The sequence below is a fragment of the Adelges cooleyi genome, unplaced genomic scaffold, assembly GCF_023614345.1.
Source record: "Adelges cooleyi isolate 19-005CV unplaced genomic scaffold, UGA_ACOO_1.1 ACOO_flye_CR_arks_rails_tigmint_CR_PRNA_108, whole genome shotgun sequence".
NCBI lineage: Eukaryota > Metazoa > Arthropoda > Insecta > Hemiptera > Adelgidae > Adelges > Adelges cooleyi.
This window is the reverse complement of record NW_026095761.1, coordinates 16,293,584-16,437,762: the sequence shown is the minus strand read 5'-3', so window position 1 is coordinate 16,437,762 and position 144,179 is coordinate 16,293,584. Positions and strand designations below refer to the sequence as shown.

The 144,179-nt window shown below is 34.2% G+C and overlaps 6 protein-coding genes across 12 annotated transcripts; 3 read left to right on the top strand and 3 right to left on the bottom strand.

Moving 5' to 3' along the window:
- The first annotated feature begins 13,591 nt into the window (after nt 1-13,591).
- Nucleotides 13,592-17,522, top strand: LOC126840174 (prisilkin-39-like). Its single transcript, XM_050575749.1, has 3 exons — nt 13,592-13,727; nt 13,863-13,977; nt 16,813-17,522. The coding sequence occupies exons 1-3, from the start codon at nt 13,710-13,712 to the stop codon at nt 17,337-17,339; spliced, it is 660 nt and encodes a 219-aa protein (XP_050431706.1). The 5' UTR covers nt 13,592-13,709; the 3' UTR covers nt 17,340-17,522.
- A 4,349-nt stretch (nt 17,523-21,871) lies between these two features.
- On the bottom strand, nt 21,872-27,839 carry LOC126845933 (solute carrier family 12 member 9). The gene is made up of 15 exons (XM_050584979.1): nt 27,572-27,839; nt 27,118-27,415; nt 26,894-27,028; nt 26,649-26,783; nt 26,247-26,443; nt 25,968-26,181; nt 25,635-25,904; nt 25,370-25,577; nt 24,576-24,774; nt 24,272-24,511; nt 23,495-23,643; nt 23,193-23,390; nt 22,658-22,901; nt 22,344-22,405; nt 21,872-22,275 (listed from the first exon to the last, which is right to left on the bottom strand). The coding sequence occupies exons 1-15, from the start codon at nt 27,686-27,688 to the stop codon at nt 22,083-22,085; spliced, it is 2,859 nt and encodes a 952-aa protein (XP_050440936.1). The 5' UTR covers nt 27,689-27,839; the 3' UTR covers nt 21,872-22,082.
- A 5,517-nt stretch (nt 27,840-33,356) lies between these two features.
- Nucleotides 33,357-41,512, bottom strand: LOC126844343 (guanine nucleotide-binding protein G(s) subunit alpha). 3 transcript variants are annotated; one of them, XR_007686565.1, is made up of 11 exons: nt 40,813-41,512; nt 38,681-38,753; nt 38,528-38,582; nt 38,333-38,452; nt 38,160-38,257; nt 37,413-37,467; nt 36,288-36,361; nt 36,012-36,191; nt 35,755-35,953; nt 35,456-35,668; nt 33,357-34,115 (listed from the first exon to the last, which is right to left on the bottom strand). XR_007686565.1 is itself a non-coding variant. In XM_050582483.1 (10 exons), exons 1-10 carry the CDS (start codon nt 40,949-40,951, stop codon nt 35,522-35,524), a joined length of 1,140 nt encoding a protein of 379 aa, XP_050438440.1. In that variant the 5' UTR covers nt 40,952-41,512; the 3' UTR covers nt 35,286-35,521. The 3 variants fall into 3 exon arrangements, 1 of the variants encoding a protein (XP_050438440.1); XR_007686563.1 differs by lacking the exon at nt 33,357-34,115 and adding an exon at nt 34,426-34,561; XM_050582483.1 differs by lacking the exon at nt 33,357-34,115 and having other exon boundaries at nt 35,286-35,668.
- Nucleotides 41,513-45,855: 4,343 nt separating this feature from the next.
- LOC126843391 (ribosomal RNA-processing protein 7 homolog A) lies at nt 45,856-50,273 on the top strand. Its single transcript, XM_050580909.1, has 7 exons — nt 45,856-46,081; nt 48,194-48,333; nt 49,043-49,165; nt 49,241-49,370; nt 49,476-49,638; nt 49,800-49,930; nt 49,997-50,273. The coding sequence occupies exons 1-7, from the start codon at nt 46,057-46,059 to the stop codon at nt 50,080-50,082; spliced, it is 798 nt and encodes a 265-aa protein (XP_050436866.1). The 5' UTR covers nt 45,856-46,056; the 3' UTR covers nt 50,083-50,273.
- Nucleotides 50,274-51,777: 1,504 nt separating this feature from the next.
- Nucleotides 51,778-53,132, top strand: LOC126843553 (exosome complex component RRP41). Its single transcript, XM_050581154.1, has 4 exons — nt 51,778-52,106; nt 52,310-52,513; nt 52,577-52,786; nt 52,869-53,132. The coding sequence occupies exons 1-4, from the start codon at nt 51,945-51,947 to the stop codon at nt 53,037-53,039; spliced, it is 747 nt and encodes a 248-aa protein (XP_050437111.1). The 5' UTR covers nt 51,778-51,944; the 3' UTR covers nt 53,040-53,132.
- Nucleotides 53,133-53,888: 756 nt separating this feature from the next.
- LOC126845532 (LIM domain only protein 3-like) lies at nt 53,889-143,785 on the bottom strand. 5 transcript variants are annotated; one of them, XM_050584197.1, is made up of 8 exons: nt 143,436-143,784; nt 111,504-111,558; nt 89,482-89,606; nt 76,869-76,992; nt 59,310-59,589; nt 58,314-58,439; nt 58,081-58,225; nt 53,895-55,855 (listed from the first exon to the last, which is right to left on the bottom strand). In XM_050584197.1, exons 4-8 carry the CDS (start codon nt 76,894-76,896, stop codon nt 55,478-55,480), a joined length of 957 nt encoding a protein of 318 aa, XP_050440154.1. In that variant the 5' UTR covers nt 76,897-76,992; nt 89,482-89,606; nt 111,504-111,558; nt 143,436-143,784; the 3' UTR covers nt 53,895-55,477. The 5 variants fall into 5 exon arrangements, with proteins under 5 accessions (XP_050440183.1, XP_050440154.1, XP_050440163.1 ...); XM_050584206.1 differs by having other exon boundaries at nt 111,508-111,558; XM_050584236.1 differs by having other exon boundaries at nt 55,697-55,855; nt 58,100-58,225; nt 143,436-143,778.
- Nucleotides 143,786-144,179: the final 394 nt, after the last annotated feature.

Here is a 144,179-nt window from a genome sequence, read left to right as displayed (position 1 = left end):
TTATTCTTCACGAAAAATTATAGGAAAGTATAAATACCTAAGTACAGCCACTATCACGATTTTCCGATTATTGATAACACACAGTTATTTAATTTTACAATTACTGGTGTATTTTTTTTTTAGCGTTTTTATGAATTTGGCCACGGGTACATACTAATTATTTATAATATAACTATTAATTATCCAGCATAGCGCATTAAAGATCATACTATTGATTAACGCTGTTTTATAAAACAATTAGGCGCTTATTACTATATTTGTCATTCGTCCCACGCGCGCTTACCACGGTTAACCTCTCTTCGGAGATGTGTCAGTGATTCCGGTCACTTATATAAACAAACAGGAACACGGAAGATGAATAATAATATTTTTTCAATAAGAAAAAATATGCGTTATACATTTTATTACAAATAATTTGCTCGCGTTTTAGCCTAGTAAAAACCATAATAACTATTATTGTATCAAACTAAATCGGTGCATTGCTTACCAACTCATTAGTTTCGATAACGAGTCCTTCGTAGTATTGACATCGACAACATAGGTATACTATTAAAATGTTAGCTTCGTTATTTATCGTGTATAATTGATGTAATTTCACACGATTTGTGTTTTCATTATTCCAGTGAATATGTATAATAATTCATCGAACTTAGTTAGCTTCACCTAGTTAATTCGAGTTAACTTGCCGTAGAAGCGAATCTTGATTGTTATTTTTTGCATATAATACATCGAATTACTAATTGCTAATTGCTAATTATTAGTTACTGTTATTGCAAATTACAGATTACTAATAAATCACCATTTTTCATCGAATCTTTTGTAAATATATAGAATACATAGGTATTTATCTATTATGAAATGTTTTCTATTTTGTGCACTCAAACAATTAGTGTAAACATCTTAGTAAAAATTTAAAATCGTAGGGCAAACATGTGGAACAGTCTAATTAAATATTATTTGTATTATAACCGGGTTAAGTTATATTTTTTATAATTTTGTTTGGCGTTAATTATTTGTTTGTGATTATTCCTATAGTTGTTAAGCCAACGTTGTAAAATTCAACTAAATATTTTCGTTAAATAACTTAATTTTTCAACAGTTTTCAAAATATTTTCATAGTGTACTATGTACTTAAATAATCTTTTTCCGTCGAAATCAATTAAATACCCCTAAAAAATTTTAATTTTTTCGACTTTCAAATTCGATAAATATTACAAATAAATTTGTGCAGTGTATCTAGTTTATCAGTCTATCAGTGTATCAGTCTATCTAGTTTTTTAGAGTGTTAAAACTTACATGTTGAAAAGTTCACCCTTCCCCCGAAATGGAGAAAAACCATTTTATAATTGCCTAAATAAAAAAGTAAAAATAAATTCCAAATGTATAAACAAAATATACTTAATCGCAGTAATCCGGCTTTCAATGTAGGTACTCTAATATATTCTAAGGACTAAGCCCACGATTCGTTTTCGATTTTTTTGTACGACTATTAAAACACAATAACAATGAAATTATTGTCAATGGTGGCATAACTTAGCTCTTCGGATGTTGAAACACGCCGATACAATAATTCTATATGGTCAAATGAACTAAAATAATATTGAAATTTGATTGGTATGTAAACAAGGTCTGCCGGTTTTTTTTTTTGGTCGGGGAATTGGCAAAATGGATGCTTCGAAAGACAACGACACCCAGGGTCGTTTTTAATACTTAATCGCCTATACAGGAAACCCAGTCTAAGCCGCAATACTCATCATAAGCGTTTATTACGAATAAGTAATAGCGTAATAGTGTCGACAAAAACTGTACAGCCTAATGAGACAAATATTTATGTATAATATGTATGAAACGAGCTACAAATTATAACTACGCACACGGTAATTATTATTATTGTTATTACTATTGAGATTATTAATTTACTGTAATGTTTACCCGTATAACAATATAACGAGACCCGATAATTCGTATTGTAACATCAAGACGCGTCATAAGACAATGGGTGTTCACAGATTGTGGGTTGATCCTTGACCAACTTGTGTGGTCATATTTTTTTCCTTTGCCATTAATTTTTATTTTTTTTTTTTTATGATTTTCGCTCTGTCCGGACCGTAAGGATAGCCGCACTGGACCGTCAATTATCGTGTATGCAGTATGTATATTCTCGTAGACAACCACCAGACACGCGTACAGAAGTCTATTATTGTATTATTACCGTGTCTATCACTGTGATTAATAAATACACGGCATATGCACTAATAACACAGCTGTAGCGCTATATTTTCAAAACAGTAGGTCGGTTGTAACCACCGTTGGGGTTAATGGTCAAGAATAGTGTTCACTTTTACATATGATTGTCAACTTCACCGAAACCATTGCTCTACAATAATAATCGTTTACCCGACCTATGTTTTTTTGCCATTGGATCGATTGTGTTTTATATTATAATATGTATTATTTAATTTAAATGGATATATACATATCGATACGTCGACTTCACAGCTGTATTAACTTTTTACTTTGAGGTTTTTTTTTATAAAGTAATGGTATATGCAATAATTTTGTTAAAGTATGCATATAGTACTAATAGTAGTAATATTTTTACATAAGAAAATTAACAACGAGTTATTTGGATAAGAACCTATATGAGTGCCGAACGTTCTAACAGTTAGTTTGCAAGCTATAATAATATAACTACATACAAAAAATAGTTTTTGCCTTGTTTAAACTATCGAAACTAACTATTGGATAGCCTTCCTAAAAAGGGTAAAATGAAGTTCACTATCTAATAGTTGATGGGGTGTCGGATTTTGGTAATTATACTATGTATCATCTATAAGCCGATTAAGAAAACATTGGCGATTTATCCACAAAATATAGATATTAATATATTTCAATACAAAGTCTCTTGCCAGGACTTTTATTTTTGTTTTTTATTGCTGATATTCTATTATAAATGATTTTGTTTAAATTGATTTTTCTGATAATATTTTGCTAAAGAAAATCGTATTACACAAAATTATATGACAGGGTTTATATTATATAATATATGACAGCAAACACAACAGTAGACAATGATTCTTGTACATGAACTTACTAATTACTATAAACATTGTACAATATCAAAATTAGCTTTTTATTATCCAATTTCATGTTTAAGTATTTCTACAGTCTACTATTTTCTACTATTCATATGTTGTAAACTGTTATATATCAATGAAAAGGTTCTAATATAATATATATATATATATATATATATATATATATCCCTACGAGCTAAGTCATATTTTTTTTTTTTTGATAATGTAGAATTTAGATTATTAAACTATTATAGGTTTAAAAAAAATTAATTTAGTGTCCAGAAACATTTTGTTTGTTAAAACTTACTGTTAGAAAGCATTTAGATATTTTCTACTATTAAATGCTTTCATACAAATCATATAATATTCGAGGGCAATGTACATTGTAATTTTATAGTTCTTTGACATCTAATTATTGGAGCTGTGGATTGTGAGGGCTACTGCACCGTATAACTAATCTCGTGGGGGAGTTGCCCTCGCTGCTTCTATTATTCTAACGTACCTGGCCAAATAATCAAGACAATTATTTCACATTTTATACACGGATGTATTCTATATAATATATTATGCATCTATAGCAAAGCTATGGTTTTTTTCGCGAAGGTGAGTTCTGTGTCCCTGTTGCCCAATTTAAAACTATACCTATATAATTTCTAAGGTACAAATTATTTTTTTGCCGTACAAAATAATGTAAGGATTCAATAAAGTTTTGTCCTTGTACGCTATAGCAATAATAATGTATTATATTTATTATTTGTGAATAATGAGAAAAATGCTTCAAACTAATGAATACGCGTTGTATAAAATGTGTGGACTAACCTGACCTTGTTTAAATTGTTAAACTAATTATTTTACTATTGGTTTAAAGTATAAACAAAATTTACCAAAGAACAAAAATATTTATCTGTTGATCACAATTTTGGACGTACAACAATTTACATCGTTTATATATGTGACAGAAAATAACGCATGATCAGTGGTTAAATTATAAAAAGGTACTATATTTTAACTTAAGAATTTGCCATTAAAAAAAAATACTTTTTTCTAAAGAACGGGAAATGATCAACTAAATAAACTTTTTAGAAGCCTTAAAGTTAAAGTGTTTCAAAAATGTATTGAACTTTTTCTATGTACTTAAATTATAACCAAATTCGATCATTACATAAACTGTTATTTTAATTATAAAATTATATAATATGTAATGGTTATATAATAGTATGACCTTTAAAGTTTTTAAAACGAATTGTAGTTTTTTTTCAGTTAACTAATTTTTCGCCGCCAATATATTATCATTGTTGTTTCATTTCAAAGACTAACTCTAAGAGCGAATACAACTCTTTGTATATTAATACTATAATTATTCTAATGGAAGCGATGTCTGGTGGATATATGATAGTTCTGAATATATTATGCATATTATCTAAGTACATTATTATTTATAATTATTCAAATTATAAATGAATATATTGTTCATTATTATTAGAGAAATGTGTAAACATGTAAAAAACACCTTTTTTGAATATTTAAAGAAAACAATTCGTCCTTGCTGAAACGATTTTAATATCCTAGAGAACAAGTGAGATCCTAGATATGTGAATACCATTTTTTTTCAACAAGTGAAGCAATGCAAATAATATCAGAAAAAAATATTACATCAGCAATAAATAAAACGCAAAAACCAACCAGTCACTTAAAAAGACAACAATTTGCTTTAAAAATAGTAAACAGTATTAAATAAAAATAAAAATAGCTACACAATTTAAAATCAATATTGTGTTTTTAACGTGTTTTTTTATTGACATTTTGTTGAACATTTTATTTTGACATTTAATATTAAATTATAAGAAAAAAATAGCAATTAAACAACAAAAAAACATAAAATACATTGTTAACTAAACTATAAAATACAATTGTATAATATAACCATGTTATTTTTTATTTTTCGCAATAAAAACAAAATTTGAACAAATAATTAAAAATATTTATAGAATAATATTATATGCTACTTAAAAGTTGTATTGTATTATGTATTTATCGTTTTTCCGTTAAAGAAAAGAATAGTAGCGAAAAATATGCTCCTAACTTAACCTCTTTTAATCATCTGAACAGAATCCTTGCCATTTCTTTTTGCGTAATTTATTGCTATTTTCGTTTAAACTTTTCCATCCATTTAATAATGTAGATTTTACCTTAAATAAATAATAAGGGTGGAATAGTTTTGTCTTATGTTTGTTAAAACGGATATAACGAGTAAATAGTTAATTGTTCTTTTTTTATTAATTTTTTACTACTCGATTAATTATTATTCACTAAATTTAACCCCATGTTTAAATATTTTGAAATAAAAAAATTATCTTAACACGGATGCATGTATAACTCTACGAACACTGTTAAAAAATATATAATTTGACATCAACTTTATACAATATTAGAATTAAATGTAAATAATAAAATATAAGCTATGCAAAAACTCCTTAAACACGGTTCTATACTTAAGCCGGGTCGGCCTGGCACCCAAAGGATTCTAAATCTCCTAAGGGGCTTCCATAAAAATTTCCCCGTAATAAAGTAGGTTTCTAAACCTACTCGGATTAAAAAAAAAAAATTATTAAGATTCAAACAAAAAATTAACAATAATATACAAGGGTGATCTGAGGAAGTGATTTTCCCCAGAAATTAATAACAACAACATATATTGTAACCCATGATTTGCAATCGGTCCACCCATGTTGATTTATACATATATATTAGTTTATTTTGTTCTATGAATAGTCGTAGATAGACTTCAGTAGTAGAGTATGAATTCAAACAACAATCAATATTTTTATGACATGACAAAACTTATTTTAGTAAATTTAGACTTGGCCAGTTTTTCCCGAGCACCATTGAAATATACTTAATGCGCGTATTCAGACATAACGGACGGCCGTTATGTCGAGAGCGGCAATCGACGGACGAAGTACCCAGCGGACGCGGGTAGACGTGCAGTGCCGGACTTGCGCATATGTCGAAATCGGCAAACTTTAAAAGTCTGTAACTTCCAAACTAAGTGCGAGCGGGGTAAATTTTTTACTTATTCGTATTCAACATTAAAAGTACTATCTATTAAGAAAAAGGGTGCCCGGTAAAGTAGTTTTGTTCCCTTTTTATACCGGTCAGCTTACACTAAACTATAATCAACTAATCAATTAAAAACTGTAAGACATTTTCAGATGAAAAAAACTTATTTTCACAAATTTGACTTTTTCAGTCAATTTTATCAGATTTCATTTATTATTATAATTTTAATTTTTCAAAAAGGGGGCCGATTACAGTTTAAAAATTAAAAGTTAGAAAGTAGTTTTTTTTTTCAAAAGCTAAATACAAATCACTAACTGTTGACGATATTGATTTTTATGAATAATGTAAAAGAAAGTAAATCCGGTGAGTCTTTGATCTCTAATGATGTATGCCGAGGTGAAGATAACTAATTATCTAGCGCATGTATAATAGCATTGGTTATATTTTAGTAGTGAATCATGCAGTTCAGTAATTGACAACAATTATTTACAACCAACGAAATCACGGGTTTGGACGGCCACTACTACTCTAATGGCGTGCAATTTTACCGAGCACGTTTTTTAAACGGCAAACTGTCTAACAATGTAGTTACCTGTATATAATAGCATCGTCTATCCTAGAAATATAATGGACCACAAGGATACGTGGTCAGCCTACATTTGACAAGGTCCAGCGTTGCAACAGATCTCCTGCCCACTGCAATAAATAAATGTCTAGTGTCACCGAAATCTTCACTTTCTCTTGCGTGTGTGTAGTCAAAGCCAACGATCTAGTTCGGAAACGTCAAATGATTTATATTTTCAGCTTAAGCGGGCGTTTCGATTTCGAAATCCATAAATAATTAAATAATAAGTCACAAAAAAAATTATTCAATTACCTAAAGCGTAGTTCTTTTAATGTTTAACGTAAAAGAAATCTCCGCCGAGCAGCGTTCCTTATCGTTGCAACATTGGTAATAGGAGGTAAAAAAATAAACCATAAAAAGGTACATTTAAAAAAAAAAAAAAGAAACTGAGTTATTCAATCATAAAAAAATTAAGTTAACTGTGAGTGATGGCACAACAAAAATGTATAAGGGTTATTTCATGTGAAATTGACACAAACATTTTCTAACACTAATGTTTCAATTTTTTTCTTAACATTTTGAAAATTTTTTGTGTGTAATTGACACATACATTTTCACAATTAAGGCACTCTTTTTAAAACTTATCATAATTGATTAATGATAAATTACAGATAAACTAGAGCTATACACTTACGCTTATAACTCTACGTTGTAATTACGTTATTGAGTCAGAGTGTGAACTCATGATACTGTGACAGTATATTTATAAAAAAAAAAAAAAAATCGTAATAATCCATCTGTTAAAATTCTAACAATAAGCATTTTTATTAAACAAAGTATTTTATTTCTCTGAGAAAGCTCGTAGTTAATATAAAAATAGTACTAATAGTAATTTCTCAGCAACTTCATCACTGGGTACATCGTAAGTAGTAAGTATGCAAAACAAATCTTCAAAATTTATCGACAGACTACACATATATCAGCTATATGAATGAGCTAATGATAATGTCCCTACGGTTATTTCTATATTCTGTACAACTGAAGAATTCATGACGTATGAAAATAATATGCACAACTAGAACTATGCAATTATTTATTTTTTTATCAAGAATAAATATTAAAATTTGAGACATTAGAGAATATTTTTGAGAGGATTTTACATGGGTTAGCCCATTAACAATAATAAATAAAAATAAAAATAATTTGTAAGTAATCGACTTAACTGTTACTAAACTGTATAATATAAATATTATTAAGTTTTAGTTGGTCGACTCATTTTCTGTGTAATGAAATAGATAAGACAAATGATTTATAATTAAAAATTAAGGCACCGGATAATTTGTCGTACCGGATATTTGTTGCTCTTATTTATGGAACATATTTAAAATATTTTGAAAACATTTCAAAAACTATATAGACTTCGTACAGATTTACATGAAAAATGAAGAATGAATACTCTACATAACAAATATATAACATAAGATAAATTATTGTAGATAGATAAATGGAAAAAAAAGTAGAATAATTGTAACATATTATGCAAAATATTGAAGAATTAGTGCGACCGACCTCACTTATACAGGATGATAGGAAGATTTATTTTCAGACTGCTTAGACTTTAGACTATATTTTTCAATAACTAAATTTCAATTTTCTTCAAACATTTTGAAAATTTGTCTGAATTTTTTTTTATGTAAGACTATAGCGTATCAAAATGATTAAAACTTGAAAATTTGAGAGAGGGAGGGAATTGGCTTTTTTTCATTTTTGATGGTAAATTAAACTTTTTCTACTTTTTCAATCTATCAAAATATCATCCACAAACGATAGAGTTGCTGATGAACAAATATGTTTTCAGCTTCGGATCTAAGCTAAATATGTTATCATTATTGAGTGTACTTAATATATTGAATGAGTTGGATTTTTTTTTGTGCTTTGGGCTAACGTCAATGTCATCCGTGAACCATAAAGCCCCTCATGTGCGACCGGTGGTCAGAATAGCCGCTGATCCATATTACACGCATATATTATTATCAGCTGCAACAGGCGACCTCCACGATTGTGTATAGATCACCGGCGGCTCCATCGCTGTCCGATATATTTTCATAGACAATAACAATACAAATCTTAGCGAGGATAAAATATACAATCATTATACGCATACGGGTCCGAGGTTTCGATCGGTTATTGTACAGCGCAAATTGATCCATACACAACACAATAACATTAGCAGTAAAAAAAAAAAATTTGAAAACTCAAAAGTGCTTATTATCCATTATTATGTTATAATCACGTCGGCCCTTCGGTGGGCGACGGCGGAAGAACCGAGTTTCACGGTTCGACAAGAAATAAAAAATTATACACTGACATGTATATTTGAATACACATGATCTAATATGGAAGAGGTTTTAACAGCTATTCGAGTATTTTATTATCGTATCATTGCACAATTCAGCAGCGTTAAGACGACGCAGTCGATGACTATTATATTATGGTGTTGTAGTGTTATATGCATGTCGTTAAGGTCACCGGCGGTCGCCGTGGAAAATTACAAAGACACCAATAACATAATATTATGTATTATATTGGTCGTTGAAAATACATCATAGCCGGTCTTAGCCGGATGTTTCTAAACATTCACGCTGGTTTAAGTAAACACGGTTGGGAGGCGAAGAAGATCCGACACGCGTTCACTGTACAGGCTACTAAGTTGAAAAATCTGTTTTGTTCTACGACCTAAACAATATTACATATTAGTATATAAATCGGTTTCGGTATTTGGAACCGTTGCTGTCCAATAACAAATCTCTTATTTGCGTTGGACACGAACAGTTTCACCATACGTGCGTTGTTCAACTACAACACTCCAAATAGAAAATACGCAGAAAAAGTCCAGAGACAATTTGTCAACATTTACATTGATAACAATAAAACGGTAAACAATAAACTGTTAAATTGATGTTGTGCATAGTTATTACTTACAGTAAATACATATAATATATATATATTATATATGACCCGACATGTCTGATGTAGTGTTTAGTTGGAAGTAGGGAAAAAAGCAATTTTTAAAATGTATTTCACAATACTTCAACTCGCGTCTTGGTGTATACAAATATTAAAAAAAAAAGTTGTTTAATATTTCTCCCACTCCGATTCACAAGTCTCACCATTAAAATATTAGTTTTACAAAATGTTGTTGTTATTAACAAAAAAATTATCCTGTGTTTTTATTGAAACGTGTATCAAATGTCGCTAAATGTCACAATTCGACTTTTATGAAACTGGTATGAAAAAATACAATAAATGTAAATCACCAAAACAACTTTAGATTATGTCATTAAATTGATTAAAAAAAGTACGTATAAAAAAAAACTGTTGGTAGAAGTAGATATGTATATCATGACAGTGCAAAATAATTTATATGGTGTATATTTTGTTTTACCTCACCGTAGGATGAAAATGATAAAATCTTAGTATCCCTTCACTGACACTGTTTTGAATAAAAACAAAAACATTATTAAAACTAGAAGAAAACATGACGTTGCGCAATCGATTTCAGTAACTTTTATCGATGATACTTCACGTGGTGAACATAATATTTTTGTCTTGCCAAAAGAAAATTTAAAATTATGTCACAAATTATTATTACATTTTTTTTTATATAATTATTTTGTTGTAAGCAAAGTAATTTTCGTTTAATGCTTAAAAGTAAATGCATGATGTAAACTTGGCTTTACAGTTTACATGAATTCATCCACTCCAAAGGATACTACTTAAAACTCTAAGATTGTTATTTGATACGATTAAGAAAAAGGATTGCTGATTGGTGAACCGATGCTCCTTTTGGTTCAAAGGACGTTGTTGAGAGGTAAAATAAAATATTCCTAAAATAGTATCCGTAAAATGGTAATCGTAGGAAGTGTTCAGTGCTGAAACGTTTAACCTCAACAAAAAAAATGTTTTTATTTTATTCTGAACGATAGTGTAAAATATATTTATTTAAATATATCAAAATAATAAGACTGTTTGCTAATTATACTAATAAGACAGCTCAATGAACTAGTGAAAATATCATAGTAAAAAATCGTGCAGCAACATTTCACGAATCACAGTAAACATTGTGTACAATATACCTGTGGGCTATGGTAATAAAACGAGAAATTAATAATTATCCTTATGCATAACAAATATTTATGAGCGTTTGATGGTTATAATGTATAACGATATTGATAACAATTAATAATTCGCTGCTTAATAATCATAAAAAGAACTGTAAGAAAAATGATTGTCCTTGCCGGAAGAAAAACACTGGTCTACTTCGCGGTAAATACTACAAAAACAAGATATACTAAGAGATAATCATAAAAAATATTATTTTTCTCTTTGGGTGAAGGGCAGTATCAAAAATTGATATGATTTCACGTTTTTCTCTGGACGATTAATCCGTAGGTTGTAACCAATGCTGAGTTACAATGCATTTTAAGTTTTGCTTTCAAACAGTTAATCGAATGTATCAGTGTAATGAAATTTATTCGTTTTATTAAGTTTTATAAAAAAAAATATTTTAATATCCACCAACGTACCTTGATTATCTAGGCTTATAAAAAATACAAATGGGTTGAGGCGATTACCAAAACAATACGGCAATCACAGTGTTTTGAATTGGGTAAAATTGAATCGACTTGAAAATCATGAAATTAACATTGTAAAATATTGTGCTAGACCGTTCTACCTAATTGTAATTTATTATTTATTTTCAGACAAATATCAAAAATTATTTCGTTAAATTAAACATTGGGTCATCGAAAAGAGCAATTTTTTGATAATTGGCAATACACAATTAAACTATAACCATAAATTTAATCGTAAATCTGAATTTTAAAAAAGTATATAATTGCTAATTTTCAAGTAATTATTTTTTAAAAATGATATTATATCATAATAGCCATTGTTTTTTTTTTTTTTGGCTGACTGTGAAGGAATAAGAGTCATGTGTTTGGTTTAATTTGCTGTCCATTCTGGCATTATTATTTATAAAAAAAAAAATTTTAATTGTATCGCGTGACCTACTTAAACAAAAAAAAATGTACAACAACTCTTATTTAAATTATTCAGTTTTATTTTAAATGAATTACCTACACTCCCAAATTGTGAAAGATAATAGTAAGACATAAAAAAAAAATAAAAAATGACTTATTATATCATTCTATTCTTCCGGTAGGTTGTTATTTTAAACGCATAAACAAATGCGTCATAATAAATATTGTGAATATAATATACACAAATTGTACAGTTTATGTAGCAAAATGCATAAATAACTAGACACATGAGCTCAGGGTTTGTGTATGGCTAAATTATAAACGAATGACACAAATGTAAAAAAATAGTTTTAAAGAAATAATATACTATACTAAATACTAAATAATATAATCAACGTTAAATGATTAATTATCGCAGGCTTGTTTTATACACCATTTGTCGAGATAGCTAAAAAACAAAAATTAACGCAATTGCTATTTAATTTCTTAAAAATCGTATAATATATTTAATATGTTAAAATAACAGGAACAGTACTTTCGAAATCTGCATATTAACATTTAGCATTTTGTGAGATTGGTTAATTTTGAAGGAGACAACGATTGCCCAAAAAATAAAATCACAAATAATATTGTTTTTTAATTGTCATTCAAAGAACATTTTTTATTTCAGGCTAAAAAATTGTATTTTTATCATAAATATAATTTTCCAACAATTACATTTTTTATTGAATCCCTAAAATAGTAATTATAGTATTATGTATTATAAATTACGTAATATATTTTATTTTTTTAATTTTACACGTAGAAATTCTTTAACGCCAAGCGATTAACAATAAAAAAAAATATAAAAATTAATTTACAATTTATGTATAAATAAGAAGTCCATTATTCAACGGAAAATATTAGAGTTGTTATTTTATAATGCACGTTGTAATTCAATTTTCACACTTGTCCTCATAAGCATAATTAGATATTTTGATAAAGGTTATTTTTGGTAAAATATTAATTAACAAATACAACTTAGTGTACTTACTTAGGTACTTTATTTGTACAGTAATGAGGCGCCTTTATGGGTAGTACATTTTGTTTTTTTAAATTGCCGTAGCGTCTATTTTCAACGTTTTTTCACAATTTGTTTTCACTATTATTTATTATTGGCAGTATGAATTATTATTGGTTTAGTAGAATGTTAGAAATTCGATGACACTTAAAAAACGATATTATGAATATTGTATTTTTTTTTTTCAATTAAAGTAATTAAAAACAGAAAAAAGTGAATTTTATACAAACAATAAAAACGAAACCGGAAAAAGACGCTGACAAAACCCGACCTCCATGCATAGAATTGGTTCCTATATTACGTTTCAAAAATTTCAAAACTACCACAAAAACAAGGCCAGGACGGTTTATGGATTAACTTGGTTTTACACCTTAAACGACGTCTGTGTCGTTCATCGGGTACAATAAACATTGAAAAAACTGAAATCATTTTTCGAACAGCTATAATTCAGTCTTTATTAGCCAATGGCGAATGAAATTGTGTGTAAAAAAAAAAATCAATAATTCCCGTCATTCGAACTTCTCGATCAAAATACAATATGTACACCCGCGCACCCGCCAGACACCACGTAACGTATAATATAGTAATAATAATATTCTCCCACAACCTTGAACGTACCGCGAATAATATAATATGTAAATAAATCACGTTCATATTTTTTTCTCTTCCTTGCGCTCACACACAGATTTCCCATATCTTCGGGCATCCGAAAGACCGCGTGGAACCGCAATCCATAAGTCCCAGGGTTATCCGGACGGGTGGGGTCGCCGGCCGGCGTCTTATATAAACTCGGTTCTCGCCGATCGGCACGTTACACCAAAATCGTCTTCTCTACTTTACGCATACAAATATCATACACAGAGTTTAACGCAAATACAAAAACCGCCCAAAATCAAAACCACACAATGAACTCCCTCGTTAAAGTGAGTAGTAGTTGCATACTTATTTTTGTTTGTCCGTCCAAGACATTCGTTTTTCCGGTTCTGTGATATTTGCCTGATGCAAAAGTAATGTTTTTTACTATCTTTTAATGCCTTATTTTTATTTTACCCAACAAGGTGTTCGTCGTGTTGGCCGTGGCCGTAGCATTGGCTTGCGCCGAAGAAGCCAAGAAAGAGACCAAAGCCGTAGAGAAACGGTCAGAGGACTTGTCCACCGCGGCTTCCGGACGACGTGAGTACCTCTTGAACAACGCGTTTAATAGAGTTAAAAATCTATTCAGGCGTTCTTGTGTCAAATTTCATAGAAATACTTTTATCTTTAACAGTTCTTAAAATCCGATTTTAATAGGTTTACAATGTTTACGTCTTTCTTAATTGAGCACCTATTAAACCATTTTGTAAATTCGTTATACTTTAAACAAGCGCATACAAAATATTATACAGAAAGTTATATTATAAAAAAATATTCTTATTTTCGAGTACCGACAATCTTAGCTTCACCTCATTGGTAACTGATATTTTTAAAAAACAACATTTTACACGACATTTATTATATTATCGTATTATGATTTTCAACTAAATAATGTTGCAAAAATATTTTGAAAATATTTTGCTTTATACAATTTTAAATCCGATTTACTGAACAATTATTCAAAAAACGCAAAAAGATACATACAATCAGTAACATTATACGTCATACAGATTACAAACTAGCACTTAAAACATACTATTAAGGTATCTTAGCGTAATCATTTTTAAGCTCTTTGTAAAATCGAATGAAACGCTAACAAGTAAATTTACTAGCTAACTGAAAAATTATTATTATGTATTTCTAAAAACTATTTATTTATAAATGCACATGAGTACAATATGAATAATAACAATTAGTCTGTGAAAGAACTAGGCTACTTCAGATGTATTGCCTCTTTGCAGGGCCGCAGTATGCAAATTAGTACAATATACTAATATTATTAACATGTAAATAGTAACTTTGAAACATAAAACTAAAGCGCGCAAAAAATACATTAATTTACTTATACAGTTTTATGATTTTTATAGTTTTTAATATCTACCGTATGTTGTCTAGGAATTTTATTTTACTTGTGTTTTCGTTTTTTTTTTAAATTATTGTCACCATTAGCAGTATACTGCACGCTAAAAATATAGTACTTTTCTTCATTTTGACAAAGAGTAACAATGTTACAAAAATGAAGTATATTTTTTAAACGAACTAGAAACTGAACTAATAAATAGTTTTTTCTTAAACATTCTTCGATTCAATTAATCTAAAAAGAAAAATAAGCTTAATGTTCGCTCCTTCACCTTTTCCTTATACACAATTTATCCTATACTAAACCTTTTCCTTCGCTCATCTCTATCCTAGCTCAGAGCCAGATTAGTAAGAGGAATACATCTTCGGTAATAAAATTTCCGAATTTTGATTGGGTCAATCGTAATTAATAGTAAAATTAAGTTAGAGTAGTTACTACATGATTAAAGTTTCGATGTGAAATACCTATTATAAGTTTTAAGCTTATTATCAGTCAATTCTCTCTCTATTGGTAAACAAATATTTCAATGTGTATTGGCTTTGTTGCTTCAAGTTACCAAGTGCGATAATGGCAGTACAGTTGTAGTAGTATCATCTTCAATTTCTATTGGACCGTTTGGATGGGCCAGTCCACCTTTACAGTAATTTTTTAAATAATAAAAATTCGTATTCTCTGTAAGACAAATAACTGGAACTGAAGGTCGTCATCTCTAGTTAAATTATTCACTTTGACTTAGAAAAAACCATTATTTTGTATGCTATTGTTAACGCCATTAACACGTCTGTCATCGTTGGTCCGGAAAATAATAAGACTTAAAAAAACCTTCACCGTTAGCCACTGCCGCCTATATGATGTATAATAATAACACTATGTAAGTATTATGATGACCAGCCCGTCAAATATACGTTACACGGTATCACATAATAACCTTAAATGTATTTTTCTTTATTATTTTTTTTTTCGCTAATTCCTTCTAATTGGCCGCATTTTCCACGTTATTGTATTGCAACCGACAACGATTCTATTCTACCGGTCCAAGGTCACCGGTAAGTGTAGGCGGGCAATTGACGACGAACGACACAATAGTCAACGAGGCAATGATCATTATCATGATGATGATGATGATGATGATGATGATGATAATATATTTTAATATCCTTCGTCAATATAATGTGTTATGTGTCAGTGGAAAAACGACAAAAACCAAAAATGTTTCCTTAAGAAAATCGAACGTCCCCGACGAACTTACACGTGTGAACGTCCGTGGTGCTTACGGAACCGTGTCTGCTATAGATAAGGTCATCACCGTCCTTCGTACATGAGTTACTTGCGGTTTTTATTTTTTTCTACAACGTACAAACGCGATCAAAAATTAATAAATCCAAATGTTTAGCATAATTGTTCTACGCTTAAGAGCACTTCATTCATTTGAAAAACAAAAAAACTTTTTGTCAAACACAGAATGAACTTTCAGTATGTTGCCAATTTTGTATATTTCAAGAAAATTCGTGACATTTCACTCTCTTAATTGTTATGGTTTGATGCTGACAAAGATTAAACAAATAATGAAAGGCGTTATAATAGTTAAACGTAGAGGTCAGGTTAGATGATAATTAGGATGTTTCCATTCAAAATAAAAATTATTTAAGATCTGGAACGGGCTAAGTTTAGCATACTTTAAGATCTTTTAAGTTACATCTTTAAACAATGTTAAATACAACATCAACATTTGGTTACTTTACAGTAAATTGCCATTAAGTACTAAATAAATATGTCTTTATAACCTTTGTACGAATAATTTTAACATTCTTGTTTTTTTATCTATAAATTAATTGTATTTTTTAGATAAAAAATCATGTTCATCTTAAATACTTTTTATTATCTCAGATAATTGTTTTATTTATTGCTTCGTCTAAATATACAAATATTCGAATATTGTCCAAAACTGCGGGCGTATTAAAATGAGAATACGCAGTAACAATATTTTATTTATTGACCTGTTCTTCCGTTTACAGTGTTCTCAGGTCACGGTTACAACAGCTACCCGTCCGGCGGTTACAGCAGCGGCTACGGCGGATACCCGAGTTCATACAGCAGCGGATACCCAAGCTCGTACAGCAGCGGATACCCAAGCTCGTACAGCAGCGGATACCCAAGCTCGTACAGCAGCGGTTACCCAAGCACATACGGCAGCGGTTACCCAAGCACATACGGCAGCGGATACCCAAGCTCGTACAGCAGCGGATACCCAAGCGCTTACAGCAGCGGTTACCCGAGCACGTACAGCAGCGGTTACCCGAGCACGTACAGCAGCGGTTACCCGAGCGCATACGGCAGCGGTTACCCTAGCACATACAGCAGCGGTTACAAGAGCTACCCGAGCGCATACTCAGGCGCCCATTCTTACAGCAACAGCTACAGCTACCCAGGATCTTACAGCTCCTACGGACACAACGGTTACGACAGTGACGTATACGGCGGTTACAACAAAGGTTACAGCTCCAGCCCATACTCCACCGGTTACGGTTACAACAAGTGGTGAACGTAGTGTGAGCATCCGGCACTCGGTCACGTCTCTGTGGACTTAAGATTTTTTTTTTGTGAAATAAAAAAAAATAATAAGTTCATGTTTAAATAATATGTAAAAACACTGTCCATGTAATTGTTTTTTATATAAACTATTTTATTTATTATCTTCCAACAATAAACGAAATACATCTTTAAATGCGTGAGACTTTTGAATGTAGGGAGCTATTTTCACCTTTAAATGACTATTGAATTCCTATGGTTATTTACAAGCAACGTTCTATAAATTAATATTAGTAAGTACTTTAATTTTGTATTTAAACTTAACACACAGTTACATCTTATGGTTATTATTTATTAGACACAACGAGTAAATGGCACTATATAGAAATTATTGACTTGAAGATGACTTAATAATAATAATAGTATAATCGTTTATTTATCTTTCATTTCACGCTATAGGTTAATGCGTGTGGTCAAAGATCTACTGTAAAAGATATTACGCGATAACATCAAATTATAAGTACAAGGAAACATAAATATGTATGTCAAGGTCTTTAATAAATATGGTTTTAATAATACAACTCGGTATTATACACTAATTTTAATTGCATGTTATAACAACTATTGCATATAAATAATTTATTATAAACTATACTTTTGTGAATAATATGTTTGTACTGCAGTTTGCAGTTAGTCACCACGGTATTATGAAAATGTAATTATTAGTATTGCCTACGGTCTCGTCTTTTCTAGATAATATAATGTAGTAGTTTTTTTTTTATTGGAAATAACATGAATAATAAATATAATTTAGCTCCTTTAATTAACGGGTTTTTTAATAAAACACTAACAATTTATTTGTCGTATAAGGTTATTTTTCAAAATCAGATTAGTAAAATTGTCTTTTTAATAACATTCTTTCTCGTGCTATATATCAATAAAAATATTTTAAAAAAACTTAAAATTTAGAATTTATTATTGTGAATTATAGAAAACTTTTTGTATAGCCTTATAAATGACAATACATAATAGTTTATTATTGAAGCAGCTAGATTATCAAAATTGAATACCACAACATATTGTTGCAGAATAATATGTAGGTAAATATGTGTAAAAATGACAACATTTTGTGTTTTATCATTAAACAAATATATAAGTATATAGTTAAACAAAAATTTAAAAAAACACTAACCGTTAAACATAAGTGGGAATTTTGTAATATTGGCAACATTTATTTTAGCGACATTTAGACGTTATTGCTTAACACTAGCTGAAATAGTCAATAAAAAAAAATTATATCTTTTCAAAGTACAGTAATATTTAATATAAATATTGTTCGATGTACTCGTTTCGCCTATCACTTTCAACCGTTTTTAAAAGATCCCATAAAAATCTCCGACTATTTATGAGTACTTCCAAATTACTAAAAAAATAATGATAAAGGTAAGATAAAAATGTACCTATAGAACAAAACACTAGCACAAAACTATTGCTGTTATTCTTGTTCGTTGTAGTTTACCGCGAGTGAATAGAAGTTTGACACTTCATTTCAAGGGGTTGGTAAGCAGATGATGAACTCGGTAGATACGCCAAAATGCGATCAGTGATTTATGGAGCGTCTCGAGCCTGCCGTAAGTATAAACAAAAACGAATGCAGTTCTATTGTTGTTGTTGTCGTGTCGTTGCACTTTAACCCGTGTGGACGATTATTAGCGATAAATATCTAGCAATTGTCTTACCAGTTCCCACAACTACATCGCGTGTAATTTATTATGACATTCATGACAATAACGTTTTTCCCCAACAACAATCATAAGTATCTAAACAAAATGACCACTTGGCGAGCAAATACTTAGCCCGTGGCCGTTGACTTTTCATTCAGATATAACTCCGACAATTACTTTATGTACATTACACAATAATAGTTCATTAGTAATATTCATTTGTGCCTACGTGCACGAATATTAAGCGATATTTATACGTATGTAAACATAAGTAACCTTATGACTCGAACTGTTGTTGTCGAATCACTTTGGATATCTTCTCTTCTTGTTTATTGTCGATCGTATTGAAGTTTATTCTTGTAATTTTCAAAGCAAAATAGTTTACGATAAATGTTATTTATTAGTTGTCCATTGTTTTAGTCTGAATCGCTATTTTTCTACAGTATAATTAAATGGATTTTGGTTCCCATGAGAAAATATATGACTTAAAAGTAAAATATTTTGTTACATAACAAACATCACTACGTTATTATAAACAAATATACCTACATATGAAATATAAGAGTTAGAGTAACGTTTGAAACTTGAAAGTAAGTCTAAGTTGGTAAACATTGACAATACAATTATAATACAAATGATTAGTACAATAATAGCTATTATACATACTATTTCCTACTTGTAAAACGATTGTAGACTTCCATGCTATTAAATTGCATACACAATCCGCCGTCTCAGTGGTTTAACTCTGATGTCGATCTATTATTAATTATGTAGCTTTATAATTAGTAATTTCCAAGGGGCAGGAATGTTATTTAGTAGACCTGCGCCTCTCTCTGGGCCCTAGGGCCAGCTTGTTTGGTAGCGCGTTAGGTCGGCAGCTAGCTATAAGCCCGAAAATGCCAAATCTATAAACCGTCTAAGCCCCGATCGGCGGGAGTAACGGACGTTAAACGTAAGATAGAGAGAGCATATTGTAATAGGTTTATTTTTCACTAAAAAATATTATGATCAAATGTACAATTTTTATTAACTCTTAAACCTAAAAAGCTGATTATAATCGTATTTCACACACCACTTACTGAGTTAGGCTTACATTAGTTGTAGCAAATGTTCAGAGATTGACCGAAGGCGTTTGAGATTGGCCGCAGACGTTTCTCTGGCAGTTTCGGTACCTACTCAAAAGGCGGTCGTTGATGGTGTTTATGACACGTCGTCGGTCAGACATTTCCATCGCCACCGAAAACAATTCGTCGTTGATAACGTGGCCTGTCTTGTTGATGTTCGTACGGTTAGGTGCAGTGTCTCGGTTCCGGGGAATACACCTCGAGTAGTTCATCTGTTTATATTAAGTGTAAGTAATCGTTTAAATTTTGGCTTTTGGACTTTAAACAAATCCAATAAACGCGCATCGAGCACAACGACAATAAACATGTATATATAATATACTTATTGCATGAGGTATGTATTTGGCGACGGTGTTGGCAACTTGAGCAAACACCAATAAAATTCCAACCTTTACCCTTAGTTGCACAATTGAATTGTTTAAAAAACAAACTATATTCCAGACTATAGTCATAAATCACAAGAAAATTTATAGAACTATTTTGTTTTGAAGTAATAAATGAAAACGTACAATGTACAATCGTGCACTTCCGTGTAGTAATGAGTATCGTATAAATAACTACACATTTTTACTATCAAATAAGCTTCACTTGACGTCTACTAGATTTATTAAAAAACGTATAGTATACAAAATAATACATATTGAGTGGTATTTTTTAATATTTTTAAAAATATCATTAGTTGCATTTTTTTAGTCTACTGAGGGTGAATGCATACGTGCACAATGACAATTTTATCGAATTTTAGCAAAACAACTATGTAAGATTGATAAGGACTATACAATCATAGATGTGCAAGATATCTTAACTCTTATATAATAAATGTAATAAATTGACTAAAACCAACAAAACATTTTCAATACTAGCCTTACGACCTTTAGGGTCTCTTGGATCGACTTGCAATTGTTGACCACGTTTTTTCCCAAGACTCTTTTCTGGTAATTCCTGGAGTTAGACACTGTTTATTTTCACGAGAAACGTGTGCCAGAGAGGATTTTTCGTACCTACTAACTTTCGACTTAAAAGAACAAATTGAGCTGCTGACTTTGTCGTTAAAATAGCAGTCCCCGAAATTGGTGCTCTATAACTTGCAATAACTTTGGTTAGTCTGGTCAATAAAAAAAATATTGCGACATTCCACAGAGATCTCGGTGGCCAACGACGATCAATCGGTTAACGAATTTTTTGGATAAACGATTTTTAAATAATTTTCTATTTTTTTTTTTTTATAATTTTTCTCACACACAAACGATATATTTGTGTTTTAATAAAAAAAAAAAACGTGCAACTGTCCTTTTTAAAAACGCGACAAATACATCCCCGAAAAGTATTTCTTTTAATTATAAAGGAATATTTTTTAGTCCGTCTTTAGGTGTGAAAAAATTCAACGGCAACCGCTCGTCAAGGTAGTGGTTAACTTGTTTTATTTATATTTTCAAATCGCCTATCTCTGGTGGCAAATGAGTAAACCAATGTTTTTTAGTCATCTGTATTTGTTTTAATATTAAAATGACACCCAGCAACTCTTTATTAAGGACTAAACTAAGACATTTTTTGTAAACTCTCAATTTACAGCTAAAACAGTTTTAGCTAGAGTTACAGTTTGAATAATAATATGACATTATTGATCTTCGACATTAAAATATAACACGTTTTCAAAAAATAATATATTATAACAGTTTTTTTTTTAATTTGTATAGCATACATGTTGTATAAAATCAAAACAAATTCATCTTTTTATAATCACACAATTTTTATGTTAATAAATTATCATTAATTATATATAATTACACACAAATATGTTTTCAAAAATGTATCACATTAACTTAGATAAAAAAAAGAAAAATGAGATATGTAGATATAAGGCAAAATGATAAAGACACGTACATTTGCTCAACAGAAGAAAAATCATTACAATGTAGTCGATGTGACTGCGCTTACTCCATGTACGAGAACTGTAGGTGGCAAATTATTAGTCAACTCTGTCAAAGCGTTTAAGAAACTGACATTCTGCAGTTCTGATCCACGAGGATCCTTTGGTATCGGCAAGTATACAAAACATATGGCGGTCTCGGCTGATTGTTTTCTAATTAGCTGGTTAACACTGTAATTATACATTTTATTATTATAAGAAGGAATTAACGCATTTAACATGAAATAATTAACAATCACCTAGCTATATATGATTTACTATCAGTTTCCATAGTTCCTTCGACTTCGGACCATTCCTTTACCTAAAATTAACCATTTTATTGAGTAAATTTATTTATTTTTAACATGATTATATTTTTAGGCTGAAGATCATTCAATGAACCAGGTGATGCGTGATTTTCTTAGCGCTGATAAGAGACAGCTGTTATCAGTAATCGCTTAGCTCAACAATCTATCGACATTATAGACCATGAGCTTTAACTATTCATAAGGCTAAAAACATTATCATTCTATGTTTTTTGAAAAAAAAAAAAGTTTTTCTTTGTGCCATTTACCTCATGGATTGTAGCCTTTATCCTGAGTTTATTTAACAGCAATTTTAACTGCCCTCTTTGACTTTCTATATCGACGTTATTACTGAGTAAATGGACGCGTAATATATGTTTCTTGTAAACGGCTATCATTTTAATGATGCAAGCCAGTTGCAACATGAACAAACTAGAAGTATCGTACGCATCGTTCATAGATGGCCCAAGAAAGTTAACTGGCCATACATCAATGTATTTGTACTTGGGATTCCTATAAAAATAGTTGTACGTGAATCATATGCTTAAACGTATTATCATCATCATCATGTAGCAACCCTTGAAGACCCATGCAGTGTTGGGCAAGCTGCTATCATGAGATGTCGGTCTGTCGCTGGAGAAGGGGATGATGGCTCTTTTTTTCACCAGACAATTCCTCGCCCAGCAAACAGAGCGCTTATGACCGAGTGCTAAACTGGCCACTAAACTTACCCACTCGGTCACTTATCCTCCTATTACTTAAGCAAATTGTAATTTTAGTTTTAGTCATTTTTTTTTTCCATACTTAATGATGTCTGCCTTGTTGTAGAGATCAAAGTGACGACAAATACAAATGTTTTTGTGCATTAAATACACGTCACAAATCATCGAAACAAATTCAGAAGCCGTTAAATGCTTTCCATCGTTTGGCGACCTAAGAGGAAATTTTTCATCATTAACAGTTACTCCTTGGAACGTGACTGTTTTGTAAACTGAATCCAATCTATAATAGTACAACATATTCCAAGTAATTTAATTTTTGTTATAAAAATTAACAATAAAATAGTTATGGTTTTTATTTATAAAATATTGAGATTTTAATTATACCTGGTAAAATAGTCAAATGGAACTTTATCATCGTAAAATCCAAAAACTACAGTATTGGGTTTCATCGCTCCCATACCCGATATTCTTACTAGATGATGTAATCCTTCTCGCACACTTCTCGCTACTGTCAGTTCAACAAATGCTTTTACCTAAAAAAAAATGCACAGTTTTAATGTTAATATTATAATACAACCATTATTTTAAGGGGAATGAAAGCGTTATGTTATTTTGATATTTTATACCAAAAAGCCCGACTAAATTTTGACTACTCAGAATAGTATATAGAATAGTAATAGTCCTATTTCAATTTTGTAAAAATATAAGAGTTCTTAGGCTATTTTTTACTAGCTTATGTTAGAGACAGATACATACATTTTTTTACTTATTTATGTAAAAAATTTACTTTTTAATATTGAAAAATGTTCTAATTTAATTTATTAATTACAAACAATTGGATTTTTTTAAATAAAAATTGGATTTCAGTATAACCCAATAAATTTATATATTTTTATATAAATGAATATAATTTTCTCACAATTTTACTCATAGAATAAATATACAAGTTAGAATAATACCATAAAGGTTCGACAAACTATCCTGAAAAAATTGACATGGTCAAAATTGAATAAAACCACTTTTTTCTTATATATTGCCTATATTATAAAATACAAAAAAAAAACTGGTTGTTTTCAATCCCCTGAACAGAGAAATATCTGTGAAGAATAATTACAAGCAATAGATAAAGCATATAGATTAAGTGGACGTATGTTTAATTACTTTGACGTGGTCGACAAGAGTCAGCCAGTTTGGCATGTAGGTATCTGTATAATCCAAATTGGTTTCTGTTTCGCCAACTTTAACATGTCCTAACACAAACAAACCGCTTTTTTTTAGATCGTTTATAAATGTAATCATTGGACACGAAGACCTAGGATTAGCCACCATTAGTAACATCTGAGGTCTCCAGAACTTTATGTGATTCTTCCTTGGATCCAAAAGCAGTAAATATTTGCGTACCTTAAAAGCGGTATAATTGATTAACACTAAAGGTACATACAACAAAAGCAAACATGAAACATACCTGATGAAAAATCAATGCTTGAGATATGGATCCCCATTCCGTGGCTTTACATGGAGAAAATAAATGCAGCAAGAGAATCAATAAAAGGCATAATCCAAAGCTCGTTGAAGCATAAAACGGATTTATGACAAACATCATCACAACACATCCCACTAATCCTATGGAACAGGTCCATACAGAGAAAAACTTGAAAGAGGGCCTAATAAATATTTTTAAAAATGCAAAAATTAATTATAATATGACTTACAGTTATTACTAAAGTAGAAAAAAAAAAGATTAAAATAATGTTCAACATGTCTTCACTACTTTAAAAATATATTTTACAATATGTTAAGACATGAAATTTAATGATTTCAAAATGTTATCAATTAATTTGGGTATAATTTAGAAATTAATGTTTATACAACATTTTATGCAAAACCATCACTATAAATATTTTTGAGGGCTTTAAGTTGGTGGATTATTGATAAATTGCTAAGGTTTTTTTGAATATTTTAAGAACAAAAACCTACTTTCTAATAAATGTAATAATGTACTTAGTTAACAAATACAACATTGAAAATTCTTCAGCACCCAGCCGCCAGAAACAAGACATTTTTCAGATTTAATAATAGTCAATAGGTCATGGGACCTATATGTAAAAAACATTTACATACAAATGTATAGGTGTAATGCCCTATTAATTAACTAATTTTTTCTAACTTTGACCATGAAAAACTGATTTTTGTTGACTGTAGATTGTGTTAATTTAAAAAAGAGAACAGTTATTGACAATCATTATTATTATCCCATACCTAAAATTGGGAGCCGAAGTAAGGTCTAAGCCAAGGCACGTCAAATTCAGCGCTACATAAGCCAACAAAAACAAAATGGCATTCAACTGAGCAATCAAGTTGAGTGATCCAATAAATAAAATAATCTGTACGACTGCCCAAGAGAAAATTACTGCTGCTATTGGATTTGAACGCCAAACTCCATAATTGACAAAATGTAATAGCCGACCTGAACATTTAGAAAATATTATTGATATGCTCGATTATTATTGAGTTGAATACTTACCATAAATGTAGTCTTTTGCTAATGCTTCAAGTACCCTACTAGCACCGATTAAGCAGCTGAGACTAGCTGAAAACGTAGCAGTCAAAATACCTATGGAAATGAATGGAGGCCAAATGTTAATAGGCATTAAAAATACATAGTTCTGCTGAAGTAACTCTCGAGAGCATGTCGCTGCGACAAAAATAGATAGACAAATGTATGAAATAAACGTAAACAATACTCCGCCCATTGTTCCTCGAGGTATACTGCGAGATGGATTCTTTAAGTTCCCTATTAACAACCAAACAAATTACTATTAACATGTTTTATTTAAATTCTTTAAAATTGATTTACCAGACATATTAGCACCAGCTAAAATTCCTGTGACGCCACAAAATAGTACACCAAACACAGATGAAAAAGTGACGGCTATATTGCTGGACGTATAATCAAATCCAAAATCTGGACCTAAATTTGTTGTCAAAGTGGTCAAACTAAAACCCGTGTAATTTAAGAACACAGTTTCGTTTGTTTGATTCACAAAAGTATTTGCAGCTGGCACCTCGATCTATAAACATTAATTAATAGTATTAGCAGTAAGAAAATATTATATAATTTTATCATATAAATTACTTGTAATGGAGGTTTCAGGAAGAAACTAATAAATGCAGATAGCAAACACATCACAACAACAGCAAATATCGTCACAGTTGTTTTTGCAAACAATGATGCTCCGATCAAACAAATTAATAAATTAAAAAAATTTAATGAAGATGCATAGATGAACCTCCACCAACGACCGTCATTTAATATATTTTGCATTAAATAACCTGAAAATAAATTGCACTATTATTTAAGTCTCAATAACATGAATGTAGTTCCTAAGCAGTCTGATTCTTCTTTGGGTAGTCACAATAATACAAAAGTATGAAACATAGTATAAAATAGTTATAAAAATATATTAACTATACTTAGAAATTGGAAACACGTGGTAGATAAATATTATATATGAGGCATTTTTAATAATTAACTTACCAGAGTCTCCAAAATTGTCAATGAGGCCTTCTACACATCCTACAATACAGAGGGCACTGCTTACTATATTCGCGAAAAAAAATAACGTGCCGATAGAGCCTCCTAGTTCAGGCCCTAATATTCTACTTATCATAACTACACATGTGATGTAAGGGAACTTATTAGATGTTATTACTACAATTACACAACTACATTAAACAAATACAGAGTTAAATTATAATTCATAAGATGTGGTTAAAGGATACAATAAGCGCCACCGCCTTCAACAGCACCATTGGTTGATATAGCACAAACAGACATCACAGTAAAAACAATTATTATATAAGCAATAACAAATTGTAAAAGTGTTTCAATTAGACCAGCATTTCCAACAACAAATCCTAAAAAAAAAAAGCATAAAATTTAACACATACATACTTAATTACGTACTATGGTCTGCTCGCAGCTTTTCATTAAATTAGAACCGTACCCACTCGCAAGAACAACATGGCGCTAAACATTGAGAGACACACAGGGGCAAACACCCCGGAGAAAGTACCGAGAGTGCGGCCGCTGGTTGGTTCATTGATGTTGCCAAATTCGACATATCCATTTTTAGTTACTTCTTCACTGTCGCTAGTGTTGTTGGTGAATATACGTGAAACGTAATCTAATATCTGTCGCCGACGACTGACTAGCGGTATTTTTTCGCCCATACTTCCCGAAAACGGCACCCCGGTTGGCGAGGGACTTGGATCAGAGGAATTCATTGTTACTTTTGAGGAACGCTATTCACATATATTACATTTATTAATTGTTTTAATACTTAGATAAAAGATATTATTGTTTTGGGTTTCAAGGAAAACCAAGTCTGAGCTTAAAAAAAATAAAACAATAAGGTATTGTCAGTTCGTAAAAGTTAAAAATTACATATTACTACGCACACCAATATGATAATTGATGATGTTTGATGAAATTGAGTTATTTGTAAACGTTTGATAGGAATTATTCTGTGATAAGCCATTGATAACTGTACGTTCGCCGTTTTCCGCAGCCGCCATTATTTAAAGTTATACATATATTATTATGTTATGAATAATATAGTATTATTAATTGAAAAAAACGTCTGATATAAAATTAGTACACAAAACATAAACTATATACTTTAATAACGCAACTTTGGACTAATCGACTAAACCGAATTTAAGTTAAACAACAAGGAATCACCTAAATAATTTTTACTTTTGATTATAACCTAAAAGCCGAGAGGTAAATTATATTTAACACATTTTATCCACATAATTGTATCTACAAGTTGTAACATTGATATCATTCTCAAACCCGTTATGTAACTGTCGATAACAAATTTTATTGTAACTAGTATATTATTATTTAATAAAATAATATAGATGCTGGTCGCTTGATCAATCAACAAATTCCTTGTGTGTGGATGTGTTGTGTATTACCTACACGTTTAAAATATTTGCTTTTGAAGTAGGAGTTTGGTTTTTATTTTAGTTACTAATACTCCAGTGATATTTCAAGTTATTACAAACTATTAAAATTATACACATAGAATGTAATGTAAAAGATAACAGTTCCGAGGGGAGTTCAATCAGTGGACTTTGCTCTTCATTGTATATTTACCTACAAATTTAAAAAAAAATATTAATATTAACTGCAGATCGCTGTTGAACTCTAATACGTAAATTAAAAAAAAAAAATATTTGAATGAATATTATTATAAAGTATTAATAGTAGTTCAGTATTAAAGTATCTTTAGGTAGGTAGTTATTATTATAAATCATGTTTCTTAAACAAAAATTGCTTAGTGACAACATGTTACAAGATTACCTAAAATTACAAATAGTGATAAAATAAGAATAAAAAAATATTTGAATTTCTTAATTTTCAATGATACAATACTAATAGTGATTACGGGTGTAGTTAACACAAAAAATAATAATATATATTTGCAAATAATAATTAGTGTTTTATTCATAAAATCACTTAAGTAAAGATAACAAAACCAAATATTACACTTATTAGATTAGAGAAAAACTGTAATAGCTCCTATAATATTTTGTAATTTTACAATTGAAATCAAATTATTTGTATTAATTAATCATATACTACACAGATATCTGAGTCTAGGGTTTAGTATATTTTGTTTTTTTGTGATTACAAAAAAAGCCAAAAACAAATAAAACTTATCTTTTATATGATATAAATATTAAATTATAAAAAATATAAAATAGTAAATTTATTTATTGTGCACAAACAGTTACATTATTAAAAAAAAAACTATAACTATATAAAAAAAGTAGAATTTTTACATGTTCTTTTAGTTTTAGTAACTATTTTAATTTAACAATACTCGGGTTACATTTTACAATAATTGTAACAGTAATCAAAATGAAATTCACAAACATAATTTATTACAGTAACAGCGCCAAAAATGTATTACTTTAGAGTTTAAAATTGATTTTTGTACCTAAAAATATTATAAATTCTGAATAAAATATTTTTACTACCTATTTAATTGCCGTAGAAAAGGAAAAAATGTGGCCCTAATATTGCAATACAGAATATTGGACTTAGTATTTGTTAAATAACAAAAATTGTATTAATTAACATTTATCAGACTTGTATCATATTAAAATAAATGAGATCATAATTCATTTTATTATTACTAAGACAACATTTGTTAAATATGTAAAATTGTTTTTTTTAAAAACAATAATAAATTGTATTCACTGTCAGATCACTGAACATAATATAAATGAAAAACACTATTTCATCTAGTAAATCTACTTTCTTGAAATATCAATTGAGTTCTTATACCATCATTTTAGTTTCTAAATAAGGAATGTTATAATATCTTCTATTCAATTATTAAAAAATAGATACATTTTTCTTGAACAATTTTTAGTCACAATATCTATAATTTAATCTATTACATTATTATTCATTATAACATACCAAATGTAAAGTTTGGCATTGATTTACGCATAATCATTGATTGTTTGATTTTAATCTGAATAAATAATTTAAAAATATACTATAATGCTAGGTATTATAAATAATTCATGCGTCAAGTAAATAGAGAATACTACATTCATACTATTTTTTTAATACAAAAAAATGTAGTTAAACAAAAAAATATATTGGCAGTATACATACTTTTTATGGTCTGATCAAATGATATGGAGCTAAACTGTGCTTTTTATTTAAAATTTTATATTTTTAATTGAATAAAATAAATAAATAAATACATATTATAAATACGAGTTCATAATTCTCAACTTTTGTCGATTTATCAGCCTTTGGATCGTCCGTGCGGTAGTCTTTGTTGTTCGATTAACCCATCGCGTATGAGCCGTAACAAGGAAAGAATCCGTCCGATGGAACGTATCAACCTCTGATGTAATTCAACACACTCTTCGACGGACGGCAATATGTGGTGGACCGCTCTGGTAAACTCGGCTACTCTATCAAACACGCTTTCCAACAGCCGAAGGCGACTAAGTTCAGCAGACATTTTTCCTAAATGACTAATTTCCATCAACAACAACTGCTGTCAACTGCACTGACTAATGGAACGCAGCAGATTACTCATGAAAAATAGTTTTAAGAATATTACTTGACATTTGAAAACTACTAAAAGTCACATAGGATGTTAAATTGTTGTCCAGTTTGCATTTGAAAGCAAACACTAATCGACATTTTTGATTTTATAGTTCTTCGGTAATTTTTAGTTAATTTCAATATTGTTTACGTTTTTTTTAATGAGATAATGTTCTTTATCTGTTATCAAACAAAATGCATACTTTATAATAGCAATCCAAATAGCACACCGACACGGCTGCAGCTGCAACAGCTGTTTCATTGTTCGCAGGGCACACCAACTTTTCCATGGAAGAAAATTACTTAATTTTTTTTGTAAAAAATGAAATAAAATAATAATAATTGCTAAACGAAATTAACCACAATTCAAATTTCAATTCATTCAATTTTTGAATTGTATCTAATAATTTTGGAGTTAGTAATAGCCCAGATTAGATAGATTAGGTTTTATCTAATTTGTGGTAATAGTAACTATTTTGTATTAATATTATTATAACCACTTAAGAATTGTAACCATCGTCTACCGACTATCTTAAAGTTAACATAGCTTTAGCCTTTAACCATTTTTTTTAATTGTTAAAAAGCTACTATCAATTTTCATTAACGTACTTGTGTAAAAATAATTAATTGTAATGAGTAATTGGGTCTATATTTGGTCCATATGAAAGGTCTGACATAATTGGAAATTGCAATAATCATAGCTTCAAAATTATCTTAGATTGTTAAATCTAAAAAGGGCTTCAAAACATATAGCTGTATTACTATGTGATGTATGATGCAATATATAAATTTACATAAATCTATTTTAAGGTATTTCTTTAATATTCAATTAAAAAAAGGTTATTATCACATAAAACAAAATTTTAGCTTGGGTTAGAACCTTGAAGGTACAGATTTTACAAACAATTTTTTATATGATACTTCTGGAACCACTGATTTACACAAATAGGTAGAAAATAAATCTTGATAACCAAATGTTATTTGGTTGTCATTTTATTTTGTTGGAAGGGGGTTAGTTATTATTACATAACATATTATATATTTTGTAATAAAGCTTATTGAGGACAGTCCAAACAAAAAAAATATAATCATATCACGATTACAATTCGAGGATAAAATAATTACTGTTGTAATCTAGCCAACAAATTACTATAAAAATAATGATTAAATGATTATTACTTTATTTATTAATTTAAACAAAAGTAAACGTCGTTCTTAATATATTAATTATACCAGTTAAATGGCTTCAAATTGTTAATTTAAAAATGTATCTGTATTCGGAGGTTTAAAACAAAATAATAATCCCATAGCACTAACCATAAACATTAGGACATATCTCATAAAAATTCTCAAGCCAGTTCGAAAATAATTGTTTATCAACACCAACAATGCCATTATGTAAGATTTTAGCTTAGAATATAAACATGTAGATATTTTATATTTATAAGCGAGGTCAGGGTTTGATTTGACCAAGCAAAATACGCTCGTTCACCTTAAATAAAACATTAATACCAACCGGGTTATTGGCAGGCGCCAAAGAGCCATTAAACAAGTAGTTTTTAACTGAAAATTAAATTGTCTAAAACATCAAATGGTTGTATAACATGTAGTGTCTAATTAAATAAAACTGGTTATCTACTGGTATACTGGTCGGCAATTATTTTTAGAAGTTTTTAAGTAGTTTTAATACAAGTGTCAAGCAAACTTTAAATATTTATTATAAGGTTTTATATTATAATTAAAAATCTCAAGTTAGATAAGGTTAGAAAACAATATGATATTTTAACTATATTTTACCTACATGTTGAAAAGAGATTTTTCTTTTTAACAATAGTTATGTCAACATACAGATAAACAAGGCTACTTTATTTTTATATTTACTTTGTGAAATAGATATATTCACAGGAGGAATTTCTATCAATCAAGATAAAATAATATAACACACACAGTATATAATTATATTATTTATTGCGCTAATTTTTTTTTTCGTTTTGTACAAAGTTTACTCATACGCAATTAAAAAGTAAAATAATATTTTTAACAATCAAATAAATCATAGAATAGAAAAAAATTAACAAAATTTTCTACACTTCAGGATCTGCTATTTGCCATCTTTTTAAATTTGTTTGCTAAGTTAATTTAAACAATAACTGTAACGATAAAATAAACACATTAATAAAAAAGAAAAAAGTAGACAAAAGAAAAAAACAATTTAACTAAGGTTAAAAATAATAAAAGAAAAGAGGTATAAACAAAAGCAATACATAATTTATGTATAATAAACATATTTTTTTTATGTATAAAAAAACTCAACAAAGTGGTAATATTTAATTATTATGTATTACATTTTTTTGTTAGATTATATATTACTTTATGTATAATATTGTATAATATATATAAATAATATACTTTAGTAAAACGAACGACTAAGTTTACAATGTTTTTTCAACTGATTTTCGTATCGTAACAACATTACAAATCGGCGGTCCCTTACACTAAGTCTATGTACAAAAAAAAAAAAAATACCTATAATTTAATTATCACCCTCTGACAAAAAACATTTGTTATTGAAAAAAAAAATATGGATCAAATTATATAATAAGAATTGTACATTTTGTTGTAATTAAAGTGATTTTGAAAGGTAATAGAGAAGACTGGGAGGGGAAGGGAGAAAGGAAGAAAGTATAAGTAAGCAGCACCAAAAAAAAAAAAAAAAAATGAGTATAAATGATTATAAATTAATATAAATAAAGTATCGGTACAATTGCTTATTACATAATTGCTGTAAGCTCAGGAACCTTACATTCTACAGTTTAACATTAGGTGGTTTTTTTTTAATGATGGTTTAATTATAGATGTAATATGCATTAAAAAATATATATATAAATATATATTTATACATTTTGTTCTATTTAAAATTAATACAAAATTTCAGAAAAAGAAAAAAATTATACAAGACTTAAACAAGAAACAAACAAAAGAAACTCTGAAGTTATAAACATAATATTATTAATTGTAATAATTGTCTATACACGTAATTAAAAATATTTGGAAAATATATTATAATAGGATTGACATAAAACATAACAATTTTCTTTATTAAAATTATACATATCATATTTTTGGTTGTGCGTTTTTTAAAATTATTATTCTTTTTTATTATTTCGAAACAAATGGAACTTTGCAATTATTACAGCATATATGCAATCAAAAACTAATGTGTTCAATGTTATTATTTACATTAGATAATGTCAAAATTATACTGAAACAGAACAAACTATATATTTATATACATAACAAAAAACCAAATGGTGAAGATATTTTTTCTTTAAAATAATTATGAACAATAATGCCATAGGACTAGGACGTAATTTGAATTTGGCTTGTTATTTTATTTAAATATTTTTTAAATCACTTAAGTCAGAAACGGTTTAAAAATTAAATATAAATAATAATAAATTATTTTATGCCAACCAGTCAATAAATTCTATAAATTTATATAAATAACTGTGACTAGCCGAACATGTATAGATATACCTACAATTGTCGAAAGTTGTCTAAAATCTAGATATGTATTGTTTAATTTTTTGGCAAAACAAATAGGCTATATGTGAACAATAACTGAAATAATTAACACACAACATGGTCTGTGGTAATGTTTAGAATTATTATCAAAATGCATACGAGTGAGATTAAAAGAACCATACAATATAATCAAATTACATAAGTCGTCAGCATAAAAAGAAAATTATTCCAGTTTCCATAGAATTAATATATTTATATTTATATCACACATGTGTTAAATACTTAGCAAAATGTTGAAATGCAATTAGATTTTTAGAGATTTGTATACATTTCATCCTAAAAAAACCATTAATACAACTATAAATTATAATACACAAACAATATCGTCATTGTTAATATAAAACAAATATTCCATGATTATAAGGAAAATTAACAAATTAAAAAACAATAATAAATGATATTATAGCATAAAAATGATAATAATATGGGCCTATGATAATTTTATATGTTTGATAATTAGCAGACTAAAAAATAAATCATAAAATCAACAATAAATAATAATAATAATAATGATGATGATGTCAATGACAATTTTATGCAAATCATACAACATTTGTTTGTTTGTTGAGTAAGTGTACCCAAATAGACAAGTATTAAAATTAGGTTGTGTAATTATTATAGTTCATTCTGTTCAGCTTGTTAACTTGATACTTGGTAACTATTTTATGTATAATAATAAAATTAATACTAAGGATGGATAATAATTTCGATTCTGTTTAAACCTGGATAATCAAGCATTAAATATTTGTTATTAATTATTATCATCATTATTTTTTAGCAAATAAAAAAGGTCAACAAATTCTGAATAAACATTTAGGTCTTTTAAAACACAGAATTACAAATTTTGTTCATTTTATGTCATATTATATTGCACTAAAACTTTATGAATAGTGCTACTTTATAGCTATTTGACATAATATTTTAATTGAAATTTAAATGATTTACACAGTGAATCTTAATTTGTACTTATAAAATAAGTATCTTTGTGGAAACACAAATTACATAAATGATAAATAAAAAAGTAGAAATGATAATTCTTTAGTGCAAATCGTCGAGCTCAAGGTTATAACTTATAAGACTTAACTCACTCAGAACGTACACAACAAATACCACAGGAAAAAGAATTTTGTAACCAAAAATAATGGTTTGTATAGTTTAACAAAAGTTTGACATGCGAATAAAACTTGTTGAATTGAGGGTTATGAAAAAACAGTAAATAAGTATAACAGAATTTGAGAATCGAAATAATGTTATTCCATCCTTAATGGGGAAAAAAAAATCAGTTTACAAACAGCAGAAGAGTATTTGATTTACAATTAATAATATCACTATAAAAATTCAATTTATTTTTTATAAGTAAATTTAAAAACAAAAAGATAATAATTTATATGTTAATAAAAATTGGTACCTAGTAAAAAGTTTGGTATCCAACAAAAAATCTTAATACTTAATTTACTGGTTTTAAAAAAATTATTAATAATAATAATAATAATAATAAAAAACATAATAATAATAATAAAATAATAATAACATTAAAGTTCATTATAGTGATGTTTGAATAAGCATTTTGGGACACGAATATATATTTGGTATCTTTAAACAAATGAATTACTTACTCGTGATAGGTTGTTTTAGAATAATTTAAACAACCTGTCTATGTATGCGAGTGGGTAGGGGAGAGATCATAGCAACTCGTACTGACGCAGGTGCATCCTCTGTATGATGTCGCGACAGTCATTGAACACGCGCCTAATGTTTTCAGTGTCAACAGCGCAGGTGAAATGTGGATAACAATAATGTTTACCTTCGCCACTGGCAGTACTGATACGCTGTGACAAAATAATTATAAATTATTTAAGTATATCGGTTTAAATTTAAATGTATGTTGAAATTAAACTAAACAACAAAATCGTACAAGGAACTCATCTCTGATGAAATATTTGGCGCGAATGACTGGAGGATCTTCTCCCGGATCAGGAGTAGCATCCATTGGCGTTTGGTAACGGGTAAATTCGGCAAAATAATCTTCTAGTCGCGATTTACCAGCCTTAATTTTTTCGGCCAACAAGTCTTGTTTATTTAAAAACAATATCACCGATATCGTTCTCAACCACCTAATAAAGATATAGAGCACGATAATGTCAGATATAAAAATCATATAATAACACATACCTGTTGTTCCAAATGCTTCGGAAAAGGTCTAACGACTCACGGAGCCGATTTTGAGTGGGGTCTTCACGTAGGACCATATTGTAACTACTACAGGCAGTTACAAATATGATGGCAGTGACATCATTGAAACACTGAATCCATTTACGCCTTTCGTCCCTCTGACCTCCCACATCAAACATACTGCAAGTAAACACAAAATTAACATTAATAATAAATATTTCTTTTGTAACAAAAATAAATCGTCTCGTAGCATATAAAAGACGTTTCAACACTTACTGAAAATTGACCTTTTCAACTTGAAACCGCGTTTCAAATATACCAGAAGTTAAAACACGGCATCTAAGTATATCCTAAAAAAAAAATTTGTTACGTTATGATAATTTAAAATACATTTTAGGCAGATGTTGGGGGGGGGGGAGGAGCTTAAGTTCCCATAGAATGTTTTTAAGCCCTGCCCCGGAAGGTTTTAGTTCTTCCAAACTTGTTAATTAATTTTCCAAACGTTTATTCTTAATAATTTATTTAAGATTAAATTATTAATTACACCCTTAGTTGTAAAAGTAAACCTGTACTGTATATTTTTAATCAGGATTTCAGAATATCTAAAGAATTATTGAACTATGAATTAAATTTAAAATGTTTTCCAAAATATATACATAGTTATTTCAAGTAGCTTTAACTATTCCAATTAGTTCTTCCACTAGTGAAAGGAGTTTTTCGGCAATGTGCCGAATTAAAACGTTGCTTCAAACCACATGTTTTACAAGAGAAGTTTACAGATACCTCTGTTTAATGTATAAAGAAATGTATTTATACTGATAAAATTGTAGATATATTTGGAAAAAAAATAGATTTATTACATTAAAAAAAATATATACAATAAGTATCAATAATTTATTTGTTTGTTTGTTGTATTCATATACCTATTAACTATACATATTTGTGCCATAGCTAGAAAAGATAAGCAGTAGGTTGAAGCGTAAAGCTTGAATAATTTTGTCAATGGGTAGTATAAAATTGTGAAACTCTCCTACATATGTGAGCAAATATAGTAAAGTACTAAATAAACACTGTTTACAGAATCATTTTTCTTGTAAATCTGTTTTGTGACTATTCAGCTGTTTAAAATGTATAATTTATGAACAAAAGCATATTTGAAACTGGTTTTTATTTAATTACACAGAGAAAAAAAAATTAAATATGACGGAGACGAACTAATTTTAGACTTGATTTAATGTCTTAATATACAAATACTCTCCCAAAAATAAAAATAATAATAATAAAAATAAAGATTTCACAAGATCAAATCTTAACATACACAGCAAAAACATAATGTAAAAATACCATAAAAGTAAATGATTTCCTTATGCATAGTGTAATAATTATTAATGTTTTAATTACTTGTTCTGAAGGCGTATAATTAGGTTGCTTAATAATGTGTACTTGATCGAGAAAACTGAAAAAAAAAGTATTAATTGCTTTACATCAATATATAAGGCAAAATTGGGAATTAATTAATACAAATTTAACATGCACATTGTGTGTATGTTTTAAATTATTACACACCAGTAAAGTCAACTCATGTATAAAAATTAAAAATTTAGAAAATTAATGCTTGCATTTATTTATATTTCTTATAAAACAATTTTAATAATGATTGCACAGTCAATTGATGAACATTTTTAGTTTATAAGAAAATAAGACAGATAAATAATTGTTGTATTAGTTTGATAATTTGTTAGAACCGTTAACAGTTAAAATTATAATTTATAACTAAATAATGATTACATACATTATTTTTCAGATAAAAACAAAAACTAGTTATGAAAAAAAAAAATTAAGGATAATTCAAGAGAGCAGAATGATGCCACAATATCTAATAAATTGAATGCAAATCCCAATATTCCTAGTATATTTGACATATTTATTAGACGTTTGAAACAGAATGTGATATGTGTCATATTATGCAAAATTTAACTGTTACTGCTTGATCCTGGATGAGTGACCACTCTGGATTTTATGGGGCAGCCCATTACATCTCACTACCTGAACGTGTTTACAGAAACCCAACCAACCAGAGCTAATGTTCTAATATGCCTAAATAAGTCTTATTTACAAAATATAAAATATTCAATGAATGATGCTTACTATTTTGCACAGTCGATGAGTTGATATTCGTTGGACCTTTCAAAACAAGTTTGAACACCTTTATCCTTCCACAGTTTTTCTGTGTGTTCATAAAACTCCTAATATAAAAACGAAAATACTATTTAACAAAGCCATTAACTAAAAATTAAGTTTTTTGGAATTTAAATACTTACTGTCGTGTATTCAAAATTGTGTTGAGAGGCGACATCTTGCATATAATCGACTCTGAGTTGATTTTCAGGATGTTCTAATTGTACTGGTGGAGTCAGAGTACTCATGGCTCCTGTAATTGTCTGTAAATAAAAATAAGCAACCCTTTAAATACAGTCGAGGTTGTATTATTATGTGATTTAACGCAATAAACCCACCAAAATGGCATCTCTAATGTTTTTTTTTATGTCTTCAATCTTTTGCTTCTTTTCTCTAAAAAATTATTTTTATATAATATATAATATGTAATATATGATTAGATACATCTATGAGCATTTTTCATAATTTATTCATAATTGTTTGGAACATACTCTTCACTAAATCCATTGACATGCAATATTCGCATTTGTTTGACAATTGTGCTTTTACCGGACTCTCCAGCACCTGTAAACACCACATATATAATTTAAAAAAAATTATACATGGCAACTAACAAATTTGAATGATTCAATTAAATTATGAGTGTTCTACTTTTATAATGCTTAACATAGAAAATTGATTTTCTCGGTGCCAAGGACTGTAATATATTCATAGTTTGTTGGTTAGCGCAAGGCTTGTTCACTATTGTTAACTTTAACTATCTTATTTTGTTTCGGATTTTACAATTTCTCGACCATTGTGAACAGTTGACACTATAGTAAGGAACCGAAATAACAGTTTTTTTCTTTAACGACATATTCTCGTTATTGTCTTGGTGATTACAGTAATATTCTGTCAATTAGGAATCACTGTTCTAACTTCCAAAAAAAAAAAAAAAATACTTTTTAGGCTAACACAGTACATAATAGCATACTGACTATTATCATCTTTCATTCATTTCAAACGTATACTTTAGTTAAGAGTTTACAATATTAAACCCAGACAATTCCATTAAGAAAACAAAAACTAACAAACTAAGCCAATTTTTGTTTTTAAATTTAAACTATATTATATCAAACCAAAACTGTTAACAGGCTCCATGTCACAAAATATTAATATAGTACCTACAAAATGTTTTAAATTTTAAAAAAAGGTTATTTGTACCTATTTGTGTTGTTTACGCATATTAACATGTACCTATATAAAAAAAAAATTGTCTATTAATGAAATACATTGCATTTGTTGATAAAAAAAACATCAATACATAAGCATAATAAGGAAAATTTGATTCTGTTGAAGAAATAGTCAAATATAAATTATATTAAATTTATGCTATAAAATATACCAAAAGTAAAATAGACATATAATTGTGATAGAGAGATTATGAGTACCTAAGTCTGTTTAAGGGAAATATTACATTTTCAATTATAATTATTCCTATTTTTTATTATAACCCTATTTCAAAAGCATAAACATTTTTTTTACAAGAACAAAATATTAGAAATTAGAAAAAGAAAATCATACTAAAATTAATGTAATTTTATACTCAAGAGTAAGTATTATATTATTGTATATTTTTTATATAAACATGTATATATATATTTTTTTTTTCTTTTTTGTAGATGTGGTGAGAAAAATATAAAATTAAAACTAACCAAGACAGTACAACGTTTGGCACACATTCAAGTTTATATTTTTAATCGGTTGTGTTATGCACTATCATGTTAGGTTATTAACATAGTTTAGCTGTCAAATGTAAATATTGTAATCTAGTACCTAACCTAGTAATAAAAAAGAAAAAAGGAGCAGTTTCACTAACGATTGATATAAATTGATATGACAGATTGTAATTACTACTAGTTAATACAAACTACATTTTCAAGGATATTTATCCATTTGAAAACTAATAATATGCGATACTATTATTCATTTTGTTATTTAGGAAAAATGATAATTAATTGTATAGATTGGTGCTGGTCATATATAGCAATGCCTTTTAAAGCAGTAGGGATTATTTTTTACTAATTAATTTTCAACAAACCTACACGTAATCAAAATGTAAATCAATAATGTCGTTTTACAGCTTAGTATCTAGTTAACATTTCGATAGGTAGTATTGTGTAAGATAACCGTTGAAATGTAGTCATAAAGTTATTATTTATACGACAGAATATAGATTTTTAAGAGGTTTTAGATGTGGATTGTCAAAGCGCATTTGTTCATGAGAACAACTCTACCTAGAATATATGATCAGAGAGAACCAAAATACTGTACGAGTTAACGTCATTTAACACCAAATGAGTGTACTCTATGATTAATTTTACTTTATCTGTATGCAAAGTATGGAATTGCACAAAATGTATCATCTAGGCAGACAGTTAAGAGATGTGTCACTGCGATAACGAAAATCTACATACCTACATCAGATTTAGGGACCTGCTATTGTCTTATCACTGATTCGTCGGTGACAGGGTACGGCTCACTTGGGGTCGTAGGTAGGATTGGAGAATTCGGGGGGCCACCGAAAATAAGTGGCACGGGGTTTTTTTGTACGACAATGGTCTGCTAGTTGGTTTTAACTCACCCAACAACAGTAATCTGTGCGTGGCCCTGTACACCTGTTTGTCCTTCTGCAGCTGCTGGTTTATCTTTTTGTTCGTCTCCTTGCCCTTTTTCGCATCGTCGTGATCCGTCTTGGCCGCGGCGCTACCAAAACACCCCATAACATTAGGCCAGCCTATTTTTGTGGATTTCCGGCGTGAGGGCGTCTGCTGCTGCTGTTTTCGCGGCGGTTGCGGCTGCGACGGCGGCGGCGGCGGGGCGGAGGCCAGAGCACACGCACTTATAGACCGCTGTGTTTTTTTTTATTAGTATTAAAATATTATATATTATTGTGTGTGTTTATACTTATAATATTCATATGCGAATATATTAAAATGTCGCTAATTATACGCGTAGAATATATTATATAATACATGTATTGTATACAGCTATACATGTACATACGTATAATAAATAAATATATATATATATATATAATTTAATATATATATATATATCATATTATATCCATATTACATATATATTTTATACACACAGGCGACAATATTATTACACACACACTACACACACACACACACCGTACGCAGACGACGGCCACACGATTTTTATTAAAATTCGCGAGATTCGATTTCGATATTCGATCGCACCACCACACGATGGAGACGACGACGGCGGCGGCGGCAGCAGCAGCGGCGGCGACAACACCACTCTACGAGCGGTGGCGGCGCGTGCGGACGACGGACGACGACGACGACGACACCACACACACACACAAACAACTATACAGGCGCACACAAGCACACACTCGCGCGCTCACAAGCACTAACTCGCGGCGCGCACACACACACACACAGCAATACCGATAGACGGGCGGTGCGGCCGTACGGTGGAGAGGGTGTATGGTGTGGTGTGGTGTCTGTGTGTGCGACGGCCAGCCGTGTATATATCTCGACACGGTACTCAGTACTGTACTACGGGCACTACGGTTCTCCGTATACTCTATACTCTATAGTGTATACAGGAGCGACCCCGAAAACGCGGAGGGCTGCTGCTGCTGGTGCGCGCCGCTCTGTTATCTCAAATGTGTATTTGTGTCTGTGTGTGTGTGTGTATATAATAATATGCATATCACTCGTATACACACATAATAATATCAAACGCGAATATCTATGTACATATGATATATATATATATATATAGGTACAATTATTATTTATTATTATCATTACACACTCGCTATACAACGGCGAGATCGTTGCGGCTGCTTGTCGTTCGGGTTGCGTCGCCGCCGTAGTTCGTTTTGTTCTCTTCTCATTTCTCATTACACCTTTAGAGTTTAACTCTTAGGTTCGGTGGCCGGTGCCCGCCATCGACGCCTGTCGCATGAACACAAGGATGACAGACGGCGAACTAGATTAACAGAAAATGTTTGAAACTCAAAATACTTTTTTAATGTTTCAGCTATGTATTTACGTAACACTGAAGACTTAAAAAATATATTTGAAAAACTTTCAAATACTGACCAAAATTAAAAAATGTAATAATCTGTAAGCTTTCGCCTCTGGCCACCGTACCAGCTTTTGTAATTTTACAATCATTAGATTAAATATACATAAGGTAAATGTGTAGGTTTTCGTGATAATTTTTTTTATTTGTAGGGCTTGAATTTGACAGAACTTTTAAATTAAAAATGTATAAAGTCATACTTTTAACTTCTATTTCACAAAATAAAAGTTTCTTTGAACATATTTTATTAAATTTTTATTTTAAAACAGTCATGTAAATATTTTTTATATAAATTATCTATTTAAGGCTAAAACATTTCTGGTTGAGAAATGTGTTACTCTGTATACTTTTTTGTACAAAAAGGTTTAAATATTGTACTTCCATAACCTTTATATTAGAGTTATAACTTGAAAAAGTTCTGTAACATGTGTTAATGCGTTGTTTAGAAGCTTATTTGAGAAACTATTTGAGTAGATAAACCTACAAAAATATCCATATCATATATTTTATTCTCTGGATTTTTAAATAAATTAATCATCAAAGTATTAAACTTTGTAGATTTGTGAATATTTGTTGGGCATTAAATTGGAACAAGGATTTTAATTTTAAGATTAGTCGTGTATTTTTTGATACTTGGAAAATTGTAAGACAAAAAAAATCAAAATTAGTAGTTATTGAACATTTCTTATTGTATCTAAGAGAGTTTAGGTTTGTTGTTCATGTAAAACCGCTTACATTTTTGTTTTTGTGAGAATACTTACTTATTTTTTATACGAGTCCTTAGTAATACTATACCTATACTAGTTGAGTAGATAGCTACTATTAATTGTCTCCATTGTTTGCGATTAATACGGCCTACCATTGATAAAGGATTTGCATCAAACTTATAAGGAGATTTTTTCATTTTCATATATGTATGCTAGGCTTATCTTAAATTATGTAGTTTAGCTGATACTATATAATATATTTTAATTAGTTATTTAACTTTGCCTTCGAAGCGAAGCTGAATTTTTACATTTTTATTACTTAGGTTAATATTTATTAATGCGTCTAAGTAATATAATTTATATTGCCACGGATGGTATTCACATTATATTAATTGATGTTTTTTTATTTTTTTATTTGAGTAGGTACTCTATTTTAAATACATTTTAACAGTAATCTTTATCGTTTACAATACATCGAATGCCGAATGGGTCTTATTATAGTTTCTAAGTTGTGTGACTAGTCAAGCAATTAGTGTAAATTAACAAGTCCAGCATAATATATGCCGGCCGTCGTATCTTTGACAATTGGTCTTTCGGTTCAGATACGCTTGTTAGTGGTCAGTAGTCCACGTACCTAGTCAACCGGTAAAAAACACATAAAACAACAATAATAAAAAATATTAGGGAACATGCATGAAGTCTAATATTATTGCCTTAAGATATTTTATAGATAATACGATAATAACCTATTATACAAAACCATATATTATTTATTATTTATTCTAGTATAAATGTTCTTCTATTTTATAACCACACAACTCCAAACGTCCACTTTCATTAGTTAATTATACATTGGTATGTCATTCTTTATGTTAAGAACTGCTAAATTAGAGAAACAATACCTATTTTTTTAGTATACTGGTTCTTGGCTGATTTTTGTACTATTGAGTGGGGTGAGGGAGGGTACATTACTTTTTACCATATTAAAATTCAACCAAATCACAATCACAATGTACACAATGTCTGAGAATAGCAAGTATAAATTGAAACCCTTTTATCCTTTAGTGAACGTTCGAGTATATACATTTTTTTTAACTTTCAACATTGCTTTTAAATATTACTTAAGGTTTTTTATCACACCAAATTCGAGTGGGGGGGCGCGCTTTAGTCGTCGAGGATCCCGGGTAATCAAAAGTCAGCAGAAACCTAAGGCGTTAAAGGGTGCGCGGGAGAAGAAAAAACAAATTCGAATTTAATCCGTCGGACGGCTCAAACCCGAATAATGGGCGGCCATGGAATAAGATACATGGGTGGGGGGGGAGTGCAGCTACCCGGTGCTCCAGCGGCGGCCACCTCCGCGTTTGCGTGTACCGGAAAGCGATAATAATGTTAATACATTTTTGATTTTTGCATAGCAAATAGCTCGTGGACGGACGATGACTTCCGTCTAGTCTAACGTGTACCTAATAATATTATCACACTGACCGCCGCTCGTCACCGGCCACCGTAACGATAATAATTTGGGAAAACCCTCGGTGAGCGGCCACTGCCAGGTAGGTACTATCGGATGGTCGATAATGCCCTGGCGCCATCTGTGCTACAGACAATTTCACTACAGCGGCCGCAGCTGCAACCGCAAGCTAGTGGGCCGCCACGGCCGCACGTTTCGAAATCCTTATCCGACCTACGGATGTATTTTTAGCGGTAAAGGCTAAAAATGGAACCGTAGAAATTATTAATACTATATGTATTATGTTTTATGCGCGGTAGTGGACCTTCTGGGCAGACATTAGAAGAAAAAAATGTATACATATGTATATAATAAATATACACACTTAAATATTATATATTTTATATACACGTGTATATCGTGGTGTAATATTATCATAAAGAACCGGGCGTGAGATTGCATCATGTTTATTATAGCGTTTTCAATAATGAAAAAAAAAATGCCATAGCCGAAAGCGAATTAATAACTTCAATTTATAAAAAGTGACTAAATGTTAAGGCTTATCTTATTGGAAGTAGAAAGGCATTAAATATGCTTCCAGTAGCGTAAAGTAGATTGATTGCAAAAACGAAGCGTCCCGTAAAGTCGTGAATTTGTTACAAAAATGTGAATGTTTTTTTTTAAAGGAGAGCTTAAGTATTTTAAGTGCCCAATAAAAACCTCGTTAAAAAAATAAAAAAATATTTTTAAAAATAAACACCCCCATTAAACATACAAAAGCAAAAAAAACCTCACCTAGATTCGAGCAGTACTTATGCTACAAATACCGTCAAGCCGTCTTTAATACAATTTATTTTCAAACATTTTGCTGAACAATTTTTGTCACGAAAAGTAAACAGAAAATATGCTTAGAATTATTATCTATATTCTATTTCAAAAGAATCTAGTAAAGCATACTTAATTTGTACTACAGATTAGTCGACCTAATTATTGTATTTGCTCTTTTAAAATTATTGAAGTCATATAATAAAATGTATGCATGGTTAATGTCGATGCAAACAATTTTCATAACAACTACTAAAAAATAAATAGAATGATCATAAGTTCTACTACACAAATTTTTATCTAATAAGAGTTATGAACTTTAATAATGCTGGTATAATTGTTAAAACAGTTTTATTTATGTATTCTTTAGTTATACATTTTTTTGTTATGAGTTGTGACACATTTTAAAAATAAAATGTATTTTATATACTATATATATATATTGGCGCCAAAACTTCTACGGTGCAAAGAATTATAACATCTCATGAGTGGATGCACTGATTAGGAAACGCTGATAAGCAATCGATAAATACCATGTGACTATAATAATAATATGATAAAACTCAGATTTAATTTAATAATCTTGTATTTACTATTTAGAGTACCTAGTTCGATTACACTTTAGTATTTTGCTATTAAAACCATTAAAAACTTCAAAATGTGTGTTTGATCTTGACATGTTATTTTACCTTATAATATGTTCTTTTTAAAACAATAGTATAAAGCATATTACAATTTTATTTTTTCGCTTAATTTTATCAATATTCCTTGTTTGACAATGGAGGAATGTGCAGGGTTTAAAGGTAATAAAACAAATTGAGTTAAAATATTATATGTATTTAGTACCTGTTAAGTATTTACTTCGAAAAAAAAAAGTTATAAGATTTAGATTCTTATTCTAAATGTATGGCCTCAAAATTAAAAAAAAAGAATCTGAACTTTGAATTACAATTCTCGTCAGATAAATGATATTATTATTGGTAAGCATCAAATGTTGTCTAGTGTTACGTCAATGAAAAAACAATATTATAAAGTTAAAAGCTAACGAATAGTTTACAACAATGTTATTAGTGTAATTTATACATAATAAACTTTTATTTTAAATAATAGGTTTAGTTTAGATATTGTGAAATATCAAAATATCAAACCATTTTTGTACCATGAGATAACACAATGAAAATGGTTTATTAATACTTGTCTGAATGTTTAACAAATTAGGTGAAACTCACATTTTTAGCTCCTAAAAAGAGTTCTAATTTTATAACGCTAACCATCTTTTAAACTAAATCTTAATTAATAAATCATAATAATTTCAACTACATTAATGCAGTTCAGTTACCAGTTACCTTTTTCAAATTTTGTTTTTGAACTTTATGTAATATTTTATGCTAAAAACGACGGAGAGTCAAATTCTAGCGGCTAGACATACTTTTGAAATAATAAGAGTTTACAGGCATAAGGAGTTTTTTAACATACTTAACCTCTGACTATTAATCGGGTTTGAATTTGTTAGGTCACCTTTTTTTAAAAAGGCTACTTGGAACTTAAAATATTTTATAATTTTAAATTATATTTCTTTTGTTTATTTTTATTTTATTATCATAGATCGACAAAAACAAAACAAATTTCTATGCAAACTGATTAAAATAATATTCATTTTTAAGCAAAATAAGATTTTTTTTATATAATATAATTTAAGTACTGAGGTTTGCGGCCCCAGCCAAAGCTTCTTGTCATTTACTTTATCACAGTTGCTATATAAGAAAGGCTTAAAATGTATAGTAGAATAAAAATACTATTTTACAAATTAAAAAAAAAACTTCATATCATATCCATTTTTTTACTAAATACTCCTGGGCGGAAGTAGTGTGTAAACAGTTCCCTCCCAGGTTAGCGATTACTTGGTTTTTACTAAATACCATATGGACAAAAATTATATAATACATTTTATGCAATTTCCCTATTGTAGTTATTCGGATAGAAAGAATAAGTGAGAAAAATAGACTTTTTTGTTTTGGATAGTTGAAAGACTATAGCAAAATATAAAATTAAGGACTAAAAAAGTATTTGGATACGGAACTAGAGGAAGAAGAAAAAACTATTTAGAATTAGTTTTTGTTAGCAATAAAAAAAAAAATACTACAACGCTACTGTATTTTACCGGCTTTTTTGTGCTTTTGTTTTTAAAATTTGCTTAACATATTTGGAGACATAAGGTTTGTTACACACATAGTTTTTACCAGAATATTGTGAAGTGTATTAATGTTTTTCAAAAGTATATTTTTAAAACCTTAAATCCACACTAATTGCATGCAAAATGGTAAATAACAAATTCAAACACAGTAGGTAACATGCGTATCAATTTCACATACATACATACAAAATATGTTATTTGTATAGAAACTGGTTACACATGTTCTATTTGAAATGTACTGTGTGCTAGTATATAATCTATAATTATTTAAATATGTAGATCAGTTAACGACTACCTGTAACAAAAAATATTTATCGTATTAGTATATTTACCACAGCGAATTAGGTCTGGCATTTTTTTTTCTATAGATTACCATTCTAATATCTAAAATTGCTAACATTTGTATAAAAACACTTATACTGATGTAATTTAAAAAAAAGACATAAAATAAGATTTTATTATCCTCAGTAGTAGGGTTCTTGATTTTTACTGGCTAATAACCTTAAAGTTAAGTACTCGGGTACTGGGATAGTAAGCAGGTTCCCAACACAATTTGGGTAACAGTTATTTTATACTTTTCATAGCCTTTATTCAATAAATTGAAAAATACGGGTGCCCAAAACTCAACTCTCCTCAATAATCATTATTGTAAAATTTGTCTTGATTAAAAATAAAAATAAATTAAAGTGTTAAATACTAAAAATTTTTTTTTTTTTTTCAGTTCTTCCTGTAAAAGTGAATGCAGGTAGTAAGGTAATTCGTCATCTGTTCATGAAAATGCATGTGGTCAGAGAAAAGTGTCCACTGAAGCCGGAATATCAAACACTCTTTGTTGTTAACATTCCCGATTATTGTGATAATGTAATAAAACATAATTGTATATTATATTTAGATTTATTTTTATTATTTAGAATCATATCTCTTACGGTTTATCTTAATATAATATGAATATTGTCATGTTGGTAGAAACATAACTCCAACAAGAGATCCATTGTGAAAAAAAGATTTAGAATGTGCAGTTATTGCCCCTATTTGGCTTATAGCTGCTTTGCTTAAGTTCCTTTTATTGCATCAAACTAATTCTCAAAGTCTGTAAATTGCCAAAAAATGAAAAAGCTTAACCCTACTATGCATGAATTTTTCAGAAAATTGTAATCTAAATTACAATAATAATTTAGATAATAGTATGCAGTGTAGGGTTAAAAATTGGCTCTTTGCTTGAGACAATTAATATTGTATAATCTACTATTGTTAAACTGTACTTAATTTTGAAACTAATCTAATGATAACGGCCATAAATATTACAAACTGTCCATTACTGTAGCACTTTATATTCTAGTATTATTTGGTTGCAAACACCTTAAGTACACATTTAGTCCGGGTAAAACTTTTTATTTTTGTTTTTTTAAAAACAAAAAAATAGAAATAAAGAATACCCAAAAGTCTTGTACCCAAATATACCCGAAATACTTATAATACTTCGTATTTCAGATATATAATGTCATAGGTATTAATAAAAAAAAATCAAAGCTCTTTAATTTGTTTTTAATGGTCGCCTTTTTTTGTTTAGCAAGTTATTAAACATGCTTTTCGTCGTTGTGGAAAAATAAAAGCTATATATTTTCATAAAGAAGCTACTCCAATTGAACCAGAAGTAATATCTTCAAAGTATTTCTGTCCACAATCACCTTCAGTAAGTTACCCATAAGTTTAATCATACATATTAACAATTCAATGTTGGTTATTTACAATTTTGTTTATTTTACAGGGTTTCAAAGTGGCATACATTGTGTTTTCTCATACTTCAGGATTGGATAATGCTTTATCATTGAAATGCACCGAAAGTAATCCATTCATTTTATCAACTGATGCGGCTCCCTTAAAAAATGTAGTCAAACGTATGAAATATCCTACACAATGCAATAAAGCCACAACATAATGATATAAAATCTTGTTTAAAAAAAAAAAATGTATTTTATTTAAATAGTTTTTATTAATTGTAGGTTGGTGTGTTAACTATAATGACAATATAATCAATCCAGTAGAAGTACAAAGTGAAATTGATTCATACATGGTGGACTATGATGAAAAGTCAGAAATACGTATTCAAGCTGAAAAAGAAGCAGAAGAAGAAGACAACGAAGGATGGAAAACTGTAACGAAAAGGTAAACTCACCTTTGCTATCTTTAAACATAGAATACCTTATTTGTTGCAATTAAATTTAAAAAATGAATGATCAAATTTTAATTTATTTCACTCTGTAAAAAAAAAAAAATTATTGTTGTTTGTTTTTTTACAAATTTTATTCTTTTTTTTCAATTATTAGAGGACGAAATCCTGGATTTGCACGCAAAGAAACAATAACAAAAAATATTTTAAAGAGAGAAGCAAAGAAAAAGATGAAGAAAACCTTAAAGAATTTCTATAGATTCCAGATAAAGGAGTCTAAAATAAATCGTAAGTATAGAAATTATGGCAAAAATTAATAATTCAAATTTTTTATACACTTGAATATTATTTCAGAATTAATGGAACTGCGAAACAAGTTTGACAATGATAAAACTAAAATAGATCTACTGAAACAGAGTAGAAAATTTAAACCGTTTTAATTTATCAATTTTGTTTACGGCTATTATTAATTTTTAATATATTGAATATTTTGTTGTAATTTGACAAAGAAAAAAAGAGTAAATACAGTATTTTGACTTTTTTTATTATTAATATCTATAGATAGAAAAATATTACAATTCTATGATCCTATATATTTAAAAAATATTAAACTGACAACATTTTTTATTATTATCGAATCAATATGTAGCGCGAGTTAGTGTTACACTTTGTTTATTATATGTAAAACTTGTCGAACCTTACAATTCGACTTTTTTAAAAAAAGTTATAGAGCAACATATCTGTAAGTTGAAAAATAAGTAATTTTTTTGGACGTTTATCTCGATTTTAAAAGGAAAGTGATGAACTCTTTTAATTTTTGGCCGAATAAAGTACTTTTAAGGTACAATTTCTAGTATGTATAGAGTTGCTACATAAAAAAATGACAACAGAATTGCAAACATAATGACTTCTCAGCTCTAGATTGTATCTAAAAAATCAAGTTTTATAGGATTACTTTTTTATTTTATTAATATGACTAAAAATATTTTTGTTCATCGTATGTCGGGTTGGATGCACGTTCATCAATAGTTAAATGACTAATAAGACATTTAGTAGTCATTAATAACCAAAGAATGACCATCAATTCATCTTTAACATTTTAACAAACCATCAAAACAAGTTGGGTCTCGAGCTTTAGTATAAACAAAACATTGGGTTTAAAGAAGTCACAAGTCGTTAGAAATCATTATTATAAATGAAAGTGATATAATTACTAATAAATAAAAGCTAATGCAAAACGATTTATAGTAAAAAGTATTCAATAAAAATAAAAATAATTTTTTTTAAGGCAGTACAAACGATTATAATTAAATTATTTGATTTTTGGAGTTTACCTCAATAAAGAAGCGTTACTATAGTATTAGTAACTTTTAAAAATAAGGTAACATACGTATTTGATTAACTTTTTAAGTTCAGAAAAATATTAAAAATGTTGATTGATCGGTTGTAAAATTCATTATTTTGTAAAAAAATAAAATATAAGCTACAAAATTATTATTAAAAAACAAAAAATTTGTCTCATTAAATTATCATCAATAAATAAGGTACAAAAAATATCAATTATCTATAAAAAAAAATGTAAATTACTAGAAGTATAAATCAACTGCTAAATGTACAAATACACATTTTTGGTTTTAGCTATTTGAGGGTTTTTCTCAATAAAAAGTTTGAAACATATTTTTAAGAAATTGTTTAATACGTTATATTTCCATACTCGATCTCTACCTTAAGTACAAAAACTAGTTTTTTACTGCCTATCGGTATTAGTATTTCTAAGGGTAAATTTCTGGCATATTTCTCAATTTTTTTGGGGTGAATTTTTTTTATTACTGACCCTATTAAGTTCTTTTTAGTAACCAGTTTTGATCTGTGGACTTGCTACATGAAGAATTCGGTCCGGCAGTTAGAAAGATTTCGTGGGTGCAGATACTAAAATAAAATAAATTGATTAAAACATCATTAATGTCTATTGAGCCCATCGAGGCTAAGATAAAAATAGCAACATCAACCCAGCTCAAAATGACTAGGGTATAATTTACACTTGTTTTTTTAACAGTCAGATAGCGCTAGTAGTATCATCGACAAACCACGTGCGAAACAGCCCGGACTTCTAATCACTCGCTAATCACTACTACTCGCCAATCTGTTATCATTCAAAGCTTTCAAAATTCAAGCATGATCAAATAAAATTATTTACTATTTAGTCATGCTTTCAAATAATTTTTCAATATTTATATAATATTAGTTTGTCGGTATTGTTGTTGGCGTTGCCGGTTGACACTAAACTTATTGTTCAAAAACCATGGACTTGTTGAGCAAGCAAGGGCTTAGGACAGACGGCCGAAGGCCTGATCAGCTACGGAGAATAAGGTGTCGGATGGGAGTTTTTAGTCAACCTGACGGTAGCGTATATCTTGAACAGGGCAACACAAAAGTGGTCGCAGCCGTTTATGGTCCACACGAAGTACGTATAAATAATTCTCGTTGCAACGGTTGTTGATCGTTTAGTTTAACAGAATCTCAAAATCAGCACAGTATACTTCCATAAATTTAAGTATCTATAACTTTTAAACTAGTTGTCTTAAGGAACATTATAGTTTTAAAATAAAAAATGAGTTCTGTAAAGTAAATTTACTGTGGAACTATATTATAATAATTTGTTAACAGATACGCACTAATCGATCAAAAGCACCCAACGACGCAGCAGTGATAAATTGTCAGTACAGCATGGCCACGTTCAGCAGAAGTGAACGTAAACGTCGACCAAGAGACAACAAGTCCGCTGAGTTGACTTTACATTTAAAGCAAGCAATGGCCACTGCTATTAAAACCGAACTTTATCCTAAATCTCAAATTGATATTTTTGTTGAAGTGAGTTTTGAGTTTGAATTTAAAAATGTTTCAAGCATTATTTTTTAAAATGTCGTATTTTAGGTATTACAATCCGATGGTGGCAACTACAGTGTTTGCGTAAATGCCGCTACTCTTGCTTTGATCGATGCTGGCATTGCGATGGAAGAATTTGTGATCTCATGTACTGCTAGTTTAGCCAACGGAGAAACAGCCCTTGTTGATATTAGTCATCTTGAAGAAACCATGGGTGGACCTAATTTGACCGTAGCTATTTTACCTATTTCTGGAAAGGTATGTTTAACCATATTGTTTCGGATATTATGTTTCCCTGTTTATTACAATAATACTAAATATAATATTTATTTCTTGGTAGATTGCTATGTTAGAGACATCTCAAAGAATACATCTCAACCACGTCGAACCCGTGCTTACAGAGGCAGTGAGGGGTTGTCGTTTTGTTTATGGGAAATTAAATAGTATTGTTAAAAAGCACTATGAAGAAATCGGCAGTGCTTCAAATTGGGGTAACGAAGAATATGCTTGACGTTAATTCTATTTCTATTTTTTTAGTGAACTGAAATGATTACAAGAGCTACCCGTATAATTAAATTAATTTATGTTCAAAAAAATTTGATTGTGTATTATATTTTTGTTAGCAATATTTATTGTTATACAAAAAAAAAAAAACAATTGAATAAAATAAACCTAATTTTTGTATTTAAAATAGTAGTAAGTACTATAATTGTTCAACGTTCTAATATTATTTATAAAATTTAAGCTGATTGGTTTCAACTATTAGGCTTATTGATTTTTTTGTAAAAAAAGCAATTAAATATAAAATTAGACAGTTATCATTATTGAGCGATTCCAGTGAGTAAGAAAATTATGTTTAAAATACATTTTTAGTAAATAGATTTAAAAAATAATTGATTGTAAACAGAGTTAGGCATTATCCAAATAATTTGTTTGATTTAAGCTTTAAACTGACTTTGCATTTATACAATTATTTTCACCTACATTTTAACGTGGTGTTTATGTTTAAATATTTTAATCAATTTAATTCATAATTTTCACTTTAAAATGTAAAAGTGGATTTAATCTCAAAAAGTATAACATTTCACATCGGTAAAAACGTCAAAAATCGCTTTTTTCGGACTAAAAATAATTTAACAAGTAGATGAAGTGTTTGGCTTGCAATCAGGCTGGTCTTTAAGTACGCCTAACGGTTAATTATAGTAGTATGTTCATAAAAAGACAAACAATTATTACAAACATTGTAAAAATTCAGAATAATCTCTACTCTATTCTCCTTAAATGAGGTCTGAATATTTATGATCTATTTTGCCCAACCCTGGTTGGAAAGCTAAAAGCACATTTTGTTTATTAAGCGCCTTGGAATTTCGTTAGGCAATATACAGCACCAGAATGCACCAGCTATTACTTGATAAACAACTAACAAGTGATTTTTTTTTCTGAGATCAGATATTTTTTTATTTTATCCCAACATTTCGTATACAACTTCTGAACGGATATGTTAATGGTAGACGGAAAACAAAATTATTAGTAATAAATATAACTGCCGGTGTGTATGATATACAAGGTTATACATTAAAGAAATGTTATTACTATTTTTTAAACATTACGATTGAAATATAACTACAATAAGTAAAACATAAATTGATCCGAGAGACATTCTAAACGGGCAGGGTATAAGTTGTCCGGAAAATCCTATTTGTTTGTATAGTTGTATTATGTATACTAAACAACAATAATAATTAAAACGATAAGTGTTTGTCCGCAAGTGTGGGGCGTGTGTCGAATAATATAACTTAATACAATAATAATTAATTTAAATAAAAAAACAAAAACTATAAGACGAACTAGCAGTTCGATAAGATGTTTTCACGTAAAAATAGTTTATATTATAAATATTTATACTGTACAAAATTCGCGATCAGGAGACAAGAAGGGTAGTCGGAGAGACTATAAGCCGATTAAGAGTTACTACGGTCAGACGAAATAGAACAATAATATTACATTTTCTTTTTTAATGTAGACAAAAACAAAAAAAATTACAACAACAAGTACTTAAGTCTCTCAAACGCAACGCGTTTTTTTAAAGAAACAAACGTCTGACGTGCGCTTCATTAAATTATAACTTGAGCATTTTATTTTTATCATAATATTTTACATAATATTATTGTGGTTTTTAAAAATCGACTAATGTACATGTATTATGTTATTATATCAAATATTTTATTGCATTTGAGAAAAAAAATACCAAGTTTCAATGTACCATATAAAAAAAAAAAGAGAGCAAAAACTTAACAACTTTTACGGTTTATTGCGTTTAATTGATTTCACCGGTCGTGTACACAGTAATAATAATAATAATAATAATAATAATAATATAAAAACAGCGCGACAATGTTGTTTGGATAAAGGGTTCGATATAATTAATTTTTTCTGTTTCTTGTTGTATAAAACAGAAACGATACATAAATGAATAAATATAACGGATATCATAATAATTTACACACGTCATAACGTCCATAGGTTGGTACATACAACATCTTTTTTCCGATCTGCACGGTAGTGATAATAATAATATATATGATGTTACAATAGTAATAATAATAATAATAATAATAACATAATAATTAATAGTGATAACGAAACAAAAACAAAAGGAAAGGAAAACAAATTAACATCATCATTATCATTATTATTATTATTATTATTATTTCGATACAATAATAATAATTTTATTTCTCTTTAAACGTTGTGTAATAATATAATATATATTTTTATAATGGGTAGTTAAATTTGGCATCGTTTAGGACTAGAACGATACGGAGCGTACAATTATTTACAAACGATAATATTGTATTTATCGTTGATTTTATGCTATCCCGTCGGCGGATCAGCACCCCGACGTACGACGCGGCCACCGTGCGGGTCGTTCAAAACAGCGATACGCCGCTATTGTACCGACGCGGTAGTTGCGGCGGCAGTGGCGGCTGCGGCCGACATGGCCGTTGGCTCGAGCAGCGTTTCGGAGTCCGGGCTGCCGTACCCGCTCGAGCCGTCGTCGACCACGGACGCCGCTCCGGCCGCCGTCGCTGTGGCCGCGGACGACACCGGTTGACTCGCAGACAACAATGCAGCACCGGCACCGGCGACGCCGCCCGGCTGTGGCAAAGAGTACTGTTGTTGTTGTATTCGGTGAGGCGGCGGCGGGTGCAGGCGGCGTTCGTTCGCAGCGGCCCCGGGCAGGTGAGAGGTGATTCCGTCCACCTCGACGGTCGGTCCTACAACGTCTCCTGTTGTTGTTGAGTCGGCGTTGTCGTTTGCCGTTGACTGTTGAGATAAAAAAAAAAAATTAGTAAAAAACTCAAAAAAAAAAAAAAAAAACCCCAACATAATAGTACAAATTTATTATGCGTTATCTAAAAAAACCTATGATTAGAGAGAGAGAGAGAAGATAATATGCAAGTGAATTCCGAGTAAGCGAAAGAAGGACAAGAGATTTTTAGAATATGTTTTATTTTATTCATCGTTACATGTGGACCAATAGGCTCAGTACTCGGGACAACAATTTCCACGCCCCATACCTTCCCCTTTTTACCAATTCAACATCTAGGATGGTATAAGACGATCACGACAGTCGATATATTATGTAGTTGATCTAGATCGTGGTTAGTGACGATAGAAGAAGAGCTACGGACCCACAGAATGAACTTATGGCAAATATGAGCAAATTTCACCAAACAACGGTCAACGAATGACAAATAAAACAAAAATATCGAATAACGTTACCACATTGTCTTCAGAATTTACTTCACTATTTACTAACACAGGGCCCTGATTAAAAAATTACATTATTTTGTTTTAATTGACTTGATTGTTTGGGAGATATTTGCAAAATAATATAATATAATGTATTAATAATCTACTATGTAAATGCTTGTGTGGATAAAATATAGGTAAATGTATCTACATCATATGATATGATAATAATATGATAATATTATTGCTCATAATAAAGTTATTCGGATAACTAAAATATAATAATACAATTATTACCAATTTTTTAAAATGCTTTTGTTATGAAAACACATTTACCCAAGTTAAAACGGTGACATTTTTTAATTAAAAATAACAATATCATCCAAATAACATTATTAATGGTTCATTCGAATGATGTCTATAACTCGTATTGTAACACTACAGCAAACAAATTATGAATATAAAAATATGTGTTAATATTTAAAAACCAAGTTTTGGCTAGAGATTAAATGTTTAAATAATAATATAAAACAAAATATTTTAAAAGTTGTAAAAGTAAAAAATACTGGAAATATTATATTAATATTTAAACGTTTTTTATAATATTTTTGCAACCGATTGTAATCCCCAGCCAAAACACTGTTTAAAATGGATAAAAAATATTAAGTAAATTTTTTTTGATAAAGGTTTAAACACATTTATATATTTTTTAGGAAAGATTGACGAATTTCGGATTGGCAAAAGCTTAAAGTAATGTCTAATTCAATCGCCGCATGCTATATAAATGTATATGAAAGAGCTTTTATTCATAATTATTAAATTGATTCGACTGCGCTAAAAGAGAAATGACAATCAAAGAGAAGCGCAATCGAAATTCAATTTCCTTTTGTAATAACGTAGCCGAACTTGGATGTATAAAAATTTATCAGATTTCAATAGTGTAATATATTCAATTTGAGATCAGACGCGCTTTCCATTATTCCGTGCAAGTCGAACAGCTGTTAATTTAGTTGACTTCTGTCGCAATCTATTTAAAATAAAACGGATTTCCTTTTATAAACTGCACTAAAGTAACAATAAGCGAATACGCTTTACGTTATATTAAGTGTCAATATAGTGTTAAATAAAACCGAACGGATCGACAGTGGCATTGCGCGATGAGGATGTAATGTCATCCCCAACATATTAATGTTATATATTATATTATGCGTTTTAAAAAAGTGGCGTTTCCTCGATGGCTTCATAGAGGAGGGGTTAAGGGATTAAGCCACTTTCCTAATTGTCGAATTTTAGTGAATAAAATTCCCCGTTTCACCAATTACACCAATCGTTTTTTTTTGGGATACTCCTTTTAATATTAAATTCTGTCCGGCAACTGAGGATGGACAAAGCAAACCGGGACAGTATAAAAAAGTCTTTATCGACATCCAATAGGGCGTTAAAAGAAACAAATTTATACAGAATTGTAAACAAATGAAGGAAAATAATGAAGTCGCCGAGTCTTAAATAACACTAGCACTTCATTTGAGATCACTTGTCAAAATATGATATTGGTCTTTCTCGACCTAAAGGAATGAAGACAACACTAAATAAAAATATAACATAGCGATTGGAGCGGCTGGTCCGTAGTGAGTATGGTCATGGTTACGCCCGGCCCCTGGACTTAGAAATGAAAAAGAAGAGGGGGGGGGGTACAAAATTAAAATACACACAAGAATGGAAAAAAAAAATGTATATTTTCACCACGTGTGTAGGTTTTTGCGTGAGTTATAGGGTCGCCCCATCGAATGTCCTACCTGTAATCTACTGACTTGCCTTCTTATGTGCGCCAGACTGGACGAGTTGTACGTGGCCATGTTGGCGAACACCAGCCGTTCCTCGTAGTCGTACTCGCACAGGATCTTGTTCTCGCACAAGTAGAAACGGTCGCCCACGCAAAACCTGGGACGGACAAAATGAGCGATAAGCAAATACAGTGCAAGTATAGGTGCAATTATTTTAGCCAGTGAAACATTGGACGAGGGCTCACCTGTGGTTACACTGTTGACACGCGAAGCACTCCAAGTGGTAGACGTTGTTTTTGGCTCGCATCACCATTTCGAACGCGGGTATTACCTTGTTGCAGGCTGCGCAATTGCCGGTCGCACCGAACAACCTGAAAACAAATCCACGGCGGTCAACAAAATTACATAGGCACTAATTAAGTAAAAGTATAAGGTATATGAACGGGACACAATTGTCGAGGTCTTGTTCGAATGACCGGTAATTGGAAACTCGCAGGAGCGATTGGTTGGGAGAAAAGCATAATAATATACAGCTACAGTTTGTGACAAAAAAAAAAAAAAAACACACAGGCCGGCGTGGAGTTGAAGTGGTCTTTTGCTGTTCGATTCAACAGCCGTAAGACCGAGAGGCGGATATCCGTATTCATTAAGCGACGACTACAAGACGGAATTTTGCCATTCCGCAACAGGGATGTGCATGTAGGGTGTGCATGCCGTATTACCTAACAGCGGTAGCGGCGTTGGGGAGTGGTGGTAGCAACGGCGGAATGGGCTCGATGTATTATATTAACTCGGTGGGTAATAATATGTGTTTGTACGTGGAAATTGTGTTTTCCGTCATCGGGCCGAAAGCAATACAAGTCGTGCGGCGAGTGAGAGTGAGAGAGATAGAGAGATACAGTTGACTTTTGTGTGCTGGCCCAGCGTTTTGGCCGACGTACGGTTTTAATTAAATTCAACAGCCGACGGGAACAACTTCCTCGCCCTTCCCGACCAAATCACTTTCATAAACGGATTTAATTGAATCCGGAATAGGTGTCCCGCACAATCATCTCCTCGCTCTCGGGCCCGTGCTCGACAAACACCGTCGCCGCCGCCCATTCGGTCTCGGAAGTTTTTTATTTGTTTAATTTCCTTGGCCGTTAGTTAATCTTACATTTCGCTAATTAAACGTCCGCGTTCACCAACGACCCAAAGATCACACGCAACATGCGAACCCCATTCTCACACATTGAACATACCTGAGGTAATCCCTTTTGCACAGTATCAGGTTGGCCTTGGTGTACAAGGTGGAGCCTACCTCGCCCAGCCGACAGTCGCAACAGCCACACTTGAGACAGTCCTCGTGCCAGAACAGATCCAGAGCCTTGAGCAAGAACCGTTCGGTGATGCGCTTACCGCAATTGGCGCACTCCCTGGCTATCATGGTGCCCGTGCCGCCGTTCAAGCCGGATAACGCGGTCGCGGTAACTGTACCGCCGTTGGTCACCACGTTTCCGCCTCCGTTGGTCTGTTGATGCTCTGTAACCGAAATACTACTTGTAAGGAAGTTTAAAGAAAATAACAATTTTACTCCAAAAACAAAGAGTATATCATAATATAAAATGCCTGCAAATATGTTTGTAATAGGTTCTCTATGTTAATGAAAACTAATCAACTAATTATATAAAACAATATTGTATTTAAGAAAAAAATTACCTTGATTGAAAATAACTTGTAAACATTTTAATTAGTACCTGTTATTATACGGATTACATTTTATAAAAATTTTTTTGAAACAAAAATAAAACCAGTAAATGTTCCAAAAACTCCGCAAAAAAATGTCTGAAGAATAAATTTATATTATACTTAATTTTATTTCGGGGTTTCATTGTTGTATAATTACATTTATATACTTATACAGGAAAATGAAATTCGAATAATATAAAGTTAGTGTAAAATGATCTATTTGGATAAGATTTCATTGTAAAATAAAAAAATACCCCATAGAATGCTAAATATTCAAAGTCATGTTTTTTACTTTCTAATAAAACGGTTTTTGATCTTAATAAATCAGTTTGCATTATAATTAAAAATATATATATATATATATACGTAAGCTCCATTAACTTCCTAGCCTTGCTTATAACAATCCATCAGCCACAGCATGGGCGCAGGTGCATTAGGTCAAACCAAACCTATTACTCGTTTATAGAGTACCCGTGCACACTGCACATGCCGTTAAGATTCCTCGCGCCTCCATTTACGGTGGTTAATAAATTACAATTTTTAATTAAACCAAACGTTTTGGAAATTCATTTTCAACACTACCAACAAAGTGCGGCGCGTTAAGTATTGCATTTAGATTTCAGACTGCTTCAACGTGAAATCGCAAAAGTCTTCATCGAACGGCTACGGGTTGTAATCGTGCGACCCGGCCGAACCTTAATTTATATCAAAATACGAGCGCTGCGTGTGCGTTGTTTGTAATAACAATACCAGATTATTAGAGTATGTTAAAAAAAAAAAATGGATACCGACAATTTGTTTAGGATAGAACGACCGTTTTCGAGGGAAACGGGCCACGGGAGGGCTGTCAATGGACGGAGATGGAGAGAGAGAGAGAGAGATAGGGGCAAGAGGCTTAAACACATACATGCTGCTGATATAGAACATTGTTTTGGAAAATTGCCGAGTGAAATATTGCAAATTAAATTATACACTATACCGCGCCATGTATCTGTATATATATAATATATAGAGAGAGAGGGAAAGGCGTTTCCGTCCTTAGCTCTTTAATTACATGCAGACTAATTTTTATTTTTTTTAATAAAAACTAATATCGCGAGCCGCGCTTGTAAAACAGCGCCCCCGTACCCCTGCACTGTTCTCCCCGACACTTACATAATGCCTCAGCCGTCTTTTCAAACTTAATTTTAAACTTCTCATAAACGATCCTCTAAACTTATTTCATTTAAATTTCATTTAATTTGTATGTGTATATGTATATATATATATATATATATTATATACACACCCAACCGATTCCCGTGTCCGCGGAAACGAACATCATCCTCCAGACTTTAATGAATTTCACTCACCACCTCTTACCCCATCCATTCGGCCGTCCATCAATTTAATCCCAAAATCGAATTAATGAAAGTTCTGCTTTCCTTCGCTACTTTTGATGCGTCTCGCCAGGGCGCGCGACAATACTTAAAGTTGCGTTTTACAATGGACTTTTCTTCCACATTTCCCCTTTCCCACGGTCGTTGGCCAATAGCAAAGCACAAACCTTCACCACCGTTTTTTACCCACGTCTGTGATCGGATTGATATTTTTACATTACACTGATTGTAGCGTCACAACACCACAGGCGGAAGTTTAGCCGGGGGGGGGGGGCTTTCGGTACTAAAAACCTTAAGACCCGAACAAGACATTTTTTTCAATAGGACCATTTTAAAAATTCACTGTAGTAGTATGTTTTGGCCGTATCGAATCTTGTTATCACAATCCTGTTATCACAATCCTGTTATCACGATCTTGTTATCACGATCTTGTTATCACGAACCTGTTATCACGAACTTGTTATCACGATCTTGTTATCAGACTTGTTATCACGATCTTGTTATCACGAACTTGTTAGCGTGATAACAAGATCGTGATAACAAGTTCGTGATAACAGGTTCGTGATAACAAGATCGTGATAACAGGATTGTGATAACAAGATTGTGATAACAAGATTCGATACGGCCAAAACATACTACTCACTGTTTTGGGTAATATTCTGCCATTACGCGTCACAGTTAGATAAAATGCAAAATAAAGGCATGACACACAACTTGTAATGAAATCCGAGTGTCGCTGTTGCAGCAGCTGTATATACATATCTGACTCGACATGATAAAAAACAATTTTTAATTAGTTTCAAGTCCGATCGACTAATAGTCGTTTTGGCGGGAGAAAACTAATTATTTATAAGGACACGTCGAAAACCTATTGATAGTGAGTTGTTACCGCAAGGAGTACAATTTGGCTTTCTCGATAAATTAATAAAACGTTACTCAATCGTTTATTTGGACCGTTCGAATTATACAATTAGTTTAATTACTTTCTACAAATTAAAAATCTAATTAACTAGTACCTAAGTAGAAAAGAAAGTTGTACTATTGTTTTCAGTCAAATCCGATTGTAAATAAGCAAATAGTTCAGTGCATAAAGGGGTGTAGCTAAATCGGTGATATAATTTAGAATGAGGTATAATTATACATGAAACGCATTTGTTTTTTTTTTTTACGGAATCTAATTGAATTGATTGTATTTTAAAGAAATAATTATGTAGTTAGTAATATGAACCAGCTTCAAAATACGATTTGTATAACATTATTTAGAAAAGGTTTTAAGTTTTATGTCTTTTAATATTATTGTAATTTGCTTACTATGTTGTATTGTAAATAATTAATATAATAACTGTCATTTTACAAAATCTGTTTTTCTTCGAATGTTAAAGTTAATTAATTTATATTTTATAACTTAGAAATAAAAAAATAATTCATAAACCAGCGTTGGCCGTATAATGAGTTAAAACACATTTTCTGAGAACACGAATATTGAAATAATCAGTATACTTTAGAAAAAATGAAGTGATGCGAGAACTAAAAAGGTACAAGTGACACTTTTCTCATAAACAAGTTTTTGATCTCACAGTGTTTTACTATCTGTATAGGTTTTACAATTTTTTGAAAAAGATAAATAAGAAAAATATTTAATATCACTCATAAGAAAACACACGTATGCATATATTATTTTTAATTTGGTCTCCGGTTAAATTTAATATAAAAGACGTTTATGACGTTTCATTCTCATCACTTAAATTATTAAATTTAACAGCCGATGAGAAAAACATAAAAAGATATAGTCGATGTGAATGCAATTTTTAACAGGTAGGTACTTTTTATCGGGCTTTACAAAGTACCAAAATCGAACGAAATGCTTTCGACTCCAAATGAAAACCGACTCTACCGAGTGTAACAAAGATTATATTATAGAGCGTTCTAAAAACAATGTCAGTGAAACTTTTCTTGTCGTCGATGAAATCTTCGTCGATCCAGTATATTTTATTAGCTATTAACGGTCATGTTAGGACTGTAATAATTTTTATAATGTTGACTTGCAAAAGTCATATACTCTATACGATAACAACAACAACAAACGGCGATGTAATGTATTCATGTGGTTGTCGGGGGTGATGGGATTTTTTTGGTTTTTGTGTTGTGTTCAGAAAACGCATTGGCAGAGCAAAAGAAACCCACAATAATGGTAACAGTAAACATGCCGACGCGGAAGCACCGCCGAGTGGGTTTCCACAAGAAAAGTTAACCGAGACACGGTTTTAAGGGGCCGGAAAATTCCCCGCCACCAGGCCACGATTACATTAATATTTTAAAACATTTATTTCAAATAATATAATAACGCATAAAAGTATCCACGTCTTGCCTCCACTTCCGTACCGGTCTGTCGTTGTTGTTATGATATAATACAATATTATTATGAATGCGGCGTGCCGTTTTGACACAGCGTAACATAATAATCCACTTACCGTCAAAATAGTAATATAATATTAACAAAATTACGTGGGCCCTGTTCGAGTACCGAAATTGCATATTATACCGCGTTTCGATGGGCAGCGTGGAATAAAAAAAAAAAAAAAATCGGCTGTTTCTAATATTATCAAAGACGGACAAATTTTAAACATCATTTCGTATTAAAAAACAAAATGTATAGAAAATATATACATATTCAACACCGTTAAAGAGGTGATACCATTTGGGCAAGTCAAAAGCATTAAGAGAACGGTATACCTCATACTTATTAATTAGTATTAAAATTTGTCGGAAAATTTAAAATCAAATCTAAAACTATTGTGTATAAATTAATTTGTACAGTAATTACGGTTATTTATTGCTAATTATATTTTTATCAGACCATCGCAGCATCCATTAACAAGGTTGTTAAGCGGTTTTTTATTTTTTTATTTACAAAAACATAGCAATCAGATGTTAACGCAACCGTTATTGTCCATTATGGTTTTAAAGTAAAAATACCTATTGTTGAAAAAAATCCATTTTTTAATATTTCATAACAATCATATTTTTGTATAGGAAATATTTAAAAAACAGACCTGTTAATGGTTAAATTGTTCGATGTAAAATTGATTAATATTTTTCTAATAGGTATAATTTATATTTAATAATTATGTTGTACAAACGTTAGTAAATTTAACTATGAATGTTTTGAATAAATATGTTTGAACTTTTGTATATTCTATAATTAGAAATTTAAATACAATTTTGAATCTTTCCTTAACACATTTTAAACAGTAAAATAGTAGAGATCTATTTTCTATTTTAGAAGTACATCGAGTACCATCAAGTTACATCAAAGTACCTATTGTCTCTGAATCTCTGATAGTTAAAAAAAGAAGATTTCAGTCCTGCGGGAGTGGCCATTTATCCATTAAGGAGGCCTTCTTCTTCCCGTTTTCCTCTTACTCGAAGACAAACGGATTTGGCACAGGGCACACCCTCGGAGAAACAAATGTCCAAACGTGGACGTAATTAATCTTAGTTTTTAACTAATTACCTTTCTCCCTCCCCCCGGCCCTCTCGATTCATCTACTCCTTTCTCTCTTCCCCTTAATTTCTTTTCCGCTCGTCGCCGGAAACGCGTAAAAACATTTTCTAAACCGTATTATTCTTTTTCGTTTTTTTTTTCTTTTTGTTTTTAATAATCCGACTGGCGCGGCTGAGTCGGCGGGTAAGGGAATTATATACTTTAATTATTTCTCTTTTTTTTTCCCTGCCGCGCTGCCGCCGATTTAATTAGTACGGTTAAAAAGAAAGGTTAACAGAAAAATAAAATAAAGCCCGTTCGCCTTTCCCGACCCAACGGTTCCACCGTATTGAGTAGTCCTTGGGTAAAAAAAAAAAGAAAAGCAAGAAACACTAACGGGATGACGTGCCGGACGAGTGGTAGGAGGGTGTTGGGGGCAGGCAAGGGGCGAGGGACGAAGCGAAGGCGGCTAAAGTGGTTTTAATGATTTTTATTATTATTATTATTATTTTTTTTTTTTCGCTCGGAAATTGTTAAAATTAAAATTAATTTCGTACAAAAAGAGAACGTATACACAATAATGAAACGCTTTAGAACTTTTTTCATTTCGCCATCGCCAGGCGCGTCGGCCGGGATACCTCACTCCTGAACGTTATGACGTGGCATCTGTGATATGGTAAAGTTTTAAAATTAAACAAACATTTTACGAACACGTCGTATATCATATTTTTTTCTCACACTAACCCTATACCGTACGCATGCACAATATACTCGTATTGTATACGTCATAGAGGATGTCTTACGCCGATGAATCTACATTGAAGTCGTGTGCGAATTTATTAGCTTAACGACAGACTTCCTGTAAATATTTTCACATTTTTATTTTAGTCTTATAATAGAATAAATCGTTTTTCAATGAACTAACTGTGTGTGTGGAGCCGATTCAACATGGCTTTTGAAATTTCAGGACAACAAAAAAACCGATCTATGGTCAAAAAACTCAACCTTGTTTATCTATTGATCCGATCAGAACCCATTTTTTTTTCCATGACGATTACTAGTAGAAACTGCACCGCATGCGGCGTCTGGTAACCAAGTAAACCTACTTGTGTGTATAATAACTTGCACGTTACTACAAGCCTTTTTCCTAATAGTTAATTTATGTATAAGAAAACAAATCCGGATATACACACAAGGTATATCGAGTCAAATGTAAGTGGACATTAGACAGATTCTGCGAATCGATTGGCACTATAATACTACTATTGTATTATTACATTATACGCGTTTATTTTATTTTATTGATCATATTATTGCAATGCGTAGTTATTACATTACACCGAAACGCGCAATAAAACTGTCAAACATTAGGACAAGCCGGGATTCCATTTATATAATACATCATAGATTCGGTTAAGTTGAGTAAAAGAAAAAAGAAAAAATATATATCTTATATAAATAAGTAATGTATTATTACATAACCGTTCACTTTGATTAATTTTATTAAATTTCTTCTTCGTTTGCGGGTATATGGTTGACTTTTAATTTAATTGGAAAATAATCTAGTATTAGGAACATACAATAATAATAATAAGTTCTAGTCTGTATAATAAGATGATGTAAAATACAATTTTTCCTTAACTAAACGTCAATACATACGTATGCTTATATTGGTCAGGAAAATTTGTTAGATAAATAAGTGTTTTAATGGTATTAATTATTATAATGCTATAGTTAAGGTATTACCGTATCATATTATTACCTCAGACCGCTGATACTGCGTTAAGTATAGACATCTCGTTTTGTATACTTAAGTTGGCTCCACGAAGAGGGGAACAGATAGTAACTTAAATATATTTCATGGCTATTCGCTAGAATATTTTAAACATAAGATATAATTTCTTTTTAAGGAAAATGAGATAAAATGATTAATTTAGCAACTATTTGGGTTTGCAGTGTTGCTAATTGATAGTACCGTGAAAGATAGTTAATGAATATTATTTATACATACATTATAATAATGATGACGGACGGCCCTTTTAGCACGGAAATAATACCGTTGAAGTTTTTGTAAATGTAAAAAGAAGTTGGTTCAATACTTTAATATTCAGATTTTAATCCGTTAATGCACAAATCAAATAATCGACCGTGTACACGTCTGAGTTTTTACTTTTTTCTGTTCGCGCTGCGACGAATCTAATAATTTTAATGCGTTTTTTATGCTAATCGGAAAAAGTTTTGAACGCACAGTAAAAATAAAATAAAAAATAATGCACTGAAAAAAGGTTTTAACCCTGTTATTTATATTTTATTTACCACTCTTTTTTTTTATCATTATAATTCGGTTCGTCGGGATAATAGAGAGTGTTTTATATTTGTTTTCCGGGCGCTTTGCAAACGAAGACGGACAAGTCCCTGTAGAGACGGGAGTAGCCAAATTATATACACTCACATTTATATTTATATATATAAAAAAGCTTCCTAACTAAATTATAATAACAATGCTAAAAAGGTTTTTACATTTGGATTCCATTTACGTTTTGGACCGCCGCGGCGGCGGCTGAGAATAAATAAATCCATCTTTTTTTCCCCGTCCAATAGACAGGTTACACGTATAAGCTATTACCGCCGGACAACTGGAAAATAGCGCACTCAGAGTCTCTTGACGTTACCCAGAACGCCTCGGCCGCTAGTACCACCGTCTCCATAGACTTGACAAAACTTTATACTCTGAAATTCGCGATGGGAGGGTACGGGAAAAAATGTGTATATATATATATATATAGAGATTACATTCACAGATTTGTGTATAAACACTCACCCCTGCCACTATTACCGCTGCCGCCGTAAAATGGAGTTAAAAACCGACATTTATTTCCACCGTGAACGTCTCCCCCCCGGACCTGACCACGAAAAGCGCCGAGGAGAAATCGACCGCGTTAATATTAAACAATTTTAATCTGTAGTTGGTGAACAACATGCAAACAAAAAAAAAAAGTTATTATATTATTATTAAAGCTCGGTGTAATCACGGCGTCGGGGAAGGGAAGGCGGGCCGGGATTAAAAGCAATTTTTCCATCCTTGTCCTCAAAAGGAATAACAAAAAAAAAAAAATCATGAGGGGTACGGCGAGAGGGGCGCGTGCCCGCACCCATGTGCGTGTGTAGGATAGACGGGAGGTAGAAATAAATTACTTTCTCGGCTTATTATTATATACACCGGAAGGCCGAGTGTGGGAGCGGGCAGAGGAGTTACACGGAAAATTGGAAAAGGCGCGAGAAACTTTAACTGCCATCCCTTTCCGCCGCCGCCTCTATTGGAGGGCCACCTTAATTAAACGCGAGGACCCGGGTCAACCGGGACGGGCTTATATATTAAAATAGCAAAGGGCCCCGGAGAGTCCGTTAATTATAAGCCTTTTATTATAACAAACCACCCCCGACACTCGAACGGTACGGGTAAGGTCGACCGGCAGATGGGGGAGGGGGGCAGTTCGCCGGATTTTTGACGTTTAACACGGAGTCGGGATTAAAATCTTAGGAGTGGCGGGTACTTTTGTTTTTGATACAAAATAATAATAATAATGTCACAATTAGCCGTGTACCTCGCGTCTAATGAGAATATTTCATCAACGTTGCTATTATAACACGGCCTATGAGGGGCTTCCTTCCGTACGATTGCGGTTGCGGTTTTGTTAAATCATTCACCGTAACGCAAACGAGTCGGTCGAGTGTTCTCGTGATACAACTCGAACCACTTGAATTAATGACGGAACCAAAGTCAATTGAAAACCTATTGGCGACTCGTTACTGTATACGAGACGTCGTTGACGACATACAACCAAGTACCTCCCCCTTGATTCTTATAGGATAAGATATCGGTAACTTAATTGTCCTGGATCACGGCTAATGTTATTATCGAGGTTTAACGACCGGCAACACACGCTTGTGAATCGATATCGCACGATTCGATTATTTATGTATTTTCGAATGTTGATAAACCTCATTGCAGGCGAATTAGATTCCAAATACGGACTAGTGTCAAATGAACAAAACGACTACTCTACGGAAAAGTCAGTGTTATGCTCAATTAAAAAATCCAACGATAATACAAATTACCTCTGGGATGTTAAAATTATGAAACGGTTATAAGTGCTAAAATTCTACAAATGCTCAGTACACACTGCTGCTGGCTGCGTGTGACCAATCATATTGAGATATTATAGCTCAAAAATATTAACATTAAAATATACAAAATACATCTAAATGTATAGAAGTTAAACATCGGTCAACCGCTGAAGTGTTGGAAAAATCCTCAAACCTAGAAGATTTATTGAAAATACGTATAACTGTAAGTTATTTGGTGTTAATAAAAAAACGGTATCTGATAGTATAAAAAAACCATGTTGTCGGTAGAAAATACGGTTCTGGCTTTGGGTTGAATAGGTTTGTCGAAAGACTTGTGGTACAAAGGAATCGCCTTCGGAGACGACTGGTGCCGTAATTTCCTACTTTAGCATTTACACCCTTTGCCGCATCTACAGACGGAAATGAAAGACTGTGCCCTTTGCTATGTGGACGAATTATACCTCTAGAAGAAACCACAATGTTAAAGTAGCAGACGGTGGTATTATTTTTCTTATATTTGTTTTGCATCATCACACTTCCATTAGCCGTTTAAGTAGCATTACGATCGAGTTGTGCAGCCATTGGGTTCATCGTTGTTTGCACCGACAGGCGGAAAATGCCTGGTTAACGCTAGCAACGACATCAATAGCGGTGTGTTTTTTCTCCAAATTAAACGACGCTGTTCATTAAAAAAGTACATTCGATCCCGCAGAGGAGTAAAAAGTTTTCGATTTGTCGAAATCCGACAGCGTAACTGCTTATGATTCGGGTTAATCGTGAAACGTCCCTGCCAAGCCGTTGGAAAACTCCGTCGACTCTACCGGAACAGCACCGTTTTAATTAAACCGGTGTTCTCCGTGAAGCCCGCCTCGCCCTTGAGCGCACTTTCTCGAAAACATCAAAACACACACACACACACACAGGGTGTCCCGTGTAATTATATGGCAAATGATTAAACAGAGAAAAGTAACCGCCTCTCCCCCATCCCTCGTGCCGCGGAAAGCGCTCGGGCGTTCCGCTAACGATGGAACTCATTATGAAAGGCTTGAGTCATACGGCCGTCCACCGCCACCCCTCGAACACGGGGATTTCCTCTTTTTCGACTAAAAGGGGCGGTCGGCGCTATATAATTTAAATAAACCCCACCATTGCCGAGTGGTACCTCCCCTCCCGCGTGGGTCGACACCGCCGAGTTAACGGTGCCGCTCACCGGTCGTTTTAAAACAAATAAACCATACATCTCCTAATTGGTTGCCGACTTTAATTGCTCACGGCCACTACCATACAACGGATAAGTAAACATTATGTGTACGACTACGGGCGGTGCGTACACACACACACACACACACACACAAACACAAAAACATGAAACGCTTTCCCCCAAGTCCCCCGCATCATTAAAATTTTCCTTTATAATTGTATTTCGTTTTATTTTTTTTTCAGTCGCTCCGGTGCTAACAATGTTTGCCAAAGCAAACTCGCACACACATGCCCTATTATATTTATACATTATGTTTGTTTACAGCGCCAATATAATTATTATTACCAGCGGAACTGGCGAGACAAGGCGGAAAACGAGGCGCTTACCGACTTCGTTTTCTCTTTGTACCCGGCCGCGCTTGCGGCCAAATCCGCTACTCAAATAGTGCGTATATTTAATAATACATACGTACCTACATATTATGTTATTCGACCGGGCCGCGAATATTATTATAATCGAATGACCGGCTTTGCAATTTGCACCGTTCACCTGCACGGCGACTGCCGTCCGCGAGAGGATATCCTCTGTTAAGTGTGTATAGGTATACTATAATAAAATATAGCGGTGCACGCGAATACCTTGCGTGTGATTGCGGGTCGTGCAGTCGTAAAACAACGGAGCCACGAACAAACGGAACACATAATTAAACTATTAATCGAAACTCGGTGCGGCGCGCAGATGAGAAAATAATGAGAGGACCGAGGGGTAGGTGTACTGACGTTGCGGAGTAATAGGAAAGAGGCGGACACGGAGGGGATGAGAGGGTGAGGGCTAACAATCAAACAAACCCGGGACTACGTTGCTTAATATGCAAGTAATTAATTCCACAATGAACAGGCCTCGTCCGTTTTTGTCCGTTAATGAATTTTCTCGGACGAGTTAATTAGCGTTTTCAAAACACATGGCACATACATACACGCACACACACAACAATGCTAAACATAATAGTAATATAATAATATGATGATATCCTATAGCGATCCGCCGGTAAATTAATTAAGTACGCCTCGAGACTATACGAGCGTAATATTATTATAATTATATATACATACATATTATTGCACACAATATTATAATGTACAGTTGCTTTGCGCGCGCGCGCAAAACGCAAAACCTACCTGTCTGCTCATGTTGTATTGTACAATTTACATCGATTGATAATAGTAATAGTACAACAATATTACGGTCGGCAACTTTTTTTTTTATGCTATTGCGGTCGTGTACATTCGTTCGGAGTGGCTGAATCCGTCGGAATGTCGACGCTTTACATTACATAACAACCCATCAAGAGAGTGCACCAACGCGTTGTCTCCAATAAAACGTCGTCAGCCCGAGCTTTTAATGTGATTAGTTCTAGGTAGCGTCGGCCCCGGTGGTCGACCGAGTCGATACACGCGATTGAAAGGCGTCTAAGCCATATAGTTGCCACGACACCAACCGTACTTAAGTAAATTCTGTGACATTTTTTTTTGTCGTCACACACTGTGTCTGTGATCTATTATCCCGAAACACACCCGACTCCGGGTAAGGGCAGGTCGCAGCGACCTATTTTCTTTCTCTGCGCTTATCGATCAATCAATGATCAATAATAATCGGTATACCGAATCGATTAGGTGCTCATTTTTCTGACTAGCTAAGGTTGGCGCGTTTGTGTTTTGGTGTAAGTGCACGCCGGCGATTGGCGACTACAAGTCGATAACCGGATGACAATACTATATGGCCATCTCGGGGGATAGGGCGTCCTGGAACGTTTCCCGGTGTGAGTGTGGGCTCACGACCAAAACTCCCAGAGACATTACGGATACGACATGTAGTTTTTTTTTTTTTGTACGGTTAAGGTCGGGAGCACGCCGGACGACAATGGACAATAATGTGTCTTAAATGTGTGCAAACGGAGGGGAGGAGGCGCACACGGTTAATAGAGGTGTTTGGCGGTTTGCGCTAGACGAAAGCCGTGTAGTATAGCCGTTCGCGGTTGTTTATCATTCTGAAGGTGTGTCTGTGTTTTCGTGGAGGGAAGACGCGACTCCCATTGACGCGGTAATCCGCGCGTTACACTATCAGAATAGCGTTGGCAAATCCCCAGGGGTGCCATTTGCTTTCTAAAAACTCGATTTTTCAAAAATAAAACAAACGCAAAAAACATATATATATATATATTATACAAGCGAGCTGGTACGGATAGAAGTTTGGCAAACGGTCATCTCCCTAAGGATAATTCGATATATTATAAGAAGGGTCCGGCGAGGAGGAGGAGAAGAAGAAGAAGAAGAAGCTGTATGTGTGTTCAATTCCGCTTATTGCCTTCTAATGCTCGCGCATCGATTTAAACGTCGCGCCCGTAGGCCGTAATAACGCAATAGCATTACCAGTTTTCTATATATATAAATATATGGTCGCGTGTTGTTGCCGGAATATTATTAACTTAGCGGTGCGGATCGATTTATTTCCTCGGCAGAGAAAATTGAAACGGTTTTGCGAAAATACCACTCCGTCGTTTTTGCCGACCGCAAATATGATATTTTATTATATTATTCGAGTTTTCCTTCCTAGACCACCTCGTCGTGCTCATAATTTTGTCATACCGAACCTGCAATCTTATTTACACTTTCAACGGGCCGTTGTAACTAGATGGTTGTTATGTGTAGGAGATTTTTTTTGCCAAGGACATTTTATTATACCGTTTACTCCAAAATATATTAACCGCATCGTAGGTACGGGTTTCTTTGATCTCGCACGACGACGCGACACAGGATCAACGTTTAACATTAATTAAAAAGTTGATAATCCCCCGGTCTGCCGTTTATATTAACTTTTACTTACACTGTTAACGCACAAACCGAATGTACTAAAACATGTACGATATTAAGAAGTTCACGCCCCGCCGCCGGCTACAATCCGTTTCCGCTAACTCCAAGTATACAAGATAAAACGTAATCCTGAACAAATATCTTTTTATCTTCGGCGACGGGGTCGATCGTGTGTACTCGAAACTTATACACGGCCATCAACGGGCAGCTTGTAACAAAACTTGAGCAAATATGGTCTTATATATATTATGTACCCCGAGGGTTTATCGTGTTTGTACGGGTAATTTTGGCGGCGCACGACTGTTTGATGTTTTAAAACTTTAATTGTTTCCGTTAAGCGTTTCGGCTTTGGTTGGTTTTTAAACGCCCTTTTTGGGCACCCCTTTGGGCCGTCAATATGAGTCCCATCATAAACAGACTTCTACCTTAGACGTGTGTGTATTTTTTTTTAAAACAAAGTCCGAAATGCGACCATTCACTTTTGATCTGAGGTACGCGAGGCATGCCGACAATATTCGGTCAATGGGGACTATCCAAATACATACGAATAATACAGAGTTTGTTATATTATATAAGGCCATGTTATATTATAGTTCAAAGGGCGAGTCACGGACCAAGGCGTATATACTTGCAAAATGAAATTCGACTTTAAAACTACACTAACACTATAATATTAAAGGTATCTACTAAGCTCAGACTAAGTGTAGAATATTTATTAACAATGGTGCACAACGCAGCATATATCATATATATATATATATATATATATATATTAGTACCCTTTCACAAAGACACTTTAACGTAGGGTCCGATTTTTGGTTATTCGCATCCGAAAATGGGTATTTTCTTGTACCTCCCCTAAATATTTGAGTTGATTCACTAAATGCTAGAGCAACGGTCAAGTTATATTTAATTAATCACTTTTTGGCAGATTTACAGACATTTTGAGTAGAGTTTCATTATAAAATAAGTTCTACATTTTTTTTTTTTGTTACCAGTCACCAGGAAGAAGTATAATAATATTTTAATTGGGTTTAGTTTATTTGTTTCGCGTAAATCACTTTCATTCAGCGTTCCCAAAACTATGTATAAGTATCCATAATTGTAATGATCAATAGTTTGTTAATGGTAAAAGTTCCTCGCAATTAAGTTTTATAAGAGTTAGGTTACATCAGTGTATTTGAAATTGGACAAATTGTTTTTTTTTGTTCCATTTACATTGAGCAAACATTAAATTTTTTTTCACGAATTTCAAGGTTAATTGATCAAAACAATTTTATATTATTATCAATATCAATGAAATGAATTGCTGTTGACCCTCTTTGGAAAAGAGTAAATGCCCATTATATAGGAAACAGGTGGAAATGGTACAAAAATTAAATCTTTATTAGGTATTGCAGATAATAATAGCTATGAAGATTATTCATTTTAACGGACTTAAAAATAAGATTTAATAACTGTTGCTCACCTAAACGCACACCCGCAGAAACATGATAATACAATACATTGTATTATGTAGGGTACCTCAGTGCCTGTCACAATATATTAGGAAACGCAAGCATATGTATTGAAAGCGCGTATATAACACTGACGAGGGAGATGAAGAAATAATACCGGTGCTCGTATAGTCCAATTTGCTAGGTCTATTTAATATGTATCAAAATTCTGTATTCCACTGGAGCCACCGAGTTCTTATATTTATTATTGAAATTTGATCGTCCGCATTCTTTGTCCTTTCCCCTTCCCTATTTAATAAAACACAAAGGGAACGTATTTTTTCTTTTGGATATTATTAAAAAAAAAAAAATGGTAATAATAATAAAGTATATTGGAAATAAATTGTTGGCTCGGCCGTTTGCAACGCGTGGGAAATAATTCACGTTCCGCCGGACCTCAGCGGCCGCGATTTCCGGAGACCCTAAGGAACAGAAGAAAAACACACATACACAAACAAACGTTTATAAAACAACATATATACTGTGCAAGAGAAACGGGAGCATATTAAACGCAAAGGACGCGGATAACGGCCGTCTCCGCTCTCTGTCGCGCCGTACCCATAAAGCCAATTTAATATTGAAGGATTTTCAATATTCGTCGTTGCCCAGTTTAAGGATGCATTATTATATATACATATATATATATATATTTATAGGACTTTTGGTTTTGACAGATGAGAGACATTTTTCTAATACACCCTTTCCCGTTGTCGGCGCGCTCGCGTCGTATATAATAATAATAATATGTACACACGCGCTGCGTTTGCCCATATTCGAGTCTCTGTGTGCACCGTGTATAGTATACAATTTATATATACATAAATATTATATATATATATACAATATAATTCGGTGTGTATTAAGTAAATATGTATGTACACCGTAGGACGCTACCGAATCCCGTAGGTAGTATAAATTGGCGGCAGAATATATGGCGGAGGGCGGCGCGACGAGATGGGAAAACTTTGCTGGCCCATCCGATCGGGAATTCTTTTCGGGAAACAAAGGGTTGTGTATTGTTATACCTGCACATATTCAATTTGGAAAATGGCTCCATCCGGGGCCCCGTCTTCGTTCGCGCCTCCCCAGGGCCGAAACGGCCGTCGGTTTTCGTTTCCACATGTTTTCTCGTGCGATTTATATATTTATATACACAGTCGATGCATTAAGGAACGGAAAATCGTTTCCGTATTCTTTATAATATTGCATTATGTTTTTAACGCGTTCGTCCGTTTTCATGTAGTGCGGACCGTCAGCAACACTGTTGAGGAATTACTGTCGATGGATGAACGGCGCCAACTCAAGGGCCCAATCCGAGGTTTAGACATTAGGTTTGGGTCAAACCGTTTGACCCCTCCCATCGCCTAAGACATCTTCGAAATTCTAGCAACCAAGTTAAACGTTATTACAGCGATTTTTCTCGTTGGTTTATCATTAGCAGATTCAGACAATCAGACCCATTTAAAATAATTGGAATATTCGCGCCTTTTGATGAATGATCATTGTACGTATAACCCATCCAAACCAACCTTTATCCAAAGGTATCTAGTGGTTTCTTTAGAGCAAATGATTTTAATAATACATAATAATTACATACTGTTAATTGAATAAACATATGTAACTATTAATAAATGAATACCTACATCTAGGTCTATATAAATCAATGGTTTCGTAAAACTTATCATTAGTTATCGTTCTTGTTAATTATCCATACATTATGGTGAGAGCACAGACCTATTAACTCGCGCTTTCCACACCGCATACGTCCAAGTTTTATCATACAACTTGTATGTTATTTGTTCGATATGTGTAACAACGTGTATAAAAATATATTTTATCGATACATCGCACATAACAGGAGAAGTGTGTGTGGGTTAGTGTGGGGGGAGGGGGCGGTTAGAGTGTGACTATTTGTGGAAGTCAAAAATATTATATAATTTTACATTACAACGTAATGGTTAAGTTCCACGGATTTTGGTATTGTTTCTCTCTACGAGACGACCATGAGCCGATATGTCTTCGGACGAGAGTGACAGACTAATAAATAATGCTAATTTACCTCGAACATGGGAGAAATTATGAGCCCTAAAAGCTCAGAGAACCTAATGTAAAGTTCCCGTTATCTTCTCGGCATTAAATAATAAGTCAATAGGCTACACCACACAACGCAAACGTCCATTTTTAGGAAATATCCAAGTATGTACATTCGGAAAAGTAAGGTAGTAATATTTCCTTAGCCTGGTCCACACTAAGGTAACATAGACCAACATTACCGTGTTGCAGTATGTTGTTTCCATATTTTGATAAAAATCGAAACATGTGACAACTAATGAATGTTACCTTAGTGTGGACCCGGCTTATGATAACGAAAACTCCACATTATCTTAGCGGTGATAATGGAAAAATGTATTTATTTTAATAGCGATAGAATTTCAAACCACGGAAACTTGTAAGCTGTTCACCATGATAGGGTTAAGTTACAATATGATCTGGTCTCTTTGGGATGCAACTCACCGTTTTCCACAGTGTTTAACATGGTCATGGATGCGTATCCGGTTAGTCTATGACGACGATGACGAAGGCGCTGTTTTTACGAAGAAAACCATCGCCGGGCATGTCCGTGTTGAGACGTTGCCATCTGCGAAAAATATTATTATTAGAAAATTATTATTACTTTTTTCGACGATGGGGGTGTACGTGCCGAAAGCTACGATAATCACGGTCGAACTTCGTCCGCTTCCCTGCTCTGGTGCATAACGATCAAATTCGACCGGAGGCAAAGAAATAATAATATACAAAAGTAAAAGTTTCCACGGCGATTTCTTATGCACAACTCGTTTTAAGGTTAAATTGTCCACCTGTACGAGGGAGCCGAGACCGATATTATTTTCTTCGTGTACACCTTTGGCACACGGCTATTTTCTTCCTACCCATTCGTACATGTAGTGTTGTGTGTTTGTGTGTGTGTGTGTGCGTGTGTGTGTATATGTTCGTACAATGTATAATGAACGCATTTTATTTCAACAAAAAGGCACGTCTCGATGGTACACTCAATCAACTCCAATTCACCATCACCGTCGGCAGGCGACGACGGCAGTACCGTTTCCTCGGCCTTTTCCCTGCCGCCCCGTCGCTGATTGCGAACCGAACACTCGTTTGCTTCATTTGCCTTTACACAAAACCTAACCGCATTATAATCACGTATGCGCGTGCTCTATACACGGAGTTATCAGCAGAAAAGCTCGAAAAAAAAAAAAATAAATAAAAAAGTTTCTTCTTTTTAAAAAAAAGAAAACGGTATACGCGGTAGAGAAAAATAATAATTTTTTAAAAATGTTTTTCTTATAATAATAATAATAATAGTATAATATTATTATACATAAATATAATAATAACAACAGCGAAGGAAAAGCCTAGCCGTTTCACGGTCTGTTTGGCACGGTCGCCCCGAAGGGGCCTATACCCCCTCGATATATTATACTCGGTCTCCATTATATTATTATTTTTATAGAAAAGTCTGCGTTTGAAACGTGTATTACTCTCTGCGCTTATATATTATCTATTATGTGTGTATGTGCGCGCGTACGACGATATGTAATGACAACTACATCAGCTACGACAACGACGACGACGACAATATAGTAATAATAATAATAATTCAGATGGGTGACCGTGGAAAGATCGAAATCCAGCATACATAGGTATACAAAGTTGCCGGTGGGGTCGAGCAAGAGGAACGACAGCGTAGAGTGCCCGCCGCTGCAGCTGATGTTTTATCCACGGTCTTCTGAACTCAATCAGCAGTCCCTTTTCCAGGGCGGAAACGAAGGGCAATCGTTTCATTATGGTTCATTGTCGGCGGCGATAGGCAATCGTCACAATTAGGTCGTCCTTTGAGCAACGCGTTTTTCCCCCGGACGTTTCGCCTCAATCAGCCAAGAATTTATAAATGTGTACATGAATATATACACGAAATGGGCTCCCCCCTGTACCCTCTGACACTGCGCAATCATCCCCTTAAACGTCGCACGTGCTACCCGTGTGAGTATTCCACGGGCATTTCTGCTAGATGTGTATATATATATATATATATATTTTTTTTTTTGGTTGCCTCGATGCAATTACAGCGGTTTGTCTTGATTGTAATTGTACAGAAGCACCGACGAAATATCATCAATTTCGATTTTTTTCTGTGTAAAAACCCAAAACTACCGACTTCAAACGTCACTTCTGTAAACCGTTGCCGGAAAATTAACTGCGATTACGATTCAATTAGTTAAGTAAATTATATTTAACGACGGAGGACGCTATATTCTATTTTAATACGTAGTATGTTAGCAATTTTGTTGTAAAAAACTTGAATTTTGACGTTCACAACATAACAACGATCTTGTCTTTCATGTCAGTTAGCACTAAGCTGTTTTAAAATTTGTCCTAAGAGTTCATTTAGTTTGAAAGCATGGAATTTTGTTGTAAGCCGCATTAGAACAAAATGTTTGTTGTAGTTCTTCAGAGTAGCATTATTAATTCTTTATTTTATCTTTGATTACACTAAAATATATATAATCCCAGTCACGCTTAATCTTAGCAGATTCAAAATTGCTCATAGTGCATACTTCAATAATTTGTCTCCTAACGTTCACAAGCAATAGCTAGTAGCTCACTCTAAAGCGAAATTATTAGTGCAAACATATTTGGAACAATGTAGAAAAAGAACATTATTTTTAAGAAACCAGCTTAAAAACACGCATAATATTTAGCATAACCTTTTTAGATACACTGTTTTAAAAAATGCTATGTCTGTATAAAAGTTGGACAACTGAATAAATTTACGTATGTTTTGAATTAAGTGGTTTAATATTTAAAAAATTGCATTAGAATGAATCAAGAAATGACAAACATTAAAACCGTTGCACAATTATGAAATGATGCAACACGCAAATGAACGCAGATGTCTTCGAAAACGCGTTGGGTGTAACAAACATTGTGTAGTCCATGAATTGAATTAGTAGTACCAAGTTTTGTTTTATAAAAGAATAAATTGTGTGATTTCCGCTTGCTTTGCGGTTTAACTGGCTTGTGTTTTTGTTTATGGTCGTTCCGGGGTTCAATATAGTATAAAACAAAATATATATTATATACAATTTATAATATTTTCTCGGATCATCCTCGTAAATGCAGCTACTACCGAGTACCGAAGAGCTCATCACGTGCCAGTTCAATTACGAGATTAAAAACAAACAGAAAAATCCCATTATAACAAAGTGTGCATAATATTAACGGGGACGCATTTGATCCGGCACAAGGCGACGCATACGTTTACAATAATTATTATTGTGTTCAAACAACAACCGCGTTTAAGGCTTAATCCCGTGATAAATGAATGCTACGTTTTTTTTGGCTTACAATATATTCATTAATCCGGTGAAATAATAAAAGGAAAAAGTAATAATAAAAATGTATACGCTTAGTCATTAACTTCCGGGTCGTATTCTAAATTAGTCTAATGGGTTCATTTTTTTTTTCAACCGGCACGCAGGGATGCACAGTGCACACAATAGGCTCCGGGTCAGAGTCAATGTAACAAAGAAAATGGAAAACAAAATTGAATATACCATAAAAGCAGAAGTCCACCTCTGGTGCCGAAGCCTCTGGGATATTTTTAGTAAATCATAAATACCACACTTATAGTTAGACAGACCTACAAACGGTCATTGTTAAAACATAGAAAAATCAGACGTTTCAATTAACACCTAGCGCCTGTGTCGTGTTTACCGCGTGTGGGCGTGCATATACATAATATGTACAAAATCAAATTACCCACACACAGTGCGGCAAATGGTTCGTAATTACCGCGTTAAAAATCATCGAGTATTATTTTAATCACACACACGCGCATAACACGATAATAAATCACCGAACGACTAATGGAAAATTACTGCTATGTAACACGTTTGTGTATGAAAAAAAAAAGAAATGTATATATATATATATATATATATATATATATATATATAATACACACATAACGTTTCCGTTTCGGTGCGGTACCCCCCAAAAGGTATTATTATTAAAATTATACATTATGTAGGTGGCTGTTTTAATTTGGGAAATTACCAAAACCCGCGACGGCGGAACAGGGGTGAAATTGACGTATCATCCGTTTAATGAATACCAGAGAGTGAGACGGATAGACGGCGTGAGGGAATGAAAAAAAAAAACAAACATTCCCTGAAGCCGTACACGCAGTAATAATAATTTTGACGAAAACACCATTGACGGGGCTGTTGTGCTCGAACAATTCGAAAAAAGCCATTAGGTTTTTAAAAGTTAATGAAATGTTTATAATTAAACATTACATGGTCGCGCTGTTAGGTGTTCGGGGTTCGCCGGGTTCCTCGATTATAATTTTAAAAAAAATAATAATAATAGTAATAAGTAATGGGATTGGATTTTCTACCCCTCGCATCCTCCCCGCCTTTAGTTTCCCAACGGGATAATTCATTTTTCATTATTTTGTTTATGAATTTTACATTACATATTGTACAGCGACAAATAACGTACACAAACACCCGTCGGCATCCGTCAATCGACGTGTCGCTCAATATTTCTACCAACATTTCGAAAACGAATACTCTCGGGTCAGTTTCACGCGGTCGTCGGAGAGTGACCAGATACAAATCTTGATATCGCAACCGGGAATGGCCGTTTTGCAAACATTAAAACACAAATATTTGTAGACACCGTCTAACGTTCAATGATGAACACCTAAATTTCAATCAAGCCAAGTCTAAGCTCCATAGGTCTACATAGAAACCACACTTGACCATCGTTGCAATCTAGACTAAGTGATGCATAATCTAGTCTAGTCTGGTTTGTGGCGGATTCGAATTTCGAACAGCGTCGATGTCTGATTTTGTCCGATACTAATGTGTAATGAATAATACAGATGATTGATCGCTGCATACAAGTGAGACTTGCCAACCGTGGTAGGCAGAGATGGATACGCGTCGGGGACGGAAACAAACCGTAGTCGCAATTTGTGTAAGTGGTTCGCCACGTTATTATTAATTCAATGTGCCGCGAGCGGTTAAAAATCCGGATGGAAGCGCTTTTATTTTTATTCCGTCACTCGGTTGCGGGAAGGTTAATTCATTCAATTCGAAATTAGTCAAAACACTAACGGTAATTAGAAATAAAAGAACGGTCTTAAAACGTTCATAAATGTGTTTCGAGGCGCCGCGGCTGCGGTACCGACTGACGGCGAGCCGGTATGGAAGGACAGTATAGATATACACGCGAGTGTATTATAGTGGTAGTAGAACAATGAATATTGTACGGGATTATTGGTAATCCCACTAAAAGCGTCAGTTTGATCAAATTTATGCTGTCCCGCTCGCGCGTCCAATTCGCAATTAGCCGGCACACGTTTTGCCCCTCCGGTCCACGTCGTCCCCGCCGCTTTCGTCCGACCGACTACCCGCCACCGCCACCGGCGAGAGGAAGATCTCATTCGTCGTAAAAGCTTTTGCCGAGCGGAAAACCCATTCGTATTGTTCATTAGCGTTGATGAAAATAGCTTTTCCACCGAGGCAATCAATCCAAAAAGAGAGCGAGACACGGCGGCCGGGCGCTCAGGGTGCGGAGAGTATTGATTCTCCTAGCCCCCAGAATTAATTTGTAGAGTGGTTTGCGGTTTTTTTCCCATCCGCCGGCTCGTTCCCGGCCTTCCTCACAGTGTGTGTGTGTGTGTGTGTGTATGCCAGTGCACGAACGACGACGTTACCCTTAAGCGATATTGCCGCTGGTTTCCATTTATTTATGAGCCCGATCTTCCCAAAGTCTAAAACTGTGTATAAGTGTTGAGTGGCGGCGTTAGAGATAAGTCTGGTTGCAGAGGCGCTTCTAAAAAGAAAAACACGGGTTTTCCACTTTGGCATTGTGTTAATGCGCCGTCCGTTGCACACACACACACACACACACACAAAACGCGAAATGCATTAGAAAACTCTCACCCTCGCCTCCGCACTTCGCCGTCACGGTCTGCCCCTCTCACACTATCTCCGGCCCGCTCGCTTTGGTTTTCCTCCGACGTCCCTGTCACATTCAATACTCTCGAATTCCGTTAAAAGATTCCATTTACTTTTATAGTTAATGCCGCTCTCTTGTTCTGTTTATCTTTTCGCCTTCCTCTCGCCACTCTCGCCTTTTCGTCCCCCCCCCATAGTTTCCTTAGGTTTTTTTCTTTTATTACCTCCGATACATTAGTTTAGCGTCATTACGCAAATTCCGATGCCCGAAAGCTTTTTAAAAGCTTCGTGTTTTCGTTGGAGTTTCCCAAAGACGACTGACGCGGAGGAGACACCGTCAACTGCGCCCTAAGTGTTTGCGCTCGTGTGTGTATGAGTGAGTGAGCGAACGAGGGGTTACACAATACATATATTGTATCAGGCAAAATAACCTTTTCGAGTCGGCCAATCCGAAAGTATTCGATTTCGCAGTCCTCCCAGAGCGGCATGCCCCAAATCCGAAGCAATATTTAATGGAAAGTCGTTTCCCATTCAAATTCCACTCTGAAACTATTATTCTCGAACAATACTGTACTACAGTATGCCGTAAACGTTTTTTTCGGAGCCAACTCACCAACCTATAGTTTTCGCGCTGTCCCTTATACCGTTCAATTATAATATCTTTATTATAATCGTTTGCACTTTGAAATCATGACAATGACATCGGCGATGGTTTTGAAACGATTGTATTATGGTAATAATGATGACTACAGCGAAGACGTTCTGCACGTTTTCAATGCGACTTTTATCAAATTCAAAAGTTAAACATTCATAATGAACGAGTAAAAGAGGAAAAGCTAATAATTGTACGGGAAATTGGATAATTACTAGCAGTGAAGCCATTAGTAATAAATGGTGGAAAATGTAGTCACTGAAAAGACTCGTTAAATATATGCCCAAGATAACCTAGTTTTCTGTAAAATGTGCGAGAGTTATGCTATGCTTTTTTGTGTAGAGATTTGGGACTTGTGCGGTTTGTTACGAACATTTGTACCCAAAATAGTTAATGTTAGTAAATATACTATTTTCGTTTTGAAGATTCGCGAGTTTTAACATTTCATACTGGATGCCATCATAGAGTGGTATTTGCGTTCTAGACAGAGATGGGAAAAATGGATTACAACACGTAATACATTACAGAGGGATTACGGATTACTCGTAATCCACGATTAATAAAAAATTTGGATTATATTTATTTCAGTAATATTTTTACAAAATTAAAAAAAACACCTACCTCTAAACAAGGAGTTAATTTTTTTTTTTTGGATGGATAATTTGTTATTCAATTACCTGACTTATTGGAATAATGGATTATTTTTCATATTGAAGTAACGGATTATTTTTAATCCAAGTAATCCGGGATTAATAAACCTACCCATCTCTGGTTCTAGAGATCTGGTGGTCGTAATCTAAATATCTTGAAAGGTTTAAGAGTGGGTTATCTTACTAACGGATTAGGCTTAACGAAACGTATCCACTTTTTATGAAACCGGTTATCTCAGTTACGAGTACAATACGAGGCGGTGACATTGTTTTTAAGGTACTCATGAATGATGCGATGATTGTTGGTTTTAATGCGTTTGTGAAAGATTCAAGTAGAAGTTGAAATAACTTCTGGTTGTAGATAGTTTATAGCTGTTGAAAAAATATAAAGAAATCGATTGCCAAGGCTGTACCCAAAAAAGTTTAAAAAAGCGACAAGGAAAAGAGGAAGAGGAATTAAGCATTTTTTCCCTCAGGTGAATGAAAAGCAACGAATGAATGGATTGATAATAAGTTATAGAAGTCGTCCCCCGTACGAGAATTCGATGAAAGAATTTTTGATTTGCACGCTTAGTACGTGCGTGATTGGTGAATTAAATTTTGCAATATGCTCAAGAAATCTCGACGAACAAGTAAAGTATAATAGTTTGTAAAGACTGGTAGCTCGTATGTGTTTTAGATTCATGATTACGGCGCAGTGTAGAAGGCTCTGAAATCATTATTAAAACGACCGCGTTTGTGTGGTTCCGCCCAAGAAGTTTTTTTATGTACATCTGCCGGCGGTGTGAACATCTTACCTCGGAGGTTAATTACCTCGACTGGCGTATTATTATTATTATCGTCATTATCAGCATCATTGAAGTTGCTCATTAAAAAGTGGTGTGTCTTTAACACGCTTCTAGGTTCACCCTTTTGTAGCACAGTCGGCAAGTTGGCGTGTGATGGATTAAAATTATTATAATGATCTATAAAACGCTAGAAGAACTGAAAATGGTTTTTAGCTAATTGATTGTTTTCGAACACCCCACAAGGCCACTAAAATTCAAACAGATGTCTGATTGATGTATACTATTTTAAAAACAACTCTCTATCTTTTTGTTATGATTTGATTGCGAAAGGACACGACAGTTACATTGTACGGTGGCGCGAGACGTGAACATGGATTTTTCCGTCACCCGCCTTTGTATGTATTGGAAGGGGTAAGTAGATTAAAGGGTAGATGGCCTATAAGAATGGAGGGGTGGGTAAGAGACAGTGAGGCCGGATGTGGTGTAACGGCCAATTTTCCGTCTGGACCGGCCCACTATCATCCCCGGGATAAACCGCGCGGAAAATTGGGAATTCGATTGGTGTGTATGTGTGTGTGTTACGCACACAGTGTTTTACTTACCCGCTCATACCCTTTCTTTAAGGGTTTTAGGAAACGCCGTCGTCGAGGTATACGCAATCCCGAAACTGTCCCGAGACCGATAACGCGGTAAAGGTATTGTCTGTCAAAAGTGAAAACATTTTTTTTTCCTACTGGTAAAAATATACTCCAACAAAAACCTAACAGTGAAAAAGGGCCAAGTTCCAGACACCCAAAAAAGTCAGCCTATCAAAGTAGTGATATCTACATTGCGGATAAGTCTGTTTTATGCTTCATTCAGAAACTGGCCAAGCGTTAAGCAATACACATAAAAGTGTTGCGCGTGAAAGTAGGAGTGCAGTGAGGTTATGAACTAAAGAAATAGCAGACATGATATCACTACACTGTATTTGTATTCTGTATTTGATAACCGATAAATTAAATTAAATACAATAAAATTACGAAAACACTATGTTTGATAAATATTTACTGTCAATTACAAACAATTGCTTATTGCCATATTGTAACACTGAAAGAGAACCCGGTAATCCGTGATTTAATAATAAAAACCGGTGCTAATCTAATCAAGCAATATTCATGCGCATCACATCATGCATATAGAACTTCACTCCCTAAAGCGGCATTAATTTTGAGAAAATTGCAACTTTCAGATTTATCTCTTTAGTTACACAATAAGACCTACTATGTGCCAAATTTCACGTTTCTACCTTTACGGGAAGTGTTTTATAATTTTGATGATGAGTCAGTGAATCAGTAACAAAAATGAAAACTTTGAAGTTCTCCTCTTTTGAGAAGGCTTAATATTAAGGGCTCAACTTTTTACAGTATCCCAAGCTACTCGAGCTTAATCTACATTTAAAAATTTCTAAAGCTTATCTTAAGAGGACACAGAGATATGTGGGTTAGAAAAACTGGATGAATTGGTTCGTGTAAAGATACACTGGCATTGCTGAAACTTGGCCTGGCGCACTGCCGTGCGCTCAGATCCGATTGTTTTTTATTTATATGCAAAAATTGTTTACTAGATGTATAGATTATATTATATATATATGTAATATATATGCATGTGTACAGAAATAAGATTATTACTTCTTCGCTATTCGATATTCACGAGGGAGCTTTGTGGGTAACGATTGAAAAAACAATAATCGTAGCGGTAAAATTTATATAAGAACTGACTATGCGTACGCATACAAATACATAGGTACAGAATATAATATAATGTGTAGGTATTTTATGTAACGACCCATTTATTTGGTTTTTGCGATCGACGGCAAGACCGCGGCGCATATAAAACAGTAATCTCGCCGTGCCATCTAAATAGAATAGCAAAACTATTGGATAAAAAATATTGCAACGCCATAAAACGGATCTATTATGGACAACCGAAACGCATACATAGCGCGTGATTTCGGTTTAATCCATTAGCATTCCACACACATACACTAGTCCTAGAAAGGGTTGTCATCGATTCTCGACAACTTTTGAGAGTACTCACGCGACGCATCACCACGGTTATCTCGGTATTTATCAATATCGTTACCACCTACAGAAAATTTGGGCGATTCTATCGTTTCTTGGTAATAATATTGATTGTAAAATATATTATAAAATCGATGGTAATAATTTGGACCACGTTTAATTGATTAAAAAACGAGAACAGGACTATATAGATATACAGATGTAATATGCCGCAACATAGATAAACAATTAGCGGATATTGAAGTATACAATGATAGTAGTATTGTACTCGCATTGTGTTGATAGTAATATTATCAAATAAAAGCGGATTGAATGATTTATATTGTGAACCAAACAAGGAGTTAAGGGTGGTTAGAAAACAGTATTTTTAGATAATATGAAAAAATGATAAATTGGGAAGAAACGTAACTGGAAAAAAAGACTTAACGTTTCAGGTAGAGGACACGGGAACTCAAACTGTGAAAGAAACCATGACTTCTAAGTTCTTGCCATCTACATTTATTTTTCCATACTGTAATACTCATGACTTTACGACTGATATATATCAGTGTTGACTTTTTGTTTAGGCGTATAAAATATAGTATTAAATCAGCTTGATGATAATTTAACGAAGAATTCACCCGTACAATAGTTATAATAATAATAGTATGTAAATTTAAATCCTCCCGTTGCGTCGCCGTTTCCTTTGGTATTGAATCAACTGGCAATTTAATTATTTCCAAAACGTTAATGGGATTGTTAAAAATAATTGGCAAGCCGACTACAGTCTTTGTGTACGGGCGAGCGTCTCGCTTTTAATTAGATCCGTCTTAGCCCCGGCCCTTCCCGTATAGCTGTTCCCCCTTTTGCCCCAAATGAGACTGCCGCTAATCAAAATATCTACACGAATATTGCGTGGACGCTGTAAAACGATTAAGAGATTTTCTGACGCTTTGGAGGTTCTTTTTCGTTTTTGTTTTTGGTATTTAAACGCCCGTTATCCCCAAGAGAACCGAACGGATTAATTAACTGTAACTCGAGCAAGAGCATAATTTATCTCCTTCGCCAGTCTTTTTCCGTCGGGTTAATTGGAAAGGGATTACTCGTTAGGCGATAGACGTGTACGCATTACAGGGGCGATGCTACTATAACATTCGGGCATACAACGTTCTCAGTTGTGTATGCACAGTATGGCAGGCAATAGCGTAACGCTTCCGCGTAAACGACCATTTGTTTTTTGCTTATTGCCGAAAGACCAAGCTGTAATTGAATAACATCATTCCTAACCGTCGAGCACGGTTTGTTTAATTGGTTTTAAAAAATTCTTCAAAAGCTGAGGAGAATTAAACCTAGTCATTAAAGAGCCAACTTTTAGCTTGCAGCACGTTAATTAGTCGTTCACCGTCGCTCTGCAGCGCACACAACCTTACATAGTGTAGCCGTAGTTTGATCTTGTAGAGTGGTGGCGAATAATAAAAGTAAAGCGATACCGAAAGGACACAGACAGACAGAGAGACAGCGAGGGAGAGGGACGGCAAAGAATCTTGTTCTACTTATACCGATGGACGGTGTGTGGGCGGGTGTGTGTGGGGGGGGGGGGGTGTGGTAACAAAGAAACCGCCGTCTCTCCCCGCTCGCTCAAAACAAACCAATTAGCCGAATTCAAAACTAAAGGTTCAAAAATGAATAACGCACTAGCTTGCGGAGGAGGGACAAAAAGGAAACTCTGCATTTTTCCCCTCCGTCTACTTCTTTTTTCTCTTTTGAGCCGTGTAATAATTGGATTACCGGACTTATAATCGTAATTGATAAAATTGAGTGTACTCTTGAAAAACTAGAGTGTTCTACACCCTCTGTGTTCGGCGGAACTCATTATAATAGAAACTTGTGCCGGTGGTAGCCGTAACGCTAACTAACGATGCGATTCAAAGAAAACCCGAACTCCGCAATTAGCGGTTCACCAAAGTGAACATAGATAAAATAACCATTTGTGATACCGCGTTTTAGAATGCATTAGACTCTGTATGAGTACGTTTACAAATATTAAAAAAGTCTCATGTGCTTAGACTTTAATGAAATCATATAAATATATATCAAATTATTTGGTACACGGATCTAATGTCATCATTTTATATCCAAAGTAATGTAAAAATTACCGGGAACATTATACTTAACCCTTCGTTGGTGTGTTGACTAGAAATACAACTTGGAGTTTATAGACGCACTAACGAAGGGTTACATTTTCAGGAACGCCAAAATTTACAAACCCCCTAAGTAAATACATAGACAATAAATCAGAAAATATAACATTTAAAATATCTGATAACCCATCGAGAAGAAATCTTCAACAGATTCCAACTGAAATGGTAAATTATTAAAATTGTTTCTTTAGTAGAAACATCTAACAACCTAAATCTCTCTAAATAATTTATTACCTATTATAATCGTCAGTTTTAGTGGCAACATATTATTATCATTGTAGGTGTTGAGAACCAAAAGGGTCCGAGTTACATTTGTTCAAAAACAAGTTTTTCCATAGTTAAACCTAATTATTTAATCATAAATGTTAAAAGAGAAATCCAATTTTACAATTCGCTCTCATATAATTATTTGATTTTTAAAATTATGAACAATGAAGAAGGCCAGAGAGGATTTTAGTCAGACGCGCATCCGCTTCCCGCTTTTTAGTTTATCCACAAGTGTTACCTACGCAAGCAGTGTAATTTATGCGGCCATATTGGACGTGTTGAGATTTAAACACAGTGGATTATCAGTAAACGTCGTCGTTAGGACTCCGGATATTGTTGTCCGTCTACGGCGAAAGTATAATGCGGCGTTTAACATTATTTCCTCGATTGCAAATTACTAAACCGAGAGTAAACGCATTAGCCCTAATCGAATTTAACATGCAAACGAGACGCATATCGCGGCGTAAACTTTATTCAAATTTAAAACAATTACTTACCTATATATTTTTACAGAGGTATTCTTAAACTTTAACGAGATCCACTTATAACGATCACCCTATCCATAGATTTGAACAGTGGCCTTGTAGAATCCTCGTCTGGTCGGGTACAAGCGCAGGAACATCTGAAACAATTCAACACAAAGTTCAACTGTGGGTCCGGTTGTTCACCAACGTATGCGTGTACCGTTCTTAAATGTTTAATGCGTCTACAATACGTCCCTGAACGGTTAGTCCTAACGAGAAATTAATTTTTTAAACACGATGTCACACTAGGGGAATGGCTTTAAACCGAATTCGGAAAACCATTTCACTGCGGCACGGGCAATGATCGTTTCTCGGCCATTACCGTACGAAGAACGTATCCAAACAATGGTTCTCGTTTTTATTGTGCAACCTTAACACATTTAAATTGTTTTTTTTCCCTTCCCATTCATTTTCATCGAACCACAGTGGAATTCGGGAAACGAGCCGATCATGTGAAACGGTCACGTTTTAATTTGGTTTTTGTTGTGTAAGTACAACACACACACACACATACATAATTTTTAATTTCCTCGGAATATTTTCGATGACGTTCAATATCTCGTTGCCCCCCAAAAACCTATTACTACAACTCCAATACTGCTACTAATAATAACAACAGCGTGTTATCGAAAACGATAATTATTATTAGTATTCCGGACTGCAGCCGATATAAGATATTCATTAACCGACGGCCGCCTGCGCGTGTACTTACAACGGCAACAGACCGATCCCAATCTCGATATCGTCATTAATCACTGAACGCAACACGATTATCTTTGAAACAACAGCAGCTATAATAATCTCATTGCATTATCGTGGACTCTTCCACTAACGGTTACAGTATCTCTTCCTCTCTTTCGGTCGACGTTTAATAAAACTTTGTGAGCTTTATCGGTCAAAACCTAAAGCTGCTATTAACCAGATTCGCGCGCTGTTGTATTTATGTATACTCCTTATATATAACAATGCCAACGCTCAACGTATGTGTTTTTTCCTCTTTAAACTTTAAATCTGCGTCGAACCCGGTTCAAGTAGGTCACATTACAAGTCGTAAGCATCAATTACACAGAAATAATGTGCGTCCAGCGTCTCCGCAGTCTCTCTTTCATCGGTTATAATGGGATAGACATGTTTGTTCAAACACGAGGGTGATTTTATTTGGACAATCGAGAGCCGTGGGTCTATGACAAATACATTTGTACTGCCTCCCTACCATTAAGTTCTTTAGAATTATTTTCATTTTCAAATAATTTTACGGAATTTATGCCATGATTAGTATCCAGTGAATGTTCCACAACAGGAGATTTGGGCACTTCTTGATTTTTTTTATTTTCTTTGAACCTAACCCCAATATTTAGTTTTTTAATAATAATTGATACTCACATACATAATTATTACCGACATAATTTATTTTTTCGGTGGAAAATTAAAAAATTGTATATTTTTAACATAGTTTATTGTACGAATCCCCAACGAACGAGAGAAAATCTCCCCTCCTTCATCGGCAGTTTCTCGTTATTAAAACTAAGGATTTCCGAGCGCGAATTCCACCATAGTCTATATCTCGTGGATGTGTGTGTTGCACTACAGCCTGTAGCGTGAAGAAATCGTCGTATCGGTCAGACAACTAACTCTAGTCGAAATTCTCGATGCGTTTTCTCGACTTTATCCGTTTGAGTCTGCACCGGCTGTGGCGTGTGCACTTGTAGACGGGTACATGTCTCTCACGGGGCTGGAAATGGACATTTCGACGACGATTCCGGTCGGTCGACCCGACTGGTTAATTGACATTGCGGACACAAGACGTCTTATAGTTGGTTATTAGATATTTTATTATGCGCGATCACACACAATCTCTCTACGGCCATTCTCAACCGACGGCCGTCGCGTCCCACGGAAACACTGTTGCCGTGTACTTCATATATTGTATTGCATGTCTTATATATATTTTTTTTTTCCCAAAGCGCGTCGGTCCGTACACATAAGGCGCGGGCTAATTATTATTGCATTTGTTAACCAGACCGTGTTCGCGCCGCGGTCGTATCGGTTCGGATACTTTTTTTTATACATACATATATATAATATGGCACGCAACGAATTCAAAAATACTTATTGCGCACCGTGTGTGTTACTTCTCGCGCACATGACGTTACATAAATCCCAAGTACGGATTGCGCGCGTGACTTGAAATGTTAAACACCGGTAGTTGTCGTCGACGTTATTGGCTCCAAACCAAAATGAAAAAAAAAAAACCTTGCTAGTTTACCGGAGGAAAGAAAAATCTCAATATTAAACACCGCGTTATATTACAGTGAGACACGTCGTACAACGGGCGGACAATCGTATTTGTGTGTGTTTGTGTGTGTGTGTGTGTGTGTGTGTGTGTGTGTGTGTGCTTGTGGTGTGTGCGTGCCGGGCAAATTGTGTCACGTATATACCCCTGGAATACCGTTAATGTCTTCCCCGCAATTTCAAAATCGATTTACGGTTTCGCCGGCCGCCGCCGCCACCGTCGGTGACCACCTGTTGTGAGCACTAATCATATGGATACGCAGCGTGACAGCTACTCGAGGCGGCTGTAAGGTATTTAAACCGCGGTTAAGTCATGCCAAACCGAACGCACGGGTACTTACTTAGACTACGCAAAAAAAAAAAAACAAAAACCATAATATATGGACAGTAGTTAACCGCTTCAAGCACATAAGCAATGGAGACCAATCGACAGGCTGGCAAGACCAGACCGAGAAGTGGCTGAGCGGCGGCGGTGGCATGGAAAGAAACGTTTTGTAAACTATGAAGATTTCGCTGGGAAAAGAGAACGAAACGGCTCAATGTTCACACGAGAATCAAGGTGACGTTATTCCCCTAGTTTTCCAGTGTACGAACCTCACTAAGCAGGACGCCCTTTACTCATGAATTCCTATGATGGCCTAAGTTTAAAAACACCTATAACAATAATGAAAGAGAATAAAATTTTGGAGACGATGAATTATTGTTTTGTCAACATTAATTACTAAGATCATTAATGGATGTATAGTATTGCTTAATAAGTAATTTTCTCTAAAACATTAGGTTGTTTTAATAATAAGTTTGCTGTCAAACTATCATGGACCGAGTAAAACGCATTTTGTGTAAAAGCGTAAGCAAGGGAGCTATGATTGTCCGATTAAATAATTAATTACCCAAAACAAAATCGTCATCACCAAAAATAAATAATGTACACATAATCATTGCCAAAAAATTGCCTATAAAATACTCCTTAATAAGTAGAATTGCATGGCACTGGACTTCCTACCAGTACTCCTCCGGCTATAATGTTCTACAATTCTCTAGAACTACAATATTTGCGTATTATAAAAAACAATAATATTATCAATTAAGTAAGCACAGATATATTTGTATACGTTGAAGATAATCACAATACTATTTAAACTCCTGGAACATATTCATTTTGTATTTACTAGTACTAAAAACTTTCTGTTGACTGTTAAAAAATGGATGTACAAGATTTAGGATCAAGTTTAAATTTTAAGAGATGTTTTTTTTAAAAATAAAATCTCTTTATATACAGAGTTAATGTGCGCTCTTGGTGATCGGCGATTACACAGTAGGCTACCATTTGGTATGTTTGGAAAATTCATATTAATTTCGTAAGTTAAATCAAATACAATTAAGTTAAAATTATTTTTATATATTATATTAAAAAGTTAATTAATTTTTTAATTAAATCATTTAACCTTAGTTTAGTTGGAAGTTTATATTATAATTTACCGATTTAATTCAATTAAATTTAAAAAAAGGTAATTTAGCTCCCTATTAATTTTGTTTGAAATATCTGATGATTTTTTTTTTTTAATAAATCATCAGTTACTTTTTTTAATCTAAAACTTAAAAAAGTAATTTTAAGATTTAGTTATGAAACGTAACTGAAAACGAAGTTATCTTCTTTTTTTTTATCCCATGCGAATGGAGTCAGCTAGCTAAATCCTCTCTCAGTCCTCACCTACCGATCTCCATGTCTTAAACTATAACATACATCTACTCCTTCTTCGGCGTACCTCTATTTAAATCCTTCTACGCCAATCTCTCTTACTATTTTTACTACTTAATGTCATTCCTTTTTTTCAGCACGTCCAAACCATTTTGATTCATTATCCCTTATTTGCCTGGCTATTGGTTCTATTCTCTAATAAACAATGAGTAGGCAATAAATACATTTAATTAATTAGGCTTAAGTTTATTTATGTTAGGTAAATTCATTAACGTGTTAATGTCGAAATTTTGTAATTTTTAATTTATTAAGCTCATTTAAGTAAATTCATATAATAAAAAAATAACAGTTTTAATTAAAAACAATTGTTTTATGTTCTTTAGCGTGCTGATTAAATACAGAAGTACCTACGCCTAGCAAGTAATTCCCTCTCTGCGCCTTATTGGTTTCTCCCGTGACCGTGGCGATTTGCCGTAACCACTTTATACTAAACCACGGGACTAATTTTCAAAACAAATTAGTACACCATGTTCGGCCAGTTAATTTGTTAATACAAAACACGCATTATGTTTTCCACCTTGTCAGATGAAAAACCGATAAAATGATTAGCCGACTTCGTGGTAGCTCGTCTATAAAGAACACCGTGGGCGTGCGGTCGCTGTCTGATCACATTTCAAAGCGATAGACCACAGACAGTGCGTTTATCTGAGTTTTATTGAGTATGAACTACCATCATCAATTTTAATCGGACATCAAAAAAGTGCTAGTCATTTAAATTTTTTTTTTTTTTTTTTAATAGAATGTCTAAGTACTCCGCAAAGAGGTGATGGCGTTTTGATTTTTTTTGTACAGATAGTGGCGGTTAAGAATGAGTGTTTTGTCGGAAACGGAGCAAGAGAGAGAGAGAGAGAGAGAACTGCGAATTACACGGTAGGGTTGCACTAGAATTACCTGCTGGTGCACAAACAGTCGGGGTGAGAAAATACTGAAGCGTTTCAAGTCGAAACCAGTGTGGTTTTTGAATTCTCCCCTCGGGACGACCGTCGCCGTCAGAGAGCTAATTTCTGTAAATAAAAACGCCAACAACGTTCATTTTTCCCCCCACACTCTATCAGTATAATAGTTATGCCGTTGTCAATAGAATACACCGACGTCAATTCTACAAAGTCACTCTTTTTTTTTTATCCCATTCTCGTTCTTTATAGTATTTATCTGATAACGTGTATCGAGTATCATCGCTATAATCGGTAGGACGTTGAATAGACAGTTTACAAGCAAAAACGCTATTTATGTTTTCTTTGAATCCGCGAGCTCGCCAGTCCGTTAGCTGTAGAAGTCTAATTAAACTAAAGTTGTAAAAATATGTATAATATTATGTTAGCTTATTGTTTAAGAATTCAAACGCCAAATGGCCGAGAGAAGAGATGTCGTTGTATTCCATCGTTGGTATTTTTCTGGCAATTCTATTCTTCTACCTTTCTGTCATATTATAAATTTAGTAACTACTTGTTTTCAACATCCAACAAGTCCATAACGTAGGTGGTAGAACTTCTAGATTGCACGTTTTTTTTTTACAGGAAAGTTCCTTACTTAACAACGATATAGCTACATCATGGGCACATGTTTTTTTTTTATTATCTACTCTCTCGGTTTGTGTGTATGATTTAAAATCCTACCGTATCGTGTCGACTCGCCTTGTTGGGATCGGTAACTGGTTTCGTTATTTTTATGCGAGAAACGTTTGAATAGAATATAATATAGAACGTACATCATAATAGCAAATCCGTGGTTTCAACGTGCGCTCCACCGGGGATTAGCTAACACTGGGGGGGGTTTGACTTTTTAGCGTGAGAAAAAGACCGGTTAAGTTTTTTTTTTTTTTTTACTATTATTATTACTTACCATTAGCCGCATACGATTGAAAAGTTTGGCTTTGTCACGTGAGTCATCCGGACGGCCGAACGACGATAAGAGACCGGCGGTAGTGGCAGAGTCACGTGCGTCACACATGGGCTAATTCGATTATGAGAGTACACAATGCGGTCCCCAAATTGCCGTCTACTCCAGAGAGTCGGCCACGGGGGAAAAAACATGAGCGCGGGCAAAATTAAAAGCCCAGCACGACAACGACAGAGCAAACGATTTTTTTATTGTAAGTACTTATTATTATTTTTTATTATTGTTATAATCGCGATTGAATCGGCCGTGGCCGTTTTGAGATAAAAATAACGAGGGCTAATGCCTACCACGCCCCGTCTCTGTTTTCACCCCATCGCCACCCCCCACCCCCTCTCGACTTTGAGTCTCTGCAGTTTGTAAATAGAAAACAATCAGTCGATACCCGAAACCGACGACCGCGGATCAGGTCGGGCCTGACCGTTATTATAGAAGGCGATGCGGTGGCGAGTAGGCCGTGACTTTCGTTTAAGGAGGCCGCAACATGGTTTTTACAAAAAAATATTGAGTATAGATATCAAAAAAATAAAAACGCCACCCCATAGATAGTTTTTCTCGATATATTGTGAGAATTTGTTAAATCTACCCCTTAAGGGGGTCGGAGCACAACTAGTTTTCATGCGTTTTAGACCAATAAGCGGTGCTAAATAAGCGGTACATCCTAATCTTGGATTTTATTTTTTTAAATATGTGTGGGTTTGTTGAAAAATTGTCCAAGTTTCGTAGAAAGACGAATTTTCGATATAAAATTTGGTATGCCTAAAATAAATTCAAATGTAATTATCACTGGAATTATCACAGTATTTTCAAAAATAATATTATAATTTTGGAGGTCTTCAAAAGAGAAAATTGAAAAACGCCTTCTTAAGAAACCTAGAAAATTTGTCAAAAAATGCATACATATATAAAAATTAAAATCCAACATTGGGAAATATGTCTAATTTGACACCGCTTATTGGTCTAAAACGCATGAAAACTACTTGTGCTCCGACCCCCTTAAACGTATTACACGAACACAGTAAACGTAATTTTGTTAGTGCCGAATAATTGATACAAAGGACTTTGGGCTTATAAAGCCCACGACCGAATTGATAGATAAATAATCTAGTTATGCGCCGCACAAAACAGACGCGACACTACACACAACAATCGTTATTCCATGAACCGCGTGCCGTCTGAAAGCTCTTAGTTGGTTTACAGCAGTAATTAAATTACCGAGCGGAAAATGTAAAATAAAAAAGGGGGAAAACCAAAAAAAAAAAAAACAACCCAGTCAAATCCCATTAATATTTTCCACCGTAATACACGCGTGTGTGCGATAAATTACCATGTTTATTCATCCCCATTGATATTTTTCGCCTTCGAATTCGAATCGGAGATAATATGCCGTTTTAACGACGGTAATGGGATTTATTAAAATTAGCATAATCTTCGAATACGATTATTTATCGCTCCGTTCGCGAAGGGCAAAACAGTTTCGGACAATAATATAGCAACAACAACAACACAAGACCAGTCCGTGTCACCATTGTACTATTTCTACGAGATTATATTATTGGAATTATAATAATAATATGATTGGGAGCCATACACGCAGAGGGGTCGTTTGCATACTCGAATAGAGTTTATTTCGTACGGAATTAAAATTATATTTCTAAATCGTCGGGCGACAGTTATAGGATATAAAAAATATAAAAGGTGAACGTTTCGTTTTTTTTGTGGCTGCATTGCCGTACAAGCTTTCAGACAAATTGAAATCTATCCGAAGGGAAGACGGGCCGGCATTGCCGGCTCTGAATATTTCATGGATATCAATATAGTTTATAGCGGCAGACGGCAGTAACTTTAGGAAGTCGCAGTTCAAAAACAAGTTTCGCGTCCAACGCAACAACAACGTACGCATTGTCTTTAAACGACATTGTTTTGTAGATCTTCGCATTTATTTTTAACCATATAAAAACACAAGGCGATTTCCCGAGCATACGTAAAACTGTACGTTTTTACCAAAAGTCTTAATCAAAATAAAATGTTACAGAATGATTAATTCAAGTCGTCTATATGCCACGCTCGACGAAATTGTCTGTTCACCCTTGAAAGTGACTAACTAAAGTTTTTATCATTTACTAAACGACATTTTGAAAACAAATATTTTTTTCTTACTGTAAAGGCAAAATAAGACCGAAAAATAGTGTACAGGCCAAAGCTGAGGTCTGCTTGACTTTCAAAGTAACTCTATACAACTGTAAATTGGCGCTTCCATCTTAACGTGTACTGTTTTAAAAACAATCTTTTCCGAGTATACTTTTCAAACCAGAAGTATTTTCTTAAAATCGTTACCATCCAACAGTACAATTTAAGGCGAGTGTAAACTTGCGGTAAATAAGTCTATATTTTGAAAGTGTATCTAAGTCTTAACCATAAAGAGCTTGACGCAAACGTCGGGTAAAAAAATAACATTATTTTTTTCTCCGGTCGGTTTATTAAAATTTCAAAACATCAAAAACCGGCCGCCGTTTAAAGGACTTAATATAATTTGCTAAATACTTTTAAAAGCCTAAAATATATTTAAAAACGTGAACCTCGGTCGGAAATTTAATAGCAATTATTAAACGTTAAACAGTTTTTGTGTGCTTACAAGTATTATTTTATATGGTTAAAACCATTTATGAAAAGTAAATATTTTGTGAAAGATTACAAATAAATACAAACAAAATATTACATAAAACATTATTATTTGTTTAATTACACTAATTATTTTTAAATAAATTACGACCACAGTAAGGATTATATTACCATTTTTGTAACTATTTTGTAATATACTTTATTTTACACACAAATAAGTTTTAACATTGGTATGTTGACGGTTTTTTTTTTAGAATTAGCGCAGTTAAAAATTAAAAAAAACATCTTTAGGGATTAGTATTAGTATTATAGAGGCTTCGCACAAGGTTTTTTTTTTACAACAGCCGTACACAATATTATATTATTATGCTAATGCGATTAAGTGTGTAACGCAGCACTTATACTGTCCCCGGTTGCATACTTCATGCGCTTTGAGGTGAGCTGTTTAACGCAAGTCACTCGATCGAGCCACTTTACCTATATACATAAAAGTTCTATCCACATGATTTGGCTATATCAAATAACAATGTCAAGTGACCATAGGACGGTAAATACCAATTTGACAGATCGTTTGAAAAAATATCTGCTACATAGTACCAGTTCAATACTGATTAATTACAAATAATCAATTATGTGAACTAATAAAACAAAACAACAAATAGCGCGCAAAAATGTCAAAATTATGTTTACACGAAACATTACATCGATTTAGAATTGGTTTACTTAACCATCAATAATTATGTTACTCTATTATTGCACTTGTAGGTATAAAAAATTAAAAATGGACGAAACATTCGCACACCATAACAAGACACCATACTAATCATACAAACTATAAAAGTAATTTAGTTCATGACTATAGTTGTGACCATAAAGTTAATTGATGACAGTTTATGATAAATGATAATAAAGTTGCAGTATTTATGTATTATCTTCCTGTACAGATTCACAAAAACAATTCATATGTGTTAGTTTATTTTTTTTTTTATCGATTACCTTGTGGTGTCCGCTTCTTTAAATAATATTCACGAGTATTGAGAAACGCGTACACGACCGAATGTGCAGTTGTAATATACAGCAGTTGTAATGTGCAGCAATATACATATGTACGTGTATAGTGTACGTGTGTGTGTGTGTATGAATGTTGCCAGCAAATCGTACACGGTAGTTCTGCAGAAGTGGTAGATTTAATTAATGTGGGAACAGTGCTGAATCGGGACCGTAATGAATTTCCACGCAGTTTTCCGGAACCGGCTTCATTAGCGGAAAGGCAGTCCACGGATAATTTGAATGGCTTTGGCCCGCCTCAACTCTCTGCCTATCGCCCAAATAGTAACTATTAATTAAAAAAATCCACTACAACCCTATCGCACACTCTGTCGTCCGCCCGTGTGCCACACCGGTATTTGTCAGATGTATAGCGTTTGAATACCAACACGCGAGCGTGCAAAATTAATTTACTAAAATTGGTTTTCGCGACACTATCAAAAACGTTCCTATAATTTAATTCAAACCACCCGACTGTGAAGTATGTTTCCAACAAGAGTAGATCATGCGGAATTAAAGCAGTTTATAACGTCCTCGGTTGACATTTTTTGGCGTTCGAAAGCGATGGGTATACACTACACTGTAATTACATAGATTTCCCAGTGTACTTAACGTTTAAGCACTTCAAATTTTGACCACGTTGCTGCGAAACTAAGAGAAGGTTGGTTATTTGTTATCTTTTTGTTCAACGAGACCTTAATGCGGCTCGAACTTTAAGTTTCGTTAACGTTTCGTTGAAAAGTACGATAGATGTACGAGATTTGAATTGTGTACCTACCTTATTTTAATTGTTCAATATTTTGTATAATCACTTTCACCCATGACATTAAACTAATGGTCACTCCGTCTCGCCAATCATGTTTTCAGGAACCTGTCAACTGAACGTTCGTTTATCCGAGACAATGCGCAAGTAACGTCGCGGCGGAGTTTTTATTTTTTTTAATATTACAAAATACAATATAAATATATAATAAAAACTCGGTGTACGGCGTGGCCGCAAAAGAGGGTATACATAGTTTGTGGGGCCAAACACGATATATTATATTGCCGACGGAAATAATGTGTGTAATGTCGTAATATATATATATATATATATTATATCATATACGTATCCGTTGCGGCGGCCAATTTCAATAATTCCCAACGAGGGTTGAAACACTTGCAGCGCCGCCATGGAGAGCAATAACCGGAAACAGGCAAAAACCCTGTGCCTCGTCCGTCAAGCGGCGTAAGGGGTGCCGGAGGAAACAGGGGGGGGGGGTGGTGGTTTCTTGTCCGCGTTGACTTTATTATTAGAATTTCCAACGGGCAAGTATACACACACGCATTGCCTGCTGCTACCGTCGCCGTCGCCGAGGAGAGGTCAGAAAGACGGCGGCGGAGAGTTATATTACATATGCGGCGAAAAGGTCCAAATCGATATAACGAGTGTGTGTGTGTGTGTGTGTGTGTGTGAGCGGCGCAGTGGTGGACGGCAGGGGGAGGGGGTGGAAAAACCTCTTAGCAATATTGCAAAGAGATGTAGGAGTGTTTGATCGAAAACACCTTAAATAAGAAGGGGGCTTTGACTGTAGGTCATGAATGAGCAGCGCGCGTCAGGGTGCGACGCGGCGGGCGCTAGGGGAGAGGAAAATCGTTTTCCGAATCTAATATATGAATGAAATGGGGAAGAAAAACCAATTTCGAGTATCGCCGCCGAAACCAATACCCGTCGGTCGGGCGTTATTTAATCGATAACTATCACACATGATACATGGACCACGCCGCCGATGCTTTATACCCTGTACAGCCGCCCTACCCCGTGCGTATTCTGCCGTTAAATTGGCTTCGCAGGCTGTATGACGACCCAAAAGGTGAAAGAGGACGAGGTGAAGGAGACGACTTCTCTGTTCGGACACGAGACGGCCAAAGGTGCGCAAAAAACCTCTTTCACAAAATATTACACTTCGAGCTTTTTATTTTCCTTTAACCGTTCGTGTTACATGTAAAAAAATAACATACTAACGTGAATATAGTAATTACTTAATTGCCTTGACAAATCTTTACTGAACATTTGAAAATTACCACTAAGGAATGAAGTATGAAAATAGTCAAATGTATTTTCCTCCAATTTTTCATATTACTTTATAAAGTAAGCGCTCAAACGAATTTCTGAACCATAAACCTACACAAAACAATAAACGAAATACAATAAGTGAACATTCCGAGCCTTTGCCTATAAGCGAGGCAATTCGATTTCTTTTTATAATTGCAGATTTCCTTGGTAAATATAGGTGATATTATGTACTGAATATTGTTTTAAATTCTAATTAGGACGTACTGATTTTTAGAGATCATTCTTGGTTTATGAAATTGTATACGACCCCTCTGTGACCTCTCGCCTTCTAAACTCTGCGCTATTGTTTTACGACTTCCTTCATAGGTATCGGTCTGGCTTTTACGCCACCACATTTCTGGACCGGAAGAGGCGCTAGCTGCAGGAAATAATTGTTGCTTTTTTTTCTAAATTCAGTTTAAAAACTACAGGTACGTCTGAAACAATTTTTCAGCGTTACCGCGGAACCGTAGTCGTTTACGTCCGACGACTATTTGATATAATATATTATTACACGTGTGTGCGTTTCTGGGATTGGGAAATGATAAAAAAAAGAAATAGATTTCCCTAGCGTGTTGTGTTATAGTATTCGCGTGTATAGACAAATGTGTAGGTGTGTGTAATGTGTATGTACAAAATACCGACGACGGATTAAACGACGAATATAATATATTATAACTATATATATATATATATCAAGTCCCTCAGCGCTCGTATATACAGATGAAGTATTATGACTCTTATACGATCATTATGATTATCATCGCCGTCGTATACCGATGTCTATTCTCACGGGCGTCGGGATTACAATAATGAATAAAAAAAAAAGGAAAACAAAAGAGTTTTAATGATTTATTTTGATACACGAGCCGCGCCGTCTAAGCACTTAAATCGTATGCAAATCATGAATAATAAGGGCTAGTACAGACGTTGTGGTGGTGGTGGTGGTACCCTTTAAATTACAACCCTTTTGCGAGGTATTATTATCATAACGAAATCCCTTTTGATTGAGGGTTTGTTATGACACGGGTCGGTGGCGTCATTAAAAACTCGAAATGTTAACGATGCCGCGTTGCTTTCGATACGGCGCGGCATATCGTCGTTTACCCTTACACTGTATACAGGCGTATAAAATATAACAATACTCGTATTGTTATAACGCCTTGTTCTCCTTTGACAACGTGACTGGAAAATCAACCGACTCCTGAGAAATTACCGAACACACCATCCTGGGAATACAATATTCGCAGACAATGTACATCAAAAACCTCTATGCTTAATTGTTCTAGTCTATATTTAATCGTTTGCAAACTGACTGTTTGCACGTGATCCCTGGAATTATTTATTGAAACAAAAACATATTTCGTTAATGTCTTGCAGATTACTTTCATCCATAATTTATTGAAACCCAATCAAAAACTACTGGATTAATAAGAATTAACAACCTGCTCTTTGAACATTATGTTATTTTACCTACTTTAAACCCAAGAGAAAATTAAAATAAAAAATAGCAAATTTAACTACTATGTGTAAAATTAAAAAAAAAATTGTTACTTTGTTACTTTGAAACAAATTGGATTAAAATTAAATTAATTAAATTCGAAGTTAATTCACAACTTGTAACTTAGTTACAATTATTTCATTTTACATAATAGATGTAATACATTAACTGTCGTTAGCACCAACTATCGTTAAAATATATTCAATAGTTAACAATATTTAAACTATAGGTTAAAATTTACTTATAATGTTAAAATGATACTTTGGTAATTTTTGCTCATATTTTAAGTATGGATATAAAATTAGAATTATAAAAAATCGCATTTTTGTAATTGTTAACTTTTTATTAATTTATAGTGACGTATATACGAGAATTTAAGCGCAGCTGTTTTCTCTATTGAGCTCTAACTGTACAAAATATTAAAAACGGAAAGTTTTGTAGACAAATATGTGAGTGGCAGACACTTAAAATCTGCTAGCCACCCCTTTGTTTCATTGTTTTAAGTGCCGTCATGTTTTATTTTTAAAGCATAATTTATTTATTTGCCATATTACACCCTCGAACAGTAAAAATGATTAAACAGACACAAAAGTAAGAAAAAACAATAATAATAATAATAAAATCCTATACTAATAGTAGAAGCTTAAAGTTAATATTTTAACGTGATTGCTTTCATATTGAAAAACTATAAAGGAAAAAACCAAAATTGGATACATCATTACATGATACCAATAGATGATTTAGTAAACTAAATTGAACAATGAACATAGATTATAGAGAGATTTTAGAGTTATAAAAAGGATTGGTGAAACGTGCTTTAAATGCGGTTACTTTTAAACCAATTTCACTCAATATCTCATAAAAATATTTAAATGAGTCCGTATAATTAATGTAATCCATGAAATTCTTGACCCATTGTAGTTTGTTATCTTTAAATAATGCTTTTCCGGAAAATTTTGAAAAAAGTGACTATTCTTTTCAATGCATACACAATATGATATACAAGCCGTCCGGCTAATATTACTATTATTCTTTAGAAGTATTGGACTAATTCCGCCAATCATTATTACCCGGTTCTTTCTATACCACATGTATAGGAATTAATCGGTAATGTCTTACTGTATATTATCTTTTTGGACCTTCTCTCACTACTCTGCGCACACGTTCATTATCGTTATAGCTTCTATACCATCTCTCGCATAGCTTGTCCAATTAGTATGAAACCCATCTGTATAATATTCTCTCTTCGTATTATGTACTCCTAAACTATCCAGCGTGTATGCATTTTTTATGTTGTCTAAAATCAATCCGCTTGTCCTCCATTAACGTTCTTATTTCCCATTCGTTATTCACCCGTCTGAAGTTTGTTAATATTATTCACGACGACCTTTCGTTTTGTGAAGTAGATAGTTAAAATTGTTCGGTTTCTGTACGCTGCGACGGGGCACAAGCCCGATACGGGCGACCGGGAGCTGCATTAACTTTTCACGACTCGACGGCGGGGAAGATGTATGTACATGTTCGCTCGGGTCCCTCATTTCAGTCAATTAAGGAGACGGTTTTTATTATTAATCGAACGGTTTGTCACTTAGAGCACTACCCGGCCTCGACAAACCACCTCCCCACGCGCGTTACCACTGCAGCAGTACTACTGCCATACTGTTAACTCTACGCATACTACATAATCTTTTAGCCGCCACGGTCTATGCCATCGTGCTCGTATGATGTGTGTGTGTGTCTAAAACGTGTAAGCGGATAGGATTTATACAGGAGTATATTATGCGTGTGTGTGTGTGCGCGCGCGCGCCCGGCGTTATAATGGACCCGGGGAGTGAGGGAACGGCTGGACGCGGGGGGGGGGGGAGGGAGTGTAAGAGATGAGTGAAAAACCAGAGAGCTCCATTAGAGCCCATTAATGGGTTTTGAGTGGTGACTGCCGCGGACCAAGAGAGTGGTTGCTCCGCCGCCAGCAGAGTTGTCGACGAGGGACGGCCGGGTGCGGGGCCGCAACCACCGTCACCGCCCGCGGATGGCTTTAAAGTTGCTCCTCGCCCGTCCGTTCCTTCCCCTTCCCCCTCCCCACCGTCAGCCGCGTAATGGATGAGAAAACTTATAAAGTAAAGTGCGTATATATATATATATATATATACCTGGTAGACGGACGAGAAGTTTGCGGCAGGGCAATGAATGGCGGCACGCGCTCGCCGTCGGGCTTTTTAAAGTTCGACGCCGAGTCCTTTTATACGCTTCCTGCTACGGCACTCAAAACATTTGGGCGACAAACCCCTTGCTGCCCTCCCCGTGGCCCGTGATACCCGCTTGAGTGCCTCGGCGTATTAAAAATGTATTCCTCCTGGTGGCCGCCGTTAATTTTTCGGTTTGCACCCAGCCGGCGCACTAGGTACGTATAGGTATCGTCCTCTCAGCACTCTCGGTATTGTACAACGCGCGCTAACAAGCTTTGGCGTACACCTTTGATCCTTATCAAGAGTAGAGTGTAACTAATTCGAACCTCCGGTCGACACTATACACCTACATTGGGGGTAGTGTGCACAAATACCTTTACGCTCTGCACAATATAATGTTTCAACGCTATCGAGTTGCTTCACAGTAGTCTACAGTTCCTCACCGATCAATGCTTAAATTTAGATTATAACGCGCTGGCCAACCAAACAGAAATGGCAAATAACCCGGTCATATCCACCCAACTCCGACGCGTGAATTGAACTTGACGATTGAGTAGAATTATTATAATACGCTGTATTACGAATGTTCTGCCAACTCACTATTTGGTAATCACTCGGAAAGTGGTTTCTTTATAAGTTATTAAGCATAAAACGTAATATAATTTAAAAACAAGAGATGTTTACAAGAAGTTGAAAACGTGCATACCAGTTTCTGATAATGAACAGTCGTTTTCAATTAAAAAGCTATTTTCGCCGAGGATAATTAATTTGCAGTTTTAATGTTGGTATAGCGCGAACGCCGTGGCGCTTACAAAATATAGAACTGAGCATTTTATAAAACGCAACGAGCACTGCGCCACGTTGAAAAACACTTCCAGCAAGTAAACATACTAAGAGTAATGATTTTGAACGGGATGATAATGTAGTAGTTTTGGTCGAAACATTGTAATTTTCATGAATAAATCTGATTAATACATTTTTTACATGAGTTAACCCCAAATAGCTCGAATGTATATGGCGGTTAAAGCGGCCACGGGCTAGTGAATTTTTTTGGAAAATATTACAAACACACGACGGTAAATGGATTTGTCAATTAAATCGCTATTTCCACTATGAACCCGGAGGAAGTGGAGTGATTACATAACGACTGCATGGCAGTGCGTGCCAGTGCGTTTCCATTAAATATAACGCAATAACTACAATAATAATGTTTCTAAGTAACGTATTAAATCGTGGAGAAAATTGATTTCCCCTTTTCGACGCCAAAGCACGCGGAACTACTCTTTCAGATGATTTAATTAATTCGAATATTAGTTTGAAATAACACAAGCAATATATTAAGTAACAATAATTAATCGCTATGCCGCTCGTGCAGAATAAAACTGTAAAATACAATTTATAGAGTGTATAATTCGGAAAGAATCGATTTGAAATCTTAAGCACATTATTAGAAACAGATCGTATTTAAATTTAATGGAATTTCTTATAACATTTTACATGTTTACCTATAAGACGAATCATTGTTGTCAAAATCATGCATATGTACACATTGCACAGTATTGGGCTATTTTAATTCCTTAACAAGAAATTAAGAGTAGCTAAGTTGTCTAGAAATTATGCTGGCATTAACAGTTGACTGATGTATGACGGGTTTGTACTTTGTACACCGAGTGAAATTTTGTAATAGAAAACACTAAACAAAATTTTCTATTTTTTCTATTTTGTATTTAATACAACAAAAAATACCTAATAAAAAAGTAGGGGGCTCCACTTACCTGGATTGCAATCTAAAAACGCAGTAACCGTATTGTTAGTTAGTGTCAAATAGTTTTAAACTTTAAAGCTTTACTATAAAAATTCCCTAGATCTGATCTAGATGGGGTCAACTAATAGGAGTAAGCAAACGGATTTTTTTTTTTTTTGGAAAACGCTCGCTGGTTGGTGTGATTGCTTTACCTCGTCGGTTTTATTTAGATGCCAGTTGTGTAACGGACAAGAGTATAGTTATTAGTTGTTATTAATTAAAAACAACAAATCGTAATCAATGTACACTTTGAACGCCTACGGTTATAATAATAATTATATCATGGCTAACACACATAATGGCTGCGGTCTAGTCTAGCTCTGTTAATCAACTAATTTGCAAACCGAACGTTACATTTCGGATGAATAATGTCCGTCCATAGAGAATAGGCATAATAACACAATCATAGTTCGCCGTTATAATAATTGCATTAGAAATGCTTGATAGACAAACAAACGAATCCCTTAGAAACCATCGGGCTCGCTTTACCCCACGGAATTTGGGCACTCGCGTGATATTTGGTATTATTATCGTAACGTCTAATTGAATATCCAACGGCGAACGGCCCGAATGGATTTGGCCCATTTAAAGGAGAGTAGTTTAGACGCGCCAAGTATTATATTATGTCAACGGATTTTTGACCGTAAAGAGAATGGCCGTGCTTTGACCCCGTCTTAGAAGCAAACTTAATTAACGTCAGAAGTAATCGACTCCGGAGCGTGGACATGACGGCAAAGACCACGAAGGGGAGGGATTTAATTAATCAGAGAAACTTTTTGGGGAAATCCCCTCGAAGCCGCGGAAATGGACCATTTTGACGGTCTGTCGGCGCTCGTTTTCTCATTGTTCACGGCGCGGCGTACGGTGTACATATTAAATTAATCCCATTAGGTATTAATGTTCATTATTACACGGCCAATCGCATGCGTGCTGGTCGTCTCTTTGACGGAAACTTCAAATCAAATTTGCTGTTACTTGTTTGCCCTTGAACTTTGTATACAATGGCGTAATAACCCGATTATAATAAATATGTGTACACACACACATGTATGGGGGGCTCGAGCAACGAAGACGAGAGAGACAAATTGGTTCCCGCGTTATAATTGCGTAATCTAAGACGTATTTTCAGAAAACCTACCGTTGTCCGTGTAATATAATTTAGCAATGATTATGATGAGTTGTATAATTTAATTCTATAAGGATTGACACCGCCAATGACTGGTAAACAATCGCACACAGCTGCTCAACACGGACAAGTGTAATAAGGTTTATGTCGATTAATGATGCTGAAATCAGTGTTTTAATGCTTCCACGTATTGTTTAAATGTCTAACATGTCATTACTTATCATGTCGGAGAAAACGCATAAATAGGTAGAGAAGCTTCCGATCAATACAAAACTAATGCCGGAAATTTCATTTCGAATTAGCTTATTTCTATTACACCGGACATTCTCATAGGTGTTAATCGTTGGGCACTAGCCAAACATCACATGACAGGTTACAGGTGCAACATCTTCCGTGTTATGCAAGTGGACGTTTTAGGTTTATCTTCCTAGTAGGTACACCACACTGCGGTAGTACACTATTTGCACTGCCGCAGCTTAATAACTGTAACGTTTCCCAATAGCAATTACTTATATATTATGTTTCTAGAGTTGGCACTCGTCCCGTATTTAATTATCAGTTCACCCTTCGAAGAAACGCGGTATTTCATTATGGTTCCTTTGCTCTATACTATACATAAGGATTTAACAGCTGCGTTTTCGATTTCAGACGGATTCGCTTAATTGTGGAGCTCCGGAGCAATTTGCCGGGGAGGAGAGTCCCGAAGAATTTAATTTGAAAGAGCCGGGCAATAATCATTAAAAGGGCAATAATTAGTCAGTTTTACGGTAGGACGCGCGGTTGTTAAATACGAGAACGAAATGAAAACGGGCACAGCTCATGTAAAACCCCCCCCCCCAAAAAAAAAGAAAGAAAAATAATCCATATCGAAATGCAACGCGCTTGGCAATGTTCGGCTCAAAAATCGTAAATTATTTATGTTTTAATTTCGAATCGACCCGGTCTGTTGTCCCGGTTGTTGTTGTTGTTATAGTTGTAATTTTTCATTCCATTAAGTCGAAACGGTTAGCCTGCAGATAATAAGTTTTCTAATAAATTTCTTAATTAATTTTCCGACTAACAACGTCGTTGTTCCGCGAGACCGTTTCGGCTCTCGTTCCACGTTGATTAAACGGCAAAACGTTTTAAAGAGAAGCTCGATTGTCCCCGATTGCCGCCATTCCACGCGTGTGTTTATTCGAAACTTTGATTTCTCCCCCTGCCCGTGTTCTCATCAAGTCTACGGGTGTAACTCTCCTCGAAAAACGTTACACGTATTCTACAGCTTGAATGTGTTCAGTTTTCGATTTACAGTCGTTTGTACAACAAAAACGTGCTCAAATATAAACCGTGGTACCTACTAGATTTTTTTTAAAAATGTATCCTAAATTGGAGACTCGGTCGTCTATTGTTATTTACTGATATTTGTATTAGTTGGACCGCTATTTTGCCATCTTTGGCCGTGACAATGTATATATATATATATATATATTACATAACATAATAATAATATAATATGTTCTATAGCCATATAATATTTTATATCATGTTTTTGAAGGTTAAGGTTGATTTGGGAAAGGCCGGTAAATTTCGAATATGTAATTTTATAGGAGAAAAGGAAATGGTGTATAGTATGTTTAAACGACAAAAAAAGTTTAGCTGCATTGCAATTTTCCGATTATACGAGGATTATACTGTACTGCTAGTGACAAGTTAAGTCTAAAAATATAATAAAAACGACAGAATGTTATTTTGAAATGCCTGGTAGGCGCGAGGGTTGTGCCAGGTCATCTGTTGTTGCGTTTGCTTTTGATTTATATAAACACATTGATTAACGGTTTTAGTGGCGTCAAAACGTCTAGTAAACTTTTGAATCTGTTGCCTGTGTACAAATTGCAATAATATTTTCACAATAGTCTAATAATGTGAATAATAATAATGTATAGCAGAGGATTTCCACGGACGCGAGCACGTTTTATCTTGCTATCGTTACACATATTATGTGATACGTACCCGGTACCTATAATGCATGCAAAACGACCAACAATTAGACAGCGCTTTCCAAAAAAAAAAAACTTATATCTAGTCCGCCACTGTTCCACCGATTCATTCCACGAATGAGGTTTTACTAAAAAAATAACCTATTCAAATTCATTATATTTTCAAGGAAAACGGCATATTCATAAAAATATCATATGAGAACGTAAAAAAAAAAAATACTCTGTCCCGCAGGAAACGTTTTCATAGCATGCGTTTAAGGTGGAAAAAAAATAGTACATGAAGAACAAAAGCCGTTGACTCACTCGCCGCCACCGTTTCATTCACACACGGTCGTCTTCCGTATAGCTGATGTCGATCATACGCACATGACCTAGAAACACTTGTATTATCTGTCATGCTCACACATACAAACCGTGAACTAAATAGGTATGGCATATTAACATTTGAAACCGAGACGGCACTATAATATAAGAGTTAGTGTAATCTTTTTGTTATGATAAATCAGACAGGTAGGGACAAAATAATTAATGACAGCCGGTACAAGTTCACAAGGTATATGTTAGGTTCAAAAGGTTTATATATATATATATATACCTAACATCGAAAAAGACTTAAATTATCGCTTAACGACGTTTAAGTATTCTTCTTCTTTTATTTTAAACCATAATACAAGCATAGAGCATACGCGTCGGTATGATACACTTGTACATCTGTTTAGCTTCTCGATCAGACGTCACGCGCGTGTCGATCGGGCACAAATAACAAATTGGTCATACCCAATATAATGCTATTCATGCCTACACTGACGTTAATCCTAAGTTAAAGCCCTAATACTTTAGCTACGGTTTAGAATATTGTAGACACCCGAAATCAATGTGAAGCCTAAAGAATTCGTTGAGCTAAGGCGATCATTCATGACGTAATATAAAGCTGTTCAGGTGGACACATAAGGAAACAGATTACGTCAACGACCTTATGGAAACACAATAATTCCATCGGGATTTTTCTGTTTTTTTTTTTGTAATGTAAATATTGGTAAAGAAAACACATATTTTATTGGATTACAATCGCAGAAATAGAAAGTAACTTATAGGAGCTTGTAAAAATTGATACAAGGGGAACATTACCATCTAATTATTAGAAGTGACAATATTATAATATAAACATAACATATTTTTGTCAAAGAAACCTAATAGAATCGGTTTTCTAGGAGAACTTAATAGAATACAATTTTAAGAGAAATAAAGCCGCTAAATTCAATTTGGTTGAACAGCTGAGAAAAACGATTTATAGTAAGTTCATTTTCCGGTATATCTATTGAAAGTATTTCAATATATTTTTTTGAAAAGCTTACAGCATTCTTCGTGGAGGCTAAAAAGCCGATTTTTTATATTAAGTTTTTAAAAATCTAAATGCATTTATTAGAAAAACTAAAATATAAATACAAAAAATTAAAAATCCGCGTTTAGCCCCCATAGAGTATATATTAAATGATATACCAACAATTGTTATTTTTTTTGTAATATGTTAGTAAAATGATTTCGGGTTTGGCTTTTTCCATTGCTTTTATAATTTTAACAAACAATAATTGTTTATCATTTCAATTTATGATGACTTCCTCAATATTCTTCTATGAACGTATTGTTATTGTTTCATGTAACATTTAGTTAAATATTAAATTACTTACCTACCTAATGGGTAGATAACAAATCCTCGTCTTGCGGCAAATCACTCTTTAATTCCTAAAAAACAAAAACAAAAAACCCTTTAGTAAAATATACACGTGTATAAACTATCAGGATGTGTTGTGTGTATTATTTTATGAAGGGCTGCTAATCTTTACGGTTGTCGCCGGGCTTTGTAAGGCTACCGCGCGGTGGCACGTGTTTCCGGTTACTGGTCGCATCCGGATAACGCGATTTATACAAAGTCGGGTAAACCGTGTTTATAATACAAAGCAATTATGAATAATTGTCGTTTAACGGAACGCGGTTTTGCACGAGTTGCTCAATTTTCCGACCGTCTGGTAGGAAAAAAACCATTTCGAATAAAAAGAAGGGGAGGAAACGATAAAGCGGCTTAAGCCGGATGCTGTCGTACGTGTGATGTTTGCCCATAAGGGACGGATTAAGGCTGAACAGGTTTTATACCCGTTAATTGTATACACCCGGACTGAATACGGTTTATAAATTATCATAAAAAAAACTGATATTTTTTTTTCCTTTTTGAAATTCCACCGAATATGTTGAATAGTATATTATTATACATGTAACAACGTCGGGCACCTACCCGTATCGCGCCCGATTAGTTTTCTTTCACACTAGGGAGATTTGGAAAACGCCTATTATATTGAACGTAGGTACACGACTTTTTTTTTAATACTTCGACTATTAATATTATAATTTTCCTTTTACACACGCCAGCGTGTGCCTTCGATATAGGCCGGTTTCTCGAAATAATAATAATGTAAGTAATACTATAATAACCTCCTCCTTTTTTTGAAGTCTGTTAAAAATGGAAACGTTCCAAAAAATCAAAAAATATACCATTATTATTATTGCTCGACGAATGATTACATTATTATACTATTATTTCATTACCATTATTATTAAAAGAAAACGGATGCTGAAATGGCACATAGTATATTGTGTTATCTGGAAGACACTATGACAACCGTTTCAGATCGGAACGGACAATCGATTACTTTCGTCTCTAGCGTCGTTTCATTACACATATTATAGATACACGGCGTGTATACAATAATTATTATTATATAGGTACCAACATATTATTATAATGCCGTATAGGCACACAGTGTGTTTTAGTTAATACCGTTTTTGAAATTAGCCGTACACACAGCCTTTTACGGAGTAGACACATAATTGATTATGTACAGACTTCTCGGGCAAAAAAAAAAGGCCACCGTTTGCATAACCCGAATTAAAAGCGCCTTATTTTTTATTTTATAAATTAGTACTAAGTGCGTGAAAATAAAAAATAATCTGTCATTCTGACAGCGTTTTCGTGCACGGAACGTTATACTTAGAGCTTGTTTTGGCTATACTTTGGGTTTATTTATATATTATATTGCCATCCTTATAATAACGAGAGATGATTCATTGATAAAACACGGGAGCACCTTCCACCCTGCTTCCAACGGGTTTTCAGAGTCTGGTGTAAAATCGTAAAACAATTTTTTTTTAAATGTTCTTCTTTATTAAATCATTTAAATACATTTTTGCTGACGTATAGGAATATAATACCCCATTCTACAACAAACGAATCTCCCGCTCAACTTATGTGGTCATTCGACACGAACAATATTTGATTTATTAATACCAAACACCAACGAAGTAGTTATTAATAATCAAGTAACCCAAATAAAAAACGGGGGTAAAAGTGACTTACATTTAGATAAGGGGAATGGTGTGTTAGTTAAAAATTACAGAAAAACAGGTGAAAATTGGCAGAAAGGTACATTTACTGATAATATTAGTCATAATACTCATAAAGTAGTTTTTAAATGATGGCTCTGAATGGATAAGACATAATGATCAGATATGGTCACACAGTCAAAATAAAATGGGTTGTCTCCCGCTTCTAACTATTCAGATACGCTTGATAGTGTTGATCAAACAAACTCCGATTCCTTTGAAACTACTGTACCAATAAATACCACAACACAAAAATCTCCTAGGCCAGTCAGGATTAAGAAACCTATTTAGCGTTTTTCTCCTTGTGGTCATAAATAAGTATGCTACTGTATTGTTTATGCATGAAATATTGTTATTGTAATTTGATATTGTTTTTATAATAATTTGTATTATCTATCTATATAATATTAAAAATGTAATTATAGCTAAGTATATTTATTTTGATACTGTTTTAAATTTAAAAACAAAGAAAAGAGGTGTCACGTATCAGCAGTTTATATAAATATATATGGTGGGGATTGTCCACCATATGCGAGTGCTACACCGGCACAACTTGTCATTCGTGTAATTTGGGTTTCACAATAAACGTCAACGAATATTATTACTTTTATAAATCCAATTGTGTTTTACTTTCATACTAAAATATAACAGTAATTATTATGAACGAGCAAGGAAGATTCGCCAAAAAAGTCCTCTCTTAACGTTCGGGCCATTTTTTTGTTTAATTTTTTACTTGTAGGTTTCCGCCCGAATTTGAAGAGACTCTTACAGACAATCCAGTTACAGTGCTATATTCCGTATTATAAAAAATGGATTATACAACTTATGTATGTATTTTCCGGAAAACCTTTTATACGATTTTATTAAGCATCAATAAATATGCCATGCGCTATATAGCTACATGGATGGGTTTAAATTGTAGGTTTTCGTCGTCGGCCTGCACGTGTATCTTTATAAATATACAAATGCTTATTTAATTGCCACCCTTTGGGGCCACCACGGTCGCCTCTGGAACACGCTAAACACATATTACAATATATTATACTCCTTGCGGTCTTGTATAATTTAATCATATACATATATTATACCGGCGTTGAAAAAAAGACTAGGAAGAGGTAGCTCGTTAAGGAAACGCGAGAGGGAGAGGCGCCTTATGGTCTGACATGAGGCCGGTCCGCTAATTGGGCAGCGCTAACGAGAATACAAAACGCTGAGGCGCCGCAGAAGGAATACTACCGGTGGTCTCGATACATTTTGCGTAGATACTATAATAAAATAGTATAACTAAAATATTACTATAAAATGGCGACAATGACAATTTTTCTTTTTAAGTGTTGAGTGTACAAATTAATTAGAATAATAATTACCATTTACTCTAGATAATTGTACACCAAAAAACTGCGTGCGTGTGTAAAAAACTAGCGGAAAAAATGAGAAAAACTTAAAGGACCAATTAAAAAAAAAAATAGAACCCGGGCGTAGAATATATATATTATATACTATGTATATCATTTCTCAGAGCGTATAAATATAATTAATAGCAGATGTTTCTCGTCGATATATACACACATATATTATCATTATACTACGTAGGAGTGTATCATGATTATTATAATAACGTTTCGAGCGGTGTGCGACACCGCTAAGCGCACGAGGGACCCTAATTAGAGCCGCGCTAGAACCATACACCGTCTCCGCTCTTCACATCCAAACGCCTCAGAGCTGTGTTGGTCTAACGAGCGGAAATACACTGTATAGTACATTGTAACAATGTGCATTGGCACGTACCTATGTGTAGGTTTTGGGTTCTACGGGGTAAACGAACAGTAGCCTTGGGTAGTTTTGGTCACCCGCCGGCCGTTAATCGAGTCGTGTCTATAATAAATAATAATATAATAAAATAAAGTGCCGGTGACAAGCGCCGCGGATGTGTCTTCGCAGGCTAATAATAATTCGAAGAAGGTGTGCGTAACCGGTAGTCGGGGCTAAAACAAAGCTGTTTGTGGAAAGAGAGAGAGGGAGAAAAAACGCTTCAGGATAACTCTGACGAAATCGAATTTACCAACGTCGAACACAATGGTAATCAAGTTCTTAGTGACTTGTTCAAGTATCGGTTAAGCACAATATCGGGTCGTTGGAATTTTCAAAAAAATATAATAGGCAAATAAATAGAGATTAATTTATTTCTTCTATGTTTGGAACTACCTAGACGGTGTAACACCTTGAAACCCAATTTATACATTTCATAGGAGTTAGTTCTTTTTATTCTCAAAAAGCAGAAAACAAAAAACCTCTCTTTCCATTCCCCAATTTTTTCACAGTTCTTAAATGCTCGAAATACCTAACAAAATACATTTAAAAAAAAAACAGCTAGTATATTTGTTTTAGCCCAGCAAATGTTTGGTTTTTACCCAAAAATATAAATTGTAACTGAAAAGGATTTAAAAACACAGGGTGTTAACTGTATTGTAGTTTAATAATAATAATTTTTAATAATCCTGTAATCTATTACGTGTAGGCAGTAAGCTTTTATGACGTTAGCCGGCTAAACCATTTTTTCATCTCGATTCACGTTAACCCGTCAAATTATTCTCTCGTTTACCAACATTGTTTGATTTTCGGAGAGTATTAATATAGCGACATAAAATTATGCATTCCTGTTTACCAGACTGAATATTTGTCCGATTGTAGTGTATACATTTTAACATTGCTGCGTTATATTAAATTGCTGTAAGAAAAACAGTACTTATTATTATAAATGTGACTAAATAAGTTCACGCGCCAACCGGAATAGGTAAAAGGTTCACAACAAAAATGCAATTAAAACGTCATCTCGATGACTGATGTTAATTATAGTAATGTTTATCATCAATTTGAGACTGAACAAACGTTTGCCAGCTCACTCGTTGCCGCCGGACGTTTTGCGCGTTGTCATTTGAGCTGTACACAAAAATGAATATACATTATAATATGTGTATATTTCTAGGCTATGACATAATACAGACCTGAAATTGTGTGCAGTTGACGATTTATGCGTTTTAGAAATTCATTTTAAAGAAATACATAATAAACCAAGTACAGTGTAATATTACAACGATTCTGTCAACGTTATTAAATTTTGTATAATACTCAAGAGCCGATACTGTTAGATACTCTTTCTTGGCGTACACTTATCCTCAAGGGTGTGGCTGCGACGATAAGGGGGGGGGGGTTAAGGGAAGAGATCAATTAATGTTTGAACGCACATTTTTGTCATCGTTATATTAATATATAATACATGCAACGTGGATTGCGTGTCGTACACCCACGAGAAGTGTAAGGTATACTGTGCATATATATATATATATATATACATGCGGGGTCTTTGTTGCAGCTCGCGCCTTGTTCTATTACTGCGTCTAATTGGTTCATACTCATTAAAAAGCCCTCGTCGCCAACACCGCCGCCCAGTTCTAATTTAACCGGGGCGAACCTCATTATATTGTCGACCCGACACACACACACACACATGGGCTTACACACAAGCCTGTATGGGCGAAGAGACGACCAACTTAACTCGCTAACTAACAAACTTCCCTTCCCTTTCGTCTAAAGTCATTATTGCCATGTTCTACAGTCTTTGTCAACACCCCAAGCCTCCGCTACCGTATCCTATGTTGAAGCTACTGTACTCGTTATACTAATAATAACAGTAATTATTACAACAACGACAAAGATGAGAAAAAGCTCTCATTAGTTTTGTTTTTGCATGCATTACGGCCAAAATACACTATTATTTCATTTTATTACTCACTCAATTATACCAAAACAAAAATACTTAAAATAACGGCGTCACCGAGTTCTTTGTACCTAAAGCAATATTATATATGTGTATATATTTTTAAAAAAATTGGCCAATTTAATTAAGAAAATAATGTTAATTAGTTAAACATAACAATAATAATGTATGTATGCACATGTTTCCGGTTAGACTAGTTTTAAAAAATTACTGCAACAGTACATTTTTCTTTCTTGCTATACTTTTTAAAATTTTTTGGAGTTAGTATCATCTTTCACACAATTTGTTTTTTTTATAAACCCTATTTATTATTATTTATTTATTTACGCAATCGTAAATTGATTCATTCATATATTAAATCGGTAGTTCTAATTTTAACTTTTAATTACAATCGAAATTTCTATTAACATTTATTTTATAATTTGTAAGTTATTAAAATGAATGTTGATATTTAAACCAACTGTATTTTAAAAGTTACCAAGTGGGATGGTATTCGGGGTTACGGTTTTGAGCATGTAATAAATATAAATACACGGGTACCCAGGAATTTTTAATTATAAAAATTAAATATAATTTAATTTATAATAATTAAATAATACACAGGTTAAGACGCGCGTTCTTATTTACACGAGTACCCATGTATATTAATATCCGTATAATCATAACCTCTAGTTGCTATAATATCTAAACTATTAGTATATGCTATCATAATATTTGATTATAGACAAAATACGTTTATTGGAATGCAGCCGTCGAAAGAACGTTATTAACGCGCCTTTCTTAGTCAATGTCGCTTTAATATAAACTTATGTTGGCACCTAAGGCGTAAACGCATTTTTTAATAAATTAATCACAATTAACGGTAGACTAATTTACAAGACGATCGTGACATCGAAACGAAATAACGATAAGTAATTTCCCCGCCCGGTATAGCAGTGTTGTGCCTTAACGCATTTCTGGACGTTAAAGCCGTCGCATACAAAATACTAATATACAAATTATTATCATTATTACTACTATATTATAATAATATGAACGGTAGTCCTACGCAGAATCATATTATATAGATGCTGTTGTTAGATATCGGTTAAAAGCTTTTCGTTCGGTTCTCGAGAGGGAGAACAAACGACATGACATCTGCGCAGGAAGAGACGGGAGGACGCAGGGAATTAAACCACTCTCTGTAATTGACATTGCTTGTACATCATTAGGGGTCGGACACGCCATTAGTGTAGTGTGTGTGTGTGTGTGTGTGTGTAAGTGTGTGCTGACTGACCGCATTGTGGCCGTATACAAGTCCTGCTTCTCCGCTCGTCCAGATTAAATAAATTAATTGCCCCGGACTGGTTTTCGAGCTCGAACCGACGCAGGCGTCAAACCGTGTCGTTAACGGCCGAGGCTGACAAACAAGTAAAAACAAAAACCGTGCTCTACCGACGTCGGACGAGTAGGCAATCGACAGGTGCCAAACCATTACTGCGGTCGCTGCTTATATTGGATCACGTACCTAACCTACAGGGGTATTTCAATATATTTTTTTTATTGGCCGACCGCCGGCAAACGCGTATAAAGAAAATTATATTAACGCGGCCGATGCCTTTTCCGTCTTTTGCCAAACGCAAACGGTTTAATATTAAAAGGAAATATTCGCGGGTTTTCCTCTCCTATCCTTTTTTTTTTAATGTACACGGTCGTTGCGGTTTGTTTGGCGCACCAATAAAAGCCGACACGTTCTTATTCTTTGACGTTCTCATCCCGCCCCTTCTTCTCACTCTGTCATGCTTACCCCTCTTTTCGCAGACGCCTTCAAAACCAATATTGCTATACACATACATACTCACACACACACGCGCGCACAAAATGCAGTATTCGCTTCGATATTTGCAGTCACGTCGGTGCGGGTCTGCACTTGGCGGAGAAAAAGCGCATCGTTAAAATATTATATAACACTGTACATGAGATTATATTATGATATGTATGGCAGAAAGAGACTAGAGAGTTACATGCAGTAAGATTTTATGTAGGCCTTTGACAGTAAATTCACCGTTTGCTGTTTACAAATATTATATTATACACACACGTTCACACGTTGGTTAAGTGTGACGTGCAACGGACGGGCCCACATGACAACGATTCTTCTTTTCTTAATAGCTAAATGGATTTTTAAAACGTTCAGGAGCGTGGGCGGACGTCCTCTACGGCGATGAGTCACAGTAGCTCAGATGTACAATCTACTTAATAATGTAGAGGATACACGGTGTATGATAAGAACCGTGTGGTTAAACACATCAAAAACCGTGAACGAATTCGAGTGGGTACGTCTCAGTTCTCACACGTGATAGTTATTATACCTATGTATAATAATTATTATATATAATTAATTTTTCTTTTACACGTGCCAACAAATTACAACAATAATTATTGTGGGAGAATGGAATGTGTTTGTACGAGCGACGCCGGTGTCGTTAACTTCTTTCACGTAACGGCTGACAAATTAACAAACAAGAACAAAAAATGAATCAATATTTTAATCGGTTGGACTTCAACTGCAGTCCCTTGGACAATTTGAATCCCTAAGTTGAAGAAGGTGCATTATTAAAGTTAGGTTAAAACAATTACAAAGATTGCTCCATCTATGTCTTAGGTCTTTTTTTTTATTTTGTTACTTACAAATGTTTGAATAATTAATTTTACACAACTGTCACATTCCAATCGAATCAACTCTAAATATTTGTGTAGTTTTTTAAGATGCTCAAATAGTAAGTGGCACAAGTGAATAAGGAAAAACAACGTAAAGTTTACCTCCCGAGTTCTGAGCGCGTTTCAATTATTTTTAAGATAAGTGAATCACTTTGAGCTGATCAACATGAACGCGTGTTGTGGATATACTATGATTGTCTTTGGAAAGTAACAAGAGGAAACCATTAATTTTGTGTAACACAAGTAATTCGATAGCGAGGAAATTGTGCACATTAAAATATAACGTGATCTCTTTGCCCGAGAACAAAGTGTGTGCATTATTTTTGGGTTCCGAGTGTCGACGTGTTGCGTATCCTGTGCGACGTTATAATATGTCTTTACAATGAAGTGTTTCAAGTAAAATACAAAATAAATAACCGTAGTCGGTTTTATGTTTTCTCCGCAGGTCGGCCAACGCATCGTACATTAACCGGTTGGTGCATTAAAGGTTTTATCATATTTATCGGAATTGTATTAAGACGTTTTATTAAAAATGAATACACCCAACACCGTATTATAATATTATGCGCTGGCTGAGGTGGTGATGAAAATCACCGTTCGTTAACCTGTGAAATTGTCATTATAGTAATAAAAAAAAAGTATTTAAACGAAAACTAATATTAAAATTCCCAGTATAATTGGATTGTCGGACATCCAGCAGTCTATTTCTGTGCTGTTCAGACAACTATTAGGTAATGGAAATCTCGTTGATAAATCTTATTAATATGTATTTGGTTTGAGCCCGAGTAAAACTTTTAACTCGGACCTAAGCGCGTGTGCATAAAATTTAATTAACGGCGTCGACCCGGTAAGTGGCGTAAAAGGGTTGAAAACACAACAACAAAAGGAGCCGCCAGTAGATCTTGTTTAAAGGATAACAAATCAAAGAACGAGATGGTAGGATGTTAAAAATGATTTCGTTTTTAACACGTTTATAACGTTTTTACTAAACGCTATTACGCTGTACCGGACTAATATTAAGCTTCAGATGGCAGTCCCTAAGTCTACAAGAACATTATCAAGTAGTATAAGATTAGGTTATCAAAGTACCCGAAACGCAATCGTCGAATCAATGGTGGCGTGATTTGAACTATACTGTTATGGTTGGAAAAAATACTTCAATCAAAAAAATTATTCCGGCTTTCGGCCTCCGTGCGTTGTATGATAATTAGTTGTCGTTTTGAACGACCGTGAATCCGCGAATTGTTAAATTCTTATCAACTGTTATCACGGACAGTGTTTGATGTGTGTTTTTTCTTCCAACAAAGTCAGATGAACTCGTGGCAATGCGCGTCTAGTTGATTTTTCCACTCCACCTCAGCTGGTCCAGTGTATTTTGCATATGGCCCGTGAAATCAGCGTTTACGCCAACTACATTACAAACAACATGGCCGTCTGCTTTACTGCACTGGTAAATGTATGAGCCAAAAGCGTTACAATGTTTTAACTGCTAGCTAACCGCATAACACGTATGAAACGAACGCCTCTAACGGCTACACGAAAACGAGTAACGGCCACCCCACATTAATTTTTTATCTTTTTCTTCTACATGCGAACACAAGTCCATAAAAATATCATGAATTTTCACACACACACACACACACACCTAACAAGAGGGATGTTTATAATAATGAGATATGGACGGTGGCAATTTGAATAATAATAATAATAATAATACCTACTATAGTAGAAGTGGCAAAGGAATATATTCTTAAAGGGTTATACCGGACTGACGGAGAGGGTAAACATTTATCTTTTGTGTTCGCAATAAAATCGCGGCCGTCCATAGACCAGCAATTGCACGAGAGGGCGAGGATGTGACATTTGCATTGAACGCGTGCACGGGCCTATAAGCGCGGGTAATTGGAGTGGGCTTTTCGTCTGTGCCGTCTGTCTCTCTCGCCTAACGAATCTCTTGTTTGCAACCGCTCGACAAACTGTATGTAAAAGCCACTGCCGGCGAGCAAGTCTTCTAAACTCTTTTTTTGTATTCTCAACAACGAGTGTATCGACTGTAAAAAAAAAAAAAAAAAATACTCTGTCCGAAAACACCGACTACCCCGCCAAACGATCGTCCCGTCCGTATAGATTATGAGCTTAAAAACCTAATTCGATTACAATTGCAATACCTACTCGCGGTCTGAGTAAAACACAACACTGGGAGTAGTGAGTATATGGACAAAAAGAAAATAATAATAGAGATTTCTAGGTAAAGTCTTGGTGCTCTGTAAGAATTCAATTTATAAAAATAATACCCTGCGCTTGTGTGTGCGTGTGTTCTAGGAAGAGAATTTCATTTTTTTTTTATATTGCGGAAACCTTATCTTTAGTGACCATTCGTTATTTTCCGGTGTTGGTAATTGACAAGAAGAAAAAACGCACACCCTCGTCTATACTACCAATCTATACTCCCATCACAGTACACGCGGCGAATGGGTATTTGGATTACACGATGAAGAGGGGAAAGAAATGAGTTTAGTAGCTGGTATTATATACACCGCCAACATATCATATGTACCCTAGTCAGTAGTCTCCCTTTCGCTCCCCTCTCACTTCTTCATATTTTCTTTGTCAAAATGTGTTTTCGTTTCCGTGGACGTTAATAATGATTAAAAGACTTTGGCTAACAGAAAAATTATCGAAGTGAACAAACATTTTCTCCGTCCGTTTTCTATTAAGATATAATATTTGTTCAATACACTATTAGGGGTCTGGAAAACGAGTATGGATTACCGAGTCGTTTCTCTGATTCAAAACCCGAAGAGTGCGAGAAAAACAAGCTAGTTTCAACGGACCATCGCTTGTCTTGGATGTGAAACGGATCGTTTTGGTCTGAACTGATTACACGACTGAAAGCTTATCGTCTATGTGAGGGCTAGTACTTCATATTATCTTCATTGCTATGATAATTACTATAAATAACAAAATAGGATATGTATAAATCACCTGCTTGGAACTACATTTTGCGTCTAATATATCGTGTGTGTGTCAATGTAAATGTATTTTCTACTTATCGATTGTGGAAACTGAAGATGTTGTCGGTGGCGGAATTACCCAGAAAGCGAAAGGGCGATCGCCCTCTGGCCCTCCGAGATTTTGGGTCTCTTGTTCTAGTGAGATAATATTTCTAGAAAATTTAACCATTGGCGCCTGTTTCTATGCAAATAGTGCGCTTCTTAACTATATAATCGTCCAGGCCGATATTTTATCTCAGTCCGTCCCTTGATGTTCTTATGTTTATACTGTATTGTCGGTTAGGCCGTTTTAATAATTGTTCACATATCTAGTTGAAGGGAAAACACGGGGGAGAATTTAATTTTATATCTAATATACAACATTACTGGAGCGGCCTCCGCGTCCACTGACCTCCTAGGCCGAAGGTCGGGTTTATATTGGCTTTTTCTCGTTTGGCTGTCGCGTCCCTGCACATACATATTATACTATGAGACCCGGCGGTACACAAGAAGCCGAGGAGATCCTACGCACAAAAGGAAGGGTACACTCCAATATCGCCGGGCAATATTTTATTTTAGTTCACCTGTCATTGCCGTCGTAGCCGGCGCGATATAGTAGAAGCGTACAAACCAAACAAACATATTATTAAATTCTTGGACATTTCTTTTCCGCCATCTCCTCCTCAGCCCCGAGTGTAGTTCCCGTGCTACTGATGACGGCTGTTTGATGCACGCACGGAGCGGACATAGTGATATTAATAGTATGGCAATGTATCTTTCTCTCGGCCGCCGTATTCCAAACGAATTAAATGTGGCAAATATAATCGCGGGCATAGTATTTAAGTATACACTCTTTTGCCCTCCTCTGCCTCCGATTAATCATATAGCCACATGCCGGTGGTGAGGTGAGCGAAAACTTTGTGCTTCGCATTCATCCCCAGACATAAATTAAATAACTTATTCCATTAACTGATTTTGACAGTGTTTGCAGCGTCCCCTTGATTGTTTCCCGTCACACGATTCCTTTATGCGCGGCGGACGAAGGGATTTAAATTAAAAAAAAAAAAAAAACCATGGGCGTGGTGTATATTGAGGCGAAAGTCATTAGCTCGCCACGAGACGGCGGCGAAATTGAAAACGGCTCCAAGGGTGCAACCGATATTTTTATTAGATAAAGTCCACCCGCCGCGTTGTCCCATCATCGTCAGCGGCGGCGGTGGCGGAAAGCGCCGGAAAATTGCACCGTAATATAAGGGTGTGGGTTTAATAATAAAATATATAATCTTCCAAACTATAAATATATACTGTACAGCTAATATTATACAGGCTACCTCTTTGACGCGTCCCTTGCTACAGTGGTCAGAAAACTGTACACACCCAACACGTAATAAGTATCCAATAGCCATAATCGTTATTCGATTACACTATTTTTGTTTATCAAGCCAACCGCGTCCATTACACTAATAACGTGCGTCTAATAAACCAATATCGTAATATTGTTGTTTTTTCAGTGCAATTACTGGCGAAAAGAGAACCGGGACGGCGCGACGGGCCTGATCACTTTGAGAAGTTACAAGCATGTTTAAAAGGGAAGGGGGGTGTTATTTCACAGGAAGCCGACCAAGAACAATACCTGCCATTTTATTTGGTGGACCAGAACCCGGGAACAGTATTAAAATAGAATAAAAATTCCTAACTAGAATAAACAAGTACTTTGTAGTGTGCCAAACAAGGACCATGAATAGCCCTCCAAAAAACTCTATAATGGACAGCTAAGTACCTACCTCAGTCGGGCTCCTATGCTGAAAGGACCTGTAGTGGTAGCCAGTAACTAGTAATGACATTTCAGAAATAAAACTTAAGAGTTTGTCGTATCCTATTGAACTGTTCTGTCACTAATAAAGTTCTTCTGGGTTACAATATGAGAATCACTGAAGTCTGAATGATAAGTGAAGCGGAACGGCACACAGCGCTGTGAAGGTGGCCGGTTGGACTTTTATTAATAATAAAAAAAAAATCCCTGGTCGTAGGAGAAAAATATCGGGCGCATCATCTTTCATTTCGATTAATGCGCCTTGTGCCGTTTTGTATTGTGAAGTAAAAACAATATTGAAGTAGATTGTGTCATTTTGTTAACATTGTACGTATACCTACAACACTAACCCGTAAGTAAAACAGGAGGCGTCAAACATGTGTGCGTGACATCAGTGTGTTGACCTATAACGCCGTCTCGCACACCTCTAAGTGATACGCAATTACATTTACATCAGTTCACGGTCGTTTAAAGCGTTAAAACCTAGTTCGCAATATCCTATCAAGACACGGTACATCACTCGAGATATAAGTCGATTACGTTTTTACCGGCCGCCTAAAATGTCTTAAACGCACACACTTAAGATCATGGATAGCAAATCATTTACAATATATAGCTGGCTTTTTCATGAAATGAACTACTCAGAAAAATAGTGTTATAAATAATTTTAACTAGATTAGAAAATGTTTAATTTGTCTTTAGAAGAATTTTTTAATACCGTGTACTTGCAGAACTAAAATATAAAATGTGATACAAATAATGTTATTACGGGTGCGGTTTTATATGTATATAATAGGCTAAAGACAATCAGCTATTACTGAATACATATACATTTATATCTATAAAAAATAGTCTCTCCCATCATTTTTTTTTAATATTTCCATTTAGTAATAATTACAAAAAATCACGAGATCAATCGCAGAGTTCAATACCGATTTGCATACTATATAATATACCTGTAAACGCTGTCACAACAACCCAGCGAGGGGTACGGTATTCAATAATCTCTGACAATTATTTATCCGCATACCTTCACCACAATACTATTACTACAATTGATAAATTCGTTTTAATTAAAAATCATAAATCGACTACGCCCTTCCCGCGATACTATGGTAAATACACGCTTGGTTTTAACTATCCCCCGCCTGTCGGTGCTATCGAATTGAATACATCAAAACGAAAATACTTTTATTAGGTATAACATCATCGTGCTGGTTATGAATTTCCATTTTAACTTTTTCCCCTCTATCCAATTTTGACACAAAACAATTCGACCGACTAAGCCTGTACTACATGCATCTACACCGCGGCGTTTCTTCTGACTTGTGGACTTGGTAATATATTATAATATGAGTACACACGGCAGGATTTCCAAGTTGTAGACAAGGGCGCCTGCGGGTGAACTTCAGGGGGGCGACTATGATTTTTTAATGGATTTTGTGAATTTGGCATATTGGATATATTTTTTTTATCTTGGGGAGAAGCTAAGAGGTGTTGTCCCCCGCATGCCCCTCCCTGTGAGCGCCTTTAGATGTAGATCCTCCGAACAACTGAATAACTGAACGCAACGAGAGCGAGAGCTATACCAGCTATTAATTGTTATGTATAACGCACTCATAGGCGACCGGCGTACTTATTTGATTTTTCCGTATAGTAGTTAAGTTATTCGTGGAATACGTTAACTGATACGATAACATTACATTAGTTTAATTAGCGACGCGTCATTACCATATTAAGACATGCACAAACAACAGCTCTTCATTGTAAATCTACTTATAATATTTTAATAACATATACATATTATATTAATTTACGACAACTGTGTGCTTATGATAAACAATCGAATTCACAAAAAAGCAAGTGCGAGCGTCGTTACTAAACAAACAAGACTTATTTAAATTTCAAATCAGATTCCCTCATTTTAATACCCTGTTTTTCGATTCGTTTACACTTGGCCCCGGCGCCCCAAGCTCTTATCGTTTTCACCCGGTCCACATACACACACACACGCACACGAGCCGAGACTTTGTTTCCGATTGCCTCTGCCCGAAATTGGGATAAACGACCGTGCGGAGTTGGCAAGCGGACGGCGCACAATACAGAGATTTCCAGGCATTGTTGTTTTTTTAAATGTCGTTTTAGTATTTTATACATCGATACACATAGAGCAATGAAGTGACTTTATACAACAACAAAATATAATACTATTTGCGTTTTGCGAAACGGTTTCCCCGGTCCGCGCATAATATATACCGTTTGCGGTGTACATGTATACACACAACAATAACATATATCAAAAAATAATAAAACACTACTACTACTACTACTACTACTACTACTACTACCGCGGCTATACGGCAAAGTCAACGCCGTTGTTGCGACCGCTTTATTATAAAAAATATATCATATACACGGTCAGATCCAATTTCGGCGGTGGAAGCGGACGACGTTAAACAATTATTATGCGGACGGGAGAGGGAGGGAGACGCCGGACTACAACAATATACCTTCGCCGCCCCTGACCCTCCGAGGAAAATTGGATCTCGAGGAAAATGTTTTTATTTTTTTATATTTTATTTTTATCAATTTTTGACGACGCCCGCAGGGCTCGGGCATTTACATAGGACCTCTGCCCAGTCTGTGTCTGTGCACCCCCTCCCCCCCCCCCCCATCGCCAAGCACGTTTCTCGATCGCGCAAATTGAAAAGCCAATTTCGCCGGGTTCTTTGCCTACACATACACACACAGTGCACGACCTGGCAAAGAAAGGGGGCGACGGAGAGAGCAGCTGCATTGTCACCGCGAACCAACGCACAGGGGATGGGGACGGAGAACCGTTTTTTTTTTTTTTACATTTAAATGCGACACCGTGCTAGGCGGCTGGTTGACCCACGGCAACCCCCAAGCGAATCCTCTGTACAAAACGAATCTCCTAGTCCGCGGTCGGTCGTCTAGGGAAATGCTTTTACATGTAACACCAATGCCAAGACCCGTTGTGTACAAATAAATCTCTCCATTTCGTCAAATTACAAACATTATATACGTTGTATATATGTTGTTGTGTGTATGTGTTGGCCGCAGTTTTCGAGAGGGTATAACAACGTGAACAACACAAAGGGAGTCCGAACCGTAATTGAAAACGGCTTGCGCCCCGAGGGCCCTCCCTACAACGAGCTAAATATAAATGTATTACAATAATAGTATATATTATGATGTTTAAGCGATAGATTTTAAACGGTAAATAAAGGGCGCGAGTTGGCCATTGTTTTGTTCAATAATACACTGCTATTATTGTACTATATAGTTTGTCCTTAAAGTCGAGTACAATTTTATCAACCAGGACGACGCTGAAGCAATGTCATACATGCTCGATAATCGAATATGTTTTATGTAATATTACTAAGTGTAAATGCCACTTAAATAACTAAACTATACAACGAACGTTCAACCGGCATAACTCAAAATCTGCATTTGAGCGTTGTAGACGCTGTTTTTCATTCTAAACAAATAAACTTTAATAATGCGATTTTAATTTTTGTAATAGCATTGGATATATTACCTTAATTATTTCTATGTTTCTTATTATTTCATATATTTGTTTCGAACGAGTTGAAAATTATGCTTAGTTTTAAGTAAAATATGAAAATAAATTATTTTCTAAGTAATAAAGGTTTAGTTAAAAACCCCGTTTTCATCGTAAGCTAGATTTACAAGTTAATTTTTATTTGCAGAATAATTGAAAACCGATGCGAAAGAAATTGGATTGTACCTAAAATTAATTTAACAAAATATAGGCTCCTAAAATTTGTTTTTAAAAAAGGTTTGCAATTATTGGAAAAAACGCAAATGAAGTACTATTTTTTTTTTTTTTTTTGCAGTGATGTTTATTTTGTTTTTCAATTTTTGCTCAGAGTTTATTACACAGTTTATGGGGTTGTATACATATTGTATAAATGTATAAAATATATGTATAGGTATATTCAGTATATTTTATCGGTCGAACGACTTGTTTTTAAACAATGTGCCACCGAGTTTCGTTTATCACATATTATAATAATATAAGTGTGCGTATAAGTATTTTAATATTGTATTCGTCGAATAAACCGTTCATAAACCGAAAACGCCCAGACGCTTTTTTTCGCCCTCCTTCTTTATATTATATTATTATTACTGTTATTGCTATTTATATTTATATGCATTTTACTGCTGCTCTCCGCTTCGGCCGGGTACTGGTAGAAGGGTGTTTCGCCGAGGAAATTACTTTTACCAATTTTACATTACTCGACGGCGGCGGTGATCGCACTACGCAATAAACGCGGTGCCACCGAAAAGTTTGTAATAACACCCACAAGCATACATACAAAAAAAAAAAAATCTTGTAATAATAACGTTAACAAGTAAGAAAAAAAAATAGAGACGAGGTGCGAGGAAACGTCATTCTGTCGTACTGGCACGAGTGATTTTTTTCGCCGAAATTACATAACGGCCTAGGCCATACAAAAATTGTCCGTTCTCAAGCAGTCCAACATCCAGCTCCGAATACGGTAAGAAACAACCACCCTTATTTCCCTTTTCGACACTAAAAGAGTCCAAATCTCAGTATTTTTTACAATACTCATTAACATAATAAATAATATTTTTAATAAAAATCACAAAAGCATTCAATACGGGTCGAGAAACCTCTTTTTAAACATTTTTAAAAGATAATAACATGTCTTTAATGATATTATTTTATGCTTAATTTACGTTTAAATCTGTAGAAATTGTTTTTAATATTTAATTTTTATGAGCAAATTTCGATAGTCCCCATCAAGGCCGTATCTAGACTTTTTTCAGGAGGGGCACAAAATAAACAACAAGGCCATGACATGTTTTATTTTTAAAAATACAAGATATTAAAAAAAAAATTTGTTGGGGGGGAGGGATCCGGATCTCATAAACTAATTTTCTAACCTAATATTTAAGATTTTTTTTTTTTGAATCACATAAGGGGCTTTTGAAGGTTTTTATATGATAATTTTATGAAAGGCATTAACGGACAATCTGACCTAACCTGGTAAGACCTATAGGCTATAAAAATAAAACTAATTTCCCTTTCACGTAGAACTTACATATTTTGCGTTAAAAGAAATTACTTGGCTACAAACATTAGATCGATGGTTTGACCTTTGTCGATTATAAACGATTTATCGAGAAATAATATTTAAAAATCGCTTGGCAATATCGTTGGGCGAGAAGTATCCCCCGCAGCCATCCTCCATTAAAAAATATTTTCTACAATAAACTCTATTGCGACACACCTCGGCGGTATCTTATTAAACGGTTTTTTATCTAAAGGGTCATGTATTACTCTATTCGCATTTTAATCGTTAAAAGAATGTTTTTTCGCATGGCCACGGTTGATGGTTTTACCATTGTATCGTGTACGTTGTCGGTTACATAATGGTTTTTTTTTTTTTTAAATTTAGTTTCCACAGTCGTTGCGGTCGTTTGAAAATGTTTAATGGAAATCGAAACTTGTTTAATTCGTCGACGCGAAACAAGACACATAAATAATGTTATACTGATTGTACCTAGAGTATATCCATTAACATATTATTACAATATTAAAATGCGGCCGCGGTCAAAGCGCCACCGGTTCGCTGGCGGCCAAAAAGTCGTTTAAAAGAGGTCACGGTATAATAATAATATTATGCCTACTATTGTTTATGCGACACCTCATAATGGCCGGCGGGCCCATTATTAAATGAACAACAAACGTTTGCAGTTAATCAAATAAATTAAAGAATAAGAAGCTAAGGGGGAAAGATCAGTAAACTGATTAAAAAAGTAATCGGTTTTCTCGAATTGTATTGCGCTTGCTTGCGCTGAGGCCATTAAAATGTCGAAAGGGTCATAAAAAAAAGCTGAGAAAAAAGACGGTAAAAACAAAATATAAAATATTTGGGGTGAACGTGTATTATATTATTAATATGTCGTTTAATTAGAAACCTGCAACGGTAAGTTAAAGTCGGGAGAGCTATTATTTTATTTTTTTTTATAAATATTTGAGTCATTAGAAAATATTAAAACATAATCAACCGGATAAAAAAAGTATGTTAATATAAAATCACAAATGTACGCATAATGTGTTCTAATAATAATTATACATTTCTACGACTATTGTAAACAGAAACACTATTTTTTTGACAAACAATAAAAAATTGCTTACACATTTAATTAATAAGTTTGTACTTATATAATAGGTTTATATTTTGAATGGAAAGGAAACATGTTTTATTAGGTTGTATTACAAAAAATTAATGTTTAGATTTGTCCCGTTTAGTAGCTAAAATTTGTCTCACCCGTTCCCTTCTTTTGCCTTCTTATCGTCTGTTAACAGAACAAATAAATAATAATACCGTCTAAAAACGAAAACAAGGAAGTCCTACCAAATACACGATAGACTACCGATCTCCCGTCGTTACAACAGTAGACACGACTACTGGAACACATGTGTGTATGTGTATTAATGTGTGTGTGTGTATACTATTTACCCGCCCACGCCAGAGGGCAAAAGCAGAAGAACGAATCGTTATTTTTCTTCTATCGCTAGTGTAACAACATGTACATTATGTTTATCAATTCACCATCTTTATGAAAATTGAAATGACAATTATTATTATTCAAGTACGAATGTCGCATTTGATGCCTATAACAAGAACCGTTACGTGACGGAGGGAGGATATTATAGTGTAATTGGGGACCTCCTTGGGGAGCTTTGCAATCGCTTTACATATTTATTTAATGTGTATGAGAATAGAACAAACGACAACTGCGGCAATAGGTTAACTTTGACCAAACCGTAAACCATTTGTCGTTGACGTGTTGGCGTTGGTAGAGGATAGTTTTGACTACTTTTGTCGGAGGGGAAATATCGTGAACGGACAATGCCGGCAAACTCCATTAATACGCTTAACGGTGCGGAAAAGAAAGAATCACGCACGCCCTGGCAAGTGGAGAGTTGTCGGCGCGGTAGTCAAAACGAGAGGGGTAGCCGTGGGGGGGAGGGGAGGGGGTGTGGTGAGAGATAAAGGGGGGGGGAAAGGATTCCAATCGAATTTAATTATAAATATTTTTTAATTATCGCACTATACGGCGCCGTCCGTTGCTTTATACTCGAGTGTAGTAATATCGCCCGCGCGGTGCTGTCGCGCTCCCCACACTCCGCTCCGGAGTAATATAATATTATAGCGGATCACACAAAAGAAGGGAAAGTATAATTAAAAGCAAATGTAATTAATGATATCTCCTATTTAATATCTCTCCGGTTAGTCTCTCTGACACACGCAGACGCCTCGTCCCAACAACGAAATTTCGGTCGCCAAAAACTGTCACCACAGTTTTACTGTAACAAAAAAAAAACGATATTGCAACGCTATATGTATATAATGTGCTATAATAATGCCCAAAGTGGCGTTAACCGTTTGACAATCCAGGATATCCGGTAACAATATGAAATTGTTAAATTTCAAATACTAGCCGACATCGATTTTTTTGCAATACGAGTACCTACCACTGCCAACGATTTGTATCATTTGTGCTACGACAGCAACAAGACTGGCCGGTTAAAATATAAAGAATAACGTGGAAATTGCTTGCTACACCACGAGCGTGTGTTTGTGTATAGAATCCCGTTGGGAGATAAATGAGAAAACTGACGATCGGATTGTTGATTGGACAGAGAAGGGAAAAAATGAGCCACAAGTGTGGCAGCGGAGGCCAAAAGCAATTACCCGGTTCGACTAGATGCCCGTCGACGTGTCCTCGGCCAAATTAGCCCGGGTCCGACGACGGCAAACCGAAGACCTTTTATTCCATTCGGATAGCACCTTTTTATCTCCCACCACCCCTCCTCTTGCCGCCCAGGACCGGGCCGTTGCGGGTTCGTCGTTTTTTTTTAATCAAAATAATTATTTTTACCGTCCAATAAGTGGTTGTCCGTGTACCGGCACTGATAGGAAATGCATTTTTTGTGTACGAATACAATTTAAAAAAAAAAAACGTTTCGCCCACACGAGCAACGCGAGAATCCGACGATAAGGAGTGTGTGCCGGACACGCAGAATTTGTTTTTGCAAAAAAAAAAAAAAAAACACTAACACGTTTCTTATCTGTACATGGACATTAGACGGCGAGCAGCGTTTAAGGCGACACACTCTCTTCACCGGATATTGTAAATGCTGTAGTACTTAGGCGGTTTGTCGAGCCCGCAGACGGACGAGCGGCATTACCATAAAACGGCAATTTTCCCGTTTTGCCACATAACCGGTCGTAAAGACACCGCACCGCCGCGACGAGAGCTGTTTACTTATTAAAACTCAATTACCCGTCGAATGCGCGTTTAATTCCACCGGGTTGCCGCCCGAAAATTCAATTACACGAGTCGCACCGGCTCGGTCTGCAACCTAACGCTATAAAGGCGGTGCAGGCGGATGGCAAAAGTAATTTTGACACACACACATGACAGTGGCAAATCGCTATCGAACAATAATCATTACCGTTATCGACGGTCGCCTCTAGGGAATTTAGGGAGTTATTAACAACAAAAAAGAACTGCAGAACTGTATTGTATTGTATTTCTATGTTTCACCTAGACGTCCTTTGCCGTTCTAACGTATCCGGCGAGGTACGCCAAAAAAAAAAAAAAACAGGGCCTGATCAATTACAACAAGTGTTATCCGAAAGAGCATATTTACTTTGCTTAAATATTTGCCCCAAAAAAACAAAAAATTGGTAATGCCACAAGAGCACTAAAATCCCTGCTGAAAAGAGTACACTTTTTTTTTTTTTTTTTGGACAACACAAGTAATGTGATTCTTTGGTTCATTGTAATGCGAACATAGCACAGCTTCCAAAATTTGATATCATACATGGACTTGACGAATTTAAACCGAGTCAGCACAGTGTCGATAATTGTGATGGTGGTTCAAAGCAAATAGGGGGGGGGGATTAGACATTCACATAATATGTTAGTGATCCTTTTATCTTTAGTGACTTCATCAGAAGTTACATTGAACTTACAAACCTATTTCCATTATATTGATAACTAAATAGAGAAAAAAAATGGTAATAGCTTAATAACTAGTTACTTAATATTAACAAAAATAACTACAATAAACAAGAATAATTCTAATAAAACTACAAAAACAAAAGTTATTAGTAAGCTTAAAATGGACTAAAAAAGTATTTATTATATTTTAATTAGGATAAATGTAATTCATATTAAAGTATTTACACTGTCAATTTTTTAAAATTAATTTCTATTTTAGATCAAACTTATTAAAATCTCGAGACACTTATAAGGAAAATATCACTTTTTTTCGGGACAGGATAACATTGTCATTGTACGAATATACTACTACACAATAAAATGAAACAGCTATAGAGGCAAAATTATTTGTTTGCAGGTGTAAGAAACCGATTATTGTCATATTATTGTAGCCGAGTATAGATGGAAAATTTAAGCACTTAACCCAATCGATTACCACCGTCGATTTTCTTCTTGGCAGCACTCAAGTCGGTTTCGGCTGCTATTCGGTCTAAACGACCGTCGATAATTATATTAATTTGCATACGAAATTAATATTTAAAATATTATAAATGGTCGCCGGCCACTAATGGTCACGAACAGCTATATAATAATAGTAATAATAATAATAATATAGTTATAAATACACACACTCGGCCGTGGCGTGAAATCATTTTATTTAACCGACACTATACTAAAAAACAGTTACTTCGCAAATGTTTGCACTTGACTCCTTTATGTCGAATTAACATTTTTAATTAAATTCTAACCTCTTAGAGCCGAAACGTCATTATGCACACCACTATATGTATGTATATTCCGTCAACCGGGAATTAATTCAGTGGGTTTTTTTTTTTTTAAGTGAATTCAACGGAATATATTTTAATAATCGGCCGTCTGAGAAGTCTAGTGGAAACTGACACGGACTAGGGAGAAAAAAAAATATTCTGGTTCATTGACACCGAAAGGATTCTAAACATGCCAATTTATAAATCTTTCTGTTCACGTATGTAAAAAAATAATAATCGTGTGCCAATTGGCTTCGGCGACGCGTCTACGACGTCACCTCGTTATGCGCGTTTGTTGTTCTTTGCCCAATCACTCCCATCGCTGTATCATGCGTCTTCCCCTTGACCCTTCGTCTCTCATTTGTAGATCACTGCTTCTGAGTTCAATACATATATCTATATTATACAGACGAGCAACGACGGGGTTTTCCGTGTACATTTTCTTTCAATACAACTTAATACGCCGTCCACCCCAAATGTTTAAAGTCTTCTAAAATATACTTTAAAAAAAAAAAAAACATAATGTTACATACTGCAGTCTATAACGACGGTACAGTATCGAACTGTTGTCTTCAAACAATGCATTTCAATAACTAAACACATATTTTCCCCGTTAATATTATAAATTGGATTCGTAAGTCAATTAATTGTTGATTGAAAAAAAAGTATTAATAAATGGATTTTTACACTTCTCGTGTAATAATATACACTACTCTAGAGAACATCGACATAATGGTGAAAACCAGTGAGGCGGAAAAGATCAAATTTGAAAAATCAAAGAAACAATATTTAGATTATCTCTACAAGTTCAATAATACCGCGGTCAACGCTTGCAATAGTTTAACGCGATTGGCATGTAACAAGGTTACCAAACTCGAGCGCGGATTATTTTGAAATCGCATACACCACTGATCGAACGGGTCGATAGAGGGGAAAAGACAACGATATTAAATTGGAAAAAAACAAAATGCGTTGGGGAAAAAAATTTCACCGTTTCCGCCGGGGTCAAAATTAATTTACGATAATTGTTTTTTCCCCCCATACCAAATGTAATTGACCGTCCTCGTGCACAATACACAGTATTAAACGCAATGGAAATATATATATATATATAAAAGTATGTATATATTCGGCTCTCGCCAAGCGCTTGTGTATACATTGTGTGCACGCTAATTACGTGTGGCGCAATTATTTTTCCTTTCTTTCTTTATTTTAATTTCCTGAGTTTAATTAGTCCGCCTCCGGCGCAATCGCGCGGCCTATAAATCCGCACACGGTTCGTTCGGTTGTTTTTTTTTCATAATAATACTATTTATTTAATCGTACACCGTTCCGACAAAGTAAAATGTATACAACATTTATACGGCCGTTGTGTATAATATATTTTAATATTATTATTATTTTTGCCTCGTTAACCCGCAACGTCGGTGACGGTGGTGATTATTAAAATAAACAATAAAAATGTAACCTCGAAATAAAAAAATAAAAATATATAAAAAACGGTTACGGTCGAAAGGGAAGAAAAAAAAATATACAAAATTTCGCGTTCGCAGACATTTAAATCGGTTTTTTTCTTTTCGGCCTATATAGAGAAAATAAGTGTTGGCCAGGCGTATTTTTTTTTTTTTTTGCATCACTAGTTGTACTATATTTTTTGATACACACACACGATATAGTGCACTGTCGACGGAGGGCAGCAACACATGTCGATGTGTCGTTGGCATATCGAAAAGAATTTTCATAGTTAAAATAACACATCACACCACATGGCGGGCACATGTGTGTGTGTGTGTTGTGTCTGAATCCTGTACAGATCACGCGGATGCCGGCACATTGAAATCTCATCGATTAATAAATAAGTCCATTATTTGGTTGTACGTTTTCGCGTGTACGTTACAATAATATATACCGCGAGCAGATGATCTCTTTTATATCGGCCGTATTTCTCGTATATTATTCTATTATCGTTATATTATTACACTACTATTGTGTTTCTCTAGTCGAACGATCATTTTTTTTTTTAATTTAATGTAAATACAAACAACCCCTCTGTTAAATATATAATACAATATTATCGTTGTTACGTCGCTTTTATCCGAGAGAAAATGACAGAGAGAGAGAGAGAGAGAGAGAGAAACAATCATTTTTTCTCATTGTATTTACCTCCGCCCCCTCCCCTTTCCTACTACCCTTTTTTTTTTTTTTTTAATTAGTAGTGTATATTGTCGAGTTTAGGCCGCGGGGTCGAAAGTAATTCATAAATTAATCCTGCGGGGTTCGTTTACTCTTTCTCCCTTCGCCCGGCAAACACAACGGAACGCCAAAGTAACCCTTTTTCACGGCCCAAGCACAATATTGCTGCCGCCTTCCCCTTAACAACTGCCCCTCCGTCTTTCGCCCGGACGACGATGATGGCGGCGACGACGAGGACTCCGAATGTTTGCCGCCAGGTCGTTTGCCGTTTAATTAAAACTAATCGGCCAGCTCGCCGATGATCGATTTTAAAGTTTCGCCTCCGACCGTACACCTAACCCGACATAATTAAAAGTTGTAAAGATAAAAAGTCGTTTGGGCCTGTTTACACCCTCTTCCACGACCTCTTGTGTATACAGGATGGTTCGTTTGTACGAAATTAATTAACGAGAACCGCGTTTGTGGAAATAATAGCAATACAAAAAAAAAAAAACAATTAATCGACCGTTGAATTATTGTTGTTGGAGGACAAAAACGCGTGCAATTGCTGTACAAACGGTACGAGTGGTGCCACAGCAAAATATTATCTGATTCGATAACGTCTGCAAACAATACAAAATGTTGATATATCATACAAATTTGGTTCAAATCGAACAAAACACACACACACATAATGCAAACAAAACGCCTATTGAATCCTAGTGCAGCAAAATGTACTAGCCTAGATCAGAGACCACGAAATGAATATTTTATAGCTTTAAAGTTACAATAGCTACAGTGTACATGTCTATCGTTAATTTATATAAACAACCTAAACGTCACACATTTATGACTCGACCGTAACATAACTATTGGAAACAACGAAAAATAATATTTGGTTCTTTAGAGACTGAAGAGGAATAGTATTATTTTTCTCTAGAATATTTTTTAAAGACATTTTTAGAATTGTGCAGGTGTTTTAGACTAAAAGCGCCTCGGGGGAAAAGTGGTAATCTTTATCGAATCACTCTGTATCCGCGTTCATCGGAGGAGAGAATGGTAATTTACATTCTAATTAAATCAGATTCCCCACCATTTCTCCATTCTTTACACGGACTGCGGTCCTCTATCACCTCCTAAATACACACACACACACACACGTAAGGGACGAACATCGTCGTTGTCAACGTCGCCCGGGTAACTTATGTGTTGTTATATTTAATTGGGTTCTTCACTATAGACGGCTAAATAAACCGAGTAACTTGGCTTACCGGTCTCCGGAATCGGAAGCAACGGCGGCGCGGCGGGACAAATAATTAATACCTTAAGCTCGGTATATTGTATTATAATAAGGCTTGCGAAAAACGGCGAGGCGAGCAAGCAGTTTGTTGTTTGTTGGATTAAAAACGAGACTGTACAGCTAATTATTATTAACAGTGTTAACGGTGAGGGGTGAAATAACCATAACAAAACGCGGAAAAAGGATACTAATGTATAATACAGGACGATTCATCATACAAGTACAGCCCACAACTAGACGATTAGGTTTTTGTCTACCGACCTTTTTGGGATTAAATTATAAGTGTGCGGTTTTTTGCTGCAACCACCGTAAATCCAAAAATGACAATTTTTACATTTTTTAGGTTAAAAAACAATTACAATTTTGCGCATAGAATCTGAACTGCATTAAGCCGCATTGAATGTTTGAAGTCGCCAAATGATTCTAATGTACCGTATTTGTATACATATAAACATAGCGTTTAATAGGAAAAAAAAACTAATTGGTTGTTTTTGTTTATTTTGAATATTTGTTTAAAAAATTTAAAAAACCAGATGTAACGTGGAATTTAATCCTGAAGGTTCCAACAGTAGTTATAATGGCGACCCTCCGGCAAATGTAAGCCTGTCGTTGTGATCTACCGTAGAAAAAAAAGAAACCCTCGTTTGCAGTATAATATCTTATTATCATAGTGCACTGTGCAGCTAGTTATAATAATAATTGTCGACGCCGCCGTTTCTGCCCTGTCGCAGCAGGGTGTGTGTCGATAGAGAGAATCGAGAGGGGGGGGGGAAGTGTTAATGCACCTAAACACGGTTTACCGAGGTTAAAGATAAGACTGGAGGCGGTTTGTTTGGTGTAATTTTTTTTTTACTCCTCGTTGCTGGCCAAACGTTGAAAACGCTTCTAACAACTAACTAAATACACGCGGCTGGAAAGTTTAAAAACTTAATTTTCTCCGTTAATCGCCGGCCGACTTTTAATTAAGTTTTTTTTAAATTAAATTCACACTATCCGATTTTATAGTAAACACGAGCGTTTTTTTCGGTTGTGTGATATTAAAATAGTGTAATTAACATTTTTCATTATGTTGTGCGAATAACATCGCACAAACGTTGCGTTCATTGCCGCGTAACCCACGCGGGCCGTCTTAAGAGAAAATAGGCTGCATACGTTTTTGCAATACTAATAGCATAACTGACCAAATGCAATAATAACCATTCATAATATTGTGCGGTGCCGACCAATAAGACCTTAGCCAGGACGAATCGGCCGAGAGACCGAGCGAACGTTATACGCCATCATCTATTAATTTGACACTCGAAGGGTCACTGCTTAACACCTACACCTAATATTTGTTTGTAGTTAACTTACTCTTTAGATATCTGGCTAGTGAAGTTTCCACGGAGTTAGCACACCCCCCCCCCCTAAAAATGTGAACCCAGTATCGTACTTGGTCAGATAGCCCCTAGCCTCAGGCTATATGTTATGAAAATGCTCCATATAGGCTGTGCTACGGCCGTTTTTTTTTCATCAGTGTCCATAGAAGTGACGTTAGTAATTTTGCTGACAGGGCTCGTTTGGGCCCCGGGATATAATTGGGCATTAATACGATATACAATATTAGCTTTTCTCGTCAAATACAAATTAGTTGATTAATATTTAAGTACCTATTATTAAAACGTCGTTAATAATACTTTTGAAATAGAACAAAAAATATTTAAATTACACCCGTCTTGACCTATAACTATTATAATATGGCACAATATAAAAACACTGCGTCCATAATAAATACATAATATATATTTTTTTTTTCATAGCAGAATTGAATATTTATTTTTTCAATTATTATTGTCATCTTATTATAGCGTTAAGATAACAAACAAAAAAGACAAAAAGGATATTTTCTAATAAATAATAATACTGGTCAGTTATTTACTAAAAAGATTTACAAAATCGACTGTCTAGTCAATATTGATTTTGTTTTAAAATTATTAAAAGGCTTTACGCTTACCGAACTTTCTCAAAACTGGGTTACAAAAAGCTAACTACCGGCTAAATATATCTTTTGATCGCATGTTAAAGGAAAGTACTTAAATTTAATTAAATATTCTATTTTATTAAGTCTGCTAGTCATAAAAAACATCATTACTCTAATCCTTAATGTGTTTCGTGAAATAATCAAATCTTATTTTATAAATCTCGCTTCTACTTTAATTTTTTGTACACAGTATACATGTTATATTAATTCCTTCGATTCCTCGTGATTAACAACAACAAATAGTAAATTCATATGAATGATGAGACTATATTCGTTCTCGCTTCTGAGTTATATCGGTAAGGGATAAATTCCATATTGACAACATAGAAAGTAGAAAATTTAAACTAACGATCGAATTTCAGAATTTGCATTTATTCTCAATACATTCTAGTAGAACGTTTATTTTCGTTATTAAATAAAAATAAGCTCCTGTATAAAAGTCGCCGGGTATTTAAAATATTCTATACTATACAACTTTTTGAAATTAAGTTCCCGTGGAAATGATTAAATTATGTTTCAACGATCATAACTATGTCGAAGTAATATAACTTATACTGGAAAAGTCCAGAATTTGGTTTCGGACACGCTGGGTTTAACCGTTCGTTTAGACACACGGGATAAGCGTGTACCGCAGGGCCGTCTTGGCGGCTAAGTAGGGACCCTTTGGGCACACATAGTTTTGGAGGCCCTGAGCTCGTGTCCCACGTGCCTTTGATGATACGGGTTCGCTTCGACCGTAAAAAGGCGACTATATTATTGTTATTATGACGATAAGACGAGTGTATTGGAAATAACATACCGGTCGAGCGCGTGTCGACTATGATACACACACACAGTGTACATCGGTTTGCCAACGAGTATAGTGTTCTCAAGAGGTTAATTGTTTTGCGCGCGGGGGTAATTTATACCGATTGTCTAACGGGCTGCAGCGAGCACCAACAATGTGTTTAATTAATTCCCGGTATTTCGTAATTATACGCCGTGGCCAACGCACTCGCAAGCACAACACCGACTCATACTCACACAATCCTTATGTAATTGCGTTTTCGCACCCCGCCACAACACGCACACGGTGTGTATTATAATACGGCCTAAACACAGAGAGAGAGAGAGAGAGAGAGTAGGTATAGAGTATACACACACATATTATACAGCGCACTTGAGGTTATTAAAATGATTTCTCGCTCCGGCGATGATGATATGGTACAATAAAGTATGCAACACCGTCGTCGTCGTGTGCGACCTCTTTGATTTAGCCTGAACCTCCCCCCCCCTCCGCGGGAGATCTTTTATCGACCGTTTTACCCCAAAATCGCAATATTATTGTACATACGCCTCATGACTTGTATATGGCCCCGTAATCAGCAACCTTTTGTGCGCGCGCCCGAGGGTAACGAACGAGTATTCAGAAAAATAAAACAATAATTGGAAGTTCATTGTGCGTTTGCTGTTAATTGCGTTTCGACTTGCGAATTTCACAGAGTATTGTTTACAACGAAATTTAGCAGAATTTGTTCGCTGACGTTCAACGCACAAAATTGCCTATATAGTATAATGTCACTGACGCGGTTAATTCATCCGACGACGGTTAGGTGTTTAATAAGTTTGGTAATATTTTTTCGCAATGATTAAAAATCATGTTATGGCAACAAATAAACTCTTCAAAAGTATTATTTACCGAGTGTTGTTTAATTGTTAAGAAAATATTTTAAAATTATTTTAAATATAATGATAATATTTTCTATATTTCAATAATACTTGAACGACGTTTTGTTTAATATTATTTTCTAAACATTAAATCTCCCGTTAAAATATAATTAAACTTGTTGGCAAAATTTTGAAAATTTTTTCGCTTGCTTAATTTTTTTTTTAAATCAAATTAAATACACGATTTTTCATACTAGGTTATCTCATATCAATGTACCTACAATTTATTTACTAATTAAACATTATACCCGTTGAGTATGTACCATTACAGCAAACGCATTATATTCTATCATTGTCTAATGAAAGTACAATAGTTAGGTTATTTTTAATTTATTACATTTTTCGACAGTAATAATATTTTTATTTATTTTTTATCCAGTCTCTCCGGTAAGGTCAGCCTTTGGGCACGTCTTCTACTCTTATCGTTGGCCTCCTTTGGATTTGATTTCACACCCTATCCCGGGGCTCTAACACGCTGACACTATTTTACTAACGTACCTTCGAATAAACATACAAAACAACCGTTGACCACGTGCGCGAACGCTTCCTATCGCACATGGTTGTACATTACACGAGATAATTACACGGTAGGTTAGGTTTAATAGTTCTATTGTTGGAATAAATTACCTACCGATTCAGGTATAGCCGTACAAGTAAATATACGATTTAATAGAGAACACATTGGCATGTAAGGTTACATATTTCATGTTCAGTAATTATAACATTATAATAACATAATTTACCGTTTTAAATGAATGTATTAAAATTAACAAACAACAATGTTAATTACATACTCAATGATTAAGGTGTTTTTTTTTTTAATTTTTGAAATTGCAAATAATAATCAAAATCCTTGACGATTCCTGCGGTACTCTTTAAGGGACGTCCCTTAGGAACGGATCGAGAACTTCAAGACTACCGATCATGTTGACCTTTTTCTCCATTTTATACTATTTAAAATACAACAAACATCATTGTAATATTATTTTAAGGAAAACGTATTTTCAGCATCTTGCAGCATGTTTTCTCAGCATCAAGTTGGGTTTCAATTTCCGGTCCAAACAGAAATCAAAAGAATGTACTATAAAAAATATTGGGTTACCCGCATTTCTTTCTATATAAAGTCGCCGCTCAATAAAGTACGATGAATTTTATAAACCGCGAATACCTAAGATCTGTCCTTTAACCATATAGATAGCAGTTATCGTTTAATAATGTTGTTGTCTGTACTTTCATCCATCTCATGGCCCTCCGGAGTTTCCGGGTCCCGACCTTTTTGAAGACACGGGAAAATTTAAATTTAAAAAAAATATTATAGAACATGTAAACCGTACGTAGGACGTTGTATGAAAACGGTGAAAGTTTCTCGGAAGCCTTTTCCGGAGTATATACCGTTCTGGCTAAACTGAAACTGACGTTTCGTGAACTTTTGGAATTGAGTTTTATTTTTTTTTTCACTCGCATAATAATAACAACTGTATAATATCCGTTTAAATTAAATTGGACCGCATGTATACCGCAGGGTCGCAATTTCCCATAAGAAAACCTAATTTGTTATATATAATGTTCGGTTAGGTTAATAAAATAATAATCATCATTATTATTATTATTATTATTAAATCAGCCGAGTCTATTAACACACACACATACACACGAACTCCATTATTATTATTATTATTAATCGCAGCGTGACGGCGGGCGGCGTGCCTCGGGGAGTTGTAATGAGTTATTTTTTTTTTTTTGTATTTTTTAACAACGAAAAGAAACCCGCCGGTCTCCGGGTCGTCGTGATGGCTTTTTATTGGTTTTAAATTGGAATTTGTGTAGTTTTTCTCCACTCACCTGAATGTTGTTGTACGACAAACGACACGACACGTCACACGGGGTTTGGCGACTTCGCTCTTGTACGAGGTAAACAAATAATAATTAAAGTTCGCTGTTACAACACACGACGGCCGTAGAAAATGAATGAAATATTATTGACCAAACGCAAAAACGCGCGACACAAAACGACGATTTTAAAAAACACTCGCGATGCTCGGTTACCGGGTTGCTGTCCGTGGTTGGCCGGTTAGAGGACACGTGCGCGCGGTACAAACGCCGGTCGACGACTGAGGTGCCGGTGGTGTGCTCGCGCGGCGGTGCGTGTGATCGTTGTAGCGCGGCGTCGGCCCCTGCGGTTGTGCACGCGGACCGTCGTGGTGCCAGACTGACAGACGTCGCGGTAGCCGGCCCAGGGGTTCCCGCGCAAAACGCCGTCGTCCCGCGTCGACCGCGGTCGTCGCGAGCACACTACCCTCTCCGCCGCGACAATAATAATTAGTAATTAGTAGCCTAATGTTTGGGTAAAATATGCTCGGCAGTGAAACGCCAGTGCGGTGGAGTCGTCTATGATTTTTTAAAACGCTTTGGACCTGTGAAAAGCCACTTTTTCGTAATACAATCACCACTAGGCCCAATTCTAGGCGCAGGTTAACTTAGAAATAATGTTTATTATTTGTTTCGAGTAAGCTGTACAAATTAAACACTGCAACAAATCAAACGGCCGGAATATAGCTGCTGCTATTATGTCAATCAGAGTAAACT

Coding starts and splice junctions, on each gene's coding strand:
- LOC126845933 (XM_050584979.1), bottom strand. CDS start 27,688: ATGGCGGCTGCGGAAAACGGCGAACGTACAGTTATCAATGGCTTATCA. Junction 24,775..25,369: donor ACTTCGGCTCCCAATTTTAG/GTATGGGATAAT, acceptor AATATTTATTAG/GCCCTCTTTCAAGTTTTTCT. Junction 24,512..24,575: donor AAGCATTGATTTTTCATCAG/GTATGTTTCATG, acceptor ACCGCTTTTAAG/GTACGCAAATATTTACTGCT.
- LOC126845532 (XM_050584197.1), bottom strand. CDS start 76,896: ATGACCATGTTAAACACTGTGGAAAACG. Junction 59,590..76,868: donor GTTAAACACTGTGGAAAACG/GTGAGTTGCATC, acceptor TTTCGGTTACAG/AGCATCAACAGACCAACGGA. Junction 55,856..58,080: donor GGCAAGTCAGTAGATTACAG/GTAGGACATTCG, acceptor TTATCTCAACAG/TCAACGGCAAACGACAACGC.
- LOC126843553 (XM_050581154.1), top strand. CDS start 51,945: ATGGACTTGTTGAGCAAGCAAGGGCTTAGGACAGACGGCCGAAGGCCT. Junction 52,107..52,309: donor CCGTTTATGGTCCACACGAA/GTACGTATAAAT, acceptor ATTTGTTAACAG/ATACGCACTAATCGATCAAA. Junction 52,514..52,576: donor AAATTGATATTTTTGTTGAA/GTGAGTTTTGAG, acceptor GTCGTATTTTAG/GTATTACAATCCGATGGTGG.
- LOC126843391 (XM_050580909.1), top strand. CDS start 46,057: ATGGAGGAATGTGCAGGGTTTAAAG. Junction 48,334..49,042: donor TTCCCGATTATTGTGATAAT/GTAATAAAACAT, acceptor TTTTTTGTTTAG/CAAGTTATTAAACATGCTTT. Junction 49,166..49,240: donor TCTGTCCACAATCACCTTCA/GTAAGTTACCCA, acceptor TTTATTTTACAG/GGTTTCAAAGTGGCATACAT.
- LOC126844343 (XM_050582483.1), bottom strand. CDS start 40,951: ATGGGGTGTTTTGGTAGCGCCGCGGCCAAGACGGATCACGACGATGCG. Junction 38,583..38,680: donor GTCAATGGATTTAGTGAAGA/GTATGTTCCAAA, acceptor ATAATTTTTTAG/AGAAAAGAAGCAAAAGATTG. Junction 38,258..38,332: donor ACAATTTTGAATACACGACA/GTAAGTATTTAA, acceptor TTTTTATATTAG/GAGTTTTATGAACACACAGA.
- LOC126840174 (XM_050575749.1), top strand. Junction 13,978..16,812: donor CACCGCGGCTTCCGGACGAC/GTGAGTACCTCT, acceptor TTCCGTTTACAG/TGTTCTCAGGTCACGGTTAC.